Genomic DNA, 140,679 nt, shown 5'->3' on the forward strand with positions numbered 1-140,679 from the left:
TGTAATATTCCTTCCTCCACGGTCTGGGGCAGGACCCTTCCAGAATGAAGTTCTTCAGGAGAGAAGGGAGAGGGTGACCTTTCTAGGATTTATGGCTTGCTTTGGGAGAGAGGGGTTGTAGTTTCTATGTCTCACCTTGGAGAAGACAAATTCTGGTTTCTATGACTCCTCTCAGGGAAGAAAGAGGGGTGGGAGACAGAAGGGCAGGAGAAGAGGGCGAGAGACTTTGTTTCTGAGACTACTTTGGAGGCCGTTCCCTTAGTTCAAAGTACTCAACTTGCCAACGTGTCAGACTCTGGGGTTTCGTTTGCTCAGCCCAGCAACCTCACGGCAGTGCCTCTGTTTAACTCCTGTTTTCTTCTTGGGTGCATTTGCTTTGGAGGAAGTAGAAGCTCAAGCACAGCCCAGGACTGAAGAGGAACTCAGCCCTAAAATTCTGGAAACCAGGGCTTGAGGCCTAAGCCTGCCACGGACTCACTGGGACCCCTGAGCAACTCACCCAGCCTTTCTGGGCCTGGGACATGGGAGCTTGACCCAATGGGGCCTCTCCAGTTACAGGATACAGGTTCTGGCCATCAGGCTTGGGTTCAAAGCCCAGCTCAATTGATGCCTATTGGATGAGTCGTTTTCTCATTTAAAAAAAGTGGAAGTCAAAGTAATATTTGGCGTGGTAAGAATCAAATGAAACAATGCATGTGGAGGGTTTTGGAAAACTGAAAAATCAATACTTTGTACAGATTCTCCCCCGCCCTCCACCATTCATTTTCAGGATGACATTACTAATGATGAATTCTGCCCAAGACCACATCTTAAATATAAAAGATGATTTTTGACTGGGCACAGTGGCTCACACTTGTAATCCCAGCACTTTGGGAGGCTGAGGTGGGCGGATAGCTTGAGGCCAGGAGTTTGAGGCTGGCTTGGCCCACATGGTGAAACCCCGTCTCTACTAAAAATACAGAAATTAGCTGGGCGTGTTGGTGCACACCTGTAATTCCAGCTACTGGGAGGATGAGGTGGGAGGATCACTTGAGCCTGGGAGGTGGAGGTTGCAGCGAACCATGATTATGCCACTGCACTCAAGCCTAGGAGACAGAGCAGGACCTTGTTTCCAAAAAGAAAGGAAAAGAAAACAAGAAAAGAAAAGGAAAAAGAAAATGTTAAATTGACCTGGCATCCTAAACAAGCAAACGAAAATTACAAAATCTGTCACGTGTGGAACCTGACGGCCAGCCTTCGGTTAGGTATTCTGCTTGCGTTTAAGGTACAACGCCACTAGGTGGCGATGGTATCTGGGCCATTGAGGCTTGTTCCAGCGCTGGGTACCCAAAGGACAATCTCAAGTGTCCTCTCTTTTTATACTTGGAGAGAGGCACCCCCGATGGACCCACTGAGCCTCAGTTTCCTCAGTTGTAAAATGAGGATAAGAGTTCCTACACGAGGGCAAGTTTGTAAACTCCTGCTGTGCATAGCAATGTGCTTAGCAAATGTTTGTTTCTTTCCTAGCTGTATAGTTAGGAGCATAGCTTCTGGAACCAGACTGCCTGGGTTTGAATCCCAGCCCTACCACTCACCAGTTTTGTGACCTCAGGCAAGTTACCTAACCTCTGTGGGTCTCCATTTTCCTGCCCGTGTAATGGGGGCTGTAATCAGACCCATCCCTGTAGTTTCTATGTGTAAAGCTTAGAAAATGCCTGCTCTGCCGGGCGCGGTGGCTCACGCCTGTAATCCCAGCACTTTGAGAGGCCAAGGCAGGCGGATCACGAGGTCAGGAGATCGAGATCATCCTGGCCAACATAGTGAAACCCCATCTCTACTAAAATACAAAAAAATTAGCCAGGCGTGGTGGTGCACACCTGTAGTCCCAGCTACTCAGGAGGCTGAAGCAGGGGAATCACTTGAAGCCAGGCGGGGGATGCCGTGAGCCGAGATCATGCCACTGCACTACAGCCTGGGCGACAGAGCAAGACTCCATCTCAAAAAAAATAATGATAGTACAATAAAATAAAAAACTAGAAAGTGCCTGCTCCAGGAAAAGGGCTGTGTTTGCCACAGTGTCTGCATGTCCTGGGGGAGTAGGCTGGTCTGTATCTTAACTCTGGGCGCCTCCCACGACCGACTGAGGGCCTTGCGAACGTGAGATGTCTTCAGGGAGTTTTTTTTTTTTTTTGAGACGGAGTTTCACTCTTGTTGTCCAGGCTGGAGTGCAATGGTGCATTCTCAGTTCACTGCAACCTCTGTCTCCTGGGTTCAGGCAATTCTCCTGTCTCAGCCTCCCGAGTAGCTGGGATTACAGGCACGCGCCACCACGTCCGGCTAATTTTTTGCATTTTTAGTAGAGACGGGGTTTCACCATGTTGGCCAAGATGGTCTCGATCTCTTCACCTCGTGATCCACCCACCTCGGCCTTCCAAAGTGCTGGGATTACAGGCGTGAGCCACCGCGCCTGGCCTCTTCAGGGAGTTTTTAAGCCCCTGGGCATGAGTCATGGACTGAGGAAGCCACAGATCTGAGGCTCCTGGCATCCCGGTCTCAGATTTAGGACACAGCTGGCAACAACCTCCGTCCACCAGGCAGGTTACGGCACTCAATTTGCAAGCGTGAAGCCAGCTGGTGGGAGGATAAGGCGAGGGCAGAAGGAGCTGGGAGACTGTTTTTAAAGAACTTTTGTGCCTCAGGGGTGTCCTGCTCACGTCCCTGCGTGCTGCTGAAAGGCAGCTCAAAAAATAAAACACCCCACCGGGCGACTGGGCCAATTGCTTTCCACGCTCTGACCTGCCCACCTCTATGCAGGTTTGCGGGGGAGGAATCATGTGGTAAAGACAGCACCTGACCAGAAGTCAGGAGATCTGTTTTTAGCCACAGCTGTGTCACGGATGTGCTGTGTGACCTTGAATGAATCACATTCCCTCTCTGGGCTTCAGAGTCCTGCTCTGCCAAAATTTGGGGGAAAAAAATCAGTGTCTTTTCTTTTTAAGCAGAGATGTGGTAAGAATAGAGAAACTCCTCAAAACCCCACCTTATCCTTGAAACCTTTCATGTTGGATGGAACAAAAGGGAACCCATGGCATCTCCACCACCCTCCTGCTCTCCTATGCTAAACATGCAATATTAATTACCATCCATTATTCATTTATTGATTGATTGACTTCACAGGCTTGTCCAGTGCTGTTCTGTTCTTTCCACATGTTATGTCTGCATGTGAAAACTTCTCTGGGGAGGTTTGTGCCTGCCTCGCTGCCCTCTATGGCACAGACCGCCTAACGGAGGAGGCTTCTGACGGAGGGAGGGCTCAAAGCTCCCAGTGGAAAGGAAGATCCAATGGAAACTGAGGCTGGTCAGATCTTAATGGGACTGAGAAAAGTGCACTGAGGCTGGGTGCGGTAGCTCACGCCTGTAATCCCAGCACTTTGGGAGGCCAGGGTGGGTGGATCATGAGGTCAGGAGTTCAAGACCAGTCTGGCCAACATGGTGAAACCCTGTGTCTACTAAAAATACAAAAATTAGCCAACCGTGGAGGCACATGTCTGGAATCCCAGCTACCAGAGGCTGAGGCAGGAGAATTGCTTAAACAATTCTCCTGGCGGAGGAGGTTGCCGTTAGCTGAGATTGTGCCACTGCTCTCCAGCCTGGGCAACAGAGCAAGACTTTGTCTCCGAAGAAAGAAAGAAAAAAAAGTGTGTTGAGGAGACAAAGGATGTGAAAAGCACTTTGAAGGGTGAAAAGTGCTGCACAAAAGGGAGAAAGTCTTATTCTCTGAGCAGCGGCACAAAACAATTAGACAGAGAGGAGAGAGAGAGGGAGCGAGAAAAAGTTTATCTTTGATGCATATAACTTTTGCAGACAGAAAACCTAGAAGAAAGCTAGTTTAATTTTAGGAAGCATGGAAGTTGTGTCAATTCCTAAAATAACAGTTTATTTTAGATTACACAGGACAGGTGTGTGTGTGTGTGTGTGTGTTCTCCTCTGTTTTTTTATGGCTTGGGGTTGCTAAGGTCTGAATTCGGCTCCAGGGAAGCCTCAACTCCTAAAGCAGTAAGCCCAGCTCAGTCTCTGTCTTCTCCCTCACCCCTCTCCCCGCCCACCTCCTCCCTCTCCCTACCTCTGCCCAATCAGGTCTGCTTAGCCACTGCCCTTCCACACTGTCCCCAAGTGGCTCCACCCCTGTGAAGGCAGAGTCCTCCCTGTGCCCTCTGCGTTACACCTGTCCCTTGTGAATGTCCTCTTCCTGCTCTTGCCATTCTCCACCGAATGCTGCTGCCGAGGGACATCGAGTGTCCTCTCTCAGTCAGCGTCCTGTGCGCTGGACTTCACCGCCTTTTCAAAACCTTCCAGGCCTGGGCTCCATTCCATCTACATCAAAGCTCCTGATGACACTCTGAGCCAGGCTAATGTATTAGAAGGGGCGGGGCCGATTGTTAGTCTATCCATCCTAGATTGTCCTTTAAGAGCCTCTTGGGGAATTAGCTTCTTTTTTTTTTTTTTTTTTTTTTTTTGAGACGGAGTCTTGCTCTGTCACCAGGCTGGAGTGTAGTGGCACAATCCCGGCTTGCTGCAACCTCCGCCTCCTGGGTTCAAGCGATTCTTCCGCCTCAGCCTCCCGAGTAGCTGGGACTACAGGTGCATGCCACCACACCCAGCTAATTTTTGTATTTTTAGTAGAGACGGGGTTTCATCATGGCGAGAATGGTCTCGATCTCTTGACCTCGTGATCCGCCCGCCTCGGCCTCCCAAAGTGCTGGGATTACAGGCGTGAGCCACCGCGCCCGGCCTTGGAATTAGCTTCTTTACATTAAGAAAGTCCTGATAGGCTAAGCACGATGGCTCACGCCTGAAATCCCAGCACTTTGGGAGGCTGAGATGGGAGGCTCGCGTGAGGCCAGGAGTTCAAGACCAGCTTGGGCAACGTAGGGAGACCCTGTCTTTACAAATAATTTTTTAAAATTAGCCAGGTGTGGTGGCATACTCCTGTAGTCCCAGCTACTAGGGAAACTGAGGCAGGTGGAAGAGGATTGCTTGAGCCCAGGAGGTTGAGGTTGCAGTGAGCTGTGATTGCAACACTTTATTCCAGCCTGGGCAAAACAGCAAGACCCTGTCTGAAAAAAAAATTCTTTCTAAAGATGGGCATTTCACAGCACTGTGGTAGACCAGAAAGGGAGAAATTTTGGGGTGCATGTAGTTGATGGGAATAATAATATCATCATTTTGGCACACCTACTAGGTACCAGGCACTATGCTAGGTGACTGGTTCCTTGTCTAATTCCATGATCATAAATACTACAAAAATACCTGAGTACTTATGTGCTAAGCAGTTCACCTAGATTGTCTTGTGCAGTAGGCGCTGTTGCCATGCCCATTTTCCAAGCCTGGGAACCAAGGAACAGATCAATTAAACAACTTGCCACACAGCTATTAAGATGAAAAGGCTGAATCTCAAGGGGTTGAATTACTTGTCCATGTTCACCCGGCAAGCAAGAAACTGAGTGAAGTTGATGTCCCCCCGCCTCTGCCCTACGTGCTCATCACACCTCCTTCTGGGGCTACTGGGAAATTCTGGGTTGGGGTGAGGACAGTTAGGACCAGGAACTGCTGGAGTGGAAGTGGGGGGTGGGGCTTCACCAGCCCGAGACAAAGAGCGTATCCCTTGCTCAGACGGTGTCCAGCAGTACTCCACGACCCAGCCCTAGCCACCTGCCAAACGTCCCCTGGCTTTGCTGGCCTTTCCCAGCAATCCATCCCTGCCTCCTGCCCTGTCTGGCTCATCAGAATCCCAGTTAACCTTTGGCACCCTGTTGGAATGCTGCCTCCTCCAGGAAGCCTTCCCGGATGGCCCTAAACCAGAGTGTTCTGACCTCCTCCAGAATATTGTTCACTCACTTGGCCGTCCTATTCAGGCTTGAGGTACATACTACCATCTGGCCTCCACAGCTAGGTGTTGAGTTCCCCGAGGCTCCAACACCTAACATGCAGGTGCTCAGAGAATTCTTAATGCATGAGTAAATACAGCATTCAGGCATCCCACGGGGTCACAGGAGCATGAATTTCAGTGCCTCTGATGAAGCGTGTGGAGAGAGAAGTCAGGAAATATAAACGTGATTATTCCAGGCTCAAGCAATAGGGAGTAGTGAGGTCTGCGGCAAACTAGAGTCTGCATGCCTACTTGAGGGGCTCACAGTCAAAATCAATCACCACCCCCACCCCCCAGTCCCTACACACCTAAAGGGCAGGGATCCATTCTGGTCCTCAGCAATCTCACTTCCTTTGCCTTCCTCCACCTTTATTTTTCTAGTCTGTGCATACCGCTTGAAAACCCTCTCTTAGCTACCGATACTGAATGTCTGTCTTCCCTCACACAGGTGAACTACGAGACGGCAGAGTTTTGCTCTGTCCTCTGCTGCAGCCCAGCCCCTCCTCGGTGGCTGGCACAGAACAGGCCTTCAGGAGGTATGTGCCCCGCTCCTCCCTGCAGCTTCCGGGCTCCAGGCAGCATTCAGGACTTAAGTCGGAAGAGTGAAGGCCGTGGAGGACTTGTTAGGCCCCAATTCCCCCAGCGAACCCCAAGGAGACGGGAGCTTTGAGTCTGTTTTGGTGACAGCCGGTCCTCCTGGAACTAGGATACGAGGGTTAGCGACTCTGCCCCATGGGGTCCCAGGGCAGGGGCTGCGGGCGGGGTGGGCATCGGTGGGGCGGTGGTGCAGGCTCCCACGCACGTTCAACATGCCCATCACACAGGCACCCGCACGCACCAGGGGACGCCGAGGCTCCGGAGCAGAGGAAAGGCCAAGGCGGTGGGGAGATGGGGAGAGAGGCGGGGAGCAACACCCCAGGCTCCGAGCGCGCCAGCTGGGAGGGTTGGGAAGGAGGGCGCACGGGAGGGCTCCTGGCACGCGCGGGCCCGCGGGCAGCCCCCGGAGGAGGGAGTCGGGCAGGACGGCTGGGGCAGGGGGCAGCTGAAGCAGGGGGGAGCCGGACCCCACCGGCCACCCCCCGGCGCCTGCCAAACTGGTGGCTGCCTCCCCGGCAGTCGCGGCGCGTCCACCTGCGCAGCCACCGCGCCGCCCTGCCCGCGCTGCCATTGGCTAGCTAAAAATGCCTCTCTAATCTGCGCGGCTCTGTGCACGCCTCCTCCTCATCCTTCCCCCCGCTCCGCCTCGGCTCTGACCTTCCTCCTTCCCGCAGCCCAGGCGAGAGCCGGGAGAGACGCGGTGGCGGCGGCAGCGCCAGCCCCTCCTCCCCCGGGAAGTCGGCCGGGCTTGAGGCCGGGCCCCAGACGTCCCGCTTCGCCCCGAGGTGCCGCCAATGGTGCCCGGCGCTCCTGCCCCCAGGTAGGGGGTCTGGCCCTTGAATAGAGGGTGGCGGGTTGTGTGGGGGGCGTACAGTTAGGGAGTGCGTGTTCGAAGTGGGCGCCGAGACTGGCATCTCCCTGGGCCAGAGCCAGGGGCAGGTTGGGCAGCTGCCTGGAGAGAAGTGGATGCGCGCCCGGGGATGCTTTGCAGGGGACAGAGTTCGCGGGCATCACACAGGCAGTGCTAGGATGCCCCTGCGCTGTGTCCCTTGAGGGGGGGCGCGAGCCGGCAACGAAGGCCTTTACCCCAGGAAAAGCGCCGGAAATAGGTTCCTGGGGAAGCTGGGGCCTGGGCCCGGGCGGTCCGGGTCTTTGGACTGCTACCAGAAAGGGTGGGTGAGCTGGTGCCAGCTTGGTGCGTAGGCTATTTATGGATCAGAGTGGGCTGGGGAGAAACACAGCAGCTGATGCCTGTCTGGCTTATGGTTAAAGGTATTTCCTTCTGTCCCCTACCCCTTCCGCCACAGCTGGGATGGGAGGGGGGAGGAGGCAAGAAGGAGGTGATGGTGCGAAAAGGCCCGCAGATACAGAAGCCACGGGCTGCTGGGCAATGCCCTCCCCTGCAAGCCCCAGGCCACTCGCTGCCTGTTGGAGCTGTCTCTGCCCCTTATTTTCACCTTACAAGAGGCTATGATAAGGTTAAAGGGTCATCAGGGTGTAGGGGACGTGGTGGCAAACCTGGGAGCTTGGCCAGATCCAACTTCAAGCCTCAGCTGCCCCTGCCCACAACAGCCCAGCTCTGCACCACATAGGCAGTGACATATATGGCCGCTTTTTTCGAGGCACAACCATAAATAACCCACATTGCCCCAGCCCCTGGCATAGCTGGGGTGCAAACGAGACTGTCTGTCGGTGATTTTGCTTCCACCCTCCACCGTGGCCTTTCCATTACATGTCCAAGTCACCCCTCTCAAGCCGCCCTTCCAGGCAGCTTCCCTGATACCCCAGGTGAGATCCTTGCCCCCTCCGCTGTGCTCCTGGACTGCCGTGGCTGGGTTGTCTTGTTTGTCTTCTTCTAGAGCAGAGGTATTTTCAGGCGGGGAATCTGTCTGATTCATCTCTGTCGTTGCCCCTGCACCAGAGCAGGTTTGGCACCAAGTAAATAATTTGTGGAATGAGTGACTGAATGTGGAATGAGTGACTGCAATAATTTGTGGATTGAGTGTGAACTCTGGGAAATAGCTGGCAACCCCAGGGAGGGGGTTGAGCCCACTCTTGGGCTTTCTTTCTATCCCCCAGGACCAAAGAGCCACCCAAACCAGACAGTTCTCTTTAGGCCCCTCCTAAGTCTGGAGTTGATGGGAACCTATGGCTTTTGGAGACAGTGTTGCAACCTGCTGGCTCCAGAGGGTCTTATGGGCCCCTGGTTTGAGTGTCCAGGCCTGGTCCTGGCTCTGGGGAAGGTCTGATGTGAAGGTCTGGCTCTCCTCTGGCTGCTGGGTTAGTGCTTTCTTCCTGGGGTGCCAAACTTAGACCAGGGTCTCTGCCTTGGTCCTAGCCCTTGGGAGGAAAATCCAGGTCAACAACAGGGAAGCTGGGAAGGCCCAAGCCAGGCCGTCCTCAGCGTCTGGGGTGTTAATAGCAAGCTCTCAGGGGTCTCATGACCCTCAGGTGTGGAGGAGCAAACCCAGTTCGGAGGAAGAGGCCTGTGTCTGTGAAGGATGGCAACACCTCCAGGCTTAGGAGGGGCCTAGAAAGAACTGTCTGGTTTGGGTGTCTCTTTGGTTGTGGGGACTAGAGAGAAAGCCCAAGAGGGACCTAACACCCTCCTTCAGGTTGCCAGCTATTTCCCAAAGTTCACAATCATTCAATCATTCATTCAACACTATTCCACAAATAGTGTTGCTATTTGACAGCCATGTAGTCTCCCTAACGTGGCTCTGCCACCGTCCCCATGCCCAGTCCAACCCTCCCTTCTTTGTTTTTTTTGAGACAGAGTCTCACTCTTGTTGCCCAGGCTGGAGTGCAGTGATGCAATCTTGGCTCACTGCAACCTCCACCTCCCAGGTTCAAGTGATTCTCCTGCCTCAGCCTCCCAAATAGCTGGGATTATAGGCATGGGCCACCACACATGGCTAATTCATATTTTTAGTAGAGATGGGGTTTCACCATCCTGGCCAGGCTGGTCTCGAATTCTTGACCTCGTGATCCACCCACCTTGGCCTCCCAAAGTGCTGGGATTACAGGCGTGAACCACCAGGCCCAGCCTCCGACTCTCCCTTCTTGCTCTCACTCTGCCCCTCAGCTGCCCTGAGCTGCTTTCAGTTCCTCAAGCATGTGGGGCTTCTGTCACCTGCAGGCTTTGCACAGGCTGTTCCTGCCTCCTCCTCTCCCTCCTCCTTCCCACCCAAATCTCTCACCCTCGGGAGTCCACTGAGACTCCTCTTCCTTCCAGAAGCTTCCCCAGCTTGGGTTGGGAGCCTCACCCATGAATCCCCTTCCCGCAGGCTGGCTGCCTCCCCTGGGAACCCTCCCATCACACAGTGTCCTCTTGGGCTTCTGATCACCCCTCCCTGCTGGGCTGTGGGGTCTGTGGGTGCAGAGTCTGTGTGCTGTTTCCGGTGGCCCCTGGCGTGGCACAGAGGAGCCCCAGGTCTGGCTTGTGGAGCGAGTGAGTGGCTACCGGTCTCATCATCTACTTCCTCTCCTCGCCAGTATCAGGACACATTTTGCCTTCTTCTTCTCCCATTAGGAGTTTGCAGGATCCCCCCAGCAAGAATGAGTTGGTGGTAGAAAGCCTTCCCTGGAGAAGTCAAACTGGCTACAGGTCTGGAAGGACAGAGGGACAGGAGAGGACATTAGGGGTGGGGGCATACACCAAGTTGGGGGGCCTCCCTGGGGAACCAGGTGGAGGGGATGGGTTAGGAGTGGGTATACTAGATAGGAAGGAGGCTACTTGATTTGGTTTTGCATATATATATATAAAATTTGGGTTTGCGTGTTTCTTAAAGAAAAATAGCTTTTATTATTTTTCTTATTACCAAAATAATATGTGTTTGCTGAGGGGCAGGTCAGGGTCCCAGGAAGTAGCCGTGAGGATTGGCAGGCAGGTAGGGGAGGGGTCCCGGAGCTCCCCTGTGCAAAGCAGGGAAGGAAGTGGGATTGGATGAGGGAAGTGGACTCATGCAGTCCCAACAGGAGACGGGGTACCCTGGGGCTAGAGTGGCCTTTCAGGTTGTGCTCATTTGCTTGGGAGAGTTGGGCCCTAGACCCCAGCATCTGCACCCATCAGGCAGTGGATGTGGGCGGCCTTCTGGCAGGTGGCTCTCTGGTAGCAGCAGTCCTTGAAGCGTCTGTCCATGGAGGTCGCCTGCTGACAGCACCAACCCCTTGGGGCAACAGATAGTGTTCGTCACCAGGAAGGATGGGCTGGGAGGAAGCCAGAGGTGGGCCAGAGGGACAAGGTCAACGGAACCTGGCCTCAGCTGGCTCTGGGGAGACAGGACCTCTAATGCCAGGGAAGTTGCTGATGCCATTTCCAGGAAGGGAGCGTGTCTGTGGGGAGCAATTTAGAATGTACTGGAAAGCCAAATGAAGGAAACCCATTAGCCACTTCAGACCCACCTGCCATGGGCACTTTGTGGCTGGTTTCCAGCCAGGGGCAGGGTGACCTGGAGGGGAGGGTTGGGCTGGGGACTGGGCTGCGGGCCTCTCCTCCACCCTCCCCTGGGTGGTGCCTCTGAAGACCTCGAGCTTGGGTGTGAGGGGCTGCAGGATACCTAAAGACTAGGAGGGCAGAGGAGGCCTTGGCTCCTACTTAGAAATCACTCAATATTATTATTATCATTTTCTTTTTAGAGAGAGGCTCTTGCTCTGTCACCCAGCCTGGAGTGCAGCCTCAACCTCCTGGGCTCAAGGGACTCTCCCACCTCAGCCTCCCGAGTAGCTGGGGCTACAGGTGGCGTGCTACCATGCCTGGCTAATTTTTCGATTTTGTTGTAGAGATGGGGTCTTACTATGTTGCCCAGGCTAAAAAATCGCTTGATATTAAAATGCTGGGTAGGGGCTAGGGTAGGCTTTCCATTAAAATGCAGGATACTCAGGTAATCTTAAATTTCCGAAAAACGACAAATGTGGTTTTTGTTGTTTTTTAGTCTAAGTGTGTCCCAAACATTGCATAGGACATATTTTTACTAAAAACTGTGTTTGTCATTTATCTGAAATTCAGATTTAACTAGGTGTCTTGAATTTTTATTTTATTTTTATATTTACTTATTTATTGATTGATTTTTATTTTTCAAATGGAGTTTCGCTCTTGTTGCCCAGGCTGGAATGCAATGGCGTGATCTCAGCTCACTGCAACCTCCGCCTCCTGGGTTCAAGCAATTCTCCTGCCTCAGCCTCTTGAGTAGCTGGGATTGTAGGTGCCCGCCACCGTGCCCAGCTAATTTTTGTATTTTTAGTAGAGATGGGGTTTTGCCACGTTGGCCAGGCTGGTCTCGAACTCCTGACCTCAAGTGATCCACCCGTCTCAGCCTCCCAAAGTGCTGGGATCACAGGCGTGAGCCTCCTCGCCTGGCTCTGAATTGTTACTGACTAAATGTGGCCACTGTAGGCTGGGATAGGGAGGAGTGAAGAGAGAGGGTGAGAATTTTCTCTTCTTGAGTGTGGGAGAAGAATCAATAGAGACTTGTTTGAAGTTGACAGTTTTAAAACATTAACACGTCCATTTTTAGAAACAGGTGAGATGTTCCAAATTTCCCATCTGTTAACTTTCTATACTGGCTAGAGAGTAGCCCCTTATTTGTGGATTTTGGCTCCTTAGTGCTGCTGAGAAATAATAAAACCATAGTTCCCTCATTTATTCAGGTGAGGCAAAGGGCGATGTGGTGATGAAGGGTGAAATCACTAAATAGGGTTAATCCATTTAAGAAATAAAAGTCCTCATCCTAAGAAAGCGCTCATCTGGCACAGGGCGTGGGAAACTGGAACTCCCGCGTCAGTCGGGGAGCCTACGTTAGCACTGTGTTTTTGGCAACAGCGGTCACAGTTTTGACTCGGCAATTCCACTTTTTGGGACTTATCCCACAGGTACACTCTGATCAGGGTGCAAAGATTAGCTGGGCAGACAGTCAGTGTAGCAAAGCTAGATGTCCCTCAGGAAGACCAGTGACAGAGTCAAGACTTCTGCGTATGCCGTGATTTTAGGCAGTTGTTGGTTCTGGGATTTAGTCAGTGGATCTCTGAACGTGTTTTGTGCCAGGCCACTTTAGGTGCTTGGGGACACTGAGACCAGATGGGGCGGAGCTAATTACCAGTGTGGAAAGATGGGCACAACATACTGATGAGTTACAGCAAGTGGCTTTGTAGAACAATGTGTGTAGTATGATGTACATACACGTATGTTCCTCTCTGTTCATTTCTACATAACATGCGTAGAAGGCTGCATACCTGGTTGTGATTAGAGCTTACCTTTGGGGACAGGCTGATTGCCGGGACAGAGGGAGAATGTGTCCTCTTTATTTCAGCCATCCTGTGCTGTTTGCATTTTACAAACAAATATCGTTACTCGTGAAGAAAAAAATTAAAACTGCACTTGATGGTACTGGGAATATTTTTCTTAGAAAGCTAAAAAAAATGAGCATGTAAACTGCATTCCCCTTAATCTGACAGGAATGCAGTGGAGTCACGAGCTGCCACTGTGTTTGGAGAGTGTTTATATGTGGCTGGTTCCTAACTGGTCCTCTTATGGGCTTATTTCTCCTCTCCCTCCTCCCAGGCCTGTGGTGCATGAAACCTGGCAGGACGGGAATGGGGGTAAAGTCACATCTGGGTATCAGGAGGCTGGGTATCAGGAGGCTGGGTATCAGGAGCATGGCAGAAGTGGGGCATCTGGGAAACTGGTGGCTACGTAGCACTGGGGTGTCCTGTAGGGGCACAAAGGAGGGGCCAGGGATCCCTGACATGTGCCAAGCACTCTTCTGTTTATCCATATTTATTAAATCACTTAGTCCTCTTAGTAACCTCATGGGGTTATCCCCATTTTACAGATGGGGCAACTGACGTTAAGTGCCTTGCCTGAGGTCACACATTGAATAAGTGGCTGAGCCAGATTCACAGCGTGCAGTCTGGCTCCAGAGGCTGTGCTTGTGAGCCTCTGTGCCTCAGCACCTGTTGTCAAGGAGTGGGGATAATCTCTTGTGTCAGAGACTGGAGGCAGGGGTGTTCTGGAAGACTGAAGGAGGGTTGTCTTCCGCAGAAGGCAGACCTGGAAGGAAAGGATGGTCAGATCCAGAGATGGTTGGGGGTGGGCAGGGATGGGCATTCCAGGCAGAGTGACGGCAGGGACAGAGACGCAAAGGCTGAAATGTGAGTGCTGGGCTCAGGGGCTGGGGAGGAAGTCAGCACAGGAACACGAGGGAGGACATGGGTCATGAGGCTGGTGGGGCAGCCAGCCTGCACTCCTGCTGCTGGACATTTTAAATGATCCTCCTCATAGGACCTTTTGGGACAGGCGGTCCAGGGCTTTCTCTGCTCCGCCTTGCAGGGCCTGGCAAAAACCCTGCATCCCTCAGCCCCACTCTGCCCAACCTGGGCCTCCCCTGAGGTCACACATCTCATCCCTGGGTTCTTGGGGTCTAGCCTTGACCAAACACTGAGGATAAGAGGGGCAGCCGAGGCACGGCTAGAGGGCTGGGGATTGGGGATCCAGGCCGAGATCCCTGCCCTGACACTGACTCACTGAGCCACCACTGAGCCATCACTCAACACGCTCCCTTGGATTCTGTTTCCTCTTGTTTTTTTTTTTGCAAACTTTTTATTAAGAAACATTATAAGCATTTACAGAAGTAGAGAAAATATTATATAACAGTCATAGACTCATGGCTTAGCATCAACAGAGGCCAACACATGGCCAGTCTCATCTCAATCAAGATATTTCTCTAAAAGATAAGGACTTTTTGTAACGTCATCACCATACCATTATTATACCTAAGAAGTAATAATTCCTTTGTATAGTCAGTTATCCACTTAGTATTCACATTCCCTGGTGTCTCAGACGTGTCTTCTTGTTTTCTAAATCCTTTGTTTAAATGAAGTTCCAGGTAAGGTTCACACATGGTGATTGGTTGATATATCTTAGTCTCTTTCAATCCATAGTTCTCCTCTCCATCTTTTCTTACTCTTTTGCAGTTTATCTATGGGAGAGAGCAGGTGGTTTGTCCTGCGTGTTTCCTGCAGACCGGATTTTGTTGATTGCATCCTGTGGTGTTGTTTAGAATGTTCATCTGTCCTCTCTGTAAACTGGGAGTTGCATTTGTCTGCCTCTGACACCTCATCTAGTCATCAGTAAATCCTTCCAACTCTATATTCAAAACACCCAGAATCTACTCACTTCTTGTCACCTCCGTTGCTGCCTTCCCTTCTCAGCCTCCACTACCCTCTCCTAGATGTGTGCAGCAGCCTCTACCTGGTCTTCCTGCCCCATCCTTGCCTCACCAGCCAAAGGTCTTTTAAAACCTAAATGGGATCACATCCTTTCTCTGTTAAAGCTCTTCAATGACTCTCCTCTCATTCAGAATAAAGCCCAAAGTCATGTAACAGGCCAGGCGCAGTGGCTTATGCCTGTAATCCCAGCACTTTGGGAGGCCGAGGTGGGTAGATCACCTGAGGTCAGGAGATTGAGACCAGCCTGACCAAAGTGGAGAAATCCTGTCTCTACTAAAAATATAAAAAATAATAGCCGGGCGCGGTGGCTCATGCCTATAATCCCAGTACTTTGGGAGGCCGAGGCGGGTGGATCACAAGGTCAAGAGATCGAGACCATCCTGGTCAACATGGCGAAACCCCGTCTCTACAAAAAATACAAAAAAAATCAGCTGGGCATGGTGGTGCGTGCCTGTAATCCCAGCTACTCAGGAGGCTGAGGCAGGAGAATTGCCTGAACCCAGGACGCGGAGGTTGCGGTGAGCCGAGATCGCGCCATTGCACTCCAGCCTGGGTAACAAGAGCGAAACTCCCTCTGAAAAAAAAAAATAATAATAATAATAATAAATTAGACTTGATCAAAATGTAAAATTCTGGCCTGGTGCAGTGGCTCACACCTGTAATTCCAGCACTTTGGGAGCCCAAGGCAGGTGGATCACAAGGTCAGGAGTTTGAGACCAGCCTGGCCAACATGATGAAACCCCATCTCTACTAAAATTACAGAAGTTAGCCAGGCATGGTGGCACCACACACCTGCAGTCCCAGCAGCGTGACAGCCCTTTCCCTTTCCCTGCCCCTCAACCCTGCCCACAGAGCTGATCGCCTCCTCCTCTCACACTGCTAGCACCTCTCCTTTCAATATCTTCTAAAATAAAAAAAAATTATTTTAACTCACATATTTGTGCCTAGTGTGTCACAGTTTACAAAATACTTCCTGTCTCAGGTCGGGTCTTCTAGAAGCAGAGCTGAGGCAGGGATTCCTGGGCAAATGATTTATTGCAGGCATGCTGACATTAGGGTGGAAAAAGATGTGCTTACAGCTGAAGCCTGGCTCTAGCTGATCCCCCGGGAGCTCTAGATTATGAACAGGGAGTCCCACAGGGTTATCTTTCCTCCAGGCAAGGGGCCAGGCCTTTGGAGCCCCTTAGTAGGTGGTCATTGTCAGCAAGCTGCTTCCCGGGGACGGTCTAACCTCCCCCGCATCTCCAGGTGAGGCAGCTCCTGTAAGCCGAGGGCAGCTCTCAGGGGAAGGGGGCAGCTGTGAGCTGTTAGCAGCCAGCACCTATGGCTGCTGGGAGATGGGTCCCCCACCTGATAAATGGACTCCAGCAGCACCCCCTCTACTTCCATATCCATTTCTGCTTTGAGCCTTGCCACAAGCCTGTGGGGATGGTATTTATTAATGATGATTATTCCCATTTCTTAGAGGAGGAAGCTGAGGTTCTTGGGGGGAAATGACTTGCTGGAGGGTGCACAGCCAGGAAGAGGTTAGATTTAAGCTCAGATTCTTACTCGGGATCCTCTGATCAGCTGCCAAATCGTCTTAGTGGCTGCTGGTTTGAAGTTTTACTCTCGTGCATTCATCCTTATGAATGTTAAATGAATATGTATTGCGTGTGGTGTGCTGGGTGCTCAACTAGACGCCGGGCCATTCAGCAGTGACTGACACGCACTTTGTCCTTGTCCCTGGACTTGCCAGTCGGTGGGTCTGCCCAGTATGCAGCCACCACCGTCGTGGTTACCCCTGCTGAGCCCTCAGCAGTTCCAGCTTCCATAATGGCAACACAATGTCTGTCGGGCATGAACTATGAGCTAGCACTGTGCCAGGCTCCCTTCGCCTTCACAGCACCTCATCTTCAGATGGGTAAGCTGAGGCTGCAGAGGGTCTCACAGCTGCCGACCAAGGTCTCTCAGCGAGTGTGTGATAGAGCTGGGATTCAAAAGCACAGGGCTGAATGTGGCTCTCCCCCTTCCTGCGGCTCCTTCCCCAGCCCCCCGCCCTCCCCCACAGCAGGATATCTGGTGTCACCTCTATCATCAGCTCCATCGGACACTGGGCTGCCACTGCTGCCTGCTCCCCGAGTATTGGGTGACTGGCCACCATCTCACCTGCCCCACTTGGCCCTGCCCCAGATGGGGCACCTCTGACAGGAGGCCTCCCCCACCCTACAGGGCCCAGGATCCCTGCCTCTGCCCCCATGCCAGCCCTTGTCATTGGCCCTGACAGCTGGATGGGCCCGTCTGCCAGCCCCAGCGTGGCCTGGGTGTTGGTGGCCCCTCCCCCTTGCACCAGCTGGCCTGGTAAGCCGCAAAGCTGGCTTGGCTCAGCTTGGGGGCCCCAGGACGGGGCCGGGGGCGGGTGGCAAATCACAGGGAACTTCCTTCCTCCCTGCCAAACAGGACCAAGACAAGCCTGACAGGGAGCAACCAAGTCACAAAATTGCCACCTGAGGGTTGTAGGGTGGCAAGGGCACCCCCCAGGACTGCCTTGGTAATGGGAGTCTGTGAGGCAGTAGCTCGGGGGTGGGCACTCCAGGCCTGCGTCAGCTTGGGATCCCAAGCCGCCTTTCCTCCCTAGGACCCCCTTGTTCCCTGGCGCTCAGGCCTCTCTGACCATTGCTCATTTGGGCTGTGGCAGAGGAGGCTGGTGCTCTGTTCCAAACCCCAGCCCTGAGGGCTTCCTCCACGGGCTGTACTGAGAAGGGACTGTCCCTCTCTTGGCAGAACTTCAGGAATCTTTGTGTGAATTTTGGACATGAAATAGTATGTGAAATATATGCAAATAAGCATGTCCAGGCTGGGCATGGTGGCTCATGCCTGTAATCCCAACACTTTGGGAGGCTAAAGCAAGAGGATCGCTTGAACCCAGGAGCTCAAGAGCAGCCTGGGCAACGGAAGTAGATGCTGTTTCTATTTAAAAAAAAAAATAAGAAAGAAAGAAACAAAGAGAAAAAAAAGAGCATGTCCGTCTTACTGTGGGCGTGGCCTGCTGGGGTGCTGTGGTCTGCAGGAAACAGGCACTCCCTGCAGCAGCTGGGGGACCGGGGCACGGAAAGACAAGGAGCCCTGAGGGTTTGGCTATCTCCTCTTTACTGCAACCTCAAGTCCGATTTCCATCATATTTTCTCCTCTCCAGATGGTGATTTTTTTCCAATTTGATCATTTTGTTGGCATTTATCGGTTAGACTTCTACAGAGAACAATTCCTTTTCACCTGTTTTGTTGTTCTGAAACATGGTGCATACTGGAGCATAAAGGCTCCATTCTTTCCCTGTATTTATCCTTTTTATGTTTGTTTACTTTTTGAGACAGAGCCTCACTCTGCTGCCCAGGCTGGGGTGCAGTGGCACTGTCTTGGTGCATCACAGCCTCAACCTCCTTGGCTCAAGCGATCCTCACACCTCAGCCTCCCTAGTAGCTGAGACTACAGCTGTGTGTCCTTGCCCCTGGCTAATTTTTTTTTTTTTGTAGAGACAGGGTCTCCCCATGTTGCCCAGGCTGGTCTTGAGCTCTTGGACTCAAGCAATCCTCCCGCCTCAGCCTCCCAAAGTATTGGGATTACAGGCATGAGCCACCATGCGCAGCCCCTTTATTTATTCTTTTATTTTTTTTATTTTTAATTTTTTTTTTTTTGAGACAGTCTCATGCTGGAGCACAGTGACGTGATCTTGGTTCACCACAACCTCTGTCTCTTGGGTTCCAGCAATTCACCTGCCTCAGCCTCCTGAGTAGCTGGGACTACAGGTGTCTGCCACCATGCCCGGCTAATTTTTTGTATTTTTAGTAGAGATAGGGTTTCACTATTTTGGCCAGTCTGGTCTCGAACTCTTGACCATGTGATCTGCTTGCCTTGGCCTCCCAAAGTGCTGGAATTACAGGTGTGAGCCACCTCACCTAGCCTATTTGTCCATTTTTAAAGAAATGAGTTGGTGCTGTAGCAACCTCCAGTGGTGACCAGTGAATATTTTTTCCAAATGTGTCTAAAATAGGTTGTACATTCGTCTTAGACTTTTTTGTGTTACTGTAACAGAATTCGTGGTCCCTGATAATTTAAAAGGACAAGGAGCTTATTTGGTTCACAATTCTGGAGGCCAAGAAGTCCAAGCAGCATGGTGCCGGGTCTCCTTGGCTTCTGGTGAGGGCTACCTGGCTGCATCGTAATATGGCAGGAGCAAGTGCCAGAGAGACAAGCGGGCAAATGCAAAACGGACACAGACGAGAGGCTGGGCTCACTTTATAACAACCCGCTCTCATGGGAACTAACCTGTTCCCACAGCGAGAATTCACTCACTCCCGCCGGTGGCATTAATCTAGTCATGAGGGCAGTGCCCCCACAGTCCAAACACCTCTCACTAGGCCCCGCCTCCCAACACGGCCACATTGGGAATCAAATTTCAACATTGAATTTTGAGGGGGACATACTCAAACCACAGCAACATTTTTTTTTTTCTTGAGATGGAGTCTCACTGTGCCGCCCAGGCTGGAGTACAGTGACTTGATCTTGGCTCACTGCAACTTCTGCCTCCTGGGTTCAAGCGGTTATCCTGCCTCAGCCTCCCGAGTAGATGGCTCACAGGAGCCTGCTACTGCACCTGGCTAATTTTTGTAGTTTTAGTAGAGACAGGGTTTCACCATCTTGGCTGGGCTGGTCTTGAACTCCTGACTTCCTGATCTGTCTGCCTCGGCCTCCCAAAGTGCTGGGATTATAGGTGTGAGCCACTACGCCCAGCCCATAGCGACATTTTAACAAATTTAACATAAAGCCAATGTCCAAGTCTCCATCATATAGGTAAAAAAAATCAGAACATTGCCACAGCACCAAAGGACCCCCTCAGACCCTTTCCCATCAGCAGCTCCTTCTTCCCTAACTTCCCACCATTCTGAATAGCCAGGGTTATTCACTGCTTTGTTTTTGGTTTTACCATGTAAGTATGCATTCAAAACCAAAGAGTTCTGTTTCTTTTTGAATTTTCTGATTTTTCTTTATTTCTCTCTTTTTTGAGACAGGGTCTTGTTCGGGCTGGAGGGCAGTGACATGATTTTGGCCCATTTAGGCTCAACTTCCTGGGCTCAAGCAATCCTCAGTCCTCCCACCTCAGCCTTTTGAGAAGCTGGGACCACAGGAGTGCACCACCATGTCCAGCTATCGTTTTTTTTTTTTTTTTTTTTAAGAGAGATGGGGATTCCCTCTGTTGCCCAGGCTGGCCTTGAACTCCTTGGCTCAAGTGATCCTCCTGCCTCAGCCTCTCAAAGTGCTGGGATTACAGGCATGAGCTACCACACTTAGTCTCTTTGAATTTTAAGTAATGAATTATGTATCCTTTAAAGTCTGTTCTTTTTTATTTTTATTTTATTTATTATTATTATTTTTAGACAGAGTCTCACTCTGTCGCCCAGGCTGGAGTGCAGTGGTGCAGTCGCAGTTCACTGCAACATCCACCTCCCAGGTTCAAGTGATTCTCCTGCCTCAGCCTCTCCTGTAGCTGGGATTACAGGCATGTGCCACCATGCCTTGCTAATTTTGTGTTTTTAGTGGAAATGGGGCTTCTCCATGTTGTTCAGGCTGGTCTTGAACTCCTGACCTCAGGTGATCCGCCCGCCTCAGCCTCCCAAAGTGCTGGGATTACAGGCATGAGCCACCACACCCCGCCTATTATTATTATTTTTTGAGACAGAGTCTTGCTCCGTCGCCCAGGCTGGAGAGCAGTGGTGCAGTCTCAGCTCACTGCAACCTCCGCCTTCCAGATTCAAGCAATTCTCCTGTCTCAGCCTCCCTAGTGGCAGGGATCACAGGTGTATGCCACCACGCCCGGCTAATTTTTGGATTTTTGATGGAGATAGGGTTTTTGCCATGTTGGCCAGGCTGGTCTCGCACTCCTAACCTCAGGTGATCACCCGCCTTGGCCTCCAAAAATGCTAGGATTACAGGTGTGAGCCACTGCTAAAGTTTGTTCTTTTTTAAACTAACATTTTCTTTTTACCATGCATCCAGGTTGTTATGTGTAGCAGCAGTCCTTTCATTTTCTTTTCTTTGCTTTTGAGACAGGATCTTGCCCTGTCACCCAGGCTGGAGTGCAGTGGCACCATCACGGCTCAGTGTAACCTCTGCCTCCTGGGCTCAAATGATCCTCCCATCTCAGCCTCCCAAGTGACTGGGACCACAGGTGTGCACCACTACACCCAGCCAATTTTTAAATTTTTTGTAGAGATGGTGGGGGGCCTCCCTATGTTGCCCAGGCTGGTCTTGAACTCCTAGGCTCAAGCAATCTGCCCACCTGAGCCTCCAAAGTGCTGGGATTACAGGCATGATCCACTGTACCTGGCACCTCATTTTTTCATTATATGTAGTAGTTTCTAATATGTGAATAAACCATGATATATCTGTCTAGTCTGTTTATAGACATCAGGGTTTTTTCCTAATTTATGTCTACTATGAAAAGTTCTGCTGGCTTCCATGAAGGGATAAGATTTAAAGTACTTTAAAAAAAAGTTCTGCTCTGAACATTCCCCAGGTAAACAAATGCATGCATTTCTCCAGGGTTGATGCAAAGGAATGGAATCACTAGGTCACAGACATGTGATCTTCAGCCTTACAGAAAATGTGAAGCTGTTTTCCAGAGTGCTTGTACCGATTCACACCTACACAAAGCAGTGTGTGCAGAATCCCAGCGGCCCACATTCTTGCAGATATGTGGTTTTTAGCAGACTTTTTTTCCATTTTTTAGATTTTGGTTTTCATTATCATTACGTATTTTTATAAATTTGATGTGTTTCAGCACTTGCACTCATTATTCTCAGTAATGCTCAAATTGTCTCATCTTTGGCCAGCAGGAACTTCTTCAAGTGGACTCTGACATCTTTTTTTTTTTTTTTTTTTTTTTTTTCCCTTAGACAAGGTCTTGCTCTGTTGCCCCGGCTGGAGTGCAGTGGCATGATCTCGGCTTACTGACACCTCCGCCTCCCTGGGTTCAAGAGATTCTTCTGCCTCAGCCTCCTGAGTAGCTAGGACTGCAGGCGTGTGCCACCATGCTTAGCTAATTTTTGTATCTTTAGTAGAGATGGGATTTCATCATGTTGGCCAGGCTGTTCTCAAACTCCTGACCTCAGGTGATCCAGCCGCCTTGGCCTCCTGAAGTGCTGAGATTACAGGTGCGAGCCACCGTGCCCGGCCTCTGACATCCTTTTCCTGCAGTCACACTGGTCTTTGAAAATGCCCTTGCTTTCTGGTGTGAAGACGCTTCACGTTCCTCAGGGCTGGACTCAGCCGGCTCTCCAAGGACCTGCAGATCTTTCATAGAAACGCATTTTTTATTGAAATATGACTCATATACCATAATATTCACCCTTTTCAAACGTACACTTCAGTGGTTTTTAGTATATTTACAAAGTTGGATAACCACTATCTAATTCCATAACTCCAAAAAGAAACTCCATATCCATTCGCAGCCATTTCCAAATTTCCCCTCGCTCAGCTCTGGAAACCACCAGACAACTTTCTGTCTCTGTAAATTTGCCCATTCTGGAAGATTCATATAAATTGAATCATATAAGCCTTTTGTGACCAGCTTCTTTTTTTGTTTGTTTTGTTTTTGTTTTTTGAGACGGAGTCTCCCTCTATTGGCCTGGCTGGAGTGCAGTGGTGCCATCTTAGCTGCTCACTGCAACCTCGACCTCCCAGGTTCAAGCGATCCTCCTGCTTCAGCCTCCCCAGTAGCTAGGACTTCAGGTATGCACCACCACGCCCAGCTAATTTTTGTATTTTTAGTGGAGACGGGTTTTACCATGTTGGGCAGACTAGTCTTGAACTCCTGACCTCAGGTGATCCACCTGCCTTGGTCCCCCAAAGTGCTGGGATTATAAGCGTGAGCCACAGCACCCAGCCTTGGCTTTTTTCACTTAGTATAATGTTTTTAAGGTTCATCCACTTTGTAGCATGTAACTACTGCATTCATTTTTAGGGCTCAATCATATGCCATTGTATAAACATACCACATTTGTTTATTCATTCATCCATTGATGGGCATTTGAGTTGTTTCCACTTTTTATTATGCATAATGCTTCTAAGAGCATTTATGTGCACGTTTTTGTGAAGCATGTTTTCATTTATCTTGGATATATATCTAGGAGTAGAATTGCGGGGTCATATGGTAACTGTTTTGTTTTGTTTCTTGTGAGACGGAGTCTTGCTCTGTCACCCAGGCTGGAGTGCAATGGCATGATCTTGGCTCACTGCAACCTTCTCCACCTCCCAGGTTCAAGCGATTCTCCTGCCTCAGCCTCCTGAGTAGCTGAGATTACAGGTGCCCGCCACCACGCCTGGCTAATTTTGTATTTTTTAGTAGAGACAGGGTTTTGCCATGTTGGCCAGGCTGGTCTTGAACTCCTGACCTCAGGTGGTCTGCCCACCTTAGCCTCTCAAAGTGCTGGGATTACAGATGTGAGCTTAACTTTTTTTTTTTTGAAACAGGGTCTCACTCTTGTTGCCCAGGCTGAAGTGCAGTGGCACAATCATGGCTCACTGCAGCCTTGACTTCCAGGGCTCAAGTGATCCTCTCACCCCAGCCTCCCAAGTAGCTGGGACTACAGGTATGAGCAACCATGCCCGGCTAAGTTTTTATATTTTTAGTAGGGATGGAGTTTTACCCAGGTTGATCTTGAGCTCCAGAGTTCAAGTGATCTGCCCACCTCGGCCTCCTAAAGTGCTGGGATTACACAAGTGAGCTACCGTGCCTGGCCTGGACTTTTTGAATTCTGGAAATCAACCTAAGGTTCCATCCAACGGCCTCTGAAGCTCTGGACGAAGGGCCTTGGGCTGTACCTCCAACCTTGCCCCACCCTTTCATCTTACGGGAAGGCTGTGGGACAGAGGAGGGGGCAGCTTTTGCAGGGCCACGCGGCCTGTGGGCACTGGAGCTGGGGGTCAGTCTGGTTCCTGCTGCTCTTCCAGGGGTCCTCACCCCAACTGGGTGCATGTCCTCCAAACCTCCAAACTCCACCGCTCCCTTTATTTGGTTCTGACGCCCTGCTCTGTGGCTCCCAGCCTCTCTCCTTCAAGGACTTTATGGGCTGCCCCAGCTGAGAGAGGGGACTTGCCCTCCTAGTCTGAGCTCCCGTGGCACCCCGGAGGTGGGAGATGGCACCTGGACACATTGTCCATGGTCAAATTTGGGAAATTTACCTTTGGGTTCAACCCAGGTAAAGGGTGTTCTTTAGTGTGGGCCTCATCAGGCCTTTAACATGCTGCTGTGTATTGTGAATGTCAAGACATTTAATTGCCAACATTTAGAAGCAATCAAGATGTCCTTCAGGAGGTGAATGGCTGTAGAAACTGTGGCGCATCCAGGCAATGGAATATTATTCAGTGCTCCAAATAAATGAGCTATCAAGCCATGGAAAGACATAGAGGAACCTTAAATGCAGTTTACTAAGTGAAAGAAGCCAATAGGAAAACACCACATACTGTGTGATTCCAACTAGATAACATTCTGGAACAGGAAAAACCATGGAGATAGTGAAAAGATCAGTGATTACCAGAGATTGTGGTGGGGCAGGGGAAGGCAAATAGGTAGAAAGCACAGAGGATTTTTAGAGGAGGCAACTTCTCTGTATGATACTACAATGGTAGATACATGTCATCAACATGAGTCAAAACCTACGGAATATACACAACCACGAGTGAACCCTAGGGCAGGCGAGGTGGCTCACACCTGTAATCACGAGGTCAGGAGTTCAAGGCCATCCTGGCCAACATGGTGAAACCCCGTCCCTACTAAAAATACAAAAATTAGCCAGGTGTGGTGGCAGGCGCCTGTAATCCCAGCTACTTGGGAGGCTGAGGCAGGAGAATCGCTTGAACCCTGGAGGCGGAGGTTGCAGTGAGCCGAGATGGTGCCATTGCACTCCAGCCTGGGTGACAAGAGGAAGACTCCATCTCAAAACAAAACAAAACAAAACAAAAGAGTGAACGCTAATGTAAACTATGGACTCGGGTGATAATGATGTGTCAGTGTGAGTTCATCAGCGCTAACAAACCTACCACACGGATGCAGGGTATGGCTACTGTGTGGGTGGGAGGGGTATATGGGAACTCTGTACTTTCTGATCAATTTCGCTATGAGCCTAAAAATTCTCTAAAAAAGAAAATCTATCAATTAAAAAAAGATGTACATGTACACACACACACACATTAGGGAGCGATAAGTGTTACAGAGGAAAAATAAAGCAGGGGGTGAGGGGCATGGGCTGGCTGTTCTGGATGGGGCGACCAGGGGGTCAGCATCATGAATCAGAGGCTTAAAGCAAGGAAATGCGCCCTGGGGATATTGAGGGAGGAGCGTCTCGGGACAGGAAGCGGCAGGTGCTAGCCCCGAGGCGAGGCGAGGCGGGGAAGAGGAGGCACAGGAGGTCTGGAGCGGAGTGAGGCGTGGGGAGTGGTCCGAGGTGAGGATGAGTCAACAGCTTGGGCCCAGAGGTTCAGGGAGGGTTTCGGCAGTGGTGTGATGTGTCAAAATTATGTTTATGTTTTTACTTTTCAATAACAAAAAAAAGCCAGTCAAATTTAGCAGCGGAGGGTTGTGTATTAACCTTAGTGACACTATGTTTTAAAAAGATGACTGCAGCTGCCATCTGGCAGAAAGACAGTAGGGGGCGAGGGTGGAAGCCGGGGGACCCCTTGGGAGGCCACGTCGCCCTCCGGGGGGAGAGGGAGTTGTGCAGACCCTGGCATCTGTGGCCGAGGAGTGAGAGGTGGCTGGATTCCGGGTATAGTTTGAAGGGAGAGTCAGCGGGGTGTGGAGTGAGGCAGATTCCTGAGTTCTTGGGTGCACAGTGGCGTTGTGACCTGAGATGGCAAAGGCCAGGGTTGGAGCAGGCTTGGGGGCAGCCATTTGGGGACATGTTAAGTTGGCCTGTCCCACTTCCAAGTGGTGCCGTTGAGGAGGTGGGTGGATTTGTGAGGCTGGAGTTCAGGGGCATCTAAGGCCACTGCCCAGATGAGATCCCAGAGCGAGGGGACGTGAGTGGAGACAAGGCCCCAGGCCTGAGCCCTGGGCATGCGAGGGCCCACCCTGGGAGACAGAGGTGCGACAGAGTGGGAGTGTGGTGTCTGAGGAGCCCGAGGCATGGGACAGGGTGCGCAGAGGAGGAGGACTGGGGACTGCCCATGGGGGTCAGTGGTGGCTGGGGAGGGCCAGAGGCCGACTGGAAAGGCTTCAGTGGGTGTGGAGTTGGGGATGGACAGGCCTTTCAGGAGTGTCCTCTGCCACCCCAGGGAGGAGACACATGGGCCCGCCATGGCAGCGGGGTGGGGAGGGCACTGGACACTCTAGGGGGTCCTTTTTGACTTTCTCTCCCTTTTTTTTTTTGAGACAGAGTCTTCCTCTGTCACCCACGCTAGAATGCAGTGGTGCGATCTCAGCTCACCGCAACCTCCACCTCCTGGGTTCAAGCAATTCTCTGGTCTCAGCCTCCATGCATGGCTAATTTTTGTATTTTTAGTAGAGATGGGGTTCACTGTGTTGGCCAGGCTGGTCTCAAACTCCTGACCTCAGGTGATCCACTCACCTTGGCCTCTCAAAGTGTTGGGATTGCAGACGTGAGCCACCGCGACTGGCCTTGACTCTCTCTTAAATGAGAGAAACAACAGCATGATTCTATCTGGATGGGAAAGATTCTCATGTGAGGAAAAACCGATCATGCAGGAGAGGGGAGAGCACATCCCAGCCTGGCAGCAGGGTTGCCAGACAAGGGGGTCAGGGAGTGGGGGAAGGGGGCCTGGGGCCCAGGGGGAGGCAGGCAGGGATTAGGGGCCGGGCGAGGCGGGTGTGGGGTGCAGTGTCTCTAGGTGCCTCCCTTTTTCCTCGGAGAAATAAGCAGCACAGCTGTTAGCTGAGGGGAAGGGAGGAGGAGGTGCTGTAAAATATTTGTCTCCAATGCGGTTCTCACAGCCACTGGGTGAAGTAGGTGCCATCACCCCCGCTTTGCAGATGAGAAAACAGGAAGGGGGCCAGGTAAGTTGACAGTTAGGGCAGGATGAGATTTGAACAGGGTCTAGAGGGCACAGGGTGTGGAACTGGGATTCAACTCCACCCCGCCCCTCCCCCCTCCCAGCCCAGTCCAGTGGTGCAGCAGCAGAGAGGACACTGGGGTCCAGACAGGGGAGGTAATATTCCGAGGCCAGACAGTGAGAAGGTGTCTCTGGGGAGGAGGCATAACCTTGGATGAGGAGGCTCCCTTCAGCCAGTGGCAATGCGCAAGGAGGGACTCAGGCGTGGGCCATCAGCAGGCAACGCTCCCAACAGCTGGGGCTGAAAGTGACCTCACCCTGCGGGGGTCACAAACCTGGGCACCCCACACAGTACCCACTGCAGCTTGCTCCTCTTGCTACTTGGAAATCTGAGCCCTATAATAATTCATGCCACCTGGGAACAGCTTCTTCGGGGTCCTGGCTGGTCTCTTTTCCTGGGAAGCTTACAAGGGGGACAGTGAGATGAGCCACAGTCCCGCTGCTGCAGCAGGACTCTGGGCCACAACAGACCCTTGCCGTCTCCCTCATCAACAACCCTGACCTTGGCTAGCACCTCTGCTGATCTAGCTGGCTTACCTGGTAAGGCGCCCCGGCCCCTCATGTCTCAGGGGGTCTGAGTCTCTCCTTCCTGCTCTTCTCAGACTGTGACCATTGCCCTTGCCCATTTTCCATCAATACCAGGCAAGGGAGCACCAAGAGGTGCCCCAGGGAATTGCCTGGCTGCCAAGGCTCTTATTCTTCCCTGCCCTTGCTGTATGAACAGTGGGAGGCTTTCACAGCAGGCCCCTGTGGATGGGCAGGGCCAGTTATTCCTGCCGGGAGGGTGACTCCGTGGTGGCGTTGTTTTCCCTGCTGGTTTCTTGCCACAAGGGACCTGAAGGGAAGTGGTGCCAGTTGTGGCTGAAAGCTTCTTCTGACTCTTGCTGTCTCTTGGTGGAACTGTTTCCCCTTTGGGAACCAGGATTTCTAAACTTGCAATGGCCAGAGTTGTCCCTGGGTGTGGTGGTGAGTGGGGCTGCTTCTACTTCTACCCCGTAGTTCTTGGATGCATCTATTCCGGTCCCACTGGGGACCCAGCACCATACAGTGGTCATTAGAGTGTATACCATGTTCCAGAAGACAGTTCTCCGTCCTTGCAGGGGATCTGCTCCAAGCTGCACCTCATCTGCATCTTTTTATTATTATTTGATTGACTGATTGATTTGTTGCCCAGGCTAGTCTTGAGCTCCTGGGCTCAAGCAGTCCTCTAGCCTTGGCCTCCCAAAGTGCTGGGATTATAGGCATGAGCCACCTTACTTGGCCTATTATTTTTTAAAGTGACAAATAAAAATTGTCTATATTGAGACCTGTCTGGGCAACATGGTGAAACCCTGCTTCTACTAAAAATACAAAAATTGGCCAGGTGTGGTGGCATGCACCTGTAGTCCCAGCTACTTGGGGGGCTAAGGCAGGAGGATCGCTTGCGCCTGGGAGGCAGAGGTTGCAGTGAGCTGAGAGGGCGCCACTGCACTCCAGCCTGGGTGACAGAGTGAGACTCTGTCTTGAAAAAAAACTATATTTTTATGGTGGGCAGCATAATGTTTTGAAATTGTGGAATGGCTAAATCAAGTTAATTAACATATGCATGACCTCACATACTTTTGTGATGAGAACACTTAAAATCTATTCTTATAGCAATACTCAACAATACAGCACATTGTCATGAACGACAGCTACCATGCTGTACAGTAGAGCTCTTGGTCAGTTGCATCCAAAAGTCTGCCATATCACCCCAGCTGGCTGCAGTGCTGGGTGGTGCGGTGTGCAGTGAGATCAGCAGGTCCCACTTTGAAAACCCACAGCCACACCTCCTTCCATGGCAGGTAGTTTCAAAGGCAGACAGTTTCAGAGGCTTCCAAGAGCTACCATAGCTCCACAGCCCAAAGCACCAGTGTGGGGGTTCTGCAATGTGTGTCTATTGCAGTTATACACTCAGGGACCCATGAGACCACCCCTGGACGTCCTGTGGATCCAGTGGACCCCCTGTGAGCCGAAGCTGGGCCAGGACTCCACTTATCACCTGCCCCCATATGCTCCCACCCTAACAGGAGGCCATGATGCCTCTTCGGGTCCCCAGACCAGTGTCCATGTGGTTCCTGTGTCTGACAGTCTTTGAAATGCCTGGGCATTTCTCTTTCTCCCACACCTGGTTACTCAAGTAAAAGGCATGTAAGTCCTTCTTGGGGGGGACTGATGGAATCATCATCACATGTGCTGGTTCTGGGGTTGCAGGGTTCTTCCTTCTGGGGACCTGGTCTCTCCTTCACTCAGTTGGATCTGAAACCTTACTCGGCTCTGGAAACTTGTCAAAGGATCAGGACTTTTCATTGGGTTGCTGCCCTCAGCCCCCATCATCAAGCCTGGGATGTTCTCTTTTTTTTTTTTTTGGAGACAGGGTCTCATTCTGTCACCCGAGCTGGAATGCAGTAGTGTGATAAGGGCTCACTGGTGGCAGCCTTGACCTCCTGGGTTCAAGTGAGCCTCCAGCCCCAGTCTCCTGGGTAGCTGGGACCACAGGCATGTACCACCACACCTGGCTAATTAAAAAAAAAAAATTGGGGAGGACTGGGTGCGGCTCATAACTGTAATCCTAGCACTTCGGGAGGTCAGGCAGGCAGATCATGAGGTCAGGAGGCCAACATAGTTAAACCCCATCTCTACTAAAAATACAAAAATTAGCCAGGCATAGTGGCTTGTGCCTATAGTCCCAGCTACTCGGGAGGCTGAGGCAGGAAAATCACTTGAACCTGGGAGGTGGAGGTTGCAGTAAGCCGAGATGGTGCCACTGCACTTCAGCCTGGGCAACAGAGTGAACTTTGTCTCAACATTTTTTTTTTTTTGTAGAGACAGGGTCTCCCTATGTTGCCCTTCCCCTTCCACAGGCTGATCTCAAACTCCTGGGCTCAGGGGATCCTCCCACTTAGGCCTCCCAAAGTGCTGGGATTACAGGTGTCAGCCACCACGCCCAGCCCTTGGACTCTTTTGATTGCATCGAGTGGGCAGTGTCCTTGTTGGCTGTCCATTGGCTTGCCCTGGGACATGGCGTCTATGAGCCATTTCCATGGCCTGGCTGGTCCGTCAGCTCTGACCTGGCCGCTCGTGGTGGTAATTGCCCCCACCTGATGACTCCTGAACCTGTGCTTCTGATGACCCATCGCTGAGCGCCACCACCTGGCCTCTTCCTTCGGATCCTGCCATCCCCACCGCAGTCAGGGCGCCCCGTTCTGTAACTGCAGCTCCAACTAGCAGGTGTTCAGAGGACATTCACCTGGGCTTCTTACGGTTTTCCCATTGGCCTTAGTAAATGAGGTGCCTGCCCAGCCTTCCTGCAAAAGACAGACAATGAGTGGCTTTCTGGCCAGACATGGGAGAGACCCAAGCCGCCCCCTCCTCCAGGCCTTTGGATCCGTTCTTCCGCTGCCTCACATGGCAGCCCTGGTGTTTCTACTTCTCCTACCGTGGGCTTTCGTTTTCTCCGAGCAGCGTGTTAAGGCCCTCTTGCCAGGGTGTTAATTCTCGTATTATGGGATTGACTCTCCGTTATCTTACTTGATGTCCCACCGCCACCCTTGGGCTAGCTCCTGATCCTGTGTATAGTCTTGAAGCAGGGGGAGCACTCGCTGGGGGTCACTTCTGCACCTCACTCTTTCCCAAGCAGGGTCTGACCTTGAGGCAGCTGACTCATCGTGGGATGAGCATTCAACTTCTGTTTTCCGCTCCGCTCATAACTATGCCCTGGGCTTGCTCCTCAGCTTTTTCCTCCCCTCCAGCTGCAGGAGAGGAGGATTTATTTGCCGCTAAGGAGGTCCTTGGCTTTCTTGCTTGGCCTTAAATTAGCGATGAGTCACAACCAGCTTTTCGTGGTCTTTCTCTAGTGCACTCGGGCCCAGCACAGCCGTCCCCTTCCAGTCTTTATAATTAATTACCACTCCCCCGGCCTCTCCAATTTGGGAGCTCTTGCCCCTGCAGCGGGCTCCCTTCCCTGCTATCTGCCGGTGCCAGCTCTCCTAGCACTAGCGACAGTGGGTGACCCAGCTCCGGGTCCCAATATTCAGAGGCTGCTTTCTAAAATCAGTCCTGACACCAACTGGGGTACGTTAGGTCCTGACTTGGAGACTTGTGTGCAGGAAGGTTGCTAGGAGGTGCTCCTTGGAACACCACGGATAAGAGGAGAAGGCTGTGTGTGCCATGGTGTAAATGCACCACATTTTATTTATTTATTTACTTATTTATTTGAGACAGTCTCACTGTGTCACCCAGGCTGGAGTGTAGTAGCACGATCTTGGCTCACTGCAACCTCTACCTCCCAAGTTCAAGCGATTCTCCTGCCTCAGCCTCCTGAGAAGCTGGGACTACAGGCACACACCACCACTCCCAGCTAATTTTTGTATTTTTAGTAGAGATAGGGTTTTGCGATGTTGGCCAGGATGGTCTCGATCTCTGGACCTCATGATCTGCCCGCATCTGCCTCCCAAAGTGCTGGGATTACAGGTGTGAGCCACCACGCCCAACCCACATTTTCTTTAATTCACCGTGTTGATTCCCTGTTTTTGCTATTGTAACTAGTGTGAACATACAAGTACATGTTATTTTTGGCACAATGATCTGGTTTTCTCTGTGTATACACCCAGTAATGGGATTGCGAGTCAAATGGTAATTCTGTTTTAAGTTCTTTGAGAAATCTCCAAACTGCTCTCTGCAGTGATTGAATTCATTTACTTCCCACCAACAGTGTATATGTGTCCACTTTTCTCCGCAGCTTTGCCTGCATCTGTTCTTTTCTGACCTTTGTAACAGCCATTCTGACTGGTGCGAGATGGTATCTCACTATAGAATACTGTGCAACCATAAAAAATAATAAAATTATGTCCTTTGCAGCAACATGGATGGAGCTGGAGGCCATAATTCTTTTTTTTTTTTTGAGACACAGTCTCACTCTGTCACCCAGGCTGGAGTGCAGTGTGGTGACATTTCAACTCACCACAACCTCCACCTCCACCTGGAGGCATAATTCTAAGGGAATTAATGCTTGAACACCTCCCACGTTCAAGCAGTTCTCCTGCCTTAGCCTCCCAGGTAGCTGGAACTGCAGGCATGCACCACCATGCCTGGCTAATTTTTATTTATTTTATTTTTTTGAGACAGAGTTTCTCTCTTGTTGCCCAGGCTGGAGTGCAGTGGCACAATCTCGGCTCACTGCAACCTCTGCCTCCTGGGTTCAAGCAATTCTCCTGCCTCAGCCTCCTGAGTAGCTGGGACTACAGGCACACACCACGATGCCCGGCTAATTTTGTATTTTTACAGAGGTGGTGTTTCGCCATGTTTGTCAGGCTGGTCTCAAAATTCCTGACTTCAAGTGATCCACTTACCTCTGCCTCTCAAAGTGCTGGGATTACAAGCGTGAGCCACTGCAGCTGGCCTAGAGGCCATAATTCTAAGTGAATTAATGCATGAACAGAAAACCAAATAGTGCACACCCTCACTTACAAGTGGGAGCTAAGCACTGAGCACCCAAGGATATAAACTTGGGAATAGTAGACACCATGGACTTCTAGAGGAGGGAAGGAGGGAGCTGTGAGTCATGAAAATACCTTTTGGGTACTACGCTCACTGCCTGGGTGCAATATATACCCATGTAACAAACCTGCACATGGACTCCTGTATCTAAAACACGAGATAGAAGAAAAGAAAAACACACACATGAAAAAAGAAGATAGGGAAGTGGGACAGGGTAGAGAGTGGGAGAGGGTGAGCCAAGGTGACCCTGTTCTTTTTTTTTTTTTTTTTTTGAGATGGAGTCTTGCTCTGTTGCCCAGGCTGGAGGGCAGTGGTGTGATCTCAGCTCACTGCAACCTCCACCTCCTGGATTCAAGCAATTCTCCTGCCTCAGCCTCCCGAGTACCTGGGACTACAGGCACATGCTACCACACGCAGCTAATTTTTTGTACTGTTAGTACAGATGGGGTTTCACTGTGTTAGCCAGGATGGTCTCGATCTCCTGACCTCGTGATCCACCTGCCTAAGCCTCCCAAAGTGCTAGGATTACAGGCATGAGCCACCGTGCCTGGCCCTAAGGTGTCTTTTAACACAGGCCTCAGTTGATCTTATATGGAGCACTGGGGCTGAGAGGGCACTTGAGAGTTGTCCCGAATCAAGCAAGGGATCCAGGCCTGGGTCAACTTCTGCTTGGATATGAGTTGCCCCTGGGTGGGGCCCAGCAAGAGGAGGGCAATTGCTGGAAAAGAACCCTCAGAGTTGTCAGCAGTGAATAGCCCCTGCAGCTGGGGGGTGGAGTGTCTTCACCCTGACGCTGGGCTTCAGGGCCACACAGGGCATAACACTGTACACAGTTTATTTGCTTAGTTTTTCAACTATTGGTGGACATGTGGGTTGTTTGGGGGCTGCTATGAATGTGGCTGCTGTGAGCATTCATATGCATGTCTTTTGGTGGCCTGGGCACTCATTTCCACAGCGTGTAAACCCGAGAGTGGATGTGGTGGTCTAAGGGATATGCGTGCTGATCTTCAGTAGAGACTGCTGCATAGTTTTCAAAGTGGCTGATCCCATTTTGCAATCCCGCCAGCAGTGTTTGAGAGCTCTGATTACTCTGCATCCTTGTCAACACTTGATATTATCTGTCTTTTCATTTTAGCCATGCTGATAGTCCAGACATCATTGATTCTGTTGTGCAACCTGGTGGGGAACCAATGCTCCCCAATAGGTAGGAGGATGTGAGGTATGGGGAGCCCTTGGACCACCCCTGCCTGACTACCTGATTCTAATTCCAAGGGTCTTCAAAAGCACATCCTGGCAGACACATTAAAATATTGTCAGGTCGTAACATCCTCCAGTGCCCGGGCTTGCCCAGCTCCTTTCAGCACGAGATTCCAGCCATCAGGTGTGGGAAGGCAGCAGGGGTGAGCTTTGCTGCCTGGGAGGCCAGGCTTCTGTGGACGCTGGGAAGCAGCCGCACTGACTTGCCCTGGCCAGCGTTTCGTGGCCTCCAATGCACCTTCTCATCTCAGCTCCTTTGCTTCTCACGATAGCACTGAAGACAGCGAGAGCACAGAATATCAGCTCTATCTGACAGAAGACAAAACTCAGGCCTGTTGTTGGGCAAAGTCACACAGATATCAGTAAAAGTGAGTCTGAAACCAACCTGTGGATTCCAAGTCGAGGACACAAAATTTACCTACGTGTTAGTTTTATTGGCCTATCTCACCGCCCCCTTTCTTTAGAAAGCAACTCAGGCTGGCTCCTTGGCAGAGTGAATCCGCTCTGCCCAGTTCCCCAGGGCCCCCCATTCTTTGTCTCATGGTATCCCCTACCTCTTCCTCATGGATGTCCTCTTAGGCCACTCCCAGAGCTCTCTGTGCTTAAATGTGAGTCAGACCAGAGCATCTCCAACCTTTGACACAGGTATCCCCTGGGGGCCTTTTAAAAAGATTCTGATTCAGTAGGTCTGGTGGTCCTAAGAGCCTACATGTCTTTTCTCTGTTCTTTTTCGAGACAGAGCCCTGCTGTGTTGCCCAGGCCTGAGTGCAGTGGCACATTCATAGCTCACTGCAGCCTCAACCTCTTGGACTCAAGCAATCCTCTCACCTCAGCCTCCCAAGTAGCTGGGACTACAGGTGTGCATCACCATGCCTGGCTAACTTTTACATTTTTTGTAGAGATGGTGTTTGGCTGTGTTGCCCAGGCTGCTCTTGAACCCCTGGGCTCAAGTGATCCTCCTGCCTTGGCCTCCCAAAGTGCTAGGATTACAGGTGTGAGCCACCGAGCCCAGCCAGAGCCTGCGTTTCTAACAAACTCCCGGGTGATGCCAGTGCTGCTGGTCCTTGGACCACACTTTGAGTATCGAGGCGTTAGATCACTCCCCCCTTCGGCTGTATAGGCAGTTTTTATACTGTGCCCATCCTCTCCTGCAGAGCTCAGGCAAAAACCGGTTAGTCGCTGTCTGAACTCTGGCACGGTGCGAGTTACTGTAAGTCCAGGCCTCTCTCTGCTTTTCCCATCATGGTATTTACCATTCAAGTCGTTTGGCTCAGTTCACGGTGCCTCAATCTTAACACCTCTCTCAGAAGCACCTTATTCCCTCCCTCTTCCGGCTAGCCTCTCTTTCCTCCTCCGTCAACACTCCTAATTCCTACCCTCTCCTCCCCCAAAATGGGCACGATCTCAGCTAGGCATTAGGCAAAAAGCTAGTTGAGTGAGATTATTTATACTAAAGTGAGAATGACTCACATATCTTCCTTTACCTCTCCCGGTGGTTATTTAGATGTGCAAAAGGAGCTTTTGGTTGTTGGAAATGGTGACAGTGAGGGAGAGAACAAGAAACATTCAGAAATCCTTTCCTGTACCACCTAACATTTCCCATATATGGGCTAATGAATGAAATCACATGAAGGAAATTTACAGGTGAAAACCAAAACAGGGAAACTTGGATTTTACCCTAGATCAGCAGAATCAGAATCTCCAATGCGGGGATCAGGAATATTATTGTTATCATTTTTTTTCAGCCAGAGTCTCACTCTGTCACCCAGGCTGGAGTGCAGTGGCACGATCTTGGCTCACTGCAACCTCCACCTCCTGGATTCAAGCAATTCTCCTGCCTGAGCCTCCCGAGCAGCTGGGATTACAGGCATGCACCACAACACGGGGCTAATTTTTGTATTTTTAGTAGAGACGGGGTTTCACCATGTTGGTCAGGCTGGTCTCAAACTCCTAACCTCAGGTGATCCGCCCACCTCGGCCTCCCAAAGTGCTGGGATTATGGGTGTGAGCTACCGTGCCCAGCCAGGAATGTACATTTTTTAAAGGAGATTTTGTTGCACATCCAGGTTTAGAAACTACTTTCCCAAATCGTACTATGGGTTCTAGTTGTGTTTCCATCTCCCCCGTTTCTAAAGGAGAGATTACTCAGAGGGTCCCTGTGTCTCGCCCAGGCCCAGGAGAACGTCGAGTGGGAAGAAATGGGGCCTAGGTGAGGTGTTAAGGTCTAACTCCTGCCAGAACTCGACTGGTTACAGGCTCCTCATCCTTGGGGAGGCTGAGCCTCAGTTTCCACATCCCTACAACAGGGATGAAGCCAGCTGCCTGCCGCTCACCTGTGTGGTTGTGGCTGGAGAGCAGAGAGGCAGCAAGTCGTGCAGATGCAGGTGATTGTGCCACAGGACAAAGGACAGCTATGATGGGGAGGGTGAGGGACGGAAACCTGGCTAGAGGGGCGCAGCACCTGGGCTGAATGCAGCCGTGGCCACAGTGGCTCATTGGGGATAATTGCCGCGGTAATTATGAAGATTGCACCGGCAAATGGATTCTTGTTTACATTCTGCTCTCCTCCAAAGGTTATCTGTAATTGCTTGACTTCCCCCCAACAGCAGGGAGGAGGCCGTGGTGGAGACCTGTCAGAGGGTCTCTGGACTGCAGGCCCAGGTTGGGGGGGTGGGGGGTGGGGGCTTCTGGGGTTATCTCTGCCAGCCTGAGGGGGGAGGCAGATGGGTGAGCTCTTGGCGCAGAGGCTGCTCGGCCTCCTCCTCCTGGATGGTACCGCAGCTCCTTAGTGCACCTTCAGCCGTGCTGGCTGGAGAAGGAAGAGGCAGAGCTTGCTGACTTGTGGGGAGACTGACACTGAGACCAAGGCGGTGGCTTGTCCTGCCTGTCAGTCGGTCTAGAAGCCTCAGATCTATACCCTCCCAATCTGACATGCTCCCTTCTCTGGTCATCTTTCTCTACAAATGAAATGGTTAGATCTAAAAGACTTTGCGAGGCCCCTTCCAGCTATGGATTCCTGGATTCCAGGACTCCAGCCTCTGGTCCCCAAGTTTTGTGGAAGATTTGTGCATGGGCTTTGGAGCTGGATACAATATAGTCTGAATGCTGGCTCATTCCTGCTGTGTGACATTGGGCAACTAACTTTACCTCTCTGAGCCCCAGTTTCAACTTAAAAAAAAAATAGAGATAATGGTGTGCATCTCTCTCTCTCTCTCTCTCTCTCTTTTTTTTTTTTTTTAAGATGGAGTCTTGTCTTGCTCTGTTGCCCAGGCTGGAGTGCCATGGCACAATCTTGGCTCACTGCAACCTCCACCTCCCAGGTTCAAGTGATTCCCATGGCTTAACCTCCCGAGTAGCTGGGAATACAGGCGCTCCACCACCATGCCCGGCTAATTTTTGTATTTTTAGTAGAGACAGGGTTTCGCCATGTTGGCCAGGCTGGTTTCGAGCTCCTGAGCACAGGTGATCCACCTGCCTCGGCCTCCCAAAGGGTTGGGATTACAGGCTGGGCCCCCGCTCAGGCAACGTTATGCATCTCTTAGGGCTGTTGAGATTAAAGGAGACAATGGTGGAATATATAACTGACATTATTATTACTATTATTTGAGAAGGAGTCTTGCTTTATCCCCCAGGCTGGAGTGCAGTGGCATGACCTTGGCTCACTGCAAACTCGGCTTCCTGGGTTAAAGCGATTCTCCTGCCTTAGTCTGCTCAGTAGCTGGGATATTACAGGTGCCCGCCACCACACCCGATTAATTTTTGTGTTTTTAGCAGAGATGGGGGTTTCACCATGTTGGTCAGGCTGGTCTCGAACTTGTGATCCTCCGCCTCGGCCTCCCAAAGTGCTGGGATTACAGGTGTGAGCCACTGCGCCCGGCATATAACTGACATTAATTGAGTGTTTCCTGTGTGTCAGGCACCGTTCCAGGTGCTTTTCATGCCTTACTCCGGATATCTTCACAGTCGCCCTGTGAGGCAGGTGCTGCTATCATCCCTGGTTAAAGAGGAGGAGGCACTGTGGAAAGCATGGACAGACAGGCTTCTCGCAGAAGTCAGCTGCTGCAGTAATCGCCCCTTCCTTCCTCCTGGGAAGCTTCTCCAACAAGGCTCCCCGCAGGCTCACCTCAAGCTCTTCCTCCTTCTTGGAATCCCTTCCAAGGGCGTGCCAGCCCCGCCCCCAGGCAGCCATATCTCTCTGATTCTGTGAATGGACCACCTGCCCCACACTGTCCCTAACTCTGTCGCCATCTGACTCTGTGGCCTCTCTCAATCCCTCCCACGCTCTGCTGAGGCTGAACCCATGGTCGTTTCTTGTTCATCTTCTTGAATGCTCCTGGCAAAGCAGTGGCCATGGCATGGTGCCAGGAGGGTCCATTTATTTGAGAAGTTCCAGGGCTAGAATCTCCCAAAGTCCCCACTGGGTCCAGTGTATACCTTATTCTATGTGTCCATGGGCTACGCCTCATGCTAGAAACTGAGAATACATAGACCAATGCAAAATGACCTTGGGCCTAAGATTTCAGTGCCGTGGACAATCGTTTCAGCCCAGGCTGCCCATGGGAGTTACCTGGGGAACCTTCAGTTCTGATGCCTGTGCCACACCACAGATATTCGGGGGTGCAGAAAAGTCCTTTGCCTGTTTTTGTTTGTTTTTTGAGACAGTCTCTCTCTGTTGCCCAGGCTGGAGTGAAGTGGTGCGATCTTGGCTCACTGCAACTTCTACCTTCCGGGTTCAAGCAATTTTTCTGCCTCAGCCTCCCAAGTAGCTGGGACTACAGGAGCACGCCACCACGCCTGGCTAATTATTGTATTTTTAGTAGAGATGGGGTTTCACCATATTGGCCAGGCTGGTCTTGAACTCATGATCTCAGGTGATCCACCCGCCTTGGCCTCCCAGAATGCTGGGATTACAGGTGTGAGCTACTGTGCCGGGCCCTTTTGCCTGTTTTTTAACTGGGTTGTTTGGTATTTTGTTATTGAGTTGTAGAAGTTCTGCATATATTCTAAATATTTATTCCTCATCAGATATGTAATTTGCAAATACTTTTTCCCATGCAGCAGCCTGGTCTTGAGGAGTTTAAAAAGTGTCCCAGCTGGGCACAGTGGCTCACACCTGTAACACTTTGGGAGGCTGAGGCGGATGGACTGTTCGAGCCTAGGAGTTTAAGAACAGTCTGGGCAACATGGCAAAACCTTGTCTTGACTAAAAATACAAAAAAAATTAGTCAGGTATGATGGCACACACCTGTAGTCCCAGCTACTCCGGAGGCTGAGGTGGGAGGATCACCCGAGCCTGGGGAGGTCATGGCTTCAGTGAGCTGTGATTGCACCAGTGCACTCCAGCCTGGGCCACAGAACAAGACTTTGTCTCAAAAAAAAAAAAAAAAAGTGCCCCACGTAAGAAAACCGGATATCCATGAGCAAAAGAATGAATTTGTATCCGAACCTTGTACCACACAGGTCCCCAATCTTTTTGGCACCAGGGACTGGTTTTTTGGAAGACAGTTTTTCCACAGACCAGGGTTGGGGGATGATTTTGGGATAATTCAAGCCCATTACATTTATTGTGCACTTTATTTCCATTATTATTACATTGTAATATATAATGAAATAATTATACAACTGGCCATAATATAAAATCAGTGGGAACCCTGAGCTTTTCCTACAACTAGACAGTCCCATCTGGGGGCGTTGGGAGACAGTGACAGATCATCAGGCATTAGATTCTCATAAGGAGCGTGCAGCCTAGATCCCTCGCATTCAGAGTTCACAACAGGGTTTGCACTCCCAGCAGAATCTAATGCTGCCAGACAGGAGGCAGAGCTCAGGCGGTAATGTGAGTGAGGGGGCGTGGCTAAATGCAAGCTTCCCTGCCCACCACTCACCTCCTGCTGTGCAGCTCACTTTCTAACAGGCCACAGACAGTAGCAATCTGTGGCCTGGGGATTGGGGACTCCTATTATACCATACACAAAAATTAACTCAAAATGAATCAGACATAAATATGAGAACTAAATGTTTTAAATTCTTGGAAGAAATATAGGGAAGGGCCCGACGCAGTGGCTCATGCCTGTAATCCCAGCACTTTGGGAGTCCAAGGTGGATGGATCACTTGAGGTCAGGAGTTTGAGACCAGCCTGGCCAACACGGTGAAACCCCGTCTGCTGAAAATTCAAAAAAATTAGCTGGGCATGTTAACGGGAACCTGTAATCCCAGGTACTCGGGAGGCTGAGGCAGGAGAATTGCTTGAACCTGGGAGGTGGAGGTTGCAGGAGCTGAGATGGCACCACTGCACTCCAGCCTGGGCGACACAGTGAGACTTTGTCTCAAAAAAAAAAAAAAGCAAATATAGGGAAGAATCTTTATGACATTGGATTTGGCAATACGTAGTTTCTTGGATATAACACCAAAAGCACAGGCAACGAAAGGAAAAAAATAAATTGAACTTCATTAACATTTAAAGCTTTTGTACGTCAAAGGACACTATCAAAAGAGTCCTTTGATGTACAAAAGGACAAAGGACACTATCAAAAGCAGCCGACAAAATGGGAGAAAATATTTACAAATCATATATCTGATGAGGGGTTAATAGCCAGACTATATAAAGAACTTCTACAACTCAATAGCAAAAAAGACAACCCAGTTAAAAAACAGGTAAAGGACTTTTCTCCAAAGAGGATATACAGTTGGTCAGTAAGCACATAAAAAGATATCCAACATCGCTGATCCTTAGGGAAATGCAAATAAAAAACGCAATGAGATGCCACTTCACACCCATTAAGATGGTCATTATTAAAACAGAAAATAACTAGTGTTGGGAGTCTCTGAGCCTACTCTGGTTTGGGAGGCTGCCTGACGTCCTCAATAAAATAAAATAAAATGAGTGTTGCAGGGAAGTGTAGAAATGGAAACACTCATACATTGCTGGTGGGAATGTAAACTGGTACAGCCGCTGTGGAAAACAGTTTGGTGATTCATTAAAAAGCTAATCATAGAATTACCATATGATCCAGTAATCCTACTTCTAGGTACAGGCGAATGTTGGAAAGATTGTGGGTTTGGGTCCAGACCACTGCAACAAGGTGAGTATTGCATAGCATGAATTTTTTGATTTCCCAATGTATATAAAAGTTATGTTTACACTATACTGTAATAGTCTATTAAGTGTGCAATAGCATCGTGTCTAAAAAATGCACATACCTGGCCGGGTGCGGTGGCTCCTACCTGTAATCCCAGCACTTCGGGAGGCTGAGGTGGGCAGATCACCTGAGGTCAGGAGTTGGAGACAGCCTGGCCAACATGGCAAAACCCTGTCTCTGTTAAAAATACAAAAATTAGCTAGGCATGATGGCAGGTGCCTGTAATGCCAGCTACTTGGGAGGCTGAGGCAGGAGAATTGCTTAAACCCAGGAGGTGGAGGTTGCGGTGAGCAGAGATCGTGCCATTGCACTCCAGCCTGGGCAACAGAGTGAGACTTTGTCTCAAAAAAAAAAAATGTACATACCATCATCAAAAGATCTTTTGTTGCTAAAAAAACATATGATCATCTGAGCCTTCAGTGAGTCCTCATCGTTTTGTTGGTGGAGCTTCTTGCCTCAGTGTTTATGGCTGCTGACTGATCGGGATGGAGGTTGCTGAAGGTTGGAGTGGCTATGGCAATTAAAAAAAATTTATGACAGCAGTGAAGTTTGCTGCGTCCGTTAGCTCTTCCTTTCATAAAAGATTTCTCAGTAGCACATGATGCGGTTTGATAGCATTTTACCCACAGTAGACCTTCTTTCCAAATTGGAGTGAGTCCTCTCAAACCCTGCTGCTGCTTTCTCAACTAAGTTTATGTCATATTTTAAATCCTTTGTTGTTATTTCAACAATGCTTCACTGCGTCTTCACCAGCGGTAGATCCCATATCAGGAAATCACTTTCTTTGCTCATCCATAGGAAGTCACGCCTCATCCATTCAGGTGTTATCAGCAATTCAGTCACATCTTCAGGCTCTAATTCTAATTCTAGATCTCTTGCTATTTTTACCACATCTGTGATTTCTTCCTCCACTAAAGTCTTGAGCCCCTCAAGGTCATCTATGAGGGTTGGAATCAGTTTCTTTCAAACTCATATTAATTTTGATATTTTGATCTGCTTCCGTGAATTGAGAATTTTTTTAATGGCACCTAGAATGATTAGTCCTTTCCAGAAGGTTTTCAATTTACTTTGCCCAGATCCATCAGAGGAATCATTATCTACGGCAGCTATAGCTGTGTGAAATATATTTCTTAAATAAAAAGACTGAAAAGTTGAAATGACTCCCTGATCCATGGGCTGCAGAATGGATGCTGTGTTAGCAGACGTGAAAACAGCATTCATCTCCTTAAACGTCTCCATCAAAACTCTTAGGTGACCAGGTGCGTTCAAAAAGCAGAAATATTTTGAAAGAAATCTTTCTTCTGAGCAGTAGGTCTCAACAGTAGGCTTAAAATATTCAGTAAACTGTGCTGTAAACCTGGATGTGCTGTCATCCAGGCTTCCAGGCTTTGTTGTTCCATTTATAGACAGAGGCAGAGTGGATTTAGCATAATTCTCAAGGACCTTAGAATTCCAGGAATGGTGAATGAGCACTGGCTTCAACTTAAAATCACCAGCTGCATTAGCTCCTAACAAGAGAGTCAGCCTGTCCTTTGAAGCACTGAAGCCAGTCATTGACTTCTCTCTAGCTATGAGGGTCCAAAATGGCAGCTTCTTCCAATAGAAGGCTGTTTCATGGGCATGGAAAAATCTGTTGTTTAGTGTAGCCTCCTTCCTCAATGATCTTAACTAGACCTCTGCATAACTTGCTGCAGCTTCTGCATCAGCACTTGCCGTTTCACTGTGCACTTTGCTGTTATGGAAATGGCTTCTTTCCTTAAGCCTCATGAACCAACTTCTGCTGGCTTCTACCTTTTCTGAATCTTCTTCACCTCTCTCAGACTTCATAGAACTGAAAAGAGTTGGGGTCTTGGATTAGGCTTTGGCTTAAGGGATGGTTGTGGCTGTTTTCATCTTCTATTTAGACTACTAAGACCTTCTTCCTGTTAGCAACAAGGCTGTTTTGTTTTCTTAATATTTTTTTGTTGTTCTTTTTTTAAAATTCTTTTTCTTAATAGTTTTTTATTTTTCTTTATTGTCTTAACATTTTAAATGGAAACACTTCAATTTACACATTTTGTAAAGTGTGTGACATTCAAGTTACACACTTATAATGTTATATTTTTAAAATTGAAGTCTAACATATCTTAGCTGTGCAATCCAATAAACTGTACACCTGTGAAAACTGCCACTCGAATCAGAATAGAAAATATTTCCAGTGCCCCAAAGGCATGTTCCCGCCTGTTGACATCTCCCAGAAGCAATTGCTGTTCTGACCTCAATCTCTATGAATTAGATTTGCTTCTTCTGAATTTATCTGTAGTGTTTTTGAGTATATCTCTTTGTATAGATTTTTTAGTAGTTGCTCTAGGCATTACCATATATGTCTACATACCTATATCTATTTGTCTATATTTATGTCTATCTACCCATCCATCCATCCATTCACAGTCTGCTGGTGTCCATGTTTTACCAGTTCAAGTGAATTGCAGAAAACTTACTTCTCCTTAAGTTCCTTTACCCTCCCCTTTATAATCTAATTGTCATCAATTTTTCCTCTGCATGCTTTAAGAAGCACATCAGACAATGTTTTATATATACACATATGTGTGTGTGTGTGTATGTGTGTGTGTGTGTGTGTGTGTGTGTGTGTGTGTGTGTGTGTGTTTTGAAACAGAGTTTTGCTTTTGTCACCCAGGCTGGAGTGCAGTGGCGCAATCTGGGTTCAAGCAATTCTCATACCTCAGCCTCCAGAGTAGCTGGGATTACAGGTGCACACTACTGTGCCCAGTATTTTTGTATTTTTAGTAGAGATGGGGTTTTGCCACGTTGGCTTGGCTGGTCTCAAACTCCTGACCTCAAGTGATCCACCTGCCTTGGCCTCCCAAAGTGTTGAGATTACAGGTGTGAGCCACCGTGCCTGGCCACAGTGTTATAATTTTTGCTTCAACCCTCAAACATAATTTAGAAAGCTTAAGAGAAGGAAAGTCCATCCTATTTCCTGTATTTTTACTCTTTCCATTGTTCTCTCCTCCTCCCCAATGTTCCAGGAGGATTCCTTCTTTTATCTTTCCTTTCGGTTTCAAGAACTTCCTTTATTCTTTTTTTTTTTTTTTTGAGACGGAGTTTCGCTCTTGTTACCCAGGCTGGAGTGCAATGGCGCAATCTCGGCTCACTGCAACCTCCGCCTCCCAGGTTCAGGCAATTCTCCTGCCTCAGCCTCCTGAGTTGCTGGGATTACAGGCACGCGCCACCATGCCCAGCTAATTTTTTGTATTTTTAGTAGAGACGGGGTTTCACCGTGTTGACCAGGATGGTCTCGATCTCTTGACCTCATGATCCACCCGCCTCGGCCTCCCACAGTGCTGGGATTACAGGCTTGAGCCACCGCGCCCGGCCCTTTATTCTTTTAGGGTAGGTCTGCTAACAAAAAAATTCTCTTAGTTTTCCGTTATCTGAGAATACCTTGATATTCCTTCATTCCTGAAAGATATTTTCTCTGGATATATGGTTCTGGGCTGGCAGTTCCTTTATTTCAGCACTTGAAAAATGCTTTGCCCCTTCTTTCTGGCTTCTGTGGTTTCTGATTTTAAAAAATCTGCTGTAATTTGTCCCCCCGCCCCTTTTTTTTTGATTTTTAGATTTTCTTTTAGGGATGAGGTCTCACTTTGTCACCCAGGATGGAGTGTTGTGGCACAATCATAGTTCACTGCAGCCTTGAACTCCTGGGCTCAAGTAATCCTTGGGCCCAGGAGGCCTCAGCCTCCCAAGTAGTCAGAACTACAGGTGGACGCCACCACACCCAGCTAATTTTTTTTTTTTTTTTTACATCATGACTCTGGCTCACTTTATTTTTGGCCCCAGGTCAGGTCTCCCAAAGGGTTTCCCAGCAGTCACTTCAGAGTCTCCTGCAGTCACCATCAAGCAGACATGTTCCTCAGGAGGCTGTGTCATTGCCCCAATTCTTGACTTCTGGTATCACCATCTCCTGTCACTTGGGCTCCAGCCTGTGTCCAATGACCTCAAACAGGACTTCAAAGCATAGCTACCAGTTTGAAGGTGTCCTCAGGCTTGGTAAGAGCCAAGTGGACAAAAGTCTTGTAGAGCACAGCACCCTTGGGCAGCCTGGTGGCGAGATCCACAGCCTCCGTGTTTCTGGGATGAGGCACGTAGACATCCTTAGCGTAGTGGACTAGCCCGTCTTCCAGGGCATACAGACATTTATTCTTCCCAAGACCCACATGGGTACCTGGGTGACAGCGGAAACGGCACTGTGTTCCAAGGATGTTCCCAGCATGAACATAGTGTCCTTCCACTTTCTTAATGCCTAGGCATCTGCCTGATGACTTTCCACTGAGGTTTTTGGAGCTACCACCCGTCTTCTTGGAAGCATATCTGACAGCAAGAGCTGTAGCCGGAGAGGACTCAGCAAGGATGTAATGGCTGTCCCAATCCTCAGCGCCGGCACCGCCGACGCCCCCAGCTGATTTTTAATTTTTTTTTTTTTTGGAGAAATAGGGTCCTGCTATGTTGCCCAGCCTGTTCTTCCCTTTTAAATAAAGTGTGATTTCTCTCTCTCTGCTTTCAAGATTTTTCATTGTCTTTAGTTTTCAAGAGTTTGACCATGATGTGCTTTGGAGTGGATTTCTTGGGGTTTTATCTGTTTGGAGTTCACTCACCTTCTTAAATCCATTGTTTGTCTTTTGCCAAGTTCAGGATTTTTTCAGCTGCTATTTCTTTGAATATTTGTTCAACCTCCACTCTTTCTCCCCCTCTTGGACTCTAAAAACATGAATGTTAGAGCTTCTATTTTAGACCCACAGGTTCCTGAAGTTCTTTTATTTTCTTTTTTTCAGTCCATTTTCTCTCTGTTGTTCAGATTGGGTAATTTTTTTTTTTTTTTGAGACAGAGTCTCGCTCCGTTGCCAGGCTGGAGTGCAGTGGTATGATCTCAGCTCACTGCAACTTCCATCTCCCGGGTTCAAGCAATTCTCCTGCCTCAGCCTCCTGAGTAGCTATGATTACAGGCATGCATCACCATGCCCAGGTAATTTTTTGGTATTTTTAGTAGAGACGGGGTTTCACCGTGTTGGCCAGGCTGGTCTTGAACGTCTGAACTTGTGATCCACCCACCTCGGCCTCCCAAAGTGCTGGGATTACAGACATGAGCCTGGCCCACACTGGGTGATTTCTATTGTTCTATCTTCAAGTTTCATGACTTTTTTCTCTCTTACCTCCATTCTGTTTTTTTTGTTTTTTGAAAGGGAGTCTCTCTCTGTCACCCAGGCTGGAGTACAGTGGCACGATCTCGGCTCACTGCAACCTCTGCCTCCTTGGTTCAAGTGATTTTTGTACCTCAGCCTCCTTGGTAGCTGGGATTACTTTCAGTAGAGATGGAGTTTCACCATGTTGCCCAGGCTGGTCTTGAACTCCTGGCCTCAAGCGATCTGCCCACCTCGGACTTTCAAAGTGCTGGGATTACAGGTGTGAGCCACCATAACCGGCTTCCATTCTATTTAGAAAGCTCACTGGATGTTGATCTTGTCCAGTGAGCTTTCTAAAAGTCTATCAATTTGGTGGTTCTTTGTAATTTCTATTTGCTTAGGCTTTCTGTTTTTCATTCGTTTCAAACATGTTCATAATTGTTTGCTGTAGTATTTTTCAGATGGCAGCTTTAAAATCCTTGTCAGATAATTCCCATATTTATGTCTTGCTGTTGGCATCTGTTGGTTGTCTTTTCTCATTAAAGCTGAGATTTTCTTGGTTCTTGGTGTGACAAAATATTTTCCTTTTTAGAGACAGGGCCTCGCTCTGTTGCCCAGGCTAGAGCGCAATGCCACAATCCCAGTTCATTGCAGCCTCGACCTACTGGGCTCAAGCAACCCCACCTAAGCCTTCAAGTATCTGGGACTGCAGGCATGTACCACCATGCCAGGCTAATTTTTTCATTTTGGGTCTCACTATGTTGCCCAGGCTGGTCTCAAACTTCTGGCCTCAAGCAAGCCTCCTGCCTTGGTCTCCTAAATTGCTAGAATTGCAGGTGTGAGCCACTGCTCATGGCCACAGATTATTTTTTTATTATATCCTGGATATTTGGGGATATGTTATGAGATGCCGGATCTTCTTGAAATCTGTTTCAGCAGGCCTCCTTTAACCTTGGGCCTTATTAATGCAAGGTGGGGCTAGAAATCCACGTCCCTCACTTGACCTTGCTTGACACCGTGGTGGGGGGTCAGGGGTGCCTTCTTACTTCTGGGCAGTGGTGGGAGTTCTGGCTCCAATGTTCCCTCCCAGCATGGGAAGAGAGAGTGCCTTGTTACTGCTCCTATGTGGTCTCCACTGACCTGATTACTCTTGAGTGGGGTTGAAAGTCCTGACACCAACCCAGCAAGGAGGGGGAAGGGCACCTTGTTATTGTTGGGTGGAGTGGAAGTCCTAGCTCTCCCTCATTCTTCACTGTTATCAACCTGGCCATGGCGGATGGGGCTTCTAGTTTTGGCCAGGCAAGTCTCCCTACCCGGCTTTTGCTCAAAGCAAAGCATGGGTCTGGGGCTGTAATTTCTTCCACGGTGTTTGGCTAGCGTGGGGAGGTCATTGTTTTACAGGTTTTTGTTTTGCTAGGCTAGATCTCTGCTGGGCCTTTGGCTAAAGAGAGCAGGTTTCTCTCTCTCTCTCTCTCTTTTTAAAATTATGTTTTAGACCCATTAATAGGAGCAGAGAGTAGGTTTTTCTTGGGGCTCCTTTTGTCTATGTTTGTTGGTATTTCTGGGTTGCTGACTTCTTCCAGCTCCAAATCTGGCATCTACTGGGCAAAAAGAAAACCCAGGGAACTCACTGCTCTGTCATTGTTTGGTCCTGAGGTCTCTAGTCAGTCTGCCTTCTTCTCTCTACCTTTTAGAGTTTTCTGATGTTTGTTTTATATAGAGTGTCCAGGGGGTTTTAGCACAAGGCTGGGGAGAAGTGCGTCTACTCCATCTTGTTCAGAATCAGAAGTCCAGATTCGTCTATTCTTGAACTTCACATAAATAGAATCTACTGTGTGTGCTCTTTTAAGTTTGGCTTCTCTTGCTCGGCATGATGTCTTTTCCAAAAAACTTTTATTGTGGTTAAAAAAAAAAAAAAGCCCACATAACATGAGATCTACAAAATCTTAAATGTACAATATTAACTATAGGCCCAATGTTGTGTAGCAGGTCTCTAGAACTTTTTCATTTTGCAATGATGAAGCTTTATACCCATTAAATAACAACTCCCCATTTCTTCCTCCCCTCGGCCCCTGGCAACCACTATTCTCCTTCCTGCTTCTATGGGTTTGACTACTTTAGATACTTCATAAAGTGGAATAATGCAGTATTTGTTCTTCAATGACTGGCTTATTTAAGTTAGCATAATATCCTCAAGGTTCACTCATGTTGTGGCATGAGATAGGATTTCCTTTTTTAAGGCTAAATACTATTCCACTGTATGTATATACCACATTTTCTTTATCCATGCATCCAGTGATGGACATTTAGGTTGTTTCTACATCTTCGCTACTATGAGTAATGCTGCAATGAACATAGGAGTACAATTTGTCTTTGAGACCCTGATTTCAATTCTTTTGGATACATACGCAGAGTAGTGGTATAGTGGTATTGATGAATCATATGGTAATTCTTTTTTTTTTTTTTTTGAGAAAGAGTTTTGCCCAAGCTAGAGTGCTACGGCATGATCTCAGATCACTGAAATCTCCACCTCCTGGGATCAAGCAATTTTCCCGCCTCAGCTTCCTGAGTAGCTGGGATTACAGGCATGGACCACCATGCCTGGCTAATTTTTTGTATTTTTAGTAGAGATGGGGTTTCACCATGTTGGCCAGGCTAGTCTTGAGCTCCTGACCTCAGGTGATCCACCCACCTCGGCCTCCCACAGTGCTAAGATTACAAGCGTGAGCCACCGTGCCTGGCAGTAGTTCTTTTTTAAATTTTCTTCTTTTTTAAAAAATTTTTATATTTAGTAGAGACGAGGTCTTGCTATGTTACCCAGGCTGATCTTGAACTTTTGAGCTCAAGCAATCCTCTTGCCTTGGCCATCCAAAATGCTGGGATTAGAGGCATGAGTCACCGTGCCCAGCCTATTTTTAACTTTTGAGAAATTTTCATACTGTTTTTTATAGCAGCTGCACCATTACACCTTCCTACCACCAGTGCACAAGTGTTCAAATTTATCCTCATCCTTGCCAACACTTGTTATTCTATTATTATTACTTTTTAAATAATGGCCATCCTGACAGGTATGAGGTGATATCTCGCTGTGGTTTTGATTTGCCTTTCCGCAATGATTAGTGATGTTGAGCATTTTTTAATATTCCAGTTGGTCATTTGTATGCCTTCTTTGGAGAAATGTCTGTTCAAGCCCTTTGCTTAATATTTAATTAATTTTTTTTTGAGATGGAGTTTTGCCCTTGTTGCTCAGGCTGGAGTGCAATGACACAATCTTGGCTCATCTCAACCTCCATCTCCCAGGTTCAAGTGACTCTCCTGCCTCAGACTCCTGAGTAGCTGGGATTACAAGCATGTGCTACCACGCCCAGCTAATTTTTGTATTTTTAGTAGAGATGGGGTTTCTCCATTTTGGTCAGGTCTCGAACTCCCAACCTCAGGTGATCCACCTGCCTCGGCCTCCCAAAGTGCTGGGATTACAGGTGTGAGCCACTGCATCCGGCCTAATTAATTAATTATTATTATTTTTTAGTTATCCGGTTATAGGAATTTCTTACATATTTTGAATACTGATCCCTTGTTAGATATGTAGTTTGCAATTTTTTTTTCCCATTCAGGGGGTTATCTTTTCAGTCTGCTAACTGTTTCCTTTGCAGTGCTTAGGCTTTTTAGTTTGATGTAGTCTCATTTGTCTATTTTTGTTTTTGTTGCCTGTGCTTTTGGTGTCAGATAGAAATCATTGCCAAGGCCAATATTCTGAAGTCTTCCCCTATGTTTTCTTTTAGGAATTTTATGGTTTCTGGTTTTATGTTTAAGTTTTTAATGCACTTTGAGCTGATTTTTGTCTATGGTGTAAGATAAGGATCCAATTTTATTCTTTTGCATGTAGAAAGCAGTTTTTCCATCACCATTTGTTGAAGAAGAACTGTTCTTCCTGTCATTTCCCCATTGTGTCTTCTTGGCACCCTCACTGAAGATCTGTTGACCATATATGCATGGGTTTATTTCTGGGCTCTTCATTCTGTTCCATTGGTCTGTATGTCTTTACTTATTTATTTATTGCTGGTGACCATAATATGCATATATGTCTGTCTTTATGACAGCACCCTACTGTTTTAATTATTGTAGCTTAGTAATATATTTTGAAATCAGAAGTATGGGGCCTCCAGCTTTGTTCTTCTCAAGATTTTTTGGCTATTTTAGGGACCTTGTGGTTCCTATGATTTTAGGATTCTTCCATTGAGATCTTAAGAGGGATTACATTGAATCTGTAGATTGCTTTGGGTAGTATGGATATTTTAGGAATATTAAGTCTTCCAATTGATGAACATGGAATGTTTTTACTTCTTTGTGTCTAATTTCTTTCATCAATATTTTATAGTTTTCAGTTTACAAGTATTTCATCTCCTAGGTTAGCTTTGTTCCTAAGTATTTTATTCTTTTTGATGTTATTATAAATAGAATTGTTTTCTTAAATTTTTTTCAGAAATTCAGAAATTTCAGAAAACTTTCAGAATTTCTCAGAATTTTCTATTTGTTATTAGTATACAGAATCAGCATGATGTCTTGAAATTTATCCATGTGATTGTGTGTAGTGGGATTTTTTTCATTGATGTGTAGTATTCCACTATATGAACAAACCACATTGTAGAATTTATACAATGTAATCCTACACAGCAAACTACCTTTACTACATGCAGTAATATGCACAGTTTGTTTGTCAACCCCTCTGTGGGTGGGCATTTGGATTGCTTCCAATTTGGAAATATTAAGAATGAAGCTTCTATGAACATTCTTGGACATGCGTTTTTGTGGCTATGCACTAAATATTGAAAAAGCTTCTTCTTTCTTTTTTCTTTTTTTTTTTTTTTTTTAGATGGGGTTTTGCTCTTGTTGCCCAGGCTGGAGTGCAATTGCGCAATCTCAGCTCACCGCAACCTCCGCCTCCCGGGTTCAAGTGATTCTCCTACCTCAGCCTCCTGAGTAGCTGGGATTACAGGTGCTTGCCACCACACCCGGCTAATTTTGTATTTTTAGTAGAGATGGTGTTTCTCTATCTTGGTCGGGCTGGTCTCAAACTCCTGACCTCAGGTGATCCGCCCACCTCAACCTCCCAAAGTGCTGGGATTACAGGCATGAGCCACTGCACCAGGCCGCAAAAGCTTCTTAACTGGTCTCCTTGCCTCAGCCTTTGTCTCCTTCTAATCACTTCTCCATGTAAAAACCACTGTGATCTTCTGAAAACATAATTTGGATCCCTTTCTCCCCTTGCTCAAAAACACCAATGGCTTCCCTTCCTATTTAGAATAAAATTCAGAGTCCTCACCATGGCCTACAAGGCCCTCTCGGAGCCAGCCCCTGCCTGCCTCTTCTTTGTCACTATCTTGTTTGCCACCTCTCTCTGTCTGGCTTGCTCTACCTCCCATCCATTCATCCGCCCTCCCATCCACCCATCCGCACATTCAGCTGTGGGCTGCTTTCAATGTGCTCAGCTTACTCCCACCTCCAGACATTTGCCCTTGCTCTTCCCTCTGCCAGAAACGCTGTTCCTTCAAATCACCACGTACCTACCTTCCTTTCTCCCTTTATTTAGGTCTCTATTCAAATGTCATCTCTTAAAAGCGAGATTGTAAAATGTTCCTGCCTTGTACTCTCTGTCTCCTTAGCTCACATTATTTTTCTTGATGGCACCACTCATGTCATCATCTGAACTTTATGATTATTTTTTGAGACATGGTCTTGCTCTGTCGCTAGGCTGGAGTGCAGTGGTGTGATCTTGGCTCACTGCAACCTCCGCCTCCCAGATCATGTGAAAATGCAGATTCTGATGCGGGAAGTCTGGAGTGGGACCTGAAATTCCGCATTTCCAGTGATTCTCCTGCCTCAGCCTCCCGAGTAGCTGGGACTACAGGTGTGCATCACCATGTCCACTAATTTTTGTGTTTTTAGTAGAGACGAGGTTTCACCATGTTGGCCAGGATGGTCTTGATCTCTTGACTTGTGATCCACCCACCTTGGCTTCCCAAAGTGCTGGGATTACCGGTGTGAGCCACCATGCACGCCGGAACATATTTATTTTGTTTATCATGTGCCTCCCTTTGGCATGAAATCTCCCTGAGGTCATGGATGTTGTCTGTCTGTCTGCTGTGTTCTACCCTAGAGCAGCGCTGCATACAGTTGCATTCAGGAAATGCTTGTTAAATGCACAAAGAAACTAGCATAAGATTTAGTCAGACACCTTATATTGACACCAGCATCATCTTGCAGCTGTGTATTACAGTACAGGGCTAGCCCCTTAACTTCGGAGTCTCACGCCCCAATCACCTGGGGTTGTGTGAAAATGCAGATTCTGATGAGGGGAGTCTGGGGTGGGACCTGAAATTCCACATTTCTGACCAGCTTCCGGGTGGTCCCCAAGCTGCTGGGCCTTGGAAAGTGAGGCCTTAACTCCTTGGAGCCTCAGTTTCCACACCTATAAAATGGCTCATTGTAAAAAAACCCAAAAAACAGTGGATACAATATGGAGCACTGTGCACCGTGCCTAGATGGAGCAGGGACTCAGCGAGTAGCAATATTTGCTGCTCCTCCTCCAGGTGACTGCTGGGGCCACTGGACATTTTCTCCCTCTGATCTTCCCCCTCCCAGTACCCACCCCACATGCTCAGCCACCTACACAGAATCCCACTAAAGCCTTTTCCATATTCTTTCTCCAGAGCTGGCCAGCACTGCCTGTTGTGGGCTGGGGTTGGGGAGGATTCTGGCATTTTGACAGTCATCGGAATATTATGCAGATGAGATGCAAAGCAGCAGCTAATGAGCACTGATTGCATTTCCCCTGGCTCTGGGGAACACGTGGGATAACTGTGCTGAGCTGGAGGAAGGGGCAATGAATGCTTTTGGGGAGCTGGATAAGGAGGCAAGGAGAGGGATGACAGAAGGAGCAGGCTTCTCCCTGGGAGCATGAAGGGCCGCTGCCCTGTGGCCTGGGCCAGATACCCTCTTCTGATCTCACCAGTGGGACAGGAGCATGGCTAAGGTCCAGGGACAGGAGCTGAGATTGGGCATGGAGTGCGTGTGTGTGCGTGCGTGTATGTGTGTGTACATGGTGTAGGTGGGTGTCCCTGGACCTGCAAGTGGGAGAGTAGAGGGCCTTCATTCCCAGCAGCAGATGGGGCCAGATTAGGCTGACAGTGGGATGGGGTGGGGGTGGATGGTCTCTGGGCAGAGGAAGAAGCGGGAGGCAGAAGGGGTTGGTTTCTTCCACAGGGCCTGTCTGGAATCCGTGAGTGTGGGAGGACAGGACGTGGGGTCTGCCAAGCAGCAGATGGGGCCTGATCAGGCTGACGGAGGGGTGGGTTGGAGGGCAGCTGTCTTTGGTATCCCTGGATGGAGCCCGTCTCTTTAGGAGAAAGATGATCCTGGGCTGGGGGCCGGCAGGTAGGCAGGGGGCTCTGCTTACAGCACCTGGAAATTCGATCCCTCCCTGTCCCCCAGCTGAGGCCTCCTCACTCTCCAGGAAGCCTATGCTCTTGGGGCTGGGAGTCCCCACCCTCCTGGGATGGGCCTTGACCTGAACTCCCTGCCAAGGACCTCCAGGCCTGAGGACAGCTGATGTCAAGCTTCTGGCCCAAGGAAGGCAAGGCTGGAAGTCACTTCTGAGGTTGATTATGAGGTCCTTGTGTCCACCACTTGACTGGCACTTCAAATACGATCTCGTCCTGCCTTTGACCTAAGGATAGAAGCTAACTTGGCTATGAAACTTTTAGAAACTGGGTGGCTGATGCCGTGTTTCCAAATCAGATCTTAATGGAATCAACATGGGACACCGAAAAAGGCTTTGCAGGCAGAGGGTTCGAATCCCAGGCCCAGCCACTGGCTGCCTTTGTCACCGTGGACAAGCTGCTCATCTCTCAGAGCCTGTTTCCTAGTCACCATGCCCTGTGACAGCCGAAGACTGTGGGAGAGCCCCTGAGACAGGCCCGGGCTTTCCGGGAACCCACTAGCTCGTCGTCTCCTCAAGGGCAGGGACTCTGTTTTGCCCACAGCTGTATCTCAGTGTCTAGAACCATCTGTGGCACATGGTAGGTGCCTAGTCAGTATCTGTTGAATGGATGAAATGCTCCATTTCTCTATTCCGAGATGATTTTTCTCTTATCACTTGACATCTCTAATATTGAGATGCTTCGTGCAGTTGACGGCATGTCTGAGTTTCACTGGCAGCAGCCTTGTGATTGAGAGGGGTCTTGGAATGATGAATACAGAAGAGCTATCATTACTACCAGAGGCCCTTTTATAAAAAAAAATTTTTTTTTTAAAGAGACGGGGTTTCACCATATTGGTCAGACTGGTCTTGAACTCCTGACCTCAGGTGATCCACCTGCCTCGGCCTCCCAAAGTGCTGGGATTATAGGCGTTAGCCACCACGCCCGGCCCACCAGAAGGCCTTTTGCTTCATTTGTGGTGGCTTCTGGTTCCTTCCTGTTGTATCTGCCCTCAATGGGGAGTGTGGGGTCCCTGAGAATTGCCCAGAGGCACAAGGGCAGCAGTGACGCTTGCCCGAGGCCCTGCAGGGGTGCTGGGCTGATAACAGCATGCTCTGTGGGGCATGCTGTGTGTCCCGGGTCCCGGTCCCCACTCCTGTCTCCTGCCACCTGCCACCCACATTGTCCCTCCTGGGTGTTGGCAGGAGTCTAGAAGCTTGTGTGAAGCCTGGAATTCTCTCTTCGGGGACAGTCGTTTTCCCCTGTCCTGTCATAACCCCAAGTCCTGGGACTGGACAGCAGCCAGGGGGAGGGTAGGGATATGTGTGAACCTCCTAGGCTGAGGGGGCTCTAGGCAGGATCTAGTGTGGATTTTCAGAATGAGAGTGAGGGAGGGTTGGCCCTGTCTCCACCCCCACCCCATTCCCCTTCAGCAGCAGAGCTGAGACGCTGCTGAGATCAGATTAGTGCCTGGTCCCAAGGCGGGGCGGAGCAGACAGGCAAATCCTCCTCTGGGAGGCCACTCATCATGTAACCCCTGGCCCTGACACTTCTACTGCCACCACTGAACCCCGCCCATGGGGCTAGCTAGCATCAGGGCTTGTGTGTGCCATGGTGAGTTTGTATAGGAAGGGTTTGTGCGTCACAGGTTCTGAATCCATGTCGATGTGTGTGCATGTGTCTTAAAGATGTGTGTATGCTGATACTAGTGTCACAGTTACATGTGTGTGTTATAGGTGCATGTGTAGGAAGATACACAGACTTCTGGAAATGCACGTGTGCAAATATGTGTAATGGGTGTTTATATCTCTAAGTGTGTTGTTGGGATCCACACGTCATGGACACCACCCATGTATGTGCCTGAGTGGTGTGTGGCAGCCATGGCCCACGGGAGAAGTGTTGCAACTGGCATCACAAGGCCTCAGTGCCGACAGCTAGCCCAGGAACCTTGGGCGCTCAAAGTCTTTTACTGCTGTGGCCCATCAGCTTCCAATCTGTAAAATGGGTATGAAGTCTCACGGCACGAGGTTGTGGAACACCTCTCACACTCAGCCTGGCCTAGAAAAAACTCAAGAGGATAAATGATTAAACAAATAGAAATGCTTCACAGAGCAGCAGGCACTCAGATTTTAAGGACCTGAGGGAAGTGCAGGGCAAGGTGCAGCTATCTGGAAGGACAGTTGGGAGGCAGGATCCTGGGGAGAAGGGAAGAAAGGGGATGGGGCAGGGTGGTGGCCCAGCCGGTGTCCCCACCAGCCTCTCCGTGCCCATGAAGTGTGTGTGTGCGTGCCCATATTGATGCGGCGCGCCGTGCAGGAGGCGGGCGTCCCCTGCTGTACATGGGAGGGAGGCTGTCTGTGTGGAGCATTGCCCAGTTGCCATAGAAACCAGAGAAGGAGGTGGGTGGCTGGAGAAGGAGGCGGGTCGGGAGCGAGGAGTTGAGAGGAGGCAGCAGTGTGGGGAGCTGGCTCCTGCAGTTCTGGCGCTGCTGCCTTCCAGAGTGAGCGGTGGAGGGAACCCTAGAGGACAGAGCCCCCAGCCCGGCACCAGGCCCCCTCTCCGCCCGCCACCACGGAGGAGAAGGAGGACAGCCAGCCCCTCCGGCCCTGGCCTGGCCCAGCGGGGGCAGTAAGCTCCTACCTGCCCCCAGCTTGGTGCCCACACGGGCCCAGGTAGGCATTTCGATGGCTGGAGGAGGCTGTGTGGAGTGGGGAACCGGGCTGCCCTGCCTTCCTACCAGCCGCACCTGGTAGGAGCCAAACAGGCCAGCCAGAGGGGCCGGGCCAGGGACCCAGCTGGGGAGTGGGGTGTGGGGCACAGCCGGCATCCCGAGAGGCCTCCTCAGAACCTTGATCCTCCTCATCAGGGGACTGTCCCTGTTGCCTTTTCTCCTCTGTACCTCTTGTCTCTGCTACTAACAGGTCCTGACTTTGCAGCCATGGCCCCTCCTTGGGGCAGTGGTTTGAGGAAGGCTGGAGCCTCCAGGGACCCACAGTCTGAAGCTAGACAGGGTGGGCAGCAGAGGGCAGGGAGGAGTGAGGATGCCCCCGCCCCATTCAAGGCACTGCCGGGCTCTTGCCATTTGGGATAAGCAGACTTGCCTCCCACCCCCATGACGCCAGAGCCTCCCTGCTGGGCCTGGATGGTCTCAGGCACTGGGCTTAGAGCCTGCAGGTCAGGTCAGAGGCACATACCTCCTGCCCCGAGCTCGGGCCCTTCGCCTTCCTCATTCTCGCTGCAGACCTAGTGAACTCTCCCCCACCCCAGATCTCCCAAAGCACACCCGTGGCCATACCCAGCAAGCCCAGCATCTCCAAGTTGGGGCACCAGGGAGTAGGCTCTTGATGGGGTGGGAGTGCCTGTGACCCTCCCTCCTGCACTGTCTGTCCCTCTGCTGCATTGCTCCTGGGGACAGACTCACTGCTGCTGGAGGAGCTCTCGGGCACTGCCACTGCGGAGCCAAGCCGCTGCTGGCTGCTCAGGAGGGGGTGGGGTGAGGAGCAGGGGAGGAGCTGGGCCCTCAGCCCCCACTCTGGGCAAGAAGGGGGCCCACAGGAGTGCATGGGTGGGGGCACCTGGTCCAGGTTTGCTCTAGATGGAGCTGAGCCACCCTGAGTGGCATGGGGAGGAGATGCCAGCCTGAGAGGGGCAGAGGGTTGATGTGTCAACTATGGGTGTGCTTAAGGTCCCGCTCCTTCTCCCCCTGCCATCTCTCCTGCACCCCCTGACAGTGCGGCTGGGTCTTTCACTAGAACACAGTGTGGGGTATCCCCTTCTCCTGGGCACTCGGGTCAGAGGGCCTGGTGCAGGGGCTGAGGAGGGTGGCATGTTGGGTGGGGAATACATGCTGAGAAGCTGGTGTGGTTCTGCTCGTTTCTGCAAACATTAGGTTCACATCTGCAGAGTGCTGGACACAGGGGCTCCCACTTTGGGATCAAGGGCCTAGGAGGGAGGAGGGCAGGTCTCAGGTGTGGCAGAAACAGATGCAGATTCGCATGTGCACACTGGCACTGCCCGCCCTGCTCCTCCAAACCCTGCCACCCTCCCCCTCCGCCGGCAGGGTGGGAGCTGGTATCTGCCCTGCCTCACCTCCTGCAGCTGGGCCCGCTGGCCTCAGTTGTCAGTCAGCAGCCGCCCTGTCTCCTCTGCAGCAGGGGCTGGTGAGGCCTGGACGGCAGGGCCTTTGGGTGAGAGCTGAAGGAGTGTCTGTCTGCTCAGCAGGCCCTCCAGGCCTGGCCCCAGCCTCCCGCCCCTGCCCCTGGCCTGCCTCCTCTAGGCCTGGGCCCCCCCATCAGATTTTTGCTTCACAGGTCTGCTTGATGCTGCCTGTCTTTCTCCCACATTCTTGCCACCAGACTCTGGGGCAGTGAGCCCGCCAGGATGGGCTGCTGGGGCACACTTCCCTGCCTCACTTTGTGGCACACAACGAGCCCATGGCCCAGGGCACCGGCCTGGAAGCCGGATTGGGACTTGACCTCCCCCGGCCAACCTTCTCATGTGAAAGGGAGCTTGAGGGAGGCCCCAGGAGCACTGAGAGGGCTGGAGCTCAGCAGGGGCTGGGGCCTGGGGCACAGGAACATCTGGCTCCCGGCTGGCCCCTCCTCACTGCCCCTACCCCCGTGCAGGAGCTGGCCAGGGTGAAGAGGTGTCTCCAGCTGGCTGTCCACGGGCATCTCAGGGCTGCAGAACAGAGCTCCGGTCCCCCACAACGCCGTTCCTCCCTCGGTATCCTCAGCTCCGCAAACAGCAGCTCTGTCTGCTGGCTGCTCCAGCAGGAGCCATCCTTGACTTCTCATGCCACCATCACATCCAAACCATCGGCAGATTCTGTTGCCTGGAATGTTGCATTTCCAGACTCCAGCCTCTTCCCCCTCCTTCTGACATTACCTCCTCATTCTGAGGCCCCATCCTCCATCACCTGGGGATGCCGCTGCCTCCTAGAGCTTCTCTGCCCACTCTGCCCTGCTTCGGTCTGCTCTTCCCCTAGCGGCCACAGAACCTTTAAAACAGAAGCCAGATCACATCCCACCTCTTCCCAAACCCTGCAATGGCTCCCATTTCACTCTAAGAAAAAGCTAAAGGCCTCCCTCTGATCGACAAGGCTCTCCCCAGCGCCCTCCCTCCACCTCTCCAGCCTCACTCCTCCCCTTCCCTCCCCAGCCTCCTCCCCCAACCTTCCCCGCCCCCTTCCCCCACCTCTCCAGCCTCACCCCTCCCCTTCCATCTCCAGCTCCCTTCCCCCACTTCTCCAGCCTTACCCCTCCCCTTCCCTCCCCAGGCTCCTCCCCTCACCTCTCCAGCCTCACCCCTCCCCTTCCCTCCCCAGCGCCCTCCCCCCACCTCTCCAGCCTCACCCCTCCCCTACCCTCCCCAGCCCCCTTCCCCCACCTCTCCAGCCTCACCCCTCCCCTTCCCTCATCTGCACAGGCCACATGACCCCCTTGCTCCTCAACCCTGGCAGCTGCACTTCTGCCCCAGGCCCTTTGCACGGGCTGTTGGGGCTGCCTGAGTGCTCTGCCTGGCTTCCTCCCCGCCTCCTTCAGGCCTTTGCTCCAAGGCCACCTGCTCAGAATGACCTTCTCTGACATCCTGCATAAAGGAGCACCACTCCTCTCCCTCCCTGTCCCCTCCCCTGCCTTGCTTTCCTTCACAGCCCTTGTCACCTTCTAACACCCTGATTACCACTTATTTATCTCATTTCTTGCCTGCTCAGTCGCCCTAGAATGTCAGCTCCACAAGGGAGGGGGTTTTCTGTCTTGTTCACTGCTGTAGCCCAGCTGTGCACCCTGAGAATCAGGGCTGCAGTGTAAAGCCAGGAGTGTCTCCCTCAGGGGCTGGCTCAGCGTCTGTGCTGTCGTGGGGGGCCTATTATTCTGTTCTCACAGGGGAGGGTGATGCCCGCCTACCTGGGCCGTTGCCTCAGGGGCATTGGGTCAGCCAGGACGCTGGGCCTACACCGGGTCCACGTGCCTTCCTTTTCTCCACTCCAGCTGTAGCCAGAGCAGCTCTGCCCGGCCAGGCCGGGGAAGAGAGCGAGCTGCATGTATCCCACGCCAAGCCACAGACGCAGGAGGGTCATGACTCCTTCTTCCCGGTCAGGACTCATCCCTGAGCTCCCTGTGTTGAAAAAACATGCCGCGCTCCCGCCAGGAGTGCTGCCCACAGAGGGGGCAGCCTGGTCCTTGCTCTCCAGGTGACACAGAGGCGATGGGCTCAGGACAGACAGACAGACCCCTGCAGAGGGGCCAAGTGCGTACTGACTTGTCTTGAGAAAAGGGATGTCCCAGAGCAGAGAGGAGGGGGCCGGCCTTCCCAGCAAGCTCCTGCTCTGCCTCCCCATCTGTGGCGTCTTACTTTGGGCTCTCCCAGAAGCCAACCCTGAGATAAGAACACGATTCATTTAGGAGGTGGCCCACAGAAACACTGAGGGTGGGGAAATGAGACAGGAAGACAGGCAGCCCAAAAAGGATGCCTTACCAAGCAAGTTACCACTGGGGGCAATTCACCTCACTCCCACTGGGAGGGGTTTTGAACCAAATTTGACTCAGCCAAGGAGGGTGGGGGAGCTGGGGTATGTATACACCACCTTCCCGTGGCTCTCCACCACCCTTCACCCTGTCCCTCTTACGCTGCCTGAGTTTCCTCTGAACTGTTGTCACCACCTAACGTGGTGATATTTATTATATTTGCTTCTTGGCTTTTTGCCTGCGCTGGAGTGTAGGTTCCATGAGGGAAGGGCCTGCTGAGCCTGCCCTACCTGAAACAGGCTTACAGGCCCTCTAACAATGTGGGCTGTGCAAAATGCTGCCTTGTCCACTGGGCTTGGGAGTAAGGAAGGGATGTAGGCCTTTTGGGGTGATTTTCTGGAGGAGAAAGAGACGGTTGGGGCTCTTAAGGGGGTGGCTGGAGGAGGAAGAGAGAGAGCAGGGGGATGGTAAAAGGTCAGACCAGGAGTGGGCTAGGGAGGAGGGGCCACCACAGAGGCTAGGGTGCCTGAGGCTGTGTCTGAGGCCTGCCTGCTTTCACAGGTGGGCCAAGGGGTGCCTTGGGCCCCTTCCTGGCTGAGATAAGCACACCTGGTTCCCTCTGCCCTGGGCTTCTCTGGGGCCCTCCAGTCTCAAGTGAGGTTTGAGCTCTGCCTCCCTGAGTCTCCCCATTTGTGTTTCCATCCTCCTCCTTCCTCCTCACCTTGGGATCATCATTTCTAATGAGCAGGCCCCTTGAGGACTGCCTGGAACACCCCAGGTTAGAGGAGATGGAGGTCCAGGGGACTGGTTTTCAGACCCAAAGAGGAAGCCTGGCCTGAGATCTTCCTTTCATGGGTGACCTGGAGACCTGGGGGTCCCAGGTGAGGCTCAACCCTGGAAGGGCTCTGGGAGCTTTAGCTGAGGAGGGGGATGGGGGGCCAGGTGATTCAGAGAGATGGGGCTGAGGTCATGAAGGCTGTTTACCTGTTAATACCCATAATACTGCAGGTGAACTCTGGGCCTCCTGTGCACTGGGTTCTCATTTCCTCCTACACCAATTCCATGGGGTAGGTGCTATCATCATCTCCATTTTGCAGATGAGGAAACTGAGGCACAGAGAGTTTAAGTAACTTGCCAGGGTCAGTGGCAGAACCGGGATTTAAACCTCATCTCGAGCCATTCTGTCTGGCTCCTGGGGCAGTGTCTTAGCTACTGTGCTAATCGGCTCTTTGAGACAGCAGGTTGCTACTCCTGAACCAGCAAGACTGTTTAGGGCAGGGCGTGCCTAAGAATGCACCACAGTGTCAGTGTCAGCGGTGTCAGATGAGGGGAGAGTAGGCGAGGGCTGGGTATTCGGGGAAGGCTTCTTGGAGGGACAGGGACTGAGCTAGCCCTTGAAGGGAAGCAGGGTTTTTTGGGGAGGGGTGGGTGACAGGAGGGAGGACACATGCGCCCTAGGCTGGGTTGGGGGGGCGCCATGAGCAAAGGGGCAGAGGCTCTAGTGGACGTGGTGGGTCTCAGCTGGCCCGATTCCTTCCTGCTGCATTGGGAGCCCCAGCAGAGGCAGGTCAGAGCCCCTGTGTGGCCCCAGGCCTGTCGCTGAGCCTGTCACTCTGTCTCTGGGTGAGGTGAAGGGGCAGGTGGGGCTACTGCTAGGAATGTTTTGTGGACCTGAGACTCTGGGGGAGGGGCAGGCAGCTCTGGTTTCACCGTGGCCCTGCCCCTGAGCTGAGCCTGTTGGGGGAGAAGGCCTTAGGCCAGGAGGGCTGGAGTGACACCCATGGAGAGCTGGGAGCAGGGGCAGGGGAAGGACCCACCCCTGGGTCTGAGTCTGGCTCTGCCTCCTCCCTGCTGTGTGACCTTGGACAAGTTATCTGACTTCTCTGAGTCTCCGCTGCTGTCTGTAGAACAGGGAAGCCAACAGCTATCTCAGTGGCTGTGAGAATTGGAAAGAAAGCATGTGAGGAGGCACTATAATGGCACACAGTAGGCCCTCAAAGACGGTTGTGTCGTTGATGCTGCCCGTGTGCTGCAGCACCCCTGAGCACGGGGGTTGCCCTGCTGAGGGCAGGATGGTCCTGGGACCACAGGAGGAGGAGACCCTGGAACTGGGCCCTGAGGGCTGACCTAGAGGAGGGAAGGGCTCTCCAGGAGAAGCCTGGACTGGAGACAGAGGGCGGGTGGGACACGGGACCCCCTCCTGGCTCCTGGCTCTGGTTGTGTCATCATCATCGTCAGCATTGGCTGGGAGCCCACTGTGTGCAGGTAACTGTGTCTGGCTCTGGGATAGAGAATTCATAACTTCTGCTGTTTATTGAGTGAATATTCCAGAAGGTCCTTGGCAATTATTCGTTCATTTATACAACAAAAGTGCACTGTGCACTTACTGTGTGGCTGGCACTGCACTGGATGCAATGGCTCAATCTCAGCTCACTGTGACCTCCACCTCCCGAGTTCAAGTGATTCTGCTGCCTCAGCCTCCCAAGTAGCTGGGATTCCAGGCATGTGTTACCACGCCTGAATAATTTTGTATTTTTAGTAGAGAAGGGGTTTCACCACGTTGGTCAGGCTAGTCTTGAACTCCCAACGTCAGGTGATCCGCCTCCCTCGGCCTCCTAAAGTGCTGGGATTACAGGCGTGAGCCACTGCACCTGGCCCAGGCTTGTGTTCTTAATTCCTCTATCCCTTCTTCAAGCCAGGAGTGGATGAAACACAGCTGGGGGCCCTGCCCTCCAGGGTTTCCTGGAGGCCCTGTCAGGAGATGCCTGGGCCTGAGGACAGACGCCTTTTGCCCTGGGGCTTCTTTGTCACTAAGCCCGTTGTCCAAGTTGGGAGAACTGAGGCCTCCATCGCAGACTTGTCCAGATCTCACTGGTAGTGGTTGGGGGAGCCGGTGCCAGAGTCCTGCACCCCCTGTCCTGCACTTCACAGGCTGCATTGTCCTCATGGATGAGAAAGGCAAGACCATTCCTGGCTCCACAGAGAGAGGATCATCCCTGAGATGGAGCTGTCGCCCCACTACCGGCAGCAGTGGTGTCAAAAAGACAGTGAGCACCGACACCTGTGGAGAGCTCGCATGCGTTGCCCATTTTACAGATGAGGACGCTGAGGCCCGGGAAGAGGAAGAGATCCACGCAGGGTTGCACAGCTCATGAGAGAGCCAGGGTTCAGATGCAGAATATTTGGCTCCAGAGTCTGGGTTGTAATCCTACTCTGTGCTGCGTGGGCCCCAGGGTCAAGTCCTCCCTCTGGCACCCTGTAGCCACATGATCTTGGCCTACCTCTCTGAGTCTTGGCCTCCGCAAGAAGAAAAAGAGGAAGCCCCTTGCTGTGAGGATTGCTGTGAGAATGAGTGAGGTGCTGGGTGTGAGGGCCTGTCCTGAGGAAGTGCTCAGTAAGCCTTGCTTCTGCTCTCCCTCAGGAGTCCCGGGAATGAGGCTCAGCAGGGGCCATGCAGCAGGGGCCATGCAGCAGGGGCGGAGCTGTGGCTGGAGCAAGATTGAATCCCAGCTCTGCTGTTGACTGTCTCAAAGGCCATGGGTGCACTATTTTAATCACTCCGTGCCTCAGTTTCCCCATCTGTAAATAAAAATAAGCCACACGTAAGGCATCTAGAGCAGTACCTAGCACACAGTAGGCATTAGGTAAACAGTAGCTAGTGACAGCCACTGTTAATGTCAACACCGTTTTATGTCATGAGAATGTAGTGGTCAGGAGTGTGCACTCTGGATCCGCACCCCAGGCTCAAATCCCAGTTGCACCTTTCCCTACCTGGGTGTATTAGGCTCCCCAGAGAGACAGAATCAATTGGATGGATGAGTGGGTGGATGGATGGATGGATGATAGATGGATAGATAGGTAGGTAGCAAAAGGTGGATGAGAGGAGATTTATTAGGGGAGAGGGCTCACGTGATTGTGGAGAAGTCCCATGTTAGGCTGTATGTGAGCTGCTGAACCATGGCTCAGTTCAAGTCCAAAGGCCTGAGAACCAATGGAGCCGGTGGGGTCACTCTCAATCTGCAGCTGAAGGCCTGAGGACCTGGAGATCTGATGTGCAGGGGCAGGAGAAGAACATCAGCTCCAGAAGAGAGGGCAGGAACTCATCGTTCCTCTGCCTTTTCCTTCTCTCTAGGCCCTCAGCTGATTGGGTGGTGCCCGCCCACATTGGGTGAGGGCAGCTCTTCCTTCCTCAGTCCACTGATTGCAATGCCAGTCTCTTTCCAAACACCCTCACAGGCATAGCCAGAAATAACGCTTCACCAGCTATCTGGGTATCCTCTAGTCTTGTCAAGTTGACCCCTGAAATTAACCATTACACTGGGCAAATTTTGGCAGGATATTTCGCTGCTCTGTAACTCAGTTTCATTTATAAAACAGTGTAACAGTAGCTCCCACGTCACATGGCCGTTGTCTATTTGCTGAGCTCCCACATGAAGTCCTGTGCACCGTACGTGGGACATCTGGCCACTGTCATGCTGTGATAGCCTTAAATAATAAGATCACACAGGGATGCTGTGATGCTCTGGGCTCGCTTCTCCCCATGACATGTGGACAAGCTCTGTCCCCGTTACATCCCTGAGCCCCTGGATTCTCAGCTACAGTGTGGGGGTGACAGCAGAATCTGCCTGGTCAGGTCGTGGTGAGGATTAGAGGAGGCAGATTTGACATGTGAATTAATGCTGGCTGTCATTTATCAAGACACTAAAGGGTCTTCAGGGCTGAGATAGCCTCACAGCCACTGGTGAGAGAAGGCAGATGGGCCTCGTGCCCCTTTAAAGGGTTGAGGAACGCTAGGAGCACGGCCCATGGGGAGTGCCAGGTGCCAGCCACATCCCATTCTGATGGTGAGAGATGAAGCCTTTTTAGTGACAGCAGGTACCAACTGCCCTTCAGGAAGGACATGGCATTTGTCCAGAGTTGAGCCTCCTGCCTGTCCCCCAGGTGGGGATGTGAGGCTAGTTTGGAAGAGGCGGAAGCAGGCTGGGACAGTGATACGGGGGTCCACATGCTGCCTTCTGGCTCTTCTTCCTGAGCCCACCCCTGTGTGGGTCAGACCCGAGGCTGGAGTTGGGAGGGCCTAGAGTCTGCCATGGGCTGGACACTCACCACCTCATCTAATCCTTAAGTCAGCCATATCATCCCCATTTCCCAGCAAGGCCCAGGGAGGCCTGCAGATTGCCCATGGTCACACAGCAGGTTGGTAGCAGAGCAGGGACCCTGAGGTTGGAGCTGTTTCCACTACGCTTGCTCCCTCAGCTGGGAGCTGGAGAGACGCATTACCTGCTAACACCAAGCGTGGACCTCAGCGACTTCCAGGAGCCCTGGGCCTGGCCTTTTCTGGACAAGGTGGAGAGTGGTCTCAGCCATCGGGCATTCTAGTCTGACATGGCTGGGCTCTGCTGCATTGTCCCCTCCCTCCATGCCGATGGCACCCTCCATCCTGGTTCCTAGCTCCCCCAACTCTCCCCAGACACAAGCAATTCTGGATGGACACGGTGGCTTATGCCTATAATCCCAGCACTTTGGGAGGCTGAGGTGGGCGGATCATCTGAGGTCGGGAGTATGAGACCAGCCTGACCAACATGGAGAAACCCCGTCTCTACTAAAATTACAGAAATTAGCCGGGCATGGTGGTGCATGCCTGTAATCCCACTACTTGGGAGGCTGAGGCAGGAGAATTGCTTGAACCCGGGAGGCAGAGGATGTGGTGAGCCGAGACCACGCCATTGCACTCCAGTCTGGGCAACAAGAGCGAGACTCCGTCTCAAAAAATATAAATATAAGTATTAAAAATATGCAATTCATGCAGATGTGGCAAAATTAAAAGGACCTACGGAGAAAAGTCTCCCTCCCCCTGTGGCCCCTGGCCATCCCATTCCCCAAAGATAGTTGCCATATCCAGTTTCTCTTGCCGTCTTCCCAAAACACTCCCTGCTTCTGGATTTTCCCAGCCGCACGGTTCTGCACCTTGCTCACTTGGCTTTAGTGATGTGGTGTGGGGAAGGTTCCATTTGGGAGCAGAGCTTCCATGACAGGTCTGCACCATAACTTATGGACCCAGCCCTCCGTGGACGGGTATTTGGGCGGTTTCCAGTCTTTCCAGTCCACAAGCAGTACTGTAGTAAATAATCTTATGCATCATCTGACTGACTGGCTGGAAGGCAATTCCTAGAAGTGGTGTTGCTGGGTAAAGGGTGTGCACCCATAATTGTATCAGTGACAATTGTATGGTATTAAGTTACTTTCCCATTACCGTGGGTGAGACACACATGGCTTGGGTTCTACCTTTGTTCCCACGAGGGAATGAATGACTCTACCCTCCACCCAACTCCTGCCCACCCCCTCCAGCCCCCATGGCAGCTATGCATTATGGGGGAGTCCCAAGGGGCAGAGTTGAGTGTGACATTAAGGGTTCTAGAAGGGTCTGGTCCCAGGGATTCCTGTCTCGTCTGGCTGACCATGCTTCCTTAAGCATCCCTGCTTTCTACTTCTCTGTATCTAAATTTAAAATGTTCCTTGTGAAGCAAGTACTGCTTTATAAGTGGAAAGTGCCAAGTTAAGAAAAGAAAACTTCAGACTCGTTTCTTTGTGCCTTGATGAAATCCAGCCGCCCTCCCTCTGGCCCACCCCCACTGTGCGTGAGTTTATGGGAAAGTCTGCCTGTGGTTCTGCTGAAAGGGAGGGAACAAATTATGTTTAGATGCCTGAGAGTGCAAGAGGCAATGCTGGGCTATTACTGGGAAAGAGCCCCAGGCCCTGGACAGACGGGGAGTCCTAAGGGGAGCGACATCCTCCACCAGCCATCCTCACATGTTGTTAGCCCTGCCCTGAGCCTGACAGCCAGCTGCTGGTGAGGGCTGGGGGGTCCCCTGGACCCCCAGGTTGGGCTGAATCTTGCAGAGGCCAGCCCTCCCTGAGCATCCACACTGTCAGGGTTCACAGTCCTGGGGCTGCAGTGCAGAAGCAGGGAGGCATCCCCTGGTGCCCAGATCCAGCCAGAGGCTGGCAGCTTGCAGCGGGGCCAGGCCCAGCCTGCACTCTGCTGCCTCTTTGAAAACCAGGCTCCTGGCCCTTTGAGTCCTAGCTCTTGACTACTGAGCCGTTCTTGCCTGAGGTAACAGCGAGGTCTGGCTGGGGGAGGGGAGGACGGGAGTACCCACCTCGGCCCTGGGGCAGCACACGGCCTAGATTGGACAAGTGTGATGCCTGCCAACAGATTCAGGGCAGACACAGCCACCCCAGACACTCCCATAGATCGAGGTGGTATGATCTGTGGGTCAGGACGCCACACATTTGGGACTCCCAGGAGACTTGTACGGAGCTAATGGGGGCTGCCAAGGTTGGGAGCAAGGGCAGCCAGAAGGGCATTTACAAGGTTCCAGGGCTCAGGTAATTGAGGAGCGCTGAGCCTGGGCTCCAACAGTCCAGGAGACAGAACTGGCTCTGGGGGCTGGGGCTGCCTTCTGAGCGGAGGTGGTCATACTGGAGCTAGAGGATGAATTCGAAGGAGGGGGAAGGAGTAGGGATGGGGAGGTGAGCATAAGGGTTGTATAGGGTGACTTTGGGGTTACCTTAGGTCTGGTGAGCTAGTCTCCGGACAGGCAGCCGGCATCCTAATGCAAGCCTCCTCCCATGGAACCCCCCCATCCTGTCAGCTTGGGGACCCAGGCCTGGAATGGGGCAAAGGGTGGAGGGCGTTTCCCTCATCTCCAGGGATCTCTCTCCTGCCTTCCCAGCGCATGAGCAGCGGAGCCTGCTAACTGCAGCTGCGCACCTGTCCATCCCTCTGCGGCTACACCATGTCTGGCTCCTACGATGAGTCCTCACTGGCTCCAGAGGAGACCACCGACAGCTTCTGGGAGGTGAGGCTCTGATGCTCCCCAGGTCCTGGGGATCAGACAGCCTGGCTGTTTGGAGGCCAGGCTCCCTCATCACTCACCCCGTGACCTCAGGCTGCACTCCCCAGGCCCCCAGGCCCCTCCAAAGCCCTAGATGTCCAACAGGCAGTGGTAGCCATGAAGTGGCATAAGAGCCCTGCCCACTGAGCCAGGAGCCCCTCTCTCCCCACAGCTGCCGCCAGAGAGAGCCTGTGGCGTTTCACAATGTGGGAACAGGCGCTCGTGACTCTGTGGCATTTCCATCAGGCAGGTGCAGCACAGCCTTTCCCAGCTGTTCCCATTTCCCTCTCTGGGCCCCCATCCTGAGGTGGGCAGGGGTGGAGCGCTGGACACAGAGGAGGGAGTGAGCTCCCAGAGCCCTACGGGGTGGCGGAGGGGGAGGCGCGGCCAGAAGACAGCATTTTCAGAGCCTTCGGAAATATTTGAGACCTGGAGGAAAAAAATTACTCTTGGCTCCCGAAACCCAAGACGAAAACTGCCAAACCTAAATTAATAAGCGTTTAATGCGATGTCTACAAAACATAATATTATGTCAAGAAGCTGCAGCTCAACTCAACGCTTATATGGCTATATAAATATAATAGATTTAGCTCACAAAAACAAAATGAATAATTCATTCCTGCCCAAGTCCAAATTCTAAAAATCCTTCTGCATTTTGTGGCAGCGAGGAAATTATGTTTAAAGTGGGGTGAGGGTGTGTGTAGACGGTGGGGCCTGACGCAGGGTGCTGGAGCCTCCGAAAGTTGGTTTCCGGGGTACACTGAGGCCGGGGAGGGGAACGGGGACGTGGGCGGAGCCGGAGGCGGTGGGCGGGGCGGTGGGCGGGAGACCGTGGGCGGGGCCGCTCTGGATGCGGCCGGCGGGCGGGCGGGGCCGGGGACGCTGGGAACCCGCGGGAGTGGTGCTCGCTGCTTGGCCGCCAGGTGGGGAACTACAAGCGGACGGTGAAGCGCATCGATGACGGCCACCGCCTATGCAACGACCTGATGAACTGCGTGCAGGAGCGCGCCAAGATCGAGAAGGCGTACGCGCAGCAGCTCACCGACTGGGCCAAGCGTTGGCGCCAGCTCATCGAGAAAGGTGCCCCCCCAGGCCCACACCGTGCGCGCCCCCAGGCAGTCGCCGGTCCCCTCGGTCTGGGTCCTGGGAGCCCTGCATCCACAGGACCTTCTCAAGCACTCTTCCTTCCTAGATCAAACCAGGCCTACCTGTTCATCTCTATTTTGTACAACTTTAGGTTGGATTTAAAAAAAAAAAAAAAAAACTTTTTATTTTGAAACAATTTAAACTTTGTGAAAGTCGCAACAGTAGTACGGAGAATTCCTGCATACCCCTCCCCCGGACTCACTGGCCCCATGTTTGTTTTCTCACTGACCATTTATTGATATGCATATTTTCTGAACCATTTGAGAGTAAGTTGGAGCCATTATCCCTGTTCACCCCTAAATTCTTCACGTATGTCCTAAGAATAAGAGCATTTGCTCATGTAACCATAGTTCAACTATCAGATCTGGGACATGTAATACGACCCATGCGCACATTTACCGTAGCAATTGTGCTTGTTACTCCAGTATCCGGAGCAGCCGTACATGGCCTCTACGCGTCGTGTCTCCAGGTTCCTTTCATCTAGAACAGTTTCAAGTTGCGGTTTACATAGACTTGTTCCTGTTGTTCTCTTGCGGTATGCTCTGAACCCCATGAGGGCAGGGGCTGGGCCTGCACCACCTAGCACAGTGCTCCGCACAGAGCCGGCGCCAGTACACAAACAAGTCAATGTGGAATGACTGGTCCCCAGTGGCCTGCGGGTCTCTGTCACAAGCTTCAGCTAACATTCCTGGAGCACCTACTGTGTGCCTGGCGCTGTGCTGGGCTTGTCAGAGCTCACAGGGTCCAGGCCTTCCCCTCCGACTCCATTCCATGGGGCTCACACGCTGACAGGAGAGATAAGGAGGGAGATACAGCCGCAGATACTGTGAGAAGAATGCAGGGAGGGCTGCAGGCCATGGTGTGAGGGCAGAGCAGTCAGGGAAGGCTTCCTGGAGATGCTGGCTGATATGGGACCTAAAGGATGAGGTCGCATAGAGCAGAGGAGGGCATTTCTGCTGTCATGGGAGAAAGGAGAACGCCTCAGAGGAAGGAGGTGTGAGGGGGGCCTCTGAGCAGAGGGCGATTAGGTTCCTGTGACCTATTGCCATTCCCTCAGGCCCACAGTATGGCAGCCTGGAGCGGGCCTGGGGTGCCATAATGACGGAGGCGGACAAGGTGAGTGAGCTGCACCAGGAGGTGAAGAACAACCTGCTGAACGAGGACCTGGAGAAGGTGAAGAACTGGCAGAAGGACGCCTATCACAAGCAGATTATGGGCGGCTTCAAGGAGACCAAGGAGGCTGAAGATGGCTTCCGCAAGGCGCAGAAGCCCTGGGCCAAGAAGATGAAGGAGGTGCTCAGTGGGTGCTGCTACAGGCAGCGTGGGGTGGGCTCGTCTGATCAGAGGGTGTTGATCCCAGGGAGGACATCTATGGATAGGGTGGGCTGGGCACTGCCCTCCAGGATTGTGCCCAGGGGAGCAGCACTGTCTTCCAGGAAGAAATATTCATAGATGGGCAGGCAGTGCCCATTGGGTTAAGAGACCCATGGGCAGAAAGGGGCACTGTCCCCAGGAAAGATACCAGCGGGGGCAGAAGGGCACATCGGCCTCTTGTCCCCAGATGGCACAGGCACTGTACTTCCTGACAGGAGGGTATCTGCAGGGGAGCACGCAGTGCCAAGCAGAGACGCAGCCACAGATGGAGGGGCGCTGTTGGAGCCAGGACCTGCATCCCTTCTGCCTATTGAGTGTGGCTCACAGCTCCCGGGGAGTGGGCAGGGGAGGAGTTAATGAGTGACCATGTTTGCTGCGGTCACAGAGGAAAACCTACTCCCTATTGCACCTTCCCCACAGCTGGAGACAGCCAAAAAGGCCTACCATTTGGCTTGCAAAGAGGAGAAGATGGCCATGACACGGGAGATGAACAGCAAGACAGAGCAGTCGGTCACCCCTGAGCAGCAAAAGAAGCTGCAGGACAAAGTGGACAAGTGCAAGCAGGATGTGCAGAAGGTGCTGGCGGGCGCGGTGGGAGCAGGGGCCTGGGGCCTTGCAGCAGGTGGTGCTTGGGAGCTGCAGGCCTGGCTAGGTGTCACCTTCTCTCCACTCTGGTGCCCACAGACACAGGAGAAGTACGAGAAAGTGCTGGAAGATGTGGGTAAGACCACACCCCAGTACATGGAGAACATGGAGCAGGTGTTTGAGCAGTGCCAGCAATTCGAGGAAAAGCGGCTGGTCTTCCTCAAGGAGGTGCTGCTGGACGTCAAACGGCACCTCAACCTGGCTGAGAACAGCAGGTACCTGGTCATGGCAGGCACAGAGGGCACAGGCACAGCCAGCAGATGGTGTGACCGGCATGCAGGACCTCCCAGCCCTACATCACAGTGATGGGAAGGGGAGGCAGAGCTGCAGGGGTCAAGAAGGACGAGGATTAAAACACAGGGGCTGTTGGGTGCAAGCTGACACACACTGGGTACTCTAGAAACACATGCTGGATGATGGGTGAATGGCCAAGGTGGGCGGGAGAAGGGCGTCCACGGAGCATGCCAGGAGCTGCTGCTTGAAAACCCCACGATTCCTGGCTGGGCAGCATGCCCAGCACCCTGGTCCCCTGAATGGGCTCTGGCCCCTCACCAAGGATGAGAAGGGGCCACGGTGAATCTGTGCCCTCCACCTCCCCCATCTCCCTGAGCACAGCTACATCCATGTGTACCGTGAGCTGGAGCAGGCCATCCGGGGAGCTGATGCCCAGGAAGACCTCAGATGGTTCCGCAGCACCAGTGGCCCAGGCATGCCCATGAACTGGCCCCAGTTTGAGGTGAGGATATGTGGGGAGGGGAAGGGGAGCCTGAAGAGGCTGAAAGGTGCCTCAGAGTGTAGCCCCCCCAAGCCTGACTGCTCCACTGCCCCACCAGGAGTGGAACCCAGACCTCCCTCACACCACCACCAAGAAGGAGAAACAGCCCAAGAAGGCAGAGGGAGTGGCACTGTCCAATGCCACTGGGGCGGTAGAGTCCACATCCCAGGCTGGGGACCGCGGCAGGTGAGTGCCTCCAGAGGAGCTTCCTGGGGCTAAGAGGCACCCACACACTGGGGCAGCTGATTTTTGCTTCAGGAGACAATAATGGTCTTGATCATAGCAACTGTGTCTCCTCTCTAAAGGACAGAGGTAGTTCATCACTCTAGAGCAGAGGTCCCCAACCTTTTTGGCACCAGGGGCCAGTTTTGTGGGAGACAATTTTTCCATGGGTGGGAGAGGGGTGGTTTTGGGATGAAATTGTTCCACCTCACATCATCAGGCATTAGATTCTCATGAGGGAGCAACCTGGATCCCTCCCATGCGAAGTTCACAGTAGGATTTGCACTCCTTTGGGAATCTAATGACACCGCTGATCTTACAGGAGGTGGAGCTCAGGAAATAATGCTCACTAGTCACTCACCTCCTGCTGTGCTGCCTGGTTCCTAACAGGCTACAGACTATCTGCAGCCCCAGGGTTGGGGACCCCTGGCCTAGAACATAGGAACCAAGTCTCCTCTCTAAAAAATGGTGGTAGTGGATCGTTCTAGAGAACCTATTGTGTGTGGCACGGTTCTATGCACTTTCCATGTGTTAACTCATTCAAGCCCAAGTGCATAAATATTCCCATTTTACAGATGGAGAAACTGAAACCCAGAGAGGTTAAGTGGCTTGCCCAAGGTCACATAGCTAGTTAGTAAACCTCAGAGCCAGATACGATGCCCAGGAGGTCTGACTCCAGGATCCTTGCTCTTAGCCATTAAGCGGTACTCCTCCTCTCGGATGAAGGCTCAGATGTGCCCTGGGGTCCCCTTCAGTGCCCTCTCCCTCGAGGGCTGAATAATAACGCAAATGGTCCTGCTTGTAAACATCTGTTTAAAGCGCTCATGAGGGTCACCCCCTCCTATGTAGCCAATCCTTGCTCTAGCCTTGGTAGAATTCGGGGTCAGAGCTCTGATTAGGAGGAGTGAGTAGCCCTCGGGGTGCGGTGCGGGGAGACATCGAAGCTGGGTCCTCCCTCTGCGTCTCAGTGTTAGCAGCTACGACAGAGGCCAGCCCTACGCCACTGAATGGTCGGACGACGAGAGCGGGAACCCCTTTGGGGGCAGTGAGGCCAACGGGGGCGCCAACCCCTTTGAAGACGACTCCAAGGGAGTGCGCGTGCGGGCGCTCTACGACTACGACGGCCAAGAGCAGGACGAGCTCAGCTTTAAGGCCGGTAGGGCGGCTGGGCGAGGCAGTGCCTGAGAGAGGCCTGGGCCTGGACTGTGTGTGTGGCGGGGCGGTGCCTGTGGGAGACTTGGGCCTGGATTGGGTGTGTGGTAGGGCAGGGGCGGTGCTTGAGAGAGAGACTTGGGCCTGGATTGGGTGTGTGGTGGGGCAGGGGCGGTGCCTGAGAGAGGCCTGGGCCTGGATTGGGTGTGTGGTGGGGCAGGGGCGGTGCCTGAGAGAGGCCTGGGCCTGGATTGGGTGTGTCGTGGGGCAGGGGCGGTGCCTGAGAGAGGCTTGGGCCTGGATCAGGTGTGTGGTGGGTTGGAGGTAGGGCTTGAAGACAGGTTGCAAGGATTTGCAGGGAACGGAATGGGGCGTGGCCTGGATGTGGGCCTGGCCTGGGCCCAAGATGGGAGGGGAGGCAAGATTTAGATTAGGGGATGGGGATAGGGCCCAGCTGGCGCCAGGGGCAAGGTCAGAACCTGAGAATAGGGTGGATGCGAGGTCTGGGCTTGGGGGCGGACCCGACACCCAGATTAGGTGAATGAGGTAGGCCAGGACCCCTATGCCAAGGGTGGCACGTGAATACTGGCGTGGGTCTGGGGCTGGTCTTCATGGGCGGGGCCTGTGGCCGGAATCAAAGACCCAGTACTGTAATGAAGAGGGGGCATTGGAGGGCTCCCCTAGCAGCGGGTGTGTTGAGGGAGGGGCTGCCTTCTCTCTGAGCCCCTCCCTGTGTTCTCTTTACCAGGAGACGAACTCACCAAGCTGGGCGAGGAGGATGAGCAGGGCTGGTGCCGTGGGCGGCTGGACAGCGGGCAGCTGGGCCTCTACCCCGCCAACTACGTGGAGGCTATCTAGAGGCCGGCTCCCTCCACACTCCCCTCACTCCTCCCCACCGCCTCCCCTCCCCTCCCACTCTCGTCTCCTTCCCCTTGCCATAGAGTTCCAGACATATTTTCCGATCAAGCTTTTATTTTTTTAAAAGTCAAAACAGAACAAAACAAAGTATAAAGAGACAGAGCATTTGCAGGGCCACCTGGAGGCTGGGGTGCAGGGGCTTGGGATGATGGCCCCAGGGTAGGTGGGGGTCTTAGGACTTAGCCCAACATTACAACATCTGCTCTTCAGGTTCCACCAAAGAGTCTCCTGAGCCCTGAGGGATGTCTCCTGACCCTTCCACCCTGCCTCACTCCCTCCATCCCGCTCCACCCCAGGCTGCCGGCACCTGCCCCGTTCCCTGGCCTGGTTTCCTAAACTCTCCCTCCCCTGCCCTGCTTCCCCTCCTCCACCACACTGTTCTCAAAAGCCTCCTCTCCAGACCCCAGGAAGAAAGGCTTCCCCATCTTTAGTCTTCCACTCTGCCCCAGGGAGCGCCCTTCAACTCCTAGCCCCGTCCCTTGGGATCGGTGGGACTGGAGGAGGAATGGTCACCCTCCTTCCCCATGGAGGTTTCCAGGGGTCTCCCAGACATGAAAGAGGGGTGAGCTGGAGGAAGTGATGGTATCACTGGGGTACAGGAGGGTGCATGAAGGGCGTGCAGGCCCTCAGCCCGGGCTGTGCCAGCCCCTCCAGACCCAGGCCCATCTGAGGGACCAAGACCCTGCTACACAGGGCCTTCTTTCCAGCAGTCAGCACATTGAGCATCGGCTTCAGCAGATCCAAATCCCCTCAGTAGCTTGCAGAGGACCTGTTCCCTCTCATAAGTCCCCTGGCCTAGGGTGGGGACCCCCAAACCCATGGCAAAGCCAGCAACAGTAGCAACCTCCTCCCATTTCCTGGGGAGGAGGTCATCTTGTCCCCCTGGCCCCCCACCCTCCCTCCATGTCCATCTAAAAACTGTAAAATCCCTGGGTTCCACATCAGCCTCCGTGAGGCCAAGCCTTGTACCTGCAAGGCTCTTGGCCTAACCATCCCTCTCTCCTCTTCTCTGGCCTGCCTGGGGAGCCCCTGAGGGCCCCATGGGTGCCTCCAGCATGAGTTTGGCAGGAAGGAGGAGCCCTGGCCCTCAGGAGGAAGATAGTCACATGTCTTTCTTCCTTGTCCTCACGGCCCCCAGAACAACATTCCCTCTTCTGGCAGCCCTTCCATCTCCCCAAGCCTGGTCAGAATGAAAGCACCTTTGGGGGTGGGTGGCAGCAAAGGGCCCACCTGCTGGTTGGCGACAGCAGTGGTGCCAGAGTGCTAGGTACCAGCCTCTCCCGCACGAGAGGAGTTCGGGGGCTTGGGAAGCAGACCTGGGTTGAATAAAACCCCACAACGTTGGAGAGCTGAAAGAAAAGGCTCTTGGGGACCTCTGGGGCAAGGAGTTGAGAAGTCCTGCAGCACCAGGTGAGACTTGTTTACAGTGGATGCCACTTCTAGGCCTCTGGACTGCAGATGCCCTCCTCCCTCCTGCACACCTGGCCTTCTGGGCCTCCAGGTAAAGAGAGCGAGCCAGCCCGGCCCTGTCACCCCTCAGTCCTCCTTTGCTCCTACTGCTTCTCCCAACAGCCCACTGTTAGGAGTTAGTAGATCGCAGCCTCAAGGCTCTGACCTTCTCCATGTGGGCATGGAGTGTCCTGACACTGGTAGGGGCTTGAGCTGGAGCAGGCTTCCCTCAGGGCGAGGGACGATGGCACCCAGGGACAGACAGACCTCCTTCCTGCTGCCAGCGCCCCCTTCCTTATCACTGTCTGTCTGGTCTCTGGGCCTCAGCTGCAGCCTGAGATGTGTCCTGGGCTCCTCAGAGCCTGAAGCAAGCTTTTGGAAGACTGTAGTCCTCCCAGTTCTAGCACAGAAGCCTCTCCAGCCTTTCCCCAGGCAGGAGTTGGGGTTGGGGGCCTCTGTCCCTCGTCACTTTACCTTGGAAAGGTGGGAAGCTGACACATCTGCATCTTGGGGCCTGGGCTCCCTCTCTCTGTGCCAGTGGCTTCCCAGCCCCTGCGGAGGAGCTGCAGCCCCACTGGACTCCAGCCTGTCCCTCTTAGCAAGCTAGCTGCCCACTCCAGGGCAGGGACTTGAAGCCCCCTCCCTCCTGAGCAGCCACCTCAGGGGCCCTGTTTGGGACCACTCTCAGTCGTCCCCAGGCTCCTCAGGGCCCCAGAGTGGGAGGGTCTCCTTCCTGGAAGTCCCCATGAGCTCCGGGTCCCAGCCCTACCTGCCAGTGCTGGTATCAGGGCACTCTATGCCAAGCGTGGGGGCCACACCCCTTGCCATGCCCATGGCATCCTCCTGTAGCCCCTGCCCACACCCTCGATGCTGCACGGGCCCGCCCCGGCAGCGCTCGGCGACTAACGTGTTTTGTCCCCAATTAACCACCATTCTGCAGCCTGGTTCTGCCAGGAGCCGGCGCTGCCCCACCGCCTGCTGTCTGCCGCCCTAGGCTTCCTGACTCCATTAGTTCTGACACTTGTGAAACTCCGAGAAGTGCTGTGGTCTCAGCAATGCCCCTGTTTTGTACATGATTGTGTAATTTAAAGGTATATAAATACAAATATATATATATATATCTGTTGTGACTGTGTGACCGTGGATAAAATCCGGAATTGTGTCAACCTGGCTGCGCACTGTCATCTTGAGTCTTGTGTGCCTTCTCCAGCCCTGGGGGCTGCTGAACCCTCTAAGAGCTGTTTGTGTTGGGATGTGGGGAGCGGGGGTGGTGTCCAAGCAGGACTGGGTGCTGTCCTGGCTGACCATCCACAGACTGGGCCGCTGAGGGCTGGTCCCTTTCCCCTGCAGGGGCCTGGGTCTTGTCTGGACTTGGGAGGGGGATACTGGAGGCTCCTGGAGCTCTGGCCCATTCAGGATCTGGGTGCCTGGTGACAAGCCCTGATGGATCAAGAAGGAATGAGGTGGCCGGGCACAGTGGCTCACACCTGTAATCCCAGCACTTTGGGAGGCCGAGGGAGGCAGATCACGAGGTCAAGAGATCGAGACCATCCTGGCCAACATGGTGAAACCCCGTCTCTACTAAAAATACAAAAGATTAGCTGGGTGTGGTCGTGCGCCTGTAGTCCCAGCTACTTGGGAGGCTGAGGCAGGAGAATTGCTTGAACCCGGGAGGCAGAGGTTGCAGTGAGCCAAGATTGCACCACTGCACTCCAGCCTGGCGCCTGGTGATGGAGCAAGATTCTGTCTCAAAAAAAAAAAAAGAAAGAATGAGACCCTCAAATAGGTTTTGCTTTATATTTTTTATAAATTTTTATTTATTTATTTATTTAGAGAAGGAGCCTCACACTGTTGCCCAGGCTAGAGTGCAGTGGCACGATCTCGGCTTGCTGTAACCTCCACCTCCTGGGTTCAAGGGATTCTCCTGCCTCAGTCTCCATAGTAGCTGGGATTACAGGCATGCACCACCATGCCCAGCTAACTTTTTGTATTTTTAGTAGAGATGAGGTTTCACTATGTTGGCCAGGCTGGTCTCAAACTCCTGACTTGTGATCCACCCACCTAGGCCTCCCAAAGTGCTGGGATTACAGGTGTGAGCCACCGTGCTCAGCGTTTTTGCTTTTTAAAGCAGAATTCTAAGTGACTGCTAAGGCCTGTGGTTCCCGCTGTCCACAGTGCCAATCAAGCTCCGGTGTGGTGACGTTGGGCCATGCCATGCCCTCCTGCATCCCACCTGGCTCTGAAAGCATTTCTGTGTGGGACCCATGGGAAGGCTCCTTGGGGAGAATTTCTCAGGGGCATGGGCAGGGCCAGAGCTCTGGGCTCTTGGCTGTTCTGCCAGCCCCAGGCCAGCCCTGGCTCTGCCTCCCTGACCCCGGCCCCTGCACCCCAGCCCCAGGGGATCTCTTCTGGGGCAGCGCAGGAGTCCCAGCTCCAGTCCCAGTTCCGCCATCAGCTCACCGTGTTCCCACCCTCACCTGGGCCTCAGCTTCCCCAGTCTGGTGAGATGTCTCTCTAAGGGTCCTCTGGCCCCGGGAGCCTGGCAGGGCCATCACACAAGCCCATTTCTCATGGCAAATATACCTCAGCCCCCTCCCCAGCACCGCTTTCCCCCAGCCTCAGGGTGTGCCAGGCAGGGAGAAAGGTTGCGATGGGGATTGAATTGATTTGCCACCCCATCTTCCTTACTCCTCCAAACTTACTTCCATGTGAATCCCTGGTTTTAGCTAAACAGAGGAATCTTCAAATAAAGACAAACGGTTGTTGTGTTGTCTTATCTGCACTAAACGGCTGCTCCATTTAGTGATGGGGAGGCCTGAGGTTGGGGCCCCATGGAGAGGGGTCAGAGAATACCCAGCCAGGTGGGGTTCTGCAGGGAGGTGTTTGGATGAGGGAGAGGAGTCTGCAGATCGCTTCCAGCTCACAAGGTGTCACTGGATAGGCGTGTGCCTGCCAAGGTTCACGGGCAGGGTCTGCCTCACCCGGGCCCCCACATCTCCCCTTTCCGGAGCTGCTCCAGCTTTGCACTCCTAGCTCTACTCTCCCTGCTCATCCTCCTGCCCAACGCCTGCCTGAGACCTGATGCCTTCCCAGGCCCAGGCCGAGCTGGGGACATACAAGCAAGTGGCTCCAGGGACTAGTTGGGAGCAGGGGACTGGCTGGAGACAAAACCAGTTCGGCAGAGCAGAGCCTGGTTCTGGCCAGGGTCCCAGTCTCCCCACACACTCCCCCCTCCAAGGGAGTGAGAGACAGCCGGGGCCCAGCGAGGCAGAGGCCTGGGGCAGGGCCCCCTCCTCCTCCCAGTGCAATCCCAGCCGACAGATGCCAAGGTGCTATTTGCTCACTGCCAGGAGTAAACTTTCTTCTGAAGACAATAAAACTGCTGAGGGCAGAAGGCAGCAGCACAGGGTAGCATTTAACTCTTGGTGATCTGGATGGTGCTGGCTCCCCTGCTGTTTCCTGCAAGCCAGGCCTCAGACGGTAAGGGTGATGGGGCACCAAGGGTGCTGACTGGTCAGGAAGCTGGAGGGCCAGAGGAGCAGAGAGCCCTATCCTTGGGGAGAGATGGGCATGAGTTATTCTGCTGATCAGCTGTGTGACCATCAGCAAGTCACTTAGCCACTCTGAGTCTCAGTTTTATCATCTGCAAAATGGGGTGTAGCCCCTACCTCATAGTTTTGTTGGGAAGATGAATGACAAAGCGCCTAGCACAGAGTAGACCATCAGGACACTGAGCCAGGTGACAAATGTGAGGGAAGTACGGGGAAGTTGAATGAGTTGCTTTGCCCAGGACAGTGGGTGGTAGGTCCTGGTCACCCCCAGCATGCCCACAGACACTGATGCATCCCCTCTTCCCATCATGCACGGGGGGTCTCACACCCACTCACGGGAGCTCACAGCTTCACAGGTGGCACTGCTGAGGCCTTGAAACAGAAATGGAAGCCAAGCAACCTCTCTTCCACCCTGTTAGCTGCAAAGCCAGTGTCCCATGAGGGGACTGAAGTGACCTCCTCCCCACAACTCCAGCTCCCTTAGATGGCCGAGCAGAGACAAGGGCCCTGGGCCTCCGGCCCACCCAGGCACAAAGCCCTGCTCTACAACACAGCAAACGGATGCGGAAGATGCTTTCCCCGCTCCGGTCCTGCACACGGACCTGCTTTAGCGCTGGCCCTGCCGCCTGCCTCTCAGCCCAGAATGGGATAGGCAAGACAAGGTGGCTGTTCTAGTCCCTCCTTCCCTCGTTGCCTTTGAAGACTCACTATCCCTCTCCCAGAAGCATCTACCGATCAATTATCCCTTTCCCTTTAGGCTCAGTCCACAGCCACCTCCTCCAGAAAGCCTCCCTTGGCTACTCCAGGCCCTGTGACCACAACCACGTTGACCATTGATGGCCTCGGGGCTGTGCCATTCACTGCACAGACACTGGGGACATGTCAGTTCTCTAGTATCTTTATTATCCATTCCCAGGGGCACTCCTGCCTCCCCAACTCAGGGGTGCAAACACCTCCCTGCACCATGCCGGGTGTGGTGCAGAATGGGAGGTAGGGCGATGGAGCAGAGAGAGCCCTGAACCGCCTGTGGCCTTCGAGGAGTCCCTGCCCTTCTGAGGATCTGCTCTGGGAATGCTGGGGTCAGAGGCAGGTGAGGGTCCTTTGTTGGTGAGCAGTGAACACTGACAGTAGCCCTGGTTCCTCTGTCCTCCAGGAGAGCAGCACTCCTGCCCAGGGGTCCCGTAGACCCCAGAGGGCCCACTTTTCCCCAGGGAGCAGTGGGGCGCCCCTCCCTCACTTTGGGCTCTGGGAGTTCAGAGCAGCAGAGCAGACTGCCCGTCTTCCCCCAGTGCAGGGCCTGGCTGGGGCAGGAGGAAGGCCCCTAGGGGCGGGTTTCAGGCCCTGGGCCAGCCACTAGGCCAGGCATCAGATGGGGTGCACGAACTGGTAGACGAGGCGCTGGGAGATGTCTGGCTTCCGGATGATGCCCTTCTTGTAATACTGGCGGATGGAGCGGCTCAGCTTGTCATAGTTCATGGCAGGACGGTTCTTGCGGATGCCCCACAGCCGGGCCACCTGGGCTGAGTCCTCAATTTTGAAGATGCCTGGGAGAGCAGGAGGGCCCCAAGAGAGCCAGCGGTATGAGTGAGGTGGCAGGAAGGAGAAAGACGCAGGCCACCAGGTCCGCCTTGAGGTGAACCAAGGGACCCCGTGCGGAGGCCACCCTCTGCTCGGGTGGGATGGGCTGCGGGGACCGGAATGCCTACTTGCATGGTGTATTTGCAGTGGGGGTTAAAGAAACGTGTGCAAAGCAGGTGCCGCAGGCCCCAGTGAATGGCAGAGAATACTCTGGAGTCACAAACCTCCTGGCGCAGGCGAGCCTGTGTACCTTAATGGGTTTCCTGGGGCCCTGTGGGCCTGGCCCTTGCCAGCCCCTGCTCCGTGTGGGGTTTGCATGCCCTGATCCAGAGTCCTGTGTGGCTCCTGGCAGTGCCCACGGCTCACTGAGCAAAAGCACCCTTCCCCCCCTACAGGTGTCTCCGTAGTTCCCAAGCCTGAAATGACCTCTTTGCTATTCTCAGGCAGTTCGGCCTGTGCAGCCCTTTCTGGCAGGATTAATTAATACGAGATGGTGGAGAGAGAGTGGACTTGGAGCTCAGCCAACTGGACTTGAGTCCTGGCTCTGCCATTGGCCACCTTCAAAACCTGAGGCTCCTTTTTCTGTCTGTGAGAGGGAGTTACATGACTACCATGCGTTATTGAGCTGTTACAGAAAGCGCTTACTTGGGACAAGTTATTCCATTGTTCACACCCTCAACTTTCATTCTATTAATAAACCCTCCAGCCCAGGCCCAGGCCAGCATCCCTTCTCCAGGGAGACTTTGCAGACCACCAGTTCTCCCCGAACCCCCTCCCTAGAACTCCACCATGGGACTGTGCCCAGACTGGCTCGCACTGTCTCAAATACACACCCAGGGCCACCACACCGTGCACAGGTGCATCTTCGCCACCACTCCCACCTAACTGACTCCTCCTCCTCCTCTTCCTCCTCCATGAGTCCTCCTGGACCTAGTCCTCCGTAAATGTCTGCTGAGCAAGTGCGGAACCAGAGCAGGTGCTGGCTGAAGGTTTGTTGGATGGATGAATCCAGTCCATTTTACAGCAGAGACGGCGGAGGTCCGGGCTCCCACAGCACCTATGGCAGGTTTCTCGGCTCTGAGCCTCTCTCTAAACACACACGCGCCCGCACACGGGCATACTTGCACACACACACTCCTCAAGCCCTGCACTCTCCAGGGTAGTAAGCCACCAGCCACATATGGCTCTCGAGCCATGAAATGTGGCTGAATTCGAAATGAAATGTGTTGGAAGTGTAAAATACACACTAGATTTCTAAGGCTTAGGAAGATACCTCATTAATAAGTTCTATATTAATTATATGTTGAAGTCTGAATAATTTATAATATTGGATTAAATAAATGTATTCTTAAAATTAAGTTCACCTGCTTTTAAACTTTCTCTTTTCTTTCTTTTTTTTTGAGACAGAGTTTTTGTTCTTCTTGCCCAGGCTGGAGTGCAATGGCTCGATCTCAGCTCACTGCAACCTCTGCCTCCCTGGTTCAAGTGATTCTCCTGCCTCAGCCTCCCAAGTAGCTGGGATTACAGCCACCTGCCACCACACCTGGCTAGCTTTTTGTATTTACTAGAGATGGGGTTTCACCATGTTGGTCAGTCTGGTCTCAAACTCCTTACCTCAGGCGATCCACCCGCCTTGGTCTCCCAAAGTGCTGGAATTACAGGCGTGTGCCACCACCCGGCCCAACATTTTTTCTTAGAGACAGGGTCTCACGCTGTCACCCAGGCTGGAGTACAGAGGTGAGATCACAGCTCCATACAGCTTCAAACTCCGGGGCTCACAGGATCCTCCCACCTCTGCCTCCTGAGTAGTAAGGACTAAAGTGTGAAGCACTGTGCCCAGCTAGAAAATTTAATATAGCAAACGTGGCTCAAATTCTATTTCTTGCTGGACGTCATTCGTCCCCCGGTGAAGCTATGATGTTTTGAGGGCAAAGACTGTCCCATCCCCAGCAGAAGCTTTCAGGCCCTCCTACGTTCCAGGCACTGTGCCGTACTAAAGCTCCTAAGCAAGACAGGGTCTGGCGGGAGACAGATATGGACACAGATTGCACACAGATCCCCAGGGCCGTCCCATGAGAGCAGCGTATTTGGCATCCAGGACAGGTGGGTCAGGTGGGAATCAGCTTCACCTCTCCGCCCTGCCCCCGCCCCCATGCACAGTGCCCGGCGGGAGCCCCCACCGCCTCCATGCTCGCTGCTCCTGCCGCGCCCCTTGGGCACCCCGCTCACCCTTTTCCTTGTTGAGCCACCTGATGAAGCGGCCGTAGCTGTGGGGCTTGAGCAGCAGCTCCTTGAGGAACTGCCACAGGTGGATGGGCTGCCCAGAGCACGACGAGTCCACCTCGCTGTCGGTCCAGCTCTCCTCACTGGTTGAGGCTGCGTGGCCGGGGAGGGTGGCGGTGAGTGGGAAGGGGAGGCCAGCCCCTGCTTCAGTGGCAGCCGGCCCTCCACCCCACCTGAGCCCCCGCCTCCAACCCTTCCCTGCCCCTGCCTGGCTCACCGAAGTAGTGAATCGCCCCAGGTGAAGTCCGTTCTTTCATCCAGGCCGCTGCAGGGCAAGGAGAGGGGGTTGGGGACCCAGGAGAGACCCCGAGGGTGGAAGAGGGGAGGCGCTTGGGTGGGACTGTGGGGCTATGGGAGCCCCTCTGTGGCTGGGGGTTACCCCTGTGGCTTCCTGCCTCCTGCCAACCTGGGGAGGCAAGCTGGTGACAAGGAGCTGCTTCCTGGAAGAAAATTCAGGGTTTCAGAGCTGGGAGGAGCCGTAGAGGCCTTGCAGGCATCACCTTGTTCAGATGAGGACATCTGACATGGGGGCTTGCCTAGGCTGGGGCAGGGCACTGTCTCTGGCAGGGTCATATCAGGGGGTCCTGTGTCTCACTCCTTGTCTCATGGAGCAGGCACCACCTCCTCCAAAGCACCCGGCCCTGTGCACGCAGCAGGCGGTGCCCAATGAGTTCAAGATGATTTAGACACTCAGGGGCTGACCTGCAGCCATTAGAAATACAGCGCAGGCTGGGCGTGGAGGCTCACGCCTGTAGTCCCAACACTTCGGGATGCCAAGGTGGGTGGACTGCTCAAGTCCAGGAGTTGGAGACCAGTCTGGCCAACATGGTGAAACCCCATCTCTACCAAAAAATAAAAAAATTAGCAGGGCGTGGTGTGGCACCTGTAGACTCAGCCTACTCGGGAGATTGGGGTGGGAGGATCCGATGTAACCGGGAAGTCGAGGCTGCAGTGAGCTGTGACTGTGCCACTGCCCTCCAGCCTGGGCAACAGACTGAGACCCTGTCTTAAAAAACAAAAGCTAAAATTCAAACAGGGCTGCTACATACAGACTGACGGGGGCAATATCCAAGACATACTGAGCGTGCAGGGCAGGGGACACTCTGCTACTGTTGATGTCAAAAAAAGAAAAAGAACTGCATGTATGTACATGTGCTTGAATATCCACAGACTTTCCCTGCAGAGATACTCAAGAAACTGGCAACTGGTTGCCTCTAGGGCGGGGGTTGGAAGTCGGAGGTCAGGAGTGGGCGGGAGACACTATTCATGGTACGCTACTTTTCACTGTGGTCGATTTTATAACATGCACATTTATTACTTCTCTAATAAAAAACAAAAAAAAAAACACAAAATTTTAAAAGGAAATGACTTCCTAGTGTCCACAATTGCCCCCAGCTCTGACATCCTGCATCCTCACAGTCTGACTTCTGCCTTTTGACCTCCCAGGTGCTGTCCCAAAGCTCTGGGGCCTTGACCTGGGCTCGGAGTGGGTCAGGATCCAGGAGGCAGTGGCAGCTGGGGCTGAGATTCAGAGTGGACTCCAGGCAGGGGCCAAGGGGCTGCTGCCCCAGCAGAGGGCAACCTCCTGGCCGGCATCCTGTCCCTGACTGGAGCCCGGGAGGGGCCGCTCCCACCCATGCCACGTCCTACCTGACTTCCAGATGTCCAGGTGCGCGTGCAGCACATCCCCGCCCAGGGGCGAGCGCTGGCGGAACTGCTCCTCCGACATGGCGCACAGCTCCTTGCCTGCCAGCTCCTGGAAGGCCTTGCCCACAGGGGGCAGACGGTACTGGTGCTCTGTCCACAGGAGCCACTTCTGCACGTTGCCGGGGCTCCAGTCCACGGGATCTGGTCAAGAGGCACCCCCTCAGCTCAGGGGCAGCCTGAGGGCACCACCCCAAATATGGCACCCCCCTCTGTGATGGGGCACCCACAGGAACTGCTCCTTAGGGTAGAGATAGGCCAGGTCCGGACAGGCCCGTGAGGGCCCCTGTGGAGGTGGGTACCCAAGGAGAGAGTGGGGCGTCAGGAAGGAACCAGGGCCCTAAAAACTGAACTTGGTTCAGGGTAGGGTAACCTGGTGCATCTGTACTGCCTGCCTCACCCAGGCCTTGGGTCCTCCCAGATCCCCCCCACCTCTCCAAAGGACCTTTCGAGGGAGCCCCAGCCCTGGAGGGACAGTGACATTCTACCAGAAACACCTGGGCTTCTCCCTCAGGTACTTCTTGCCTTTCCCAAACCCCTCAAGGAACCAGCGACACACCTACCTGGGAATTAGTCTTAGAACCCCACCATTCCCTCCAGCCCCTGTATCTTACAGATGAGGAAACTGAGGCACAGGGCACTCCATCCCCTTGTCCTCCCCGGAATAAAGGCCTGGACACACAGGAGCTGCCCCATGCACGTGTTGAATAAGTAAATGGCAGGGCACAGGGTAGTCATGGGCAGCCACAGGCCCCAGAGGCCAGATGTCTCCCTGGGGCGCTGCTCTGGGGTAAGCCTGATAGGCCTACAGGTGGGGGCCAGGCTGGTGGGCATGGTCACAATGGGGCCTCCCAGTGAACACCGTGGTCCAGCCAGTGTCCCAGCTCGGTGACCTGCAGGCTGGGCCACCCCTACTTAATAAGCCCATTTTCCTCCCCGAGGTCAAAGCCATTTGTTTCTGTTCCCATTGTTCATGGAGCAGGGCCCTCCCCTCCCTAGCCCTGTGGGTAGGGAGGTCCGTGGGAGAACTCCTGGAGTCGGCTGGCACGGGCATTGGGCAGCCGGAGGACTGCGGCATCGGCAGGAGCAGCTTCCAAAGATGTCAACCGGAAGGCTTTGGGGGCAGGGGCTGGGCCTGAGGGATGTGTAAAGACCCCTCCTTCCCAGAGAAAGCTGCACAGAGTTGGGCGCTGCAATGCCAGGGCCTAAAGACCAAGGGACATAGGTCAGGCCTGCCTAAAGCTGGAGAGGGGATGGCAGGACAGGACTGGAGACTCAGCAGCCCTGCCGCCCACAGCATCAGCTCCGTAACCACGCCTTCCAGGTCTGACTGACAGACACATGTATGCCCGCCCTGGGAGAGTCCCTCCTCATAAATAGAGATATGTTAAGGCTGGGTGCGGTGGCTCATGCCTGTAATCCTAGCACTTTGGGAGGCCGAGGTGGGTGGATCACCTGAGGTCAGGAGTTCAAAACCAGCCTGGCCATCATGGAGAAACCCATCTTTAAAAAAGAAAAAGAAAAAAAAATAGAGATATGTGTCATCAATAGAGATAAACAGAGAAATGTGTCACCAGACGAGTGACACATTATGTATCGATGATCTGTTTCCCTCACTATAATGTCAGCCCTATGAACATAGGGACTTTGTGTTGTGTTCACCACTCAATTCCCCAGTCCTAGAGTAAAGCTTGGCATACTAAGAAGTGCTTGTTGGCCAGGAGAGGTAGCTAACGCCTGTAATCCCAGCACTTGGGAGGCTGAGGCGGGTGGATCGCCTGAAGTCAGGAGTTCAAGACCAGCCTGGCCAACATGGCGAAACCCCATCTCTACTAAAAGCACAAAAATTAGCCAGGAGTGGTGGTGGGCACTTGTAATCCCAGCTACTGAGGAGGCTGAGGCAGGAGAATCGCTTGAACCCAGAGGCGGAGGTTGCAGTGAGCTGAGATTATGCCACTGCACTCCAGCCTGGGTGATAGAGCCAGACCCTGTCTCAAAAAGAAGAAAAAAGAAATGTTTGTTGAACAACTGTTTACACTGAGCATCAGTTATATTCAAGGTGCTATCCTAGGATCTGAAAATGGAGTGATGAACAAAACAAATGAAAATCCCTGCCCTCATGGGGTGTACATTCTAGTGGCAGACACGGAGAGTGAGCAAGATCAGTAGATGCTGTGCAGCACGTCCTGAGAGGAAGCAGGTGGGAACAGGAGGCAGGGATGTGGGCAGAAATGTTTCTTCTTTCTTTTTTTATTCATTTTTTGTTTATTTTCTTTACCATGTCCTGCGCTCACGGATGTCAATTTTAATGGAGGGGTCAGAGAAGGCCTCATGCAGATGGTGCCATCTGAGCCAAGACCTGAAGGAAGTGAGCCATGCAGATATTTGGGGGAAGAGCGCTCTAGGCTGAAGGAGCAGCAGCCTAGTGAGTGTCGTGGGAACCACAAAGAGGCCAGTGTGGCTGCAGCAGAGCGAATGAGGGGAGAGCGGAGTCCAAGAGGACATGGGGGACACAGAGTTGGAATTCGTATCATCCAGCACCTACCAGTGGGGACAGTAGGCTGGCATGGTTGGGGCACAGAGATGGGTGGAAACCCTCCCAGTCCAGGCTCACAGCTGACTGTGGAGAAGCGCCAGCAACCCCGAAGCCACCCGAGGTGGGGGCAGAGGTGGGCAGAGTCCATCCAGCAGTGCCCCAACCCACCCACCCCAGCGACCTCAACGTGGCCCGCGACCCCTCTTGCGGAAGCGGGCACGGGGAGAGGGCTCACCTGCGGTGATGTTGAGCAGCTTGCAGGCCGTCTCGATGTCCTTGAGCACCTCGCCCACCACCATGGACTGCACCTGCTCCAGCGAGTGCTCCTCCAGCGCCAGCCCGCTCGGCCCCAAGTCCAGGCTGCCCCCTGGGGCTTGGCTGTCAATGACTGGGCACTGCTCAGGCTCCTCAGGCGGCTCCTCCCGACTGCTGGCCCCAGGGGCCTTGGCTGCCCAGCTGCTGTCGTCAGGGCACAGCATGTCAAAGTAGGAGAGGTAGAAGGCAGACAGGCCCTGCTCGGGCGTGGCAGGTGGACTGGGGCTCCAGTCCTGTCTCTCGAGACCCACTGCCCCGGCTGCCACCTTCTCCAAGCCTGTCCGAGACACCGAATCGGGGGGCAGCAGGAGGTGGCTGGGAGACACGCTGCTCAGACCCGGGCTGGCGCTGCCCATGCCGCTGCTGTTCGGGCCGGCGGCTGCGTCTGTGGAAATGAAAGAGGACTCAGGTCTGACTGCTTCTCCATCCCCATGGGGGCTGCTAAGCTGGTTAAGGGAATGAGGGGCCCTGTGGACAGTGGGCTGGGCCTGGGACAGAGCTGGGTCTTCCGGGTCATTGGGCAGCCAGGCCATGGTTGGGCAGACAGGCCTTCTGGCTGGGAAAGAGCGAGGTGGAGTGGGAAGCCAGGCTGGGTGGGGGCGGCAAAGCTCCACACATGGAATGTGTTCAAACGGCCTTCTGAGGTTCCTGACCTCATTCAGCCCTCACAATGGAAGGCATAATTGGCCCCATTTGGCGGATGAGCAAACTGAGGCGGGGACAAGGAGCCCTCAATGTCCAAATCTTTCCTGCTGTAGCAAAGCTTGTTTTTCTTTTCTTTTCTTTTCTTTTTAGAGACGGGGTCTCGCTATGTTGCCCAGGCTGGAGTGCAGTGGCTATTCACAGGCGCCATCCCACTACTGATCAGCACGGGAGTTTTGACCTGCTCTGTTTCCGACCTGGGCCAGTTCACCCCTACTTAGGCAACCTGGTGGTCCCCCGCTCCCAGGAGGTCACCATATTGATGCCGAACTTAGTGCGGACGCCCAATCGGCATAGGGCACTACAGCCCAGAGCTCCTGGACTCAAGCGATCCTCCCACCTCAGCCTCCCATCTCAGCCTCCCACCTCAGCCTCCCGCGCCACCGTGCCTGGCACAAAGCTTGATTTTCTTCTGCCCTTGATAAGGACAGGAGCAGAGGTGGCAGGCAGAGGCCACCACCCTAAAGGTGACCATCATCTTCACCAGCAGGGGAGAAAAGAGAGGAACAAGGTGGGTGATGGGGTAGAGACCCTCTCACGCACTGGGGAGTTGGCCAGCCCTTGCCCTCCCACAGGGCTCTCTGGGGGATCTAAGTAAACTCTTGAGGCAGCCACTGAGCAAGAGCTCACAGGTTTGCTTGTCTCCCCACACCCGGGGCTGGGTGCATAGTACCCACCTCCCCTTATCCTACGTTGGATGGTGCTGCCCCCAGGGCCCCTCCCAGCTCCCGACACCCTCTACTTTCCCCTGTGCCTGGAGGAGCGCACATCCTCTTGGAGGCGGTGCCACAGGCTAGGCCTTCTAGGGGAGAGCGGGGTGGTGGTGAGAAGGGGCGGGGCTCCAGGGAACATCAAAAACCCTTAGCAACTCAGGCACCTGCTCCTCACTTCTGCTCCAGCGCCCTCCAGGGGTAACCATTTGGCCTCAACACAAGCAGTCAGAGGCCCTGCTCCCCATGGGACACCCAGGCTCGGTTTTGCCCAGGCCCTTTTCCCTGAACCCCACATTAGAGTGCACAGTTTGGGTGAGGAGGGGGCTGGAGAGGGGCAGAAGACCCAAAACCCCAGGATATTCTGGAATATCAGTGATGTAGGGGCCTGAAACTTAAGACAGGCCAGGCACAGTGGCTCACACCTGTAATCCCAGCACTTCGGGAGGCGGAGGTGGGTGGATCACCTGAGGTCAGGAGTTTGAGACCAGCCTGGCCAACACGGTGAAACCTGGTCTCTACTACAAATACAAAAATTAGCTGGGCAGGAGGCTGAAGCAGGAGAATTGCTTGAACCCTGGAGGTGGCTGCAGTGAGCTGAGATCACACCACTGCACTGCCGCATTCCCGCCTAGGCGACAGAGCGAGACTCCATCTCAAAAAAAATAAAAATAAAAAAATAAAGACAGAGGCAGAAGATTACCAACAGTTATATGCTTCCAATAGTACAGAGAACCAGTTAGAGAGGCGGAAAGGGGCAGATAAACCTGTTAAGGGCAAGTTAATTGGTGTCCTTTCTCGGGGCTATTTAGATTCTCAAGCAGTGGTTCTCAGAATGCGGTGCCTGGCCAGCAGAACCAGCGCCTCCTGGGAGCTTGCGAGAAACTTGGATTCTCAGGCACTTCTGAGCCACTGACTCAGGAGCTCTGGGGGAGGCCCTGCAGTCTGGTTTAACTGGCCTCTTGGGTGATTCTCATGCATGTTCAAATCTGAGGATCACTGCTTTACAGGCAACCGGCTAGTGCTTTAAACACTGAAATCCTCTCTAACGGTGGCATTTATGGTGCCACTGGGACAGCGGGCAGGTAAGGGGTCTCCCTGGTCCAACTCCAGTCACACTGTGGGGCTGACCCGCACAGCCTCCGTATGCAGCTGGCATTTGCCTCTGCCTCTGCAGGTGGGACAAGGGAAAGAACCCAGTTTGGAAGACACCTCCAGTTCGACAGGGCCACAACTAGCCCATTCATCTTCACACAACTCAGAAAATGGCACCACTTCCCCCTGGATAGTGCGGCTTGACGAATGGAGCCCAGGGAGAACTTCAACGCCCACTGCCCACCCTCCTTGTGCAGTGCCCAAGCTTCCCAGCGTTACATGGCAGGCCTGCAGTTGACCGAGGTGGAGAGAATGCCAGCAGGAGGGAAAAGTGTTCCCTTTGAATTCAACTCTCCCATTCAAGGGCTCCTTTAAGTGACAAGGAAGGAAAGGTCAGGGTGGGGAGGGGTAGGCAGAGACTGAGGCGGGGCTGGGATGTGGGGGACAGAGGGCAGGCCTGGAATCATTTCAAGTCCTTCTGTGCAAACACTCGTGTGTGCTATGGGCCCACATTATTTACTCAGGCAGTGCCAACAGCTCGCTCTGCCCCTGGGCCCCACCCTGGCCAGTGCCCATGCCCTACCCACTAGGTGGCTCCACCCCTGGGGAGCCCCCCTGCAGCCCCCGTCCCCCCATCACCCCCTCCCTGCCTCCTGCCCGGTCCACATCCCCAGAGCCCCCATGCCTGCCACGTTAGGACAGTTTCTGCCAACACCCTGGGCACCATGCCAGGGAGACCGAAGCTTTTCCAAGAGGCAGAACTCACTTCCCTTGTGGCCCTCCTGTTTGCTTGGCCTCAGCCACAGGTAGGACGGGAGGCAGCTGCTGCGTTTCAGGGCTTGGTTTCGTGAGGGGTCGGTGGGGATGAATGGGCAGGGCAGTGGCAGTATTTGTCAGGAAGGGATATAATGACACATCCTTGACACATTTGCTGAGTGCGTGTGAAGCCCTCGTATCTGTCCCTTCGCCAGGAGAAAGGCAGCACAGGCCTTATTCTTTTTTTTTTTTTTTGAGACAGGGTCTCGCTCTGTCGCCCAGGCTAGAGTGCAGGGTCACGATCACGGTTCACTGCAGCCTCTACCTCCTGGGCTCAAGTAATCCTCCTGTTTCAGCCTCCCAAGTAGCTGGGACTACAGGCGTGCGCCATCATGCCTGGCTAATTTTTTAAATCTGTTGTAGAGACACGGTTTCACTATGTTGCCCAGGCTGGTCTCAAGCTCCTGGGCTCAAGCAATCCCCCACGTCAGCGTCCCAAAGTGCTGGGATTACAGGCACGAGCTACCTCATCGGGCCCAGGTCTTATTCCCATCATTATTTTGCTAATGGGAAAGTCAAGGTGTAAAAAGGTAAATCTGCAAATCCAGGTCTTCTGACCCCTGGCTCAGGCTCCTTCCCCCTCTACAGCCCACATGCCAGCTTGCCCTTGCCCTCTATCTAAATGCCAAGGAATCTTCCCCCCAAGCCTTGGTCCTAGCTCCAACACTTCTCTGATGAAAAATAAGTTAATGGTTAACCGTGTGTCTGGAGGAAAGGTTCGGCTCTCCGCAGATTGCTCTGTCCCCAAGCAGCCAGGTCTGGAGTAGGGGCGCTTGGCTTACTGGTCAGGGAGTCAGGGCTGGTGTGCCCGACCTGCAACTCAGCATCTCCTCCAGGCTCGGGGCTGGCCTCGGGAGGGAAGAAGGGAGAACAGCACCATGAGGCCCTGGCAGGGATCACCAGTGCCACGTCCAGGGCTTTCACCCACATCACCCGCACTCCTACCCACAGCCAGGGTGACGTGGACTCCAGAGCCCTACTTCATAGATGTGGACAGTGAGGCTCAGGGAGGCTATGCAGCCTGCCCGGGGTTCTTCCTGGCCAGGCGCGGGCTCTGCTCACTGGACCACATTCTCTCTGAGGCTCATGCTCTGGCCAGTCCCATCTTCCTAGGGGATCTGCCCACCTCCTGACCGGGCTCCTTGATGCTCTGAACTCTGTCCCCACCTCTTGGCTGTTCATTCCACCCCACTGTTCATTTCCCTGCAGCACCCTTTCATTTCTGTGCTTGAGAATCTTCCATGGCTCCCCATTGCCTTCCCTGCCCCATCCCAATGCCTGGTGCCCACCTCTGGGCCCACCTCCTGCCTAGCCCAGGTCAACAGAGCTGGAAGGGGCCATATATTATGTGATCGTTTCATAGATGGGAACGATGAGTGGGGAAGGGATTCACGTGCATATTAGCGGCAGGACCTGGGCTGGAACTAGGGATTGACACAGTGAGCACAAATTCAAGCTCTAATGAGAACACCACTTCATACCCGCCCTGTGCTGTGGGCACAGCATGGCTATTTTCTAGGATGCCCTTTCCTCCTCATCACAATTCATCCCAAAGCCCTCCTCCCATAGGGAGCCCTCCCTAACAGCTCCCTCCTGTGCTCCCAGGCTCTCCTCATCTGTGCCATGCAATTCAGCCCAGGATGAAATCCACAGGTGACGATCCGCCCGGGGGGAACACATGTGCACTGAGAAAGCTGAGGCTCAAGGAGTGGCAGGGAGGTGCTCACAGTCACACAGCACAGCCAGGGCCAGACAAGAGGCCTTCTGACACTCAGGCCACTGCTCCGTAGGCCGAGGGTCCTGGGATGAGCCAGGCGTCTGCCATGTCCAGGTTTCTCAGAGGGCAGATCCTGGCATTCCTAGAGCCCTGGCCTGCCAGCCCCAGGGGCTGCCGTCTCCTGAGCGATGCCTCCAGCTCCCAAACCTCGAGTTGATCTCTTCTGGATTAAGCCACGTGTCTGGATTAAGGCTCGGCGTGTCCTGGCTCCCTCCTGCTCCAGAGGCCCCGGATCCCACTCCAGACAAAGAAAGTTTGGTAACAGCTGGTAGAGGCCAAGGCCCAGAGGCAGGACGGGATTGGTGGGGTGGCAGCCGGGGGGTTGGCCACCTCGGCCCCTTCTCTCAGTGCCTCCCATTCCCCCGGGAAGGAAGGTTAACGAAAGACAGCAGAGGGATCCAAAATTGGAGATTTGGCGCAGTGTTTCATGCCACCACCCTGCCTGCTCTCACCTCTCGGGCCAGGAATATGCCCCTGGAACCCTTTGCCTCCCAGGTTTTCACTCCCACACCCCAACTGGCACCAGCAAAAGATGCCCTCCCTGACAGCTCCCGAACCACAGTTTCTGGGAACAGAGTCACCTGGGAGGCCTTTGCTAAGGTCCCAGGTCACTGTGGGGTTGGAGCCTGTCTTCCACATCCTGCTTGGTCGGGACTCTCAGCCCCCACCTCCTGGGGGGATGGTGGTGTGGGGTGAATGTACCCTCACCCCCACCTCAATCCTGAGACCCAGCCCTCCCAGTGCCCAGGACCCCGGCTTCAGTCCCCATTGAGAAGAGCTCTAAGGGAGTGACAGACATGGCCACTTGGCCCTGCTGCTCAGCCCTCTGCTGGCCTCACTCCAGGAGGAGTGATGGGGAACAGACCTCCTCTGGCTTCCCTGCTCCCCCCGCCCCCGACCATGGCCTACTGAGATGGCTGTCAGCTCCTCCCTCCATCCATCCAAGCCCCTGGGCCCCCTTAAATGGACTGAGTCAGGGGGCTGTGGCGGTGGGACCAGGACTTGGCCAGGAGCCGTGCAGAGTGGGCAGCACCTTGGAGAGGAGCAGGGCTACTAGGGCCGCAGGAAGCCCCAGCCAAGGCCACTGACCAGGCCCAGAAGCAGCAGCATGTCCGGCTTCTCTGAACCCCCGGACCCCTGCCCTGCCCCATCCCCTCAGGGCCCCAGCCCCTCCCTCCCCTGCCATTCCTCCCACCCCTTCTCTGCCCCTCCAGCTCTCCCATGGGGAGGACTTCGCAGCAACCTTGCCCGTCAGATTGCTCTTCAAACTAGCTAGATCCAAAAGAAGCACCAGACCCTTCCGGATGGCCCACCCTTCACTGCCCAGAGTACCGCCTCTGCCCACTGGACAGCCCACCCCACTGCCCAGGAAGGGGGCCCAGGCTGCCACCTCTGGGTCGGCAGCTCCTGCACTTTCTCAAGCACCCATGGTGGCCATCTCCAAGCACCTGGTTCCCCAGGGTATCCAAGGGCAGAAGAAGGGAGGTAGGCTCAGGAGAGCAGCGAGGTGGCAGAGTGAGACCTCACTGTCTGGACTCAGCGTGAGAGTGGAGGAGGTGGGTTTCTTCTAGACCCCCTGGCTTTCCCCACCTCCTCCGGGCACAGACCCATCCAGGCCACCTGTCCCCCTAACTTCTGCAGGAGCGCTGCTCTGTGTGAGGTTCACCTCGGGGAGCTAACTGGAGCCCAGGAGCTGGGGTCTGTGGGGAAAGTACAGGGGAGGGGATGTGGTTTTGTGGGGCGGAAGGTGGGTGAAGCTGGGGCCGGGCCACATAGCGGGAGGATGGGGCACAGGAAGCCAGGGGAGCTCAGTGGGTTTTGCTCTTCCCACAGTTCCCACAGGCAGCAGGAACACATCCACATCAGCGAAGTCTCCTCCGTGCGCCGCTGCCTCGGCAGCCCAGGTGTCCACACACACCCTCACTGACACCACTTCCAGCGCTTTCTGGGACAAGAGGAAGGTCACACTGAATGGACTGCTTCGCCAGGCTCTCCCAGCTGGGGCAGCCACCATTATTCCCACTTGACGGAAAAGGGCGCTGTGGCCTGCTACAGGGCGCCCGTCAGTGCATGAGCGAGCAGGGACCCGAACTCAAGACGTGGCTCCACCCTCCTTTCTGCTGGTGCTGGCAGGCCCCAAGCCTTCCAGCTCCTAAGGTGGCCCCTGCTGACCATCCCTTTTGCCTCCCCTCAGGCCATCTGCCAACCCAGCCCCACAGCGGTCACCTTGGTGGGGTGTGGGTGGCACAGGTGCCCACAGCCTGGAGGTACAGAGGCCCACCGCAGCCCCAGGCGGGCCATCATAGCTGAGTTTGCTCTGATGGGGGATGTGAGCTGCAAGAACTAGAGCCCTCAGCTTTGGGAGATGCAGTTCATGCCCTGCCTGTTCCTCTGTAGGAGACGCTGGGTGAGGCCCTGCCCCTCAGTCTCCTGCTCTGTAGGGCAGGGCATCTCTGAGGACTTTTCCAGCCCGGGCACTGTCTGGATGCTATGACCCAGGACCCTCATCTTGCTGTCAGCCTGGCTTTGGGCACTTAAAGGATGGTGGAGATGCAGAAGGGGACACCTGGGGCTTCCTTGTAAACAGCTGACACTTTTGGCAGGATGAGGGGTGTGGCTGGGTGTCCCCCACTGTCCCTAGGGTTGGTGTCTAGAGGCTCTGAAAGACTTGGCCCACCCTTCTAAAGAAGCAGAGCTGGCTTCAGGCTGTCCTGCACCTCATGAGCTGCCCGTCAGGCCTGGCTCCCTCCCCAGCAGCAGCACCTCCCTGCCTCCTCCAGCCAGGAGGGACCCCACCCCAGACAAGCTTGAGGCTTGCAGTTAGTTGCGCTGATGGGAGAGAACCCGGTTTCCTACCATCGCAAGTACAATTCCTCTCAACTTTCAGGACTTTCCAGAAACTGTCATTCACATCTTCCCTCAGCCCTGGTTGAGCCCATGTGTGTGTAAATATATTTCACTTCTCAGTGCCCCAGTCAGGCCTCTTTGCCCCACCAAGGCTGTCATGGCCCCGCCAACTGCACACACATCCCAACTTTGTGATGTGGCCCAGGTCACATGGCTGCCCCTCTGGAACACTCTCGTCCTCACACCCACGTCGCACGTACACTCCTTGAAGGACGGCCACAGCACCTTCCCTCTTCTCTGCTCTCCTCCAGCCCTGTATACACCACACCTCCCAACCTGCCACAGGACAGGGGCCGTGAGGTTTCCTGGGTAGCTCTCCTCGGCCCTGCCCAGCCAGGCCACCGAGTTGCTGAGGGCATGAGAACACAGGGATGTCCCCGGAGCGCTGCCCCTCCTGCCTATGGCACCCTGGCTGATCTCAGCCTCAGCCTCTTCAGCAGTGAAATGGGGACTCATAAAGACAGCTGTGCCTCTGGGTTTTGAAGTCACCAGGCAGCACGGCGATGTGAAAAGCCTTCCCATCTCCCAAGAGGTGTGTGTCCACAGTGGTTACCGCTGTCTTTATCTGTTTCTGCGGCCCCCTCCAGACCCAGCAAAGGCCAGGAAGGCAGAGGCCCCCCTCACACCTGGTTGCTGATCTGTAAAATCTTGATGAGCTGAGGGGAAAATCCTACCTGAGACCTGATCCCCAGGCCCTGGGGCACACCTCCAAGCTAGGAAAGGGATGTTAGAACAAAGCGAAGGACTCCAACATCACAGACGAGAAAAGTTCAGAAAGATCTGTCCTGGAGGCTAAGAATAGACATTGCTTCCTACAAGGTTGAGATGTGCAGGAGCGGGTTATTGGGGTTATCAGGGCCGCTCCCACCTGTGAAGTATCAGCAGAGACACATCCCCCTTATGTCCTGGCACAGAGGGTGGGCCGGGCAGAAGGAGCTAGGTCCCAGCAGCCCTCAGGGCAACTTGCTACCCCAGGAGCAGAGAGGCCTGGGCCTTGCCCCCCAACCAGTCTCAGGCGCTGGAGCCCCAGCCTGGGCAGTCCCTCCAGCCACCTCTCCCGTGTGCCGGAGCTGGAGGGAGGAGGAGGGGGCTGTGGTCCTGGTGGTGCTCAGAGATACCTCACTGCCTGTCATAATCCCGGGGAGGCCTTGGTCCCATCCGACCCCCAGCAGAGTCACACTAAGGTCCCCGGCTGGGGAGGAAGGATAAGCCTCTCCCTCCCCAAGCCTGGAGGCCCCCCTCCATGTCCCCACCCCGGCCACTGAGAGGTGGGAGAGCAGAATCTGGCAGGGGGCGCCTCCCAGGCTGAAAACACGCAAAGTAGCCAAGAGAAGGAGCCTGGCGCTAAATGTCAGGAAGAGCCCAGGGCAACTCGGCTTGTGCAAAGTTTGCTTTGGGAAGAGTTGTTCCACCTGACAGGCCACTCGCTTGGCTGGGGGCACAGGGTGGGGCATGAATGGGGTGGGGGTGGGGACCAGGGGAGGGTCCCAGACCAGGTTTGATCCCTGACGCTCTGCTCTCTAGCTCTGCGGCTGGGGCCAGTGACTCCGCCCCCTGAGACTCAGCTGTGCTGTCTGTTAAATGGGCTGCCAAGAGCATGTCTTAAAGGGTTGTGGAGGTTGAGACGGAGGGTGAATGGAAAGCATTTATGATGGGCTGAGCGTGCCTGTGTGAGGGGGGCCCTGGGAGCAGGTGAGGGGATCAGCTAGAGAAGAGAAAAGAGAGAGGGAATGGGGTGAGGAAGCAGGGGGAGCAAAGGAAGAAGCAGGCAGAGACGGCAGGTAGCGGGTGGAGTCTGGGGGAGCTGAGGATGGCGGTGAGGGAGGCCGGGGCCCTGTCCTGTTCTCTAGCCCAGTCCAGGCAGCTGCAGGCGTCACCCACCCTCCCTGCCCTCTAGGAGGAGCCAGAACCAAGAATTCCTGCCCCTCCCACTTCCCCCACCCCAGCCCAGGAGACAGGCTGGCAAATCTGACTCCTACACCGTCTTCAAAGCCCGCTCAGGTCGTCTCCTCCATGAAGCCTGCGTTAATAGACAACAGCCTTGTCTAACCCTCTCGTCTCACAGACAAGATGTTGCAAGTGCAGTGAGGAAAAGTGACCCGCCACGGTCCCACACAGCGGGACCTCACCCATTCCTTCTTGCCCTCCACCTAGAGGGTCTCTGTCCCCCTGTCTGCCTGAATTAACTTCCCCAGGTTACACTCCGCGGCATCGAGTCACTTAGCACAAAACTGCTCTAATTGTTTCAGGGCTATTCACCTTATACTTGCAACCACCTCGGTGGTGAAAAGTGGGTCCCAGTCTTTGCACTTCCACCAGCATCACATCTTCTGAGCATTGATTGAGCACCTACTGAGTGCAGCCTATGCCCTCGGACTTGGTTGACGGAGAAGCCCTGTCTAATTCAGAAGGTCCTTGTGAAAACCGAAGTGTTTATAACTGATAGTGTGCAATAAACAAGTCTGGTAGATTTCAGCTCTGCATGCCCGGGGCCTCGCTCAGAGGAAATGTTTGTACGTGCACTCTCAGGCTCTCAAAGCGGAGGGTGGTCCCCTACCCAGTAAGACCACGTCCTCCACAGCCCCACCTCCCTGGGAGCTCTGAGGATGCCCCCCACCATTTGTCTGTGAGTTGGGGTGGTGGGACTCCAAGCTGGAGGTCCTTGGCTCTGGTCCCTCTTGTGGGTGGGTGGGGGGAAGCTCAGCCCAACTGGCCTGATTGAGCCATGGCCTGAGCCTACCTATCTGGCGGGGCGTCTCCTCTGCATCCCTGCCCACCAGCTTGGGCCTGGGGCAGCCTGGACGCCTGTTTGCTTTGTTACTCAGCTGAGCAGCTGGTGATGGAGAGATGCAGCTTTATTGGGGAGGCTGGGGCAGGAAATGAGGTGAGTCCCAGCCCTGGCTGAGGAGGAGGAGAAAGCCCATGGCCATCATAAAGGACTCAGGCTACTTGCGGCTTGGGGCCTGGGTGTGGGCTGCTGGGTGGCCTCAGAATCATGATAGGTGAGGTGGGGGATCTGGGCCTGTCCATCCCCCACACACACACACGCACACATGCATGCACACACACGCACACACATGCACGCACACACACACACACAGCACACACACACACTGTGGCCAGCCTCAGGGTCACCCAGTCACCCAGGTCCTTCAGCTTCCCACACTGTCATCCCACCCCCCACTTCCTGTCTCCCCACTGCAGGAATCTGACAAATTTTGGAAATGAGCACCTTCCAGGGACCACTAATGCTGCTTTCCTTGTGTGCCAAGACCCGGACCCAAGGCCCTCAGCTTCTCCCGGTGTCCAAGGGCTCAGAGGGTGTGCTCGGAAGTGACCACAGACCCCTGGCTCCTGTGGCGACCCCTGCCCAGCCCAGCTCCTGCACTCTGGACCTGTCTCCCCTGCCCCGACCTGGACCCAGCCTTGGCTCCAGCCCTGACCCACCAGGTTCCAGCGATCCCCTGCCCTCTGGTGACCCGACACCAGGGAGACCCTTCTCCTGGCAGAACAGCTGGGCTGGCAGCAGCTGCAAAGCCACTTGTGTTTTGCTAGCCAAGCAGAACTGGCCGGGTCTCAGGGCCAGGGGCTCTGCACCTGCACAGCGGCCTCCCCTCCCTCAGGCTGGGTAGGCTGGGCTCGGTGTGGGGTATCCCAGGCCTTGCCAGGCAAGGGGGCTCACCCAGCATCTGGAGTTGGCCCCAGGGAGGCAGTCTGGGCAGCATGAGGAGGGGGGCAGGGAATTCTGAGGGTAAAGGGACCCAGGTCACAGGGTCACTGATGACTGGGAGGTGAGCTCTAGTTGGCAAAGTGCGCCCCCCTCCAAGTCCTGCTTGCAGTCGCCCACCCCACAGCTGGCAGGGAAAGTCCCCATGCCAGGGTACCTGCACCTCCCATCAGACTCACCTGTTAGCTGCCTGGTGCCCAGGGAGCTGTCTGCTGCAGTACCAACTTCGGAGGCCAGGAAGAGGTGTGGGCAGCTGGGGCCACTGGCGTGTCTCAGCCAGGCATCTGGGGGCCCAGCAGAACCAGAGGCCAGCAGGCCTGGTGGCAGAGGCAGCACTCGCGTTGGCTACTGGGGGCCTGGCCACCCTCAACGGGTGGCTCTCTGAGGTCTCAGGGCTGTGTGCCTGTAGGGAGTCCCCTACCCCCAGCCCAGGGCTACCTGCTGGCACTGTGGCAAGGCCCAGCCTGAGGGGCTTGCAGGGGGGTGGCAGCAGGCTTGGGGGACTGGGTCTGCGGGGCAGTGTGGACGCAGCAGAGTGCAGGAATGTGCTGGGAGGAAGTCAGACAGCCGCGAGATGAAGAGCTGGCCAGGGCCCGATTTCCCATTATAAGTAATCCTTCCTTATTTACCTGAACAAATACACTCCTTGCTTACCTCAGACCACAGGCAGGCTCCCGGTTAACCCTTGCAGGCCTCCCCCACTTGCTTGGGGATCCAAGCCCTGACAGCCAGGGGACTCATTCATTCACTCGCTCATTCACTCATTCACTGCTTGCTGTATAGCTACTGAGCTCACATTACATGCAAGGCACAGGAGATGCATGGAGTGGGAGCAGGGCTGGGGTTGTAAGATGGATCAGCTGAGGGCCAGGGACAGACAGGTGAGCAGCAGTGGAGATCCAGAGCCACCCATGCCCTGATGGAGGGCTGTGGGGGCACTGAGGGTGGGCATCAGCCAGGGAAATCAGTGAGGGCTTCCTGGAGGAGGTGCTGTCTGGATACCCAGGCCAGGGATGGAGAGTGCATCAGAGAATCCTGGGGAGGGGTCCTGAGGCTTGTGGGCCAATCCCCACCTGGTGGGAATGGTGTTCTCCGTGTCCCACAGGGGCCTCATGCAGGCCTGTCATGCAGTGGCGGTGAGGAAGGACTCCTAGCTCGCCTTCCCAGGCCTGCAGTGGGGACCAGCCAGCAGCAACTTGCCCTCCCACAGCCCCAAAGGGTGACGGCAGGGACATCACACAGGACAAGGGTACCCACCACCAAGCGCCTACCGCCCCAGCCTCTCTCCCTCCATGAGCCCACGGGGGCCACAGAGTCCAGCTTTTGGCTTCCTCTTTGTCCTGCCCTGGAGGGTGGTCCCTGGAGGCTGGGCCTTCCTTTCTCCAAAACATCTCAGAAGGGCTTCAGGTACCTGCTACCTCCATTCTGTCAGGGGAGAAAGTTCTGTCAGGGGAGAAAGTTCTAGATAACGCTGATTCTCCTCTTGTTTCAGAAGTCATTGTGTAACCGCGACAGTGTGAGTATCCTGGAGCTGCAGGCGGCTCCCGAGGCCTTTAGAACTCGCCCCTCACCTTCACCAATACCCATGTTCTCCAACATAAGGCTGCGCTCTGCACCCCAGGGAGCCCTGTACTTGGCTGTTATCGTTACTGGCTCGCTGGTGAGGATCAGTTATCAGTCATTCTCCAGAGAAGGCAGGGGTAGGAGGGGCGGAGGAAGGGGAGGTAAGGTCCTGAAAAGGTACGCCCGGCCGACCACTCCTAAGCCAGTGGCCCAGCCCTCCAGGGTCAGTAAAGAAAGATACCCTACTTTTCCAGGTGGACCTCCTTCCCCTAGAGTGCGTTTCTGTGCCTGCTCCTCTGCCGGCCAGGCCCCCCCTCCCCACTCTTACAGAAGCCTGGTTTATATCACAGCATGCTGATGCATTAATAATAACGGCCACTGCTTAACAGGCACTTACTGCATGCCAGGCACTGTTCGGTGCTCGCAAGATGCTAAGCTATTAATCATACTGTAAGTACTGTAATGTGGGTAAGTACAAGGAATAACTCATGAATGTTGATTGAGGCCGGGTGCTGTGGCTCACGCCTGTAATCCTAGCACTTTGGGAGACTGAGACGGGCAGATCGCTTGAGGTCAGGAGTTCAAAACCAGCCTGGCCAACGTGGTGAAACCCTATCTCTACTAAAAGTACAAAAAAAATTACCAGGGCGTGGTGGTGGATGCCTGTAATTCCAGCTACTTGGGAGGCTGAAGCAGGAGAATCACTTGAACCCGGGAGGTGGAGGTTGCGGTGAGCCCAGATCATGCCACTGCATTCCAGCCTGGGTGACAAAGTGAAGCTCAAAAAAAAAAAAATGTTTATTGAGTGGATGAGGTGTAAGAGATAGCTGTCCATTCTCCCCTTTTCCTCAGTAAACAAGGCTTGATTTTTTTTTTTTTAATTTATTTTTGTAGAGACAGGGTCTCCCTATGTTGCCCCGGCTGGTCTTGAACTCCTGGCCTCAAGCAATCCTTGTACCTCCGCCTCCTAAAGTGCTGGAATTATAAGCATGAGCCACTGTACCTGGTCAATGCCTGGTTTTTAGCTGGGCATATGGCAACCTAGAATTAAGACCATCCCAGCTTCCCTTGCAGCTAGATGTGACTCTATGACCAAGCGGAAGTGTCATGTGCCAAGATTCTAGGAATCTTACTTAAAAGTAAGCTGGCATGTACAATTAACTCTCTTCTTCCTTATCCTTCCTCCGTCTTGCTGTGTGGAATGCAGCTGTGATAGCTGGCATTCTGGCTGCCATCTTAGACCATGAGGACAAGAGAGTAGAGCAGCGAGCTCTACTCTCGCTGTAGAAGCGAGAAGGAGCCCGGGTCTCTCAGGATTGTATAAAACCTCCATACCAGCTATAGACTTCCTGCCTCAGGACTTTTATGAGAGAAATGGACTTTTCACTTCTGTTAAGTGAACAGGGAATTCACTTAATAAAAGGGAATTATTATTCAAAGCCAATCCTAATCCTACCTTAAATAGATAAGAAAATGGACAGACCTATGAAGACACAGCATTCTTGCAGCCAGAGAAGATACCTCACTGCTAGGTGGCACTGGGAAGGGGTATGGTCATACCATGGAAAACCTTGACCTTGGGAAGGCTGCCCCTTGAATGTTGGGTGTGGCCTCACTCAAGGCTCAAGGGAGCACCTCAGAGAGTTCTCCTGAACGGATGGGCCCAGCTAAGCTGTACCAGGCGTGGGCAGGGCCTTCACCCATTCAAGCCTGGAGGAGGGAAACAAATATTGCTTCTGGAAACTGGAAAAGGTCCACCAAGAGGGAGCAAAGGAGGGCTCCTCCATCTGCTCAGCTGGGATCACACAGGCCCCGCCTCCAAGAGGCTGCCTGCGGTGGACATCAGTGGTGTGCCCAGGGTGGGTTGGGTGCCCATCTAAGGCAATGCTGGTGGGCTCCAGGGAAGAAAAGGCTAACTTTCCCAATGAGGGACTTCTGGGTGACGCACGTCCTCCTGACACCCTGACCCACCGGGGGTGCTGTCTTAGCACCAGCTTGGGATTTGATCAAGTACATGTCCTGGTTCTGCCATTTTCCAGCTTTGTGACTTTGGGCAAGTGTCTGAAACCTGCTGAACAGTCACCTCCCATATCCAGAGAACCCTGAGAGCTACCGTGAGGAGGGAGAAAACGCTGGTGAAAGCGCTCCATGAACCTGGCTGCCCCGTTCCAGTGCCTCGCTGACCACCAGCTGCAGCCGCGTGCTGGACAAAGGCCATCTAACTCTTCACTGCAGCACTTCCAGGTAGGTGTTGCTATGCTCATTTTTCTTTCCTTTTTTTGTTTTTTTTTTTTTGAGAGGGGGGTTTTTCTCATGTTACCCAGGCTGGAGTGCAATGGCGCGATCTCGGCTCACCGCAACCTCCGCCTCCTGGGTTCAGGCAATTCTCCTGCCTCAGCCTCCTGAGTAGCTGGGATTACAGGCACGCACCACCATGCCCAGCTAATTTTTTGTATTTTTAGTAGAGACGGGGTTTCACCATGTTGACCAGGATGGTCTCGATCTCTTGACCTCGTGATCCACCCGCCTCGGCCTCCCAAAGTGCTGGGATTACAGGCTTGAGCCACCGTGCCCGGCCTTTCTTTCCTTTTTTTTAAGACAGAGTCTCACTCTGTCACCCAGGCTGGAGTGCAGTGATGGGTTCTTGGCTCACTGTCACCTCTGCCTCCCGGGTTCAAGCAATTCTCCTGCCTCAGCCTCCCCAGTACCTGGGACTACAGGCACTCCCCCCACACCTGGCTAATTTTTGTATTTTTAGTAGAGACGGGCTTTTACCATGTTGACCCGGTTGGTCTTGAACTCCTGACCTCAAGCTATCTGCCTGCCTTAGCTGCCAAAAGTGCTGGGATTACAAGTGTGAGCCACTGGGCCAGGCATATGCCCATTTTTCAAGGGAAGAAATTGAGGCTTGTACATTTAAAATGTCATGCCCAAGGTCATAGCTGGGAAGCAGACTCAAACTCAAATCCCTAATTTCCATGATGGCCCATGCCCAGTAAGACCCTGTTGCTGCTCTCGCGCCCCCTCAGGGTCAAGTCCCAGGTCCCTAGAGTAGGTCGCTGGGTCCACTAGACTTCCTGCCTCCAGCTCCCTGGGCTGGACTCCTGTCTCTCCCTCCTCTGGCCAGCTCTCATCAGGTTAGATGGACCCCTCCTGTCTGCCCTCCATCCAGACCCCACTCACCAGCTGTGGGCGATGCCTGCTCCATTGCCACTCCTTCCAGATCTGGGGTCCAGTACACAACCCCAGCTGGCCCAGCGTGACTCTGTCCTGGAACTTTTCTGCAGCCTACTGAGATAACGAATTCTCTCTTGCAACTAGAGTTTCCAAGCCTTGACGTGTGAAGTCAGGAGCTGCTACCCCCAGGGAGAATTTGGACAGCCAGAGGAGGAGGAGCCAGCGGGAGCCAGCCCCGCTCCTGACATCGCTGTGGGAACACCTGGATGCACCCCCGATTTCCTTTTCCTGTCGTTCAAATGGACTTGAGTTCCTCCTGTTTTGGTGGAGAGAATCCCCGTCCTTCGGAGGCCCATTTCAAGAGCCCTCTCCTCCAAAAGCCTTTCCTTGTCCCCTCCAGTCCTTGCAGACCTCACATGTCCCAAGTCTTTGTTCTCTAATTCTTTCCCCAGTATTTCTTCTTTCTTCTCAAGATTCTAACTCCTCGAAGGCAGGGATTCTAGAGCAGCTGGCAGCATCAGACCCAACACACCAGTTTCTGGAGCCACTGGCCTGAGCTTCGTCCCCACACTGGTCCTCTCTGGCCCCTGGCTCATCAGAGGCGAGTGTGGAGAGCACCGGGTGGGGCTCAGGGCCCCGGGCTCAGTTTCTGTGCAGTGTAGCCATCGACAAGCAGCGGGCTCACGAGTGAGTCTCAAGCACCCTGGGTCTCCCTCGCCTCCTCTGGGAATAGGAATAAAAACACTTGCCCTGCTGGCCTTGCAGGTGGGGTACTGTGATGAACGACTGTCAACGGGCAACGGAAGTGGGTGCGCTCTGGAAAGCGTAGTCCATCTAGGTCAGCCTGCCAGATGGATTCCTGCCTTCCTAGCTTCCTTTCTGCCTCCATCTCCCTGCGCCCCCATCCTTGCTGCGTCCTGCCCTCTGATCAGCTAGACTGGAGATGGAGGCAGAGACAAGGCTGGGACCCATGGCAGCCACAGGGACATGCAGCTGCCAGTTAGTTCCTGACTGACACAGGGCCCCACCCCCAGACCCGGGCTCTAGCTGCGGGAAGGCTGGACAGCTGCGGGGAGGGTGCCCCCTATTGGGGTGGGAAGAGCCTGGGGCTGATCGCCCAGATAGGACCAAAGGGGACAGGATGGGCAGGAAACTTGGTTGGTGGAATCCCAGAGACCACCCAGCCATCTCGTGGCACAAAGACCTTGGGACCAGAGAGGCTAGGGACCAGGCCTAAGGACACACAGTGGGCTGGGATCTGAATCCAGACCCCAATCTGTGCTCCCAAATGGCATGTGTTATCTCATTTAATCCTAGCAAGTCCACCACCAGAGGGGTTCACTGCCTCCCGCACTCACAGACAGAGGCTCATTAACATTCCCAAAGTTAAGGCTAGATAATGGCAGAGGAAGGATTCGGGCTGCCTCTGTTGGAATCGTCTTTCTAGGACGCCGTGTTGCAGCGGGATGGTGAGCGTGGGGCTGGGAAGCAGCCCAGCGGGTGGCAGCTGTGTTCTCAGGGCCATACAACTAGGCACTTTGGCAACTGCAGCAGGCCAGGACCCCCGGGCACACCTGGGCCACGACGCGTTGCTCTGCCCAGACCTGCACTTTGTGCTGCCAGGCCCTATACAGGCCCTGGGACCAGGGTGGCCAGGCACAGTGGCTGGGCACAGCCTGCCCTTGAGGATAGTTCAAGGCCCGGTGGCCACAATCACTCAGGGTCTTCTTGCCTCGGAGGGCAGTGATGACTCCCAAGGGCAGCCATCTGTGGGCCTACTAGTTTCATGAACACCTACTATATGCTGTGACCGTGAGGGACCCTCTCCATTCTAGGGAGAAACAAAAGGTAGAAGGGCTTCAGGTCTGGTTCCATCACTGCCATCTCCTGCCCCTCCGCAGACTCACTCCTCAGAGAGTGACCCCAAGCTCCTGCAGGGGGCTGAGCAAATGCACCGTTTCTCCCTGTAGCCAGGTTCACATCTGGGAGGTCATCTGAAGAGGCCCCATCCCATCCCAGGGCTCAGCCCTCGGGGTCCTCAGAGTTCCCGTGTGGACCCAGCCAGGCAGGACTGCTGCCAGAGTTAGGTGCCAAGCCTGAGAACCCTGCAGCCCCAGCTTGGGGGACAGACAGGACACACAGCCAGCATCCTCCTGACCACCTCCACCCCGTGATGGGAGCAGGGCGGCCTGCGCCTGCCCACGGGCATGCACTCCCTCCACAGGCACGTACAGGAGGCCTGCTGGGGGCCAGGCACGGGTCATCGCATACAGCAGAGAGCCTCGCCAGGATTACATGCTAGACAAGGGCCGTCAACAGGAAAGGTGCAATAAGTAGATTACACAGTACAGTGGCAGGTGGTGTGTGCCTGACAGGAAGGGGCCAGGCCGCCTGGAGCGCTGGGCGGGGTGTGAGGGCAGCGCTGGCTGCGGTGTTCAGGGCAGATCCCTTTGGGGAGGTGGGATCTGAGCAAGGCGTGAAGGAGGCGGGCTGTGAGCTCTGCAGGCCTCTGTGTGCATCCGGGTGGCAGGAGGTGAAGTCAGGGGGCACTGTGGAGTTAGACTGAGGGAGCCTTGAAGGCCTGGCGGCTCATTTCCCGGGTCCCCTGACCAAGCATCTCACCTCTCCGCGCTCACTGAGAGGTACCACGCTGGTTGCTTGTGAGCAGTTAGCTCGTTTCATTATCTTAACAGTCCTTGAGGCGGCACCCATCATTAGCATCCCTATTTAAACTTCAGGGAGGAAACTGAGGCATAGGGGGCTTAGCACTTGGCACAGGGAAGGTAAGAGCCAAGATCTGGCGCAGAGCTCCGCTCTCAGCCCCCACTGCTTAGGATCTGGTGTGTGTCTGCTGGCCCTCCCTGAGCTGCCCCCACCCCAGAGAACCAGGGGCACCCCCAGCCCAGCAGGCCCGTCGTGGGGGGTGGAGGAGCCCCACATCATTGCTCACACCCTAGAGCTGACCGCTGCCTTTCCCCCATTAATGCAGAGCCAGCTGGGCCTTACAAAACCACAGGCCCAGATAAGAGCACAATTGGAACCTGTTTTGCTCACAGGCCAGCTCGGTGGCTGGGCCCTCTGGGTGGCGGGAAGTTGGCGGGGAGGCTGCTGGCAGCACCCTGGCCCCGCTATCAGTAGCCTGCCCCCCCCAACTCCATTAGCCCCTTTGAAATTTACTCACCTTATCAGGGTGCGAGCTTTCCAGCTTTCGGAGGGAGGGCTGTTACGCCTTTGTGTCCAGCCGCTGCCTTCCGCCTCAGCCCGGAGGATACTAAGGGAACTACGAGAGGAGGCAGGGAGGGTAGTGGGGTGGAAGGGGTGGGGAGCTGTAGGAGAGGAGGCCCTCCAACCCCTAAGGGGGCCCTGTACTCACACACATGGACCTGGGCAGGCCCATCACTGCCAGGTGGGCACCTCCCAGGCACTCCTTCCCTCTTTCCTGATCACTGCACACTTACCCTAAGCCTGCAGCACCCCAGCTCTCATCCTTCTCTAACCCAAGCGGTGAGCACAGCTTCCTCCCCCTCCTCATGCCCCTGTCCAGCTTCCTCAGAAACTCAGGCCTGATCCTGGCACCCCCCACCCCCCGACCCCTGTCACGCCCTCGGCAAATGTTTATTGAGCACCTACTACACTCCAGGCATGAGAGGCACGGCAGTGAACAGGACAGACCAATCTCGCTCTCCCATGGAGCTGACGTGCTACTGTTGGAACCGGGATAAATAAACACGAGTAAGTGTTGGGAGGTGAGAACTGCCTTGGTGGGGCCAGAATGAGGCAGGAAAGGAGCATGGGAAGCGTTGGGGCAATTTTAAGTGTGTTTCATGGGGCGTGGGAATGACGTTTGTTTTGTTTTGTTTGTTTTGTTTTTTTGAGACAGAGTCTTGCCCTGTTGCCCAGGCTGGAGTACCGTGGTGCCATCTCAATCTTGGTTCACCTCGGCCTCCGCCTCCCGGGTTCAAGCGATTCTCCTGCCTCGGGATCCCGAGTAGCTGGGATTACAGGTGCCCACCACAACCAGCTAATTTTTTTGTATTTTTAGTAGAGATGGGGTTTTACCATATTAGCCAGGCTGGTCTCAAACTCCTGACCTCAAGCAATCCACCTGCCTCCCAGAGTGCTGGGATTACAGAAGTGAGCCACTGTGCCCGGCCTTCAGGTGACATTTGAATCCAGACCCGAAGGAGTCTATCCCTCTCCTACTCCAGAGTTAGAATCACACACACAGGCAGGAGGAGCCAAGAGATGGAGATCCACCAGTCCAACAAGCTTCCTTTTTTTTTTAAGTGAGGCTCAGAGAGTGCAGTGAGCTGCCCGAGTCCAGATGGCATAATGGCAGCAGAGCCGAGCAGAAGTTAGAGCCCTGGACCTGGGTGGCCCACAGCCAGGACTCTTCCCCCTATTCCTGCTGCCCCCAGGCTGGGGCAGTGCCAGGGCCCTGGGCAAGACAGTTCTGGCTATCTTGGGATGAGAGGTAGAGGAACTGAGCCTGGGGGTGCAAACGTCCACAGCCATTTGACTGCCGTTTGCAGCCTACTGGTGTGGCCAGGCCTTGTTTGGAGCTGCAGAGTGCACATGGATGGCTTCATGACGCCGGAAGGCCTGCCTTCAGCCACCCAGCTCCCCCAGAGTCTCAGCAGCCCCTGCCCGGTGCCAGTGCTCTGTGTCCCTCACTTCTGCTCCACCAGTGGCCTGGCTCCGAGGGCTCGTTCTTCCAGGAGAAGCCCCTTTCTATGGCCCCTTCCTCCTGTCTCCCACCCCCTCACTCCTAGCATTCCCCTGGCCTCTTGTGAAGCGGGGAGTGGCCTGGAGGGGAGAAGGGAGCAGCCCTGGGCATGGTGGAGGCGGGGGTCATGGGCCAGGATGCATGGACACTCCCCGGGGGGCCTGGCTCCTGCTGGATGAGCTTTAAGGGGATGGATGAGAAGTGGGTGCTAAAGACAGCTCACTAGGGGGCTACTGTGTGTGTTGTCACCTCTGGGCCCTGGGGAGGCTGCTGTGTCCAGAGGCCCTCAGGACAATGCTCCTATTGAGTTGGGGAAGCCCAAGGCAGTTAGGCGGTTGGGGAAAGAGCTCTGAGTCTGGAGGCTGAGTTCAAATCCCAGTTCTGCTGCGTTCCTGCTGAGTGTCCTCGGGCAAGTCACCTCCCCTCTCAGCCTTAGTTTCCTTTCTTGGTGAAAGAGGATCAAGGATCTCTTCTTCAAAGGGATACTGTGAGGAGGGAATGAGGACAAGCGCAGCGCCTGGCGCGCAGCCAGGACTCTGTCAACAGTGTGCTCCCTCCTCTCAGGGACTGCCGTCTCACCCTCACCCAATTACTGCCAGAGTTTAGGGCCATGCAGACTGGCACTCAGCAGGGGCCAAGCACTTCAGAGGCTTTTTTTTTTTTTGAGACGACGTCTCGCCCAGGCTGGAGTGCAGTGGCGCAATCTTAGCTCGCTGCAACCTCCACCTCTTAGGTCCAAGCGATTCTCCGGCCTCAGCCTCCCAAGTAGCTGGGATTACAGGCACCCGCCACCACGCCAACTAATTTTTGTATTTTTAGTAGAGATGGGGTTTCACCATGTTGGTCAGGCTGGTCTTGAACTCCTGACCTCGTGATCTTCCCACCTTGGCCTCCCAAAGTGCTGGGATTACAGGCGTGAGCCACCTTGCCTGGCCTCAGGGGCTTTTTTTTAAGACCTCGGGTACACACTGGATTAACCATAACCCTTGGTTTATGACACACACTCCCCAGGGCCCACATGTGGCAACCTCTTGATTTTTAATAATATAACGAATACTGGAAACCCACTGGCAACTCAAGATCACGATTATTACCAGAAATGTCACATGTATCACAACTCACTTATTTTTCTCCACAGTCTTATAGTTTTGGGTCTACACTGTCCCCATTTTACAGAAGAGGAAATTGAGAGCTCAGGACATCTTCTCTGCTGGACGATGCTGAGATGTGCTGGGCACGCTCTTTTCAGCAACTCCTCCTGCTCTGGGCTCTAGGCAGACAGAACCCTGAGGGATGATGTCATCACATGACCTCCACTGCATCCCGCCATGTTCTGAAGCCCCTTTAAATTCCAGCCAGCCCCTCCCCCCTGCAGGACGCCACCTTCCACAGCCCTGACCTGTGGGGTGAGGGGGCCCCAGGAAGGAGCCTGCCTTGGCCTCTCCTGGCCCCTCTCAGCCCCCCAGTGACCTCCCAACCCTGCTCAGTGACACAAGAGCTTGGTGCTCCTAACACTCTCATGTCTTCCTTCCAGGTGGTGCTCAAGAATTAATGAAAGTACTAAGTGAGGGCCAGGTGTGGTGGCTCACGCCTGTAATCCCAGCACTTTGGGAGGCGGAGGCGGAGGGATAGCTTGAGGCCAAGAGTTTGATACCAGCTTGGGCAACATTGTGAGACTCTCGTTGTTACATAAAATTAAAAAATAAATTAGCCAGATGTGGTGGCATGGGTCCCAGCTACTCTAGAGGCTGAGGTGGGAGGATCATTGGAGCCCAGGAGGTTGAGGCTGTAGTGAGCTATGATCATTACAGAGCAAGACCTTGTCTCAAAAAAGAAAGAAAGACAAAATGAAAGGAAGGGAGGGAGGGAGGGAGGGAGGGAAGGAAACGAATCAAATTAATGAACAAATGAGCCACACACAGTGGCTCACATATGTAATCCCAGCACTTTGGGAGGCCGAGGCGGGTGGGTCACTTGAGGTCAGGAGTTTGAGACCAGCCTGGCCAACATGGTGAAACCCCGTCTCTACTAAAAATACAAAAATTAGCCGGGTATGGTGGTGCACGTCTGTAATCCCAGCAACTTGGGAGGCTGAGGTATGAAAATTGCTTGAACCCAGGAGGTGGAGGCTGCAGTGAGCCGAGATCACACCATTGCCCTCCAGCCTGGGTGACAGAGTGAGACCCTGTCTCAAATAATAAATAAACAAACAAACAAATGAATGAGGATGGTGAAAGTGAGATAGGGACATTAAAAGAAAAAAAATCACCACGTGGCTCTGAGCACTAGGGTGGGGAAGGAAGGAAGGTGGGGCTCAGTGTTGAAAGACGCCCCTCTGTCAGCCGCCACACTCAGGGAGCATCTGTGCCCCTTTGGCTGTGTTGACCTGACCCACTGATCCTGCTGCCCTTGCCCTGTCCCTGGCCTGAGACTTGCCCCTCCTCCAGGGCAACTTCTCAGACAGAGCGACAGCCAGAGTTCCCTGGAACCATCCTAAGTCGAGACAGCTAAAGCTGCCCCACAGGGCCTGGGCTGGGCAGGACACTCCTGCGGGGCAGCAGCACCACACTATGAGGAAGTGCTCGGTGCCCTCGCCTGCTGCCAGGAATGGGGCAGGTTTGGGTCCACAGGCAATGCCAGGGAAAGGAACTTCTTGCCCATATATGGGTTTTGACCTGCATGAGTGGGTGCTGGTCACTTCAGAATCTGCTTAAAAGCTGGGCTGGACGCAGTGGCTCCCACCTGTAATCCCAGCACTGTGGGAGGCCAAGGCGGGTGGATTACCTGAGGTCAGGAGATCGAGACCAGCCTAGCCAACACAGTGACACTCTGTCTCTACTAAAAATACAAAAAATTAGCTGGGCATGGTGGCGGGAGCCTGTAATCCCAGCTACTCGGGAGGCTGAGGCAGGAGAATTGCTTGGATCCGGAAGGCAGAGGTTGCAGTGAGCTGAGATTGTGCCACTGCACTCCAGCCTGGGCAACAAGAGCCAGACTCTGTCTCGAAAAAAGAAAAAAAAAAGCTATGGAATTTCAGACACACACACACACACACACACACACATACACACACAATCCCAGGGGCTCACAGACCGCCCCCCCCAGTTGAAGCCCTTTCACAGTCCCCATTCTGGATGGTGGGTAACGTGTGGGCAGGACTGTTGGACTCCTCCGGCTCACAGCACAATGGCATGCAGGAGGTGTTCACTATGTGCCTATTTCAACAGATCAACAGATACCGACTTGTTGGATGAAGGAAAGGACAGCTGGGAGGAACATGCGCTGGGTCAAGTAAGAGTCAGGGGAAGGGAATGGAGGGCGAGGTGGGGGCTGCCCCTCTGCTAACCACCTCCCATGGCCCCACTGCCCCGTTAGAAAGCACGAGGAGTCTGTGGGGCAGGAAGGCCCGTGTGATCCCGCCCCGTCACCCATTTGCTTCCCTTTACAACCATGCGCATTGGTTCAGCCCTAGAGGCTGCCAGCAGCTCTCGCCACACATTGACTTATTCTAACATTTACTGAGACGTTCTAGGCACTGGGGATACAACCGTCAACAAAACAGGCTCTGCCATCACAGGCTGACCGTGGCTCTTGCTTCCAGACTTTTCTGCACGTCCTTGTACTCGTCTTCAGAATCCAGCGTGGGCATCACCTCTAAGAAGGCTTTCCCGATCCTGCCATACTTGGGACCCTGGGGTCACAGCACATATCTGGCAGTTTCTTTTTTTTTTTTTTTTGAGATGGAGTCTCGCTCTGTCGCCCAGGCTGTAGGGCAGTGGTGCAATCTTGGCTCACCGCAACCTCTACTTCTGGAGTTCAAGTGATTCTCCTGCCTCAGCCCCCCAAGTAGCTGGGATTACTGGCATGTGACACCATGCCCGGCTAATTTTGTATTTTTAGTTGAGATGGGGTTTCACCATGTTGGTCAGGCTGGTCTCAAACTGCTGACCTCAGATGATCCGTCTGCCTCAGCCTCCCAAAGTGCTGGGGTTAAGGCGTGAGCCACCACGCCATCCATATCTGGCATTATTAAGCAGTCCTCTTGTCTGATGGCCTCCTGGTCTGGGAGCCCACAGGGAGAGGGTTCTGTCTCACGTGCCTGGCATCCTTGGACCCCAGTGCAGTGCCTGGCAGATAGCTGTGCATGGACTGAAGGAAGGAACAGGATGGATGGACTTTGCTGGGGCTGGGGTACCAGTGAGGAAGCAGGAGGTGAGTGGGGCTGGGGCGCGGTGGGTCTGAAGATGTCCCTGAGGAGGGCAGAGGGTGTGGGGTACATTCTCCTTCCGGTTCCCATGTGAGATCTGATTGCCTTGGGCAACAATGGCCACAAGCTTGTGGGAAGGAGGAGGATCGGGGAGGGGTGACAGAGAATAGGATTTGCTTCCTGGTGCGGGGTTTCTAATTGCTTCTACCCCACCCTGGGGTTCCAGTCAGGGGCACCACTCCCCCGAAGTGACTCAAGCCTTGTGGGGTGGGAGGGGTGAAGGGGAGGAGGGCAATGCAGACCACCGAGTCAGGCCCTTACCTCCCTGGGTGGTGACTCCTATCACTAGCTCCACAGGAGGGGCTGAGACACAACCCGCCCTGTGCAGACCCCAAGACAGGCTCAGAGAGTCAGGGGTCTGCCTGAAGTCACACAGCAGGGGCAGGGCTTGACTCACAGACTGATGTTTTCACTCCCGGGCAGCACCTGCCCAGCTCTACGGAGCCAGGGAGGGGGAGGGCTTCTCTGAGGGAGGGGGCAAGCCAGGCCTGCCTGTGAGGGCACCACCCCAGTTGGAGAGGAGCAGGGGCCTAGCCAAGCTGCCCAGCGTGAGGACAGAGGGTACTAGTGTGGCAGGAACAGGACAGAAGGCTGGTGGGAGGAAACCCATCACCTCTCCTCCCCGCACTGTCCCAGCCCTACAACCGACACCCCTGCCTCCCCCGCTCCTTCACCACCAGGGATGCCTCACTCCTTCAGCTGCCATCCTTAAGAAGGGGAATGGAGGCAGGGAGAGGGAGGACGGTGAGTTCAGGGGGACCCTGTCCTTAGGCACATCGGAACTATGAAAGTAGGAGGGGTGTGACTCCCCTCCCCAGAACTGTAGACCTCAGAGCCCAGAGGAGCCTCAGGCTGAACCTGCATAATGATTCATTTCACAGGGATGTGGTGGAGGCCCAGAGAGGAGAGAGGCTTGCTCCAGGTCACACAGCACTGTGTCTGTTGAGCCTACGGAGTGTTTTCTGGGTACAAGGCACTCCTCCACGTGATTCACACAGAATCCTCCCCACAACTCTATGAGGTAGGTGCACTACTATAATCCCTGTTCTACAGATGGGGACACTGAGGCACAGGGAGGTTAAGGAGGTTGCCTGAGGTAACACAGCTTATGAGTGGGGCAGAGCTGTCTGGGAGCCCAGGCAGCCTGGCTCCAGAGCCTCGGGCACAATCCCAGGCTTTGTTGCCTCTAGCTGGAGTCACCAGGTAGGGCTTGGTCTCGCTGTGGCTTCTGCCTGCTGAGTGCCTGCAGTTTTGTCCTTCATGATCTCTGTGTCTTTATTAATAATAAGTATAATAATATTACTATTTGAATTTATCAAGCCCTTTCTGTGGTACAGGCACTGTGGATTCACGCTTTCCTACATATTACTGAATTCTCATAATAGCCCTCTAGGGTAGGTATCACACCCCCATCTGCAGATGAGGAAACAGGCCCAGAGAGGTTCACCAACTTGCTTAGGGACACACAGCTAGTAAGAAACAGCCAGGATCTGAGGCCAGCCAGGCCGTGACTCTGTCCTGCCTGTACAGGGGCCAACTTGGATGAGGGGTCCCAGGGTCAGTCGGTCCCAGGAGGTTGTTCTGTGCAGCCCCTTTCTCCACTTTTGGAAACCTTCCCCATCTGTGCCCTTCACTGCACCCAGGAGTCCTGCATGACCCCAAAAGCTACCGGCCCCACCCCCAGCTGGTGACCCTTGAACTCTTCTGCCCGCCTGACACGGCTTTTGCGTCATGTCAGAGAAGCTAGTATCCCCGCGCCCAGTCTGGGACGCAGTTGGCAGCAGCTGCAGGAAGCAGGACCCGCCCAGCTTCTTGGGTGTCACTCACCAACCTCCCAGGTGTCACTACCCGGCAGGTGAGGAAACCTCACACACCACACCACCCTCCTTGCTCACCCCCTCGCTCCCTCACTCACACAGTCATTCATTAGTCCTTTTTTTTTTTTTTTTTTTTTGAGCTGGGTCTCATTCAGCCACCCAGGCTGGACCACAGGGGTACAATCATAGCTCACTGCAGCCTCCAACTCAAGTGATCACACAATCCCACCTCAGCCTCCCAAGTAGCTAGGACCATGGGTATGCACAGCCACACCTGGCTAGTTAAAAAAATAATTTTGTGTGTGTGTGTGTGTGTGTGTGTGCACGCAGATGGGGTCTTGCTATGTTGCCCAGGCTGGTCTTTAACTCCTGCATCAGCCTCCAAGTAGCGGGGACAGCAGGTGTGAGCCACCATGACCTCAGAAGGTCATGGTCTAAGGAGCTGAGAACAACATCTGGCACCGGGCAAGTGTCAGGGAAACAGGGACAGGGACAGACAGGAAGAACTCCAGGAGCGGGAAGAGGGGCCATGGTGGGGGTCTGAGAGGCTGGGAGGAGACGCAGGCTGGGAGCCAAGCCTTGGAGAGGTGTGAGGACAGGGAAGGAAACGCATGTGCTGAGCGCTTCTCACCTGTGAGGCACATACATGAACGAGGCGGGGTGGACAGACAACTGTGACCTCAGGAGAGACCCTCCGTCTCCTCAGGCCTTGGTTTCCTCAGGCACAGAGACAACAACAGTACTGACTTCTGGGTCGAAGATCAACCTTTGCAGGAACACACAGACCACAGAGAACACACAGTCAGTGCATAGAGGGTCGGGGAGGCCTCGTATCACCTGCTGAGTCCTCACAACGACCCATTTTAGAGACAGAAAAATGGAGGCAGGGCAGGGGCTGCGCAGTAGCAGAGCTGACTGGCCTGCTTCACCAGGCGTCCTAGAGCATTTGGGGCCAGTGTGGGTGGGAAGCCTGGGGATCAGAGATGGAGGACCTGGAGGCCTCCCTCGGGAAGCCTCATGGTAGGCGGCCCGAGAGCCTGCACCTCAGAGGGGCCAAAACCCGGCTCTAGCAACTGTCTGTGCAGCCCCAAGTTCCTTTTCCTCTTGGGGGTCAGCCTGGTCTTCTAAAGGCCAAGAGGTCGTGTTAGGCAGTCTGTCCCTAGGTCCCTGGTCGGCGTCCCCCGCAACATGCACACAGGCAACCCCACTGTGGGAAAGCCCCGCCTTCCCCCACAGTCTCCTCTCCACCGCTGTCCCCAGCGCACTGGCACGTCAGGCAGGCTGGATAGCTCTGCACAGACGCTGTCTCATTTCATTTACACACGCCCTTTCTCACTTACCGATGAGGAAACTGAGACCCAGAGAAGGCAAATGGACAGCCAAGGCCCCCGGAGGGCAGGTGAGTGGCCAGAATGAGAAGCCAAAGTCTCCATGCCCCGCCTCTCCCAGGGTAGGCGGTCCCCCAGCCTAGTGGAGGCCATGGCTGGCTTGTCCTTCAGCCCCCACAGTGGGAGGGAGGTTTCAGAACGGGGCGCCTCTCACCCTGCCAGTTGCCCACACACCCACCAGAGCTGCTCCACCTGGCTGGGATCTGGGGCCTCTTGTGCCGTCTTTCCCTGGGTCAGCCTTCTCTCACGACGGGCTGCGCGAGTGTATCCTGAGTTGCAGCTGCTGTCTCCTCTGCACTGGTCCACGAGCGAGCTTTTCTGATCTCCTCCAGGGAACATGAGCCCTGCCTTCTGGGAGGCCCCATTCTCTCTAGGTGAACGTCAACCTCGCATTGATCCCAGGTGGTGGGTGCTCCCCTACTTTACAGGTGAGGAAACTGAGGCAGAGGGGAGGTTTTGTTACCTCTTGGGTGGCACAGCACAAAAGCAGAGTAGAGAACCATGTGCCTGACTCTCTCCCAACCCACACGAAACAAAGGGAAACAACAGCAGACAGTGAAATGTACAGCACAGATGGAGAAAAGCAGAACGCAAGGGGAGAAGAAAGCCCGAGTCCCTGTGACTGAGGTGTGGGCAGGGGGTGGTCAGGGCTGAGGCACAGGTCTCCTGGAACAGGCTTTTGATCCGCTCTGGGTCCCACTGCACAGGGGGCAGGCACTGTACCCAGCCCACCTCCAACCCCTTCACCAGCCCTGTTGTTCCCATTGCACAGATGGGAAAACTGAGGCCCAAGCTCCATCCTGCAGGGTCCTCAGAAAAGAAGGGTGAGAGGCATCTGGCTGAGGGGACAAGTGAGTTCCTGGAGAGCCAAGAAGGACACCAGCCCTGCTGGCCTGGGACCTCAGCCCCCCAGGCTTCCTGCCCCTGCCCACCCCGGGAAGGATCAGCCATCCTCACTCACACAGTGGCGGGAGGCGGTGAGAGGACAGAAGGCCGCCCTTCAGCTGGGGCCTCCCAAAGCATCCTTTCAGCCCTCACAGCCTGCCCAGGAAGGGGCTGCTGAGTTTCAGAGGGAAAAACTCAAGCTCAGAGAGACTGACTTGCCCAAGGTCATACAGCTGATTGAAAGTGGGTCAGTTTGCCTTCCCAGAAGAGGACCAGAGAACTGAAAGGAGAGAGAGGAAGGGGATGAGGAAGACAAAGGCAAGAGGGTGGCCAAGGTCTCAGGACCTCCCAGCTCCCTGCCCAGACTGGCTTTCCTCCCGCTTCCCAGAAAGGAGGAGCCTGCTCTCAACTGCTGCCCCTCACACCTGTCCCCTGGCACGAGGCATCCTTCAAGGGGAGTGTGCTGCTGTGGTCTCCAGTGGGGTGTGGCCTGGGAGGGGCTGAGGAGGGGCTGTTTGTTCCCGGGTGGGCCAGGTTCAGGGATGGCTTTATGGTGCCATCTGGAAGATGAGGTCTGGGCGGGCCTCACTGGCACAGGGCCAGGGCAGGGAAGGGGGCATCGGGCACAGTGGGGAGCTTCCCTCCCCAGCTATTGTTTGGCCCCCAGAGGAGGGCGGGGGCCTCAGGTGAGCCTGAGTCCAGCATAGTCTGACAAAGACTCTGTGAAGCAGGAAGTAGCTCCATTTCATGGATGAGAACACTGAGGCCCAGCAGATCAGTAAACTGCCCAAGTTCATAGCTGGCCAGCAGCTGCGACTCAGGCTAGGAATAAATGACATTGGAGCCTAGGTCCTACCTACCTCTCAGCACTGCCAAGCACAGGTGATGGGGGCAAAGGGCGGGTCTGGGGCAGAGGACCTAGCCCAGACACCCGGAAACCTGGAGCAGGGTCTCAACATCCTTGGCATTCGGTTTCCTATACTGTAAAATGGGGACAATATACTACACCTTCTGGACAGATGAGAGAAAAGTTGAGATTATATTTGTGCACACTCTCAGAGGGATAGAGAGTAGTCCCAGGGACGGATGTGAGGGTGTGAGGGGGGCTGGTGCTTTTTATCCTGGGGATGTATATGATACCCCCACAGTGCTCACTGCTGCCACAAAGCCCTTACCCAACATCCATGACCCGTGGCTGCAAGATCTAACCCCACAGCCCCCACACCCACAGTCCCCTTCCGGGGCGGGGCTGGGGGTTTGAGCAAGTTACCTCCCGTCGCTGAGCCTCAGTCTTCTCAAGGGGCAGGTGGGGGTGAGCATTCTCTCTAGACTGTGTGAAGCTCCGGGGAGCCCCTCCTGAGAACACACATGCCATGTGCACGTGATAACAGCACCAACACCTCAGGAGTTCATTCCATCCTCCTAAAGCCCTCAGAGATCCTGTGTCCAGAGACAAGGTCGGGAGCAGCAGAACTTGCAGGAGAGAATTCGGGGAGCCAGCCCATGTCCTTCATTTCTCAGCACCCTGGGCGGCTTTCTCCACCAAGAAGGCTGCTCAGAGTGCAGTGGCTGCGCCCTGGGGGTGAAAGGTCTGCTCCTCCCACATCACCAGTTTGGGTTTAGGGCTGATTTTCCTCCAAGCCCAGACAGCTGCCAGGAGGGCCTGTCCTGGGAATTGCATGGGGGGGCCCCTGCCTGCCTCCCCCATAGACCTTGGAGTTTACCACTTATCTGTACACCTGTGGCCCAGGCCACTAGGGAAAACGTGAAGGGAACCACAGTCCTGGACCCAGCAGCTCCTCTGAGCAATCCCGGTAGTAGGGCAGGACTCTCCCACACCCTGGGATCTCTACTCCCTTCCCCAGGCTTGGGTTGAGCCCCAGGCTGAGGACCTCAGCCCCTGACATCTGGAGTGACCCATCTGCACTGTGATCTGAGGGGTCCTCCCCTGCCCCTTGAGGGTCTACAGCCCTGGGCTTCTGAGCCCTTTTCCTCAGGGCTACCTTCAGAGCACATATCCCGAGTGCTGACTGTGCGCCTGGTGTCCCTAGCCACCTGCCTCATCTCTCCCACGCGACGCTGTTCACCTTGTTGGCACTTAGAAGGGCCTGAAATGATCTTCGGGTTTGGTCTGTGTCAATGTCAGCACCTTGGGGGCAGGGACTGGGCCTGGCTTGTTCACTGTTGTCTCCACTGTGAGCAGTGCTGCTCCTCAAATCAGCTTCCTAGAGAATCCACACCTGCTCCTGGTCCCTGCAGAGTAGGAGGGTGGGGGCGGAGGCAAGCCGCACCCCTCCCCTCCCCTCTGATGGATGCCATAGGTTGGTGTTCAATGTTCTCCACCCTCCTCCTTTCATTTGAGCAATCCTGGGGAGTTTCTGTTACTGGCAGCCCCAGCAGGTTAGATAATGAGCTGCAGGCTCCTTACCTAGCTGGGGTGGGGTGAGGGTAAAGGGCCTTAGAGGTGGAGAAAACAGCTGTAGGTTTTTAGCTCTGGGATGAGGTTTTTAAGGCCAGAGATGGAAGAGTACAGGGCATGTGCTGGGAAGAGTGCGTTGCCTCCCCAGTATCTGTTTGAGAGGTCGATGTGGGCGGATCACTTGAGGTCAGGAGTTTGAGACCAGCCTGGCCAACATGGTGAAACCCCGTCTCTACTAAAAATACAAAAAGTAGCTGGGCATGGTGGTGCATGCCTGTAATCCCAGCTACTCGGGAGGCTGAGGCAGGAGAATCGCTTGAACCTGGGACGTGGAGGTTGCAGCTAAGAACGCGCCATTGCACTCCAGCCTGGGCAACAGAGCCAAGACTCTGGGTCACACACAAAAAAAAAAAAAAAAAAAAAGACAGAAAATGCTTAAATGTCCATAAACCATGCCAGTCTCCCCTAGTGCCACTCTTTTTTTTTTTTTTTTTTTTAAAGACATGTTGGCTGGGCTGGTCTTGAACTCTTGACCTCAGGTGATTCACCTGCCTTGCCTCTCAAAGTGCTAGGATTACAGGCGTAAGCCACTGCACCCAGCCCCTAGTGCTACTCTTGACCAGAGGGGTTAGAGTCCTGGACTGAGGCTGTGGTGACCCTGGGGTGAGGGTGGCCAGGTTAGAGGTATTGCTGTGGAACTGTCAGGCCCTGTTACCACACCACAAAGGTGGTCTGTGGCTCCCCACCACTGGGGAGGGATGACCACAGAGGCTCCCCTGCTGGTAAGGACAGGCCTGGGAGGACAGAGAGAGCTCAGGTAGACAGGGCAGCTCTTTATCTAAACCCCACATCATGTGGGTGAAGAGACAGCCCAGAGAGGGTAAGTGGCTCCTTCAAAGTCACACAGCACTAAGGGCAGGATAGGTGCCCAGAATCTGTACAAAATCCATAGTTGGCATCTGAATACAGTGGACACCTGCTTTTTTGTTTTGTCTGTTCTTCCTGAAATGCTCTTCTTCCAGATATCCACAATGATTGCTCCCCGCAGCTGCTTCACACACCACCTTAGACCTCACCTTCTCAGTGAGGACCTCCCTGACCTCTCAATTAAAGTTGCACTCCCAGCCCGATGTGGTGGCTCACTCCTGTAATCCCAGCACTTTGGGAGGCCCAGGCAGGAGGACTGCCTGAGCCTAAGAGTTCAAGACCAACCTGGCCAACATAGTGAGATCCCCAACTCTATTTTTATTTTTAAAATTTTATTATTTTTTTGAGATGGAGTCTCACTCTAATGCCCAGGCTGGAGTGCAGTGGCATGATATCGGCTCACTGCAACCTCCGCCTCCCGGGTTCAAGCGATTCTCTTGCCTTCCGAGTAGCTGGCACTATAGGCGCCCACCACCACGCCGGGCTAGTTTTTGTATTTTTAGTAGAGACGGGGTTTCACCATGCTGGCCAGCTCTTTCAGCAATCTGCCCACCTCAGCCTCCCAAAGTGCTGGGATTACAGGCATGAGCCACTGCGACCAGCCTGACTCTATTTTTTTAAGAAGGTAAAATAAATTATTAAAGTTGCACTCCCAACTCCCCTTTTCTTATCTCCTATTGTTTCTCCCTATCACCTTCCAGCGCCTGGTTTACTGTATGTTTTACTGAAGGTCAGCTCCACGCTGCGGGGATACTTGTTGTCTGTTTCACTGCTGCATCCCCAGCACCTAGGGCACTGCTGGGCACCAGGTGGGTAAGTGCTAATATATGTTTATTAACAGAACAAATAAATGAATATCAACCTTCGCCAACAGTGTTACCACAGATGGGGGCTCAACGAAAATGCTTAAGTGGCTTCTTGTAGTGCAGAAGTGTCCCTCAACGCAGAACCCACCCCGGAGGACACACTGTGCTGTGTGCCTGTCGTGTCCTGTACCTCTTGCCCTAAGACAGCAGCTGCAGCCCCTGAGCTCACAGACCGAGCGGATCCTTTATGAACCAACATGCACCCTCGGAAGGGTACAGTTGACAGAATAGGTGCTTCAAAATAGGTGCTGCTGTTAGGCGTCTATTCACTGTCAAATACTCAAAAGCAGCTATGAGTTCTAAAAGAAAATCTGCTTAGAGAGGAACTAGCAAGACACCTCTGCTCAGGAGTGAGGCCTATAAGGAAAAATCAAATATCCTGCTCTAAAAACTAGAAAGAAGTGTGAAAATGCTTTGTGATGTGCTGTTTCATATCACAGAATGGAACCTCTGTTTTGATTCCAAGGTTTGAAACACTCTACAAAGCTTAAATTTCTACTTCTTTATTGGCCAAACTGGTCTTGAACTCCTGACCTCATGATCCACCCACCTCAGCCTTCCAAAGTGCTGGGATCACAGGCATGAGCCACCATGCCTGGCATTTTTCTTTGTAGAAGAAACAAAGTCGGCTATTCCAACCCTTGTGATCGTGGCCCTCTATTATTGTGAGGTGTGCACACGTATGTTCCTGGATATTTATGTTATGTAGTGGTCTGTAGTCAGAGAGCTTCAATCTGGCCACTTAGTGGGTGACCACGGGGCTGAGCATCAGTTTTTCTAACCTAATAAATGGGAATAACGGTGGCACTTACCTTATCAGAATAACAGCTCCTCTTATGTGAGCTATTGGTCAGGAAGGCACACCTGGGAGCTGCTGGGGCTCTGGGCATGCTCTAGATCTTGACCTGGGCAATGGTTACGCAGGCGTGCATAGGAGAGAAGTCATCAAGCTGAACCTGTAAGTTCTGTGTTCTTTACTGTATTGAAATCACACCTCAAAAACAAGGAAAAATTAGTTCTTACTTCTGGAGGTTGTGAAGATGGAATAGAAAGAATGTAAACTATGCCTGAAAACTAGAAAGAATGTAACTATGTAACTAAATAGAATGTAATTAAAATAGAATATAAACTATGCACACATTCACGTTATAGTCATTTTGAAAAACAGTTTCAAAATGACTATAACGTGTGAATGTGTGCATGTGTGAATATGTGTGAATGTGTGAGCTTCTGTGTGGTGTGAGATTACGTGACCCTGTGGGCGTGATATGTCTGCGTATGAACTCAGGTAAGGAGTGTGTACCCACATACCTATGTCCCCATGTGAGCGGTGCCTAGAACTGCACAGGTATGCTGGACTACATGCTTGTAAATAGCTGTGTGCATGTGCAGGTATAGAGGGTTCTTCTCTGAACCCACATGTTCTACACAAGACAGAGCCTGAATCTCAAGCCAGTGGCCCTGGGACCCACCTGTGCTCCTTACATGAAGTAAAGTAGGGGCTGTCTAGCAGCAGGGTGTACTCCCCTCATCTCCTCACTCAGAAGCCGGAGACTGAAGGCCTGGACAAAGGTTCCCAGCTCCCCCTTCCTTCTCACAGCTGCAACTTCTCAAAGATGCAAATTACCCTCTGCTTCATGCAAACCAGTCCTGAGAGCCAAAACGTTGCTTCCCCTCAGGCCCAACCACTACCACTATGATTGGACCCCACTGGACCCTAGCTGCCCAGCCTGAGGACGGGAGCCAGCTGGAGTTGGTTCCTGTTTCCCAACCAGTCACTGATTTTTTTTTCCCCCTGGGTTGCCTTGGCTCTCCCTACTGGCTCAGGTGCTGTGGAGAAAGCCTGGGTTAGGAGCAGTCCACACAGACTGTGGGAATCTGGGGAAGGCAGTGCCATCTCATCTTTGGGGATGCTCTGAATGGCCACTGTACCATCCCAAAGCACTGGAGCAAGGCCTACCTCTCCCAGACCCTCCTGCCTAGCATATCTGCTGTGGGCCTCACTCACAGGACCTTAGCCTACCTGGATTCCCTATTGGTGCTCACTTTTCCCATTTCCTAGGTCCTGTCTTCCCATCAGGGACATGTGTCTCCATCCACGCTGGATGACGTACATTATGGGACCCAGCAGGGGTTCAACACACATACAGATTCCCTCTCCCAAACCCACCACCTCTTTGCAGGCATCCTTGACCCCAAACCTTCATCTCTATGGCCAGGAGACCCGGGTTAGAGTGTGCTCAACTATCAGGAAGCTGAAATGCGTGGGAGAGCAGTGGGAGAAAGCAGCAGGAAAAGTGAAGAAGGCTGGGTGTAGTGGCGCTCTGTAATCCTGTGCTTTGGGAGGCCGATGTGGGAGGATCGCTTCAAACCAGGAATTCAATACTAGCCTGGTCAACATAGTGAGATCCTGTCTCTACAAAAAATTTTTAAAAATTAGCTGGGTGTGGTGGCATGTGCCTGTGGTCCCAGTTACTTGGGAGGCTGACAGAAGATTGCTTGAGCCCAACAGGGCGAGGCTGCAGTGAGCTGTTTTATGCCACTGCACTCCAACCTGGTGCGACAGAGAAAGACCTTGTCTCAAAAACAAAAACCAAAAAAAGGGAAAGAGACAGCATGAAATAAAGAGTTGGAGGTGTTCAGAGGGTCTGGGTGCTGTCTGACACCAGCAAATATCCTGTTGGTGGTGCGCAGCTGTGGCCATGGCTGTCATTTTGAACCTTTGTTTTGATTCCAAGGTTCTTCGTTCTGGTACTGACACAGGTCCTTGTGGACATCTGGCTGCAGATGTGTTGGCCTCTGTCCTTCACTCTCAGAAGTGGTAAACCACAGTGGCCAAACCAGTTCTCAGTCATAGGTTTCTGGGCTATCTTTTTTTTTTACCCACAGGTACATCTGTGACCCCCACCCATCTCCAGGACCCCCTGACACTGTCTGGGGTCTGAGCTGAGCCATTTGAGCTGTGCGGGGGCAGCGTCCACCTCCAAAAATCAGGTCAGTCCTGCACAAGCCAGGCCCCTAGTCTCTTCTGCATGTTTGTTCTTCGTTCAACAAGCGTGTATTGACAGCCCACTGCATGCAGTTGCTGAGTGCAGCCTCCTCTCCTTAGAGTAAATTAGATCTCCTCGACCCTCTTCCAGGATGGTCCTTTCCTGCATCCTGTATCCCAACTCCCACTCCAAACCAAGAAATATTCATAAAGCAAGGGTCTGCTGCAGGTAAGAGCTGTGGTCTGGAGAGAGGTCCCTGAACAGGCTACAGGTTTTTTGGATTCTGCCTCCCAAATGCCCAGTCTCCCAGTCCCTCTCTTTGGGCACCCAGGCCTTGCCATATCTCGCAGGTCATATTAATATAACAATGGTCACCCCATATTGGATACATACTATGTGCCAGGTATATGATGCTAAAACACGTATGTGATGGTTTTAATTCTATACTTCTAGGGTAGAAACTATCCTCATTTTACAGATTAGGACATTGAGGTTCTGAAGCCTACATAAACTGACCACAGTCATGTGGCTGATAAGCAGCAGAGCCTAGATTCAAACCTAAGCTCAACCACCTGGGTGGAGAGCAAAGGCAACACTTACCCTGGAGGAGTGGGAATTTGAGAAACCCTTGCAGAGGCCAGGCCAGGGCAGCCTTTATCCTTTCCAGGTGAGGCCTGGGCCCTGTGGTGCCCTCTGCTGGCCACAAACACACCTCCACACCAACTGAGGTGGCCACGTTCCTAGCACTCCAAGGACCACTCATGCTCCACACGTGGCTCAGGGCAGCCATAGCCTGAGGGAAGGATTTCCTCACAGCTCAGCTGAAACCCCTCCCTGGCCCTTGCTGTGTCCCACTGCCCCATGATTGGGGTGGGAATGGGGTACAGAGGTGGATGCCTTGGCTGCTCAGAGGCACTGAGCCGTGGCACCCCAGCCCATCAGGGATCCAGGGTGTCTGGATGGTTGGCCAGGGCCAGGGCGTGGTGCAGGTGAACATGGCCCCTGCAGGGCTTCTCTCTTCAGGCCCTAAGGCAGACACAGTCCCTCTTTTCCCAGGCTTCTCCCTCACAGCCCAGCAGGAGGAATTCCTGGGACCTGGCTCCAGGGCCCCAGACTGTCCTTGGGAGGAAGGACCACAGGAGTTAAACTAGGCCCACTGGGGCTTTGGTTCCACTCCTCCATGCCCTTGCAGCCTGGCTCCTGGGTGGGGCCACCCCGGCCTGGACAGCATCTCATCTCTTATCCACTCCATAAGCATCTGCTGTGACCAGCAGGGAGTGGATGGCGGCACAAGAGTGTTAGGAAAAGGACAGGAATGGCCAGGAGAGAGATCAACTGTAGCCAACAGAGCTCTGGGTCTGAGGAGGGGTCTTCTTGGTCAGAGAAGATCCTTGCGGGAGGAGTTGGGCAAAAAGTAGGCTTCCGGGGAGCAACAGATGAGGTCCAGCGTTTCACTCCTTTCATGACCTCAACCAGTGCTGAAGCTTTAAATTCCATCTCCCTCTGATAACTCCCCCACCCCACCCCTGAGCTGTAGCCTTGTATATCCACGTGGCCAGTCGTGCCCCTTCTTTGGATGCCTGCTGAGCATCTCACACTGGCCAAGTCCAAAAAGGATTCCTGATTTCTCCCCTCAAGCCTGCTCCCCATGTGGTCCTGCCTCTTAAGTAACAGTAACTTGTCAACCTAGTAAGTAGATCCTAGTAGCTTGGGCCCAAATCTCAGGGGTCGTTTCTCTCTCTGCTCATCCTCTACATCTAACTCGTAGCAAATACTGTTGGCTCCACTTTCAGAACGTAATGAGGATCCAGCCACTTCGAACCTCCTTCGCTGTCACTCCCCAGGAAGCACCTTATTAGTTTCTCTCCATCTGCTCTTTCCTCTACAGTTTATCCTCAACACTGCAGGTAGGGGGATATTTTAAGGTATTCCAGGTGTGATCCTCCCTCTGCTCACAAACCTGCAATGGCTCCCATCTCACCCAGAGTGAAAGCCAAGGTCATTTCAGTCACCTCAAGGCCCCACACAATCTGACCACCTCAGGGCTCTGACCTCATCTCCTGCCCCTACCCAGGACCTCTGCACCTGCTGTGCTCTGCCTTGACATTCCGTTCCTACTCCAGGTATTCACAAGGCTTAGTCTCTGCGTGTTAATCAAGCCTTCCCTAACTGTTCTGTATGAATTAGTGATCCTCTCACCCTCATCGAAACTCCTTTTTCTCCATGGTACCTGTCACCTCCTGACATACATTTGTGCTCCGTCTACTCCACCAGAACACAGCTCCATGATGGCAGGGGTTTTTGTCTTTTTTTGGTTACTGCTATATCCCAAGCACCTGGAATAGAGCCTGGCACATAAATTATGTTAATTAAGTGAATGAATTAATAAACTGCCAAAGGGCGAGGGGGGCAGAGCTCTCCCAGGCCAGTCTGGGGCAGTAAGTGGGAAGCCCCTATTCTCTGAGGCACTGATCTCCTTTCAACCTCTCCAGTACACGGCCCTCTCCCAACTTCCTGCAGGCTGTTTCCTCCAGCCTCCTCCCATCCTCCCCATTCTTCAGGTCTCAGCTTCAGTGTCATTTCCTCAGGGAAGTCTCCCTGAAATGCTTGGACTAAGTTAAGGTCTCCTACTTCATGCTCCCCAAGGCAGCTACCACTTGTACAGGACTCCAGACACTTAGTGGAGTGAGTTGATCACAAACTAAGTACCAGGCTTATCTGCTTTTGATTGCCTCATCTGGACAGCTGTGGATTAAATGTGGTGATTCACATAAGAAAATTGTTTAATAGGAACTGATCAATAATGGTCAGGCAAAATTACCACAATTACAGTGGATGCTCAGACATCTGTTGTTTGTGACAGAAGGGCAGCACACCAGAAATAATGGCTAAGCCGAAAATGGCAGCCTGAATAAACCGTGGGAAATGCTGGGTAACCACTGCCCACATTTTAAACATTATTGTTCCCAATGACCTCAACTCGTTCAAGTCCTAGTGGGCCTGGTCAACACACCCCTGGCTAGAGTCCCACAGGCTGGGCGGATTTTCGGAGGGTGGGGCGGGGGTTGGACCTCCTGTGTGGTTGAAGGACCAGCAGCATCCATGAGAGCTTGCTAGAAATGTAGCATCTTGCCCCCTTCCCCAAGACCTATTAAATCAGAATCCACATTTTAACACATTTCATTGCCCCAGATCACAGTGTTTCAGAACTAAGGGCTAAAAACTATATATATATATTTATTTATTTTAAGTTTCAGGTTCTTGTTTCTATACCAATACATCTTCAGTCAGTCATGCTGACTGGCCAGAATCCATTCTCTGAACACCCTTGACTCCTAAACTCACATATAATCTCTCCTATCTCTAAGCCGTCTTGCCTGCTCCTTCCCCATTTTCAAAATCTGGGGTTGCCATGAGTGCCCTTAGTGCCTATTCTCTTGGCAACCAGACAGGGCTGGGCACGAGGTGATGTCTGGGAAATGGCTGGGTCACAGCAAGCAGGTGGCCTTCTCAGGAACCTGTGTGAAAAGGGCCTGAGGGAGGGACCTTCTCAGGAACAGGGTGGGAGCACCCAGATACAACCTGAGCAGAGGCACAGAGGAGACTTGAGAGCACCTGTTTGCTCTGCCAGGAGGGCTGGGCCCAGACCACTGCAATTGCTTGCCTACCATCTCCCAGACTCAGCTAAGAGCCCCCTCCCTGTCACCCAGCCCCCGTGGGAATGGCTCAGGCCAGGAGCTACCATAAACTAGCTCCTTTCTCCCAGGGCCTGGTGACTCCCTGACAGGTTACAGCCCCAAAGACAAACAGATTCTGCCAAGCAAATAACTTGGTTCAGCAGTGGGGGTGTCGGGGAAGGCCTAGGAGTGGGTCTGAGCTGCCAGAAGACCCAGGTGAACTGGGGGGTGGGCTCCCCTGCAGAGAACAAACAGCTGTGGGCACCTGGAAGGAAGCAGGATGCAGGTACACTGTCACTTACCCCAGGGATCTCTGGGCCAGTCTCCCAGGCTCTTTCACTCTGGGCTCTGTATCAGGCTGCTCCCTGAGAAAGTAGAGTCTTGCATTCAGGCCCTTGGGGCAGGGAACCAGCTCTTAGTGGGGCTTGTTTCTTTCATACAATCTGTGACCACAGGTTCCCTTACTGAGTGACCTATAGGGAAGCAGCCAGGGAATCCTTCCCCACCCAACTCTTGTCCCCTAGGATCCCCTGGTTCACGGCCATCATTTAGAACACCCAGCAACACAAGGAAACCCTGTCTCTTTAAAAAAAAAAAAAAAAAACAACAGAGCATCCAGGCATGCGTCTGTAATCCCAGCTACTCAAGAGGCTGAGGTAGGGGGATCGCTTGAGCCTGGGAGGCAGAGGTTGCAGTGAGCTGAGATCATGCTACTGCACTCCAGCCTGGGCAACAGTGCAAGACTGCTGCACACACATAAAAAAGGACACCCAGCTCTGCCAGGCAGTGTGATGGACAAATTTGGGGGTCTGCAGATGAAGGGTTGGCTCCTCAGCTAAGTGAAAACAATGCTCGCATCTGGAGGCTAAAGATCCAAACCTGACTCATCCATTAAGCTGTGAGACTCAGGCAACAACCCTTTCACTCACTCTCTTCAACACAAAGCGGTGATGATATGACTGAGGACAAACCTGAGCTCTTAAGAGTACTACAGTACTGCTTCATATGTGCCAATTAAGTTTCTTTCAGGCTGACTCCTGGGCAATGCAATCTGACGACTGGGTAACATTCTCCCCTCATCCGGTTCCCCGTCAAGGTAAACACACTGTCTCATGTGGGGTGGGTTCCAAGTCCATTTGCCAATTGCCTGGAGTGTGGTCCCTACCTAACTCTCAAGTTCCCAGTCCAGCCTACTGAGACCTACCTAATCCATAAAAAGCTAGGGACGCCCTGAGCACCCAGAACTATACCAAACCATGGGAAACAAGATGCATTCTCTCTTCTAAACTCGGGATGGCAGGAATCCAGCTGGGAATAAGGTGAGGGTCCCCACCTCCAACTTGTCTGCTTTCCCAATAGGAAGACGCTGTGTTGCTCTGCCTTCTTCCTGTGCGACTTCTGAATCTGTGCTGTCTGCTAGTCATCACACAGTAAGGCCCAAACAATCCTTGCTGGCTGATGAGTGCTAGCTTGGCTGACATTTCTTGTGTGCTGGGGATACAGTGGTGATCAACAGAGGCATGGCACCCTGGTGACCTACAGGCCATTTGGAGGCAGTTTCATTACCTTCCTGGTCCCTGGGCAACAGAAAGGACAGGAGATCCCATTACAAACCCAGGACTAATTTCCCAAACATAAAATGAACCTCAGGGTCTCAGTTTTCCCATCTGCAAAAGGGTAAGGACCAGAGACCAAACAGTGCACATCATAGAGCCATTACGGGGCCATGCAAGTTTACAGGAGGCTTGAGGGTGCAATAAAACCAATACACATGAAAACAGTTTTTTTTTTTTTTTTTTTTTTTTTGGTGTGTGTTAATTTAATCATACAAATATTCATTTATACAGTAAGGAAAAACCTCCTCATCTTTATCTCCTCCTAGGCACCATGAGGCCCCACCACAAACATCCACCCAGCTTGCTCTCTACATACACCACTGTCCATGTGGGAAGGGCAGCCACTGCTGCTCCTGCATTCACCCAAGGAAACAAAGGAAAGGTACGGCGAGGCAGGGTGGGGTGGGTAATCAGCTTGCACTTCTGAGCCCTAGCAACCCTACCATCCTCTCCTGCTGGGCTCAGATTGAATTTGGGGAGGTATTTATTCTCATGCCCATTTCCCACCATGGCCACTCTCAGGCCACACCAGCTGTTTGGTGAGTTTCTCTCCAGGCTGGAAGTAACTTTGATATCCTTAAGGTTACAGCCAGTCCTTATAAAGGAGAGGCTGACTGCTTCTTGTAGAAAAATGCCCCAAATTCAACTGTCCTCATGGCAAAAAGAAAAAAGGCATGCACACGTGCACATCCATCCACATACACACACACCTCACTCCATGCACACTGACAGATTCTTCCCAGGTCTGAACCCCTCTGTCTCCCCAACTAGGTTCAGACCCTATCACCTAAGCATAGTGTCTGCCTCACCTTCTGGGTACCAGACGCAGGTGGTCCTGCCCAGAGGTGGCCTGCTACTTGAAGGTTCTAAGAGGAGCAGGTACTATTGGGGCTGAGAGGTAGCCACTGCCACCCCACTAGGCAGGGGTGCAGAGAGGGGCTCCAGGCATTGCTCTGAACTCATACAAGTGAGGGGAGAGAATGAATGATACTGATACCCTCCCTGGGCTGGGGAAGTCATGGACCCCTCTGCCTGCACTCCAAGACTTGCACTTGCTCTGGCCCTCTGCAAGGAGCTCACCTCGCCTCCAAGGATGTGCACAGAAACGTTTTGTTCTTGGGAAGGGGGACAAGGTGCTTGGGATGTTTAAATTGCCAAGTGATGTTGCCTAGCAGCAAGAGAAGAGCAGGATGACTCTGGCAGGCCCAGACCCACTGATGGGGGCCCATGAAGCCCCTGCTGGGAAACTGAGAAGGGGCACCCAGTGTTGGACAGATGAGGAAGTCAGGAAAGCAGGGGTTGTAAAGCCTCCCACGATCCTGCCAGGGACAGTGGAGATATGCTGCTTCAAGGCTACTAAGCAGTAAGAACAGCTGGGCATGCATGGGCTCCAGGGTGGCAGTGTCTCAGGAGACTGGTACCAGCAGCAGCAGTCTGGGCCTAATGAGGCCCTCAGACAAAACGCCATCCTGAGGCCTATGGTGTGGGCACCTGGCAGGGACTTCCCTCTGCTCTGCTAGGAAACGGAGCACTCCTATGTGTTCAGAAAGTAGATGCTCCAGAGTAAGCTCTAGTCAAGTCCCAGACCCAGCTGCACCACGCTTCTCAGCAGGCTGGCTCCACCCACCCCCAGGGCTTCTCCAGTGGAATAAAGGCTATGTGCCCTTTTATTTTTTGGGGGGGGCGGGGAGGTGAAGAGGGAATTTCACACAAGCTTTTCTCCCACAATCAAGCTTTAAAAAAACAAGAGTCTCAGAAGAGGATGAGGAGGAACAAACAACACACATTTTTTGGAACTCAGACACCCAGACAGAAACAGGCAGGCAGACCCTCACCCACACCCAGGCTATATGACTCCTTGCAGCCACTCATCACCTGGTCTCCCTGCCTGTCTCACGCCCTCACCCATCACCCAGCTGGATAGGGGTGTGATAACAGGCAGGTGACCCTGCAACAGCACCCTGGATCCATATCCTTGGCTCTCAAACCAACTAAGACTTGAGGGAAGGAGCGGGGTGAGAAGAGATGAGGGAGTTTGCATATTCTTGTATCTTTGGCAGACAGCTGTTCTAGCCTGGTTCAAGCTTCCCATGGAGAGATCCACATCTCAACCTGCTCAGAATCCACAGGATGCCGGGGCGGGCACCTGCCTGAGTGAGCAGCCAGCCAATCAGCCTCTTGCTTCAGCTGGGCTGCCACCTGCCCACCTCCCAGCCAATAACCAAGCATCCTGGCAGGGAGGCGGGGCTGTGGAGGTCCTCTCATTTCCATCTAATTGTGGTCTCCAAGATCAAGTAGGCAGTGGCTAGCCCTTCCCCATGACAAATTCCCCATCTGGGGTTGTATTTTTATACCTTAACAGCTCAGTCTCTACTAACAGGCTGTGAAATTATCACAGAGGACAACCGAAGGGAAACAGGGAAAGGAGTTGTGTGACAACAGAGAAGCATGGGCTGCCTTCAAAGCTTGCCTGCTGCACACCTGCTGGCAAGTTGCACCAACACCCGTGCGTGCACACGTGGTGCATACATACACCCAGCACCGAGGCACTGTTCCCAGAGCAAATGGGAAGCCACTGCATGAAGAATCCAAAAGAGCAGTAAGCATGACGGCATTTCTCTCTGCCAAGAGAAACATGGAAGAAAAGCAATTTGAATTGTTACAAGGGTATGCAGAAGGACACCTCTCGGGCTCAGAAAATCCCACGTCACCCGAGATCTATCCTCAAGGCTTCCTCTGCTGGCCACACAGGGAAGTTTGGTCTTCAGAGAGGTTCTGATGCTAACAAGCCACAGGGTTGACAAATACAAATGTCAAAGGTGTAAATCAACAGAAGATTAAAGAGAAAAGAGGAGGAAAGGGGTGACAACTCATTGGCTGATGCCATTAAAAACAAATGGCGTCAGAGACTTCTGGAGTCATGTGGCACAGCAGATGTACTCCTGTAGCACTGATCCGCAGAGTCCTCAAATATGCCATGCCAACTTTTTACCTGAATCTCTTCCAGAGCAAGCACTATTCTATAAAGAATATGTTATCCCTTATTTAAAAAAATAAAAGTAGGGAAAGGGGAAAAAATTAGCATGTGCTCAAAACTACAACCTCTCTGTAGGCAAAATAATTTTTGTTTAAAAAGATGGCTTTTTCCCCCATTTTAAACTTCTTCCCCCTTCCCCAGTGACCTAATGACTTGTTAGACTGATGCCTATATAAACAAAACCCAAAGTGGCTGCATGGATTTCTTCTTGGTAGCCTCAACACCATTCCTGGGATTCAGCATTCACACATGCATACTGAGTTTACTCAAAACTAGTCTGTTCTGCTTCTTCCTCTTCTTCCAGGATGAGAGGGGGTCAGAGCCAGGGGTCTGTGCGATGTGGTCTGCAATCCAGAGGAACCCCTTGCCCTACCCCCCAAAGTCAGGCCTTCTGTCTTTTGTTAATTTTTCTTCTTGCTGACACCCGTTTAAGACTGGCCGAAGGGGTAAGGCCCATGGAGCCCCTGGAAGAGAGTGAAGATAGTCAGTGATGGTAGACACAGCAGTGCAACTTGACAACCAAACCCAGTGCAGGAATCTGTGGTTCCCAGTGAGTCACAAGGAAGCCCCAATGCACAGACAAGGCCTGAGGGTCTTTGCTATACAAAACCTCAGCAGGCCAAAGATCAGTACATTTCAAGTTGCTAAGCTTCTCACTGAATCCACCATCCAAAGAGGAGGAGGGTGGAGAGGTAACTCCCCCATCTTTCAGATGGTAGACCAGTCGATGCCAACCTTCCTCCACCCAGGTCACAAAGCTTTCCTATTTCCTTCTTGACAAAAATGTCTCAACCACTCTGCTCAAGATTCTCATATGCCACTTTATGCACCTTAACTTCAGATGTAAGGCTACCGCTAGCTAACTACACATCTATCAGCAAAAACACTGTAGAAGAAATAGCAGCAACCTACTTGGCACCTAAGTCTCAGGCACAGTACTAGGGGCTTATCCTACATTGCCTTTAATCCCCACCTCTCCCCTAAAAGCCAGGTGAGTATTACAACACCTATTTCACTGACACCCATTTTACTGCAGAGACTAAGACTTGTTCAAGGTCATGTGGTTAGGCCAAGTGCGGTGGTTCACACCTGTAATCCCAGGACCTTGGAAAGCCAAGGCAGGAGGATCACTTGAGCCCAGGAGCTTGAGGCTAGCCTGGACAATATGGTCAGAACGTATTCCTATAATTTTTTTTTTTTTAAATTAGCCAGGTATGGTGGCCTATGGCTATGGTCCCAGCTACTTGGGAGGCTGAGGTGGCAGGATCACTTGAACCTGGAAGGCCAAAGCTGCAATGAGCTGTGATTGCCCCACTGCACCACTCCAGGCTGGGTAACAGAGCAAAATCCTCCTTCAATTTAAACAAAAAATCACGTGGTAAGAGACAGAGTCAAGATTCAAAACCAAATTTGATGGACTGCAGTATTCCTTCTCCCCACCCTAGCTCTCCCTGGCCACATATTGAGGTTTATTCCAGCTTGCCAAAGGCACTTTCTATGTTGCTTGGCTGAGTGGAAGAGTCTTCACAGTCTTGCTTCCCCTGATAAGAGTAAGACACTAAGATGTGCCAACATCAAAAGCAGCTACACAAACCATGAACATGCTGGGCCATGACGTGTGCTTCCTCCCCAATCCCTGCTTTTTGTTTTTCCATATAAAGCCTCCCAAAACCAGAAGTGTGTCTCTAGCTGCTTGGTGGTATCACTAAACAAAAAAATCCCAAGGAGATGATTTGGGGAACGGACAGGCCAACACCAATGGAGCATCCAGTAGTAGCATCTAACACGTTCTCTTTAACCCTCACAAGGAGACAAGTATGATCTCCAAGCTCAGAGAGGTGAAGCAACCTGATTAAGGGCACAGCACTGGTGAAGGAAGCAGCTGGCGTTTGCCAAAATGCCACATGGCTGCCAGCCCGAGCAAACCATGCCTCTGGCAGACAAGCTATGGCTCCAACTGTCTCAGCAGCCAGAGCATCCACCCACTCGAGCAAGCGTGGGCTGGCGCAGCAAAGGGCTCTTGGATTCCATTTTGAAAGGCCTGGTAGGAGGGTCACATACATCAGAGGTATCAAGTTGGTGCAAAAGTAATTGCAGTTTTTGCCATTTCCCCCCACCACGAGACAGTCTTGCTCTATCACCCAGGCTGGAGTGCAGTGGTATGATCTTGGCTCACTGTAACTTCCACCTCTCGGGTTCAAGCAATCCTCCTGCCTTGGCTCCTGAGTAGCTGGGATTACAGGTGCGCACCACCATGTGCAGCTATTTTTTAGTAGAGAGAGGGTTTCACCATATTGGTCATACTGGTCTTGAACTTTTGACCTCATGATCTGCCTGCCATGGTCTCCCAAAATGCTGGGATTTACAGGCATGAAGCCACCATGCCTGGCCTTTGCCATTACTGTTAATGGAAAAAAACACAGTAACTTTTGCACCAACCTAAGAGAAAGTAAAGCAGCTTAAAACAAGCTGCTCTGACTCAGCAGTTCCCAACAACAATCATTCATCCAGAATGACCCAAGGAAAGCAACAAAAGCTTCAATTCCTTTAAGGTTTAGAATCAACACAATGCTCAAAGGTCTCCGTGCAGGAAGAAAAAAATGCACAGAAAAATGAAAACCTGGCTGGGCATGGTCGCTCACATCTATAATCTTAGCATTTTGGGAGGCCAAGGCAGGAGCACTGCTTGAGGTGAGGAGTTGGAGATTAGTTTGGGTAACACAGTGAGACTCCATCTCCACACACAAAAATTTTTTTTCAATTAGCACAATGCATGGCTGTAGTCCCAGACACTCAGGAGGCTGAAGCCAGAGGATCACTTGAGCCCAGGAGGTCGAAGCTGCAGTAAGCTATGACTGTACCACTGTACTTCAGCCTGGGAGACAGAGTAAGACCTTCTCTCTTAAAAATAAAATAAAGTCACATGTTCTGAGGGTCAGGAAAAAAATAATAATAAATTAAAGAAAAAAGAAAATTCAAAAAACAAACAGCATTTGTTTCCTATGAAATATTTACCCCTTTACCCTAAATTTAACTGCTTTCCAGTCCAAAGCTCTACATACTTCATGTGGGCCTTTATAAAGCAAGTACTAGCCTTATGTTTTGTCTCGAATACTTGATGGGAGTTAATGACTTTGCCAAAGAGCTGTTGCACATTCCCACATAACAGATAAATAAAATGGGTTCTATGCAATTAGCAGAAACAGGAATAAAGACATGTGCACTTTCAGATTTCCATTTGAGTGCCCTGGCCCTGACCATTCAGTGTGGCACTTAACTAGTTTAGATTATGGTTATTGTTGATCCTCTATTTACTGATGTTCCATGCCTTTCATAAAGAAAAATGCATTTGTACAGCTTTTCCCCTGTATTAAAAATAAAGAAAAATATAAAGAAAAATGGTACCTAATTCTTTCATCCAGAGAACTACATATTAGAATTGTTGTTTAATTGGTGGGGGAAGACGCCTTCATGAAAAAGCTCTATTTTCCTTACCCCAAAATTAATTACCATCACTTCAAGGAAGAGAGAGAGTGCCAACTCTATCTGGAAACTATTTTATGATCTAGACTCCCCACATGCAGGGCCATAGGTGTCTCCTGTGGATCACAGAACACAGGCAACACAACACCAGTTGTAGAGGAAAAACCTGGCAGAGATTCCAAGAACAGCTTGTCTAGGGAGTTCTATGGCAGCAGGCCAAGCGAGAAGACCATGGAGGTACCTTTTGGATGGAGGTACCTTCAAAATGGGAGCCCCATCCACATTTCAGGTTTCGCTGGAATTCTAAGACCTGGTGTAACCGGTTCTGGTACCCAAAGACCATCCTAGCCTAAAAGTAGGATCTGGCAATACAGATAATGTTCACTCTCTTCTGGAAATACCTCCTGTTAACACTTGTACCACTAATAAGGAAAACAGATCAAGGGGTAGATGCATCAGGTGGTACCACAGAAGCCTCAATTCAACTTTGACTCAAGCAAAAATCAAAGCCATCATGCTGATTATAAAACCCAGTGAGTTTGAGGCAGAAAGCCACTCTCCTCTATAAAGAATTATGTCCTATCACATAGGGACTAGCAGCAAGACTGGCTTATCCATGCTAATGGAAGGTATAAATACTCAAACCCAGAAAAAAATTCTGGTATCTGACTCCAGGTCTAAAGGCCAGTTGCCCAGGGCCTACACCACTTACATAGAAATGGATTTCCAAAGGCTACACTGAGCAGCCCCGCATCCGCTAGGGGATAAGAAACTGTTCAGGTCCATAGGGGCTGAGGTGTTGCTTGTTTTGCCTCAGCTTCCCCAAAGCTTTTCATTGACCAGCTGTCATAAGTATGAGCATGGGGACCTAAGTTCAACCTGGCCAGAGAGCAGACAAGCCCTCTTAAAGCACAGAGGCTCCACAGTCATTAGCTAAGGCAGTAACACCTCCTGCTCACCAGCGTTGGGGAAAAGACTTTTATCTTAGGCCAGCCGAATGATTACAGTAGATGGGCCAAGCCCTGAACTCCATTTCCACAAGGTAATCATAGCTACTACAAGCCGTTATTTGGCTAATTTCCTAAAATTAAAAATATATATATTTTATTTTAGAGGCGGGGGGCTCTCACTATGTTGCCCAGCTAGTCTTGAACTCCTGGCCTCGAGTCACCTTCCCACCTTGGTCTCCCAAAGTGCTGAATTTTAGGGCTGTGCTTAGCCCTAAAATACTGTTAGAGAACATTTACAGACATAAAGATGAGCTCAGTCTCATCCTTAATAATCTCCTGAAAGGAAAATTTAAGATCCAGTACTTATGATCCTGTCCTCAAAGCAAACCTAAAAATAACTGTCTGATTTGTTTTACACAATAATTTATAGTTGCTTCTGTTGAATAGCAAGAATCACTCCTAGTCAGTGACTTGGTTATCACTTATTTCATGTGAGGGTAAACCTGCAATATCTTCGAGTCCTTCCTCAAATTACACAGAAGTTAAAATAACCTTTCCAAAAAGGAGTACTGAAAAACTGTCACCGACAGAAGACATTAACTGTATGCCAAAGTGCTAAAAAACAGGCATTTGTTCTATGTCAGTTCGTTGTGTTTTTTTTTTGTTGTTTTTTTTTTTACTGTATTCACCTATATTCAACAGTAGGCAGGACAGTGCTATAAGGAGAGCAGGCTGCCCTTGTATGAGGGTAGAAACTGTTCCTGCCACTTATTTCTGCCTTGCACATAGCAGACTCAAGTATTAATTATGAAATACACTGACTGGTGAGTCAGCCTGTTTTTTAACCTTCCAGGAAAAAAAAGAAGGCTGAAATTCCTAATGAAAAAAGGATGTCTCATTGAGAGCTTTTTGGGTTACTCTTTCTCTACACGAAAGCTTGCTGTTTAGATAAATCACAACACAGGAACTTTCACATACCTGTCTTTATTTTGTTTTTATTTGTGACTTGATTTAAATAAATAAGAAGGTTCCCACAGGTTAATAAAAAGACAGGCACGTTTGCTCTATGGCTGTGAAATAATAAGCTCTCTCGGTGTATATGGATGGCATTACCAGATAACACCATGAGGACCCTCCTCCTCCTCATTTCCTGCGTCAATTCTGGTCAGTGCTTCTCCCACCTAGTGCTCCTTTTGTATCACTTATGTACACTGAATGCAAACACAGAAGAATACAGGGTTTAGTACTAAGTCCTGTCCTGATTCTGTACTGCAAACATTGTGTGGCAAGGCCCTGCTCACAGGTCTGCCCTGGCTGGCGAGGGCCAAAACTAACTAGGCCCTAATGAAACCCATTAGTCTCTCATTAACCAGAAATAAAATTAAGTCTGTACTGGAGTAATGAGCAGGGCAATGAGCACTCCCTCAGGAATGCGCAAGCCAGGGCCCTTTCCTTAGTACCTTCTGACTGCTCCGGGAGGCTTGCCAGTGGCATAGCAGGGCCACTTCAGCATGAGAGAAGGACTTCTGCAGATGATTTAATGTTGGCCTCACTCTGTCGCCCAGGCTGAAATGCAGAGGCATGATCTCGACTCACTGTAACCGCCACCTCCTGGGTTCAAGTGATTCTCCTGCCTCAGCCCCCCAAGTAGCTGGGACTACAGGCGTGTACCACCATGCCCGGCTAGTTTTTGTATTTTTAGTAGAGATAGGATTTTACCATCTTGACCAGGTTGGTCTAGAACTCCTGACCTCAGGTAATCTGCCTGCCTCGGCCTCCCAAAAGTGCTGGGATTACAGGTGTGAGCCACTGTATCTGGCCTGTTCAAGTCACTTTCATGTGATTTTGTCTCCCAAAATTCAAAGATGTATTTGATGCACTGGCTGAAACTGAGCATTAGAACCAGCCAAAGAATAGGAAAAAACCCTACTTTTATGCTCAACGGCTGATCACAGGGCAGGCTCAGTTCAACCAGGCCTTCTGATTGTGCCAAAACATTTAACTCAGTTATAAGTGTGCCGAATATATTCTTAAAGCTCTATAAAAACAACTTTTTACTTTTGCCTCTGTAGTTTTTCTGTTGCTCTTAATTAACCTCTACAGTCCTGTGGGGGAACTTCTTGTCTACCCATTCATCCAACCCTTCATCAGCCATCCCTCCATTGTTCCTCTATCATCCATACTTCCATCCCTCCTCCCTCCATACATCCTCCCTGTCATCCATCCTCCTATCCATCCAAAGCCCCCCATGGCCAAAGGCAACTCCCATAGCCTTCACCTGCCCCTTACCCCCCTTATAATTTTTTTTTTTAAACCATGAAAAATAAAACTCAAACATAATTGTGAATAAAAACACATTATTCAAAGTTTCTACATGGAAGTAGAGGATCCTAGCTGAGTCTGACTTCCCCTTTTAGTAAAGATTTCAGAAAAAGCTATTTGTTATTCAGAAATCTAGCGGCAAAGATCTGATGTAACAGCAAGTGTGCTAGAATCCAAGTGGGATGCTGTTATACAGAACTCTTTCATGGTCATCTCCTAGGGCAGAGGAGATTCCTAAAATGGAAGAAAGAGCCAGTAAGAGTCTCACTGGGGAGGACACCCACACAATGGAAGCTTATTCACGTTCCGAGTCATGGAGCCACCCTGCTAGGACACAGGGTAAGGCTGCTGGTCCAAACTTTCTCTCAGATTTGCCATTCAAGCTCCTGTAACTTTCTGTCAACTACCCCTTCCTTAGAAGCCATCATTTTCCCTGTGTATCTTACAATTAATTGACAGGCATCAGCGCCCACAATGGCTGGTGGATTAAGGGAAGAGAGTAAGTTGTCTCTGTCCTTCTTGGTTCCTTTCAGCTATATTTGGTTTCATCTTGCTACTCCCCTACTCAAAAGCATTGGTGGCACTCTCTCCTTTCATATTAAATGTGAACTCTGCTTTGCTTGGCTTTTAAAGGTCTTCCTCTAAAATTCACCCCACCCTCTTTAAGCACACCTCACTCACCACAGCCAGGCTGGCCAATGTCCTGTGAACACACCCTGCCTGTGGTTGCCTCTGGGCCTTCCTGTATGTGGTTCTTCTTCCCTCCAATTGAGTTTGAATCCATCCTCCATCAAGGAATCACTTTCCTGATTACTCCAAGCCTTACTGCTTTGCCAGTCCCCAAATTCCTATGATCACTTGAAAGTCAATTGGAACTCGACTTGACCCTTACTGGCTCTTATTCTTTCCTATGGGTTAGTCACATCTATGTTATCTATCAGACAGTAAATTCTTTGAAGAAAGGGATTAATGGTTGAGCACTCTGGAGACCTCACTTGCTGACTGAATAATATTAGTCAGTATTATTGACTGTGTAAAGCAAACGGTTTTATCTGGCCTGTAGGCAGTGAAATCACAGCAAAAAGCCTAAGACCCTCAAACCTTTGCAGGAGAACATCCACAGCTCTAAGGAAGCTCCCATTTTCTCTGAGATACAACAGTTCTTAACCTTACATTCTGTTCTGGTCCTGCTGGAATACAATTACAGCAGACTTAGGTGAGAACAAGTCTTTTGAAACCTGAGCATCTATTCCAGGAGACAAATCTTACACTTTTGAATTATATTTTATCTGTTTGAACCTATAATTTCACTAGTCCTACTTTGAGAATGTTCACCAGAAATTAAAATGCTGAATTCAGAGTGTAGGGAAGACAATGAGCCCTTAAAACCAAAATAAAACATGCTGGCAATCTT

The 140,679-nt window shown here is 52.8% G+C and overlaps 3 protein-coding genes and 1 pseudogene across 7 annotated transcripts in view; 1 reads left to right on the top strand and 3 right to left on the bottom strand.

Annotated features, from left to right (window-relative positions):
- The first annotated feature begins 7,121 nt into the window (after positions 1-7,121).
- On the top strand, positions 7,122-76,624 carry PACSIN1 (protein kinase C and casein kinase substrate in neurons 1). Of its 3 annotated transcripts, none has more exons than XM_032253460.1 (10): positions 7,122-7,325; positions 67,612-67,737; positions 68,697-68,853; positions 69,977-70,212; positions 70,714-70,869; positions 70,978-71,153; positions 71,554-71,674; positions 71,772-71,899; positions 72,904-73,091; positions 73,836-76,624. In XM_032253460.1, exons 2-10 carry the CDS (start codon positions 67,675-67,677, stop codon positions 73,943-73,945), a joined length of 1,335 nt encoding a protein of 444 aa, XP_032109351.1. In that variant the 5' UTR covers positions 7,122-7,325; positions 67,612-67,674; the 3' UTR covers positions 73,946-76,624. The 3 variants fall into 3 exon arrangements, with proteins under 3 accessions (XP_032109351.1, XP_032109350.1, XP_032109353.1); XM_032253459.1 differs by lacking the exon at positions 7,122-7,325 and adding an exon at positions 55,870-56,080; XM_032253462.1 differs by lacking the exon at positions 7,122-7,325 and having other exon boundaries at positions 67,589-67,737.
- Positions 44,557-45,242, bottom strand: LOC116533646 (annotated as a pseudogene).
- Positions 76,625-79,887: 3,263 nt separating the features above from the next.
- On the bottom strand, positions 79,888-101,277 carry SPDEF (SAM pointed domain containing ETS transcription factor). Of its 2 annotated transcripts, XM_032253464.1 has the most exons (6): positions 99,335-101,277; positions 87,342-87,806; positions 84,517-84,714; positions 83,084-83,131; positions 82,813-82,959; positions 79,888-80,549 (listed from the first exon to the last, which is right to left on the bottom strand). In XM_032253464.1, exons 2-6 carry the CDS (start codon positions 87,775-87,777, stop codon positions 80,371-80,373), a joined length of 1,008 nt encoding a protein of 335 aa, XP_032109355.1. In that variant the 5' UTR covers positions 87,778-87,806; positions 99,335-101,277; the 3' UTR covers positions 79,888-80,370. The 2 variants fall into 2 exon arrangements, with proteins under 2 accessions (XP_032109355.1, XP_032109354.1); XM_032253463.1 differs by lacking the exon at positions 99,335-101,277 and having other exon boundaries at positions 87,342-88,217.
- A 28,382-nt stretch (positions 101,278-129,659) lies between these two features.
- The window catches only part of ILRUN (inflammation and lipid regulator with UBA-like and NBR1-like domains), a 113,119-nt gene continuing 102,099 nt past the window's right edge, over positions 129,660-140,679 (bottom strand). For both annotated transcript variants that reach the window (XM_032253468.1, XM_032253466.1), the window contains one exon: positions 129,660-132,974. In XM_032253468.1, coding sequence (XP_032109359.1) covers positions 132,939-132,974 — 36 coding nt within the window. In that variant the 3' untranslated portion in view covers positions 129,660-132,938. The remainder of the gene's footprint in view (positions 132,975-140,679) is intronic.

This window comes from Sapajus apella, unplaced genomic scaffold (assembly GCF_009761245.1).
Source record: "Sapajus apella isolate SASKATOON/1434 unplaced genomic scaffold, GSC_monkey_1.0 scaffold83, whole genome shotgun sequence".
In the NCBI taxonomy this organism is placed as follows: domain Eukaryota; kingdom Metazoa; phylum Chordata; class Mammalia; order Primates; family Cebidae; genus Sapajus; species Sapajus apella.

Bases quoted from the DNA above. Each gene is read 5' to 3' on its own strand.
- PACSIN1 (XM_032253460.1), top strand. From the start codon at position 67,675: ATGTCTGGCTCCTACGATGAGTCCTCACTGGCTCCAGAGGAGACCACC. The intron at 71,675-71,771 runs GTGAGGATATGT...CTGCCCCACCAG, and splicing joins TGAACTGGCCCCAGTTTGAG to GAGTGGAACCCAGACCTCCC. The intron at 71,900-72,903 runs GTGAGTGCCTCC...TCTGCGTCTCAG, and splicing joins CAGGCTGGGGACCGCGGCAG to TGTTAGCAGCTACGACAGAG.
- SPDEF (XM_032253463.1), bottom strand. From the start codon at position 87,954: ATGGCCTGGCTGCCCAATGACCCGGAAGACCCAGCTCTGTCCCAGGCC. The intron at 84,715-87,341 runs GTGAGCCCTCTC...CCTCTTGACCAG, and splicing joins GCTGCTCAACATCACCGCAG to ATCCCGTGGACTGGAGCCCC. The intron at 82,960-83,083 runs GTGAGCCAGGCA...CCGGCCACGCAG, and splicing joins TGGGGCGATTCACTACTTCG to CCTCAACCAGTGAGGAGAGC.